Genomic DNA, 129333 nt, shown 5'->3' on the forward strand with positions numbered 1-129333 from the left:
ACACACAGGATGATGCAGGGTGTCTTTGGTCACCTAGGTCCCAAGGAGATGCTTGATTTAGAGTTTTACCAACTCTACTGGCCCTACCTGTTGAAAAAATATGAGATATGTGTAAAACTAGGCAAGTTAAAAAAAAAAAACACACACTTCAGAAATTTATGTGGAAAAATGTTCAGTAATATTAAGCAACTTATATACAGTGTTTACGGATCTGCACGCTTTAAGTGTATAAAATAATTTAACTCTTACAATAATTCTCTGAAGAAGGTTATATTATCGTCCCCATTTAACTGGTGAAGAAACTGCTGTTAAATGAAAGAGGTTAAGTGAGTTGTCCAAGGTCACACAGCAAGTAAATGGTGGAGCTAATGTGGAAAAGCCAGGCAGACAGCCTTTTCTAACCACTACACTGCATTGTTACTGGAGTCGTAAGGATTGCTCTTATTTATTGAAGAAGGTCCCTGGGTGGCACAAATGATTTGCTCTTGACTGACTACTAACCTAAAGGTTAGCAGTTGGAACCCACCCAACAGTTTTGCAGAGGAAAGGACTGGCAATCTTCTTCTATAAAGATTACAGCCAAAAAAAAAAAACAAAAACAAAAGCCCTATGGAGCAGCTCTACTCTGTACCAAATGGGGTATCAATTAGAATCAACTCATTGGCAATTGGTGTATGTATTATTTATTGATTAACTCCTAAGGGTTAGGAACTGTGTTAGCAGTTTGCTTGTTTTCTTTCCTTTAATCCTTATAAGACTGGTCATTATCACCTTTTTAAACGTGAGAAAACTAATGTCATATAGAAGTTACTTGAGAATAACATAACAAAATGTGGTAAAATGGACACTTAGACCAACACTTTTCTCCTCATTCTTTTGGAGATTCGGACCCTAAACACCTGGACCTAGTTCAGGTACTGCTTTCTTAAAGAAGTTTTGCAGTCATAGAATCAAAACTCCCCAAGCTGGAAGGAATGTGAGCATTCATCTACCCCCAGTCTCTCACTCTGCAGAGAGAATGAGGCTGAGGAAGTCTTGTCAAGTTCATCCAGTTAGCTAGAGTGGATCTAGGACTTGGATCCACGTCTTTTTATTGCAAGTCCAGTAATACTTCTTACTTCTATTTTTATTACCTAAAAATTGGGGGTGATTCTTTCTTAGACAGGAGCTATAAAAATTAAATTAAAACTATATATATTTGTGGGTATGTGTAATAGTGGCCGAGCTACTGTCAAAAAACATAAAATTAAAAGCAAAAATTGATTATTTGAGCAATTATAGAGGAATTAGAAAAATCACTTTATAAAGAATATTCAAGATACATACAGTGACCTTGTCTCTGGCAAGTTCTGCCTGTTTTAGCCACTAATACGCTGTGCATCCTTGGGCAGGTCATGTCATCTCCTGAGCCCTCAGTTCACTCATTTGAAAATGAAAGAGTTGAGCTAGATCATCTCAGCAGAGGAAGTGGTGAGGGAGCCAGTTGAGAAGAAAGGGCATAGGGAGTGGCCAGAGCTCCAGGCCCCCATTTTTACTTCTTGTTTTAGTCTATTTTCTACTTCGTAATTATCTCCTTTATGTATTTTGTTTCTAAGAATGTTTGTTTGAAAACAGGAGTCAGAAGATTTCCAGGGTGTTGTCTTTGATACTGCAAGGGAATTGGGTCTGTTACTTGCTGGGCCTATACAGCAATTGCTGGACTCATGTGGAAGAGGAAATAACATCCATGGTTTCAGGAAATCTGACTACTTGTGGTGGGCATAGACATGTGTGCATTCTGAGCAGGAAACACAATTTTTGCTCCCATCGAAAGAGTCAACAAGACTAGAGCCTCAGGCATATGATTTTATGTAAGTGCTAAATGATGACATAACTTAATTCAAAACTCCTCCTGATGGTGGTGGCCAGAAAGGATGGAGAAACCTGAGATCCCTGACATTCTGGTGAACCTTCTGTTTCTGCTGTGTCTAACTCAGAAGCTGGGTTCTTCAAGAGACCAAGGATGGGACCCTTATAAGACCCTGGTACCACTAATCAAAACAAAAAAGTAAAACCAGGGTCATGATGAGGCGCTAACATTTTCTTAATCTATGATTTATAATTGAGTCTCCTCCCACTTAAAATCCCTTGTATGCCTTTTGCCTTGACTCTAGACTGTTACCCTTACTGAGCCCATCTCTATACCAATGTTTATGTCAATCCTTTGGCTAGAATGTCCTCCTCCCTCTGCTTTTACCTAGGCACGAATACCAGATCTATCATTATGTTGTGATTCTGGACTAGTTACATAGCCTGTCTGAGCCTTGGTTTTTTTTCCATGTATAACTTTATATACGAACTGTATTGGGCTGTCAATAAATAATAATGACTATTACTAATGGTGTTGCTGGTGGTAAATACATAGGCGTTTTATTAAATTACTGAAGGTTGATCTGAATGAACTGAAATATTGGACAATTTTGATTATCATCTCACCTGGTCTTAATGGAGAAAGGTTGCACAAGGCTAGAAATCCCCCCTTCTAATGCAGTAGGCACAGGACATTTTGCTACAAAAAAAAAAAAAAAGTCCTGTTTTTCTTCAAGTAAGATACTTCAGACTCAGGTCTCTATTGAAAAAAAAAAAAAAAAAAAAAACTTGCCGTGGAGTCCAGTTCATATTGACCCTCCAGGACAGAGTAGAACGGCCCCATAAGATTTCCAAGGCTTTGATCTTTATAGAAGCCAACTGCCACATCTTTCTCCTGTGGAGTGGCTGCTCTGCTCAAACCACCGAACTTTCTGTTAGCACCTGAGCTCTTAACCACCGTGCCTGCCTCCACTGGAAAAAATAGGGAATAATATGTACCTTGTCTTGTCTTGGCTCAAAGGGAGGTGCTACTAAAATGTGTGTGTACTTTGTGAATGTTAAAGAGCTGCACCAATGTACAGGTCAGTAGGAGCAGTCAGAAGGCGGGGGCACTTCTACTCACAAACTGGACAACATGAGATGAGACTGGGGATCTTTGACCAGTGGGTCGAAAACAAGTCTAAAAACCCTTCCTTCTCAGTTTGATCTCGGAAGTTATGGGAAATTGCGTAGACTTAGCCAGCCCAGGCTTCAGGTTTCACTTCCTCTTGGCCGAGCAAAGAAGCCATGGACCTATTGCTGAACTATCATGGCCGCACGTAGACTGTTGGGAAAAATTGGATTCCCAAAAGAAAGCATAAGAGCCAGACTTATCCAGCTAAGGGAATCTTCCTGTAAAACTTTTCTTTTGAGCAACTCAGGGGAACAGAGTAAAGTGCAAACAAGTTTGCTAATGAGAAGGCAAACGAGCTGCCTAACTGAGCTGGGGAAGCCAGAGGGAGAGGTAAGGGAACTGTTCCCAGGAGGGACTGTGCCCGCTTAATGAAGCACAGCCTCCACTTCAGTAATTATCAGCATTCTCTCTGCAGAGACCACTCCCAACATGAGTCCTGGAACAGGAAGATTTGGGGAGGCCCCTGGTTTCTCCTCTAGGCTCCCTCAGTTAATGCTAATTGGGAACCTGCGACTGCAGACCAGCATGTCAAAGAAGCAGTTCTAGGATACAGCCCATTTAGGAACAACTTCCCCAAGCCTGGTGAGGAGACTGGCCTCCCAGCTTCACCTGAACCGGGTGAAAGTGCCTCCATTTCCTGCATTCAATATGGGGCACTGTGGAGGTGGGGACTGGGAGGCAAGAGGACTAAGCTTTAATCTCCGCTTGGCTCTGCCACTAACTTGCTCTAACTCAAAGCAGGTCACATGCCTTCCTTGACCTCATTTTTAAAATATATATATTAATAAAATGAGATTGGACTTGATGAGTCTATAGTTTTTTGAACTCTAGTTTTTTGAATTCTAATTTTATGAACTATAATAAATGATGTGATTTTTATTCTGATACCCAAGTAACAGCATTAAGAGCCAAGAATTTAGTAGCCTGACTTCTGCTTTAAAAAACAAGCAAAACACATACACACACATACACAAAGGTCTGTGAATGTAAGGGAGAAGTAGGAGACATGAGAGTAAAAGAAATATGTTCCAAGCACCAAACAAAAAGAAAAAAAGACAGAGGTGGATACCATCGGGGTTCAAAGAAAGGAGGGATTTGCCATTCTTGCTTCCTCTTTCAGAATATTTTAAAACTATCATTTCCCTTTTTGGAAAAAATCGTTTCCTTTAAGTGGAAAAAAAAAAAGGCTGTTTTAATCTGCCTGTCTGCACAGCCTATCTGTCCATGGCACGGTTCTCACAACTACCAAGAAATCAGAACATAAGTGCAATTTTTAATGATGGTAATAATAGTATTGTCATAGAAAATGTAGTCAGAAAACCTGGGATTTGAAATCAATTCCACAAATCAGTAGTTATAAAATTAGTGCAAATTAGCTAGCTTCCCCCACCCCTGCATCCTTTGCAAAACCGGAAATATTAATAACATCTACTAGCAAGTTCGTTGGGAAAATCAAGTAAGGTAGTTTATGCTGGCAAGTAGTAAGTGCCAAACAAATACAACCTAACCTTGTTGATGGCTATAATTATCAGCACCATAGTTGCATGTCTAATACATAAGCGTATCAGTTCGTTGAAGAGTTCAACAAAGGGCTAAAATCACAAACAAGCTTTAGCTCTGTGGGGTCACAGTGCCCCTTCAGAAGCCCTGCAGCTACTCACAGACCAAGCTCCTTAAACGCAGTCAGACACACTTCTGAAACTGACCCAAACTCAGTTATCTTCGAAGAGCTGAACTCCTCTTCTGACAAGGGGCCATCAGACCACAATGCTCTTTTTAAGGTACCCTGAAGAGAGCCCAACTGGAGACATATGGTGTCTTAACTAATGCATGTTAGCCTTACCGAGTTATTGGAAGGAATCGGGGACTTTGAGAAAGGTTCCAGATCAAAGCCTGGCCCAGATCAGAAGTTCAATTAATATCTAGTTCCTGAATCTTGAGAGGAGGAATTATTATTTCTCATCTTTGTGTCCCCAACATTCTGACGTATTTTAAGGTGATCAATAAATACTGATTAAACTAAACACAGTCGGACATGCACAAAATGCAACCTAGCTCAAAAATGAAACCACTTAACAGTTAAATTCACTGTTTTTGTGTTTCATTTCTTCTCTTTCTTTAGTAACTTGAAATGAAATGTAGTCATTTCTTTCAAAGTTTTCATCATGTACTTTTTTTTCTTAATCCTGTAGTTCTTTTAATTTTTAGTAATAAAAATGAATGTGTTATGGTATTTAAAGATAGCTGAAGGTGTCTTTGGTTAAGATGGCTCAGATTACTAAAGTCCTTATCACAGTGTATAAACTTTTGATCACCACAACTCACACTCACAGGTTTGAATGCAAGCTTTGGTCTGCTTATTTGTGCTACAGCAAAGACACCTTCTAAAAACCCAAACCCGTTGCCATCAAGTTGATTCTGACTCATAGCGATCCTATAGGCTAGAGTAGAACTGCACTATGGGGGTTTCCAAGGCTGGTGGATTTGAAATGCTGACCTTTTGGCTAGGAGCTAAGCTGTTTATCACTGTGCCACCAGCGTAAAAATAAATAGGAATTCCTCAAGAAGACACAGGGCAGAAAATGATGTTACAAGGCTGTAGCTAGAATTGAGAATGATGACATGTCTGCAGTGAGAGAAAGTGTGGTAAATATGGAGAGAAGAGGGATATGAGATAAAACTGTTAACGGTAGACATGGCCCAGACCAGGGAAGTTTTTTTTTTCTCTCTCTCTCTTTTCTGAGGTTAGGAATGTGGATGGTGATAGGCTGATAATTATGAATACACACCCATATTCTAATACCCAGAATCTGTGAATGTTACCTTATGGAAAAACAGTGATTAAGAATCTCAAAATGGAGAGATTATCCTGGATTATCTAGGCAGTCCCTAAATGCCATTCTATGCATCCTTACAAGAGAAAGACAGAAGGAGATTTGATACACAAAGAAAAGCAGACAATATGGACATGGAGGAGAGAGAGATTTGAAGATGCTGGCTTTGAAAATTGGACTGACACAGCCACAAATCAGGGAATGCTGGCAGCCACCGGAAGCTGGAAGAGGTAAGGATTGGATTCTCCCCTAGAGTCTGAGAGTCACTCTGCTGGTACCTTGATTTTGGCTCAGTGGTACTGATTTTAGAGAACGGCCTCCACAACTGTGAGAGGATAAATTTCTGTTGTTTAGGTCGCCAATTTAGAGGTGATTTGTTAGAGCGACAGTAAGAAACTAACATAGGCATTTTGTCATAGGAAAACAGAATCATTTAAAGCATTTAGGAAACAAGTGATCACCTCCCTTTTTTTTTTTTTTTTTTTAACAGACTTTAGAAATAGTATAGGAATCACCTAAGAATAAAAACACAACTTGAATGCATCATGTTCCTGGTCCAGGTGGCAGAATGGTTGAGCAATGAAACTGATATTCTTGTGAAGGAAAACCAGAGAGTCTCATTGGCCTAGTGACTGATTTCAAAGTGAATGCCTACATCAACTTGGTCAGTCGAGCCTCCCTGACTTACTCCTGCTTCATAGAGTCATCTAGATAGTTTCCAAATCAAGACTCAACTCTCTCCTCCGTGACCCTAGTTTCGATTAAGATGATTTGCTTTTTTCTTTAGATGACCGCAGGGTCCCTGGGAGGCATGAATAGTTTGCATTCAATTAATAATTTAAAGATTGACAGTTTGAACACATCCAGTGACACCACAAAAGAAAGGCCTGGTGATGTGCTTCTGCAAAGATTACAGCCAGGAAAACCCCATGGAGCAGTTTGATTCTGTAACACACGGGGTCACCATGAGTTGGAATTGACTCAATGGCAATGAGTTTGGTTTTAGTTCTTAGATGACCACAGATCATGCACCAACATTAGCTGTCTTTTGGGACCCTTTTTCAGGCATGGTCTCATCCTGCTTGCAGATCAGCTAGAGAGGTAACACAATGCTGTCTTCTTGCTGGTACAGTTTATTTGACATATCAAAGCTTATTGTACTGTAGAGTGCAAACACTGTCCCTAAAACACATACGTATACACATTGAGGAAAAAGATAGTTTATAAGACCCCAGCTCTCCTTTAAGCTCAGAGCTCTTGCAGAATCTGATGGTCTTCAATGCTGTCATGATGGGAGCTCACTTGCACTTGACTTTATCCATGCATAACTCAGAAAGGCCAGAGTGATCACGAGATTTAATCATCAAAGTAATGCCGCCTAGTCATAGTAAAGATGACAGCCAGGGTATAATTGTTTTTGATATTTGAGAAAGGATTTACATATTTGCAATGGTCATTTGCCTCTGTCAAGCCCCAGCTTTGTCAACTATTAACAACTGGGTAAATGCTTCAGGAAATATTTATACCAAAAGTGATTTCATACAAGATTCACCTCCACTCAGGAGGGTAATTGAGAACTGATAGCCATGTCTGGGGTCTTAAAAGCTAGTGAGCGGCCATCTAAGATGTATCAATTGGCCCCCACTTACCTGGAGCAAAGGAGAATGAAGAACACCAAAGACACAAGGAAAATATTAGCCCAAGAGACAGAAAAGGCCACATAAACCAGAGACTCTGTCAGCCTCAGACCAGATGAACTAGATGGTGCCCAGTTATCACCAATGAACACCCTGACAGGGAACACAACAGACAGTCCCTGATGGAGCAAAAGAAAAGTGGAGTGCAGAACTCAAATTCACTTGAAAAGACCAGACTTAATGGTCTGACTGAGACTGGAGGGACCCCAGAAGACATGGCCTCCAGACTCTCTGTTAGCCCAGAACCGAAACCATTCTTGAAGCCAACTCTTCAGAGAAAGATAAGACATAAAACGATACTCATGCAGAGTATGCTTCTTAGCTCGAGTAGATACATGAGACTAAATGGGCAGCTCCTGTCCAGAGGTGAGACAAGAAGGCAGAAAGCAACAGGAGCTGGTTGTATGGACACAAGAAACCTGGGGTGGAAAGGAGGAGTGTGCTGTCACATTATAGGGAGAGCAACTAGTGTCACATAATGATTTGTGTAGGAACTTTTGTTTGGGAAACTAACTTGAACTATAAACTTTCACTTAAAGCACAATAAGGAAAAGTAGTAATAAAATAAAAAGAACTGGCGGGGGCAGGGGCGGGGGGAAGAACTGATAGCCATAGATGCTTCTCTAAGATCTCCTGCCACTGCCACTCTGTGAATTGGAAAGAAGGGAGACTTGGCTGGTAACGCACCTGTCCCCTTTGATATCTTGAGGCTTATTCAAAGGGCTATAATTTCTCCTAACCCACATACACATATGTCATCTGGCCAATAGAGTTACAAGGTTGAAACTCCTTTCAGTCACTGATATTTGTAACTAAAAAAAGTAAAGAAGAAGCGCTTTGCTATTATTTTTCCTTGTAGCTAAGATTACTTATCCACAGACAGGAAACTACAGTTTCCTCAGACTGGTGAAACAGAAAGCTATGAAAATTGATAGGTGGGGCCTCAAAATTGTGTCTTAAGTACATAACTCCTTTCTTCTTAGGAGTTAGCATGGTGTGACTTGGATATCAACTACTAAGTTTTCAAGTCACATATTGTCTAGCCTTTGACAAATTTATAGTACCCTATTTAGTCAGTCTCTAGAGAGCCTTACTGATTTCACTTTCTTCTCTTACAAGATAAACCGTGATTCCTGTGTTTCTGAAGATCTCGAGATCTAGATTACTGTGAAAGAAGTCTCCAGTGAGGTGAGTCCTATGAGATTTTCTGTAGAGATCTGCATACCTAGTTGACAACCACAAAATCACAGAGGGAGAATTAATTATGGAGTTGTCTGGGAGAAGAGGGACTGGCATCAACTGTATTTCAGAGAAGTGGAAACTGCAGTAGCTTGATTCTAATCCTTACCCTCTCTACATAGAAAACAGATGTTCTTTAACCCACTACAAGTGTAGGCTGAACAAAGCAAACTGCGTTCTAACTATTTAGTGATAGTTGCCCTTGAGTAGCTCTGACTCATGAAAACCTTCTGTGTAACAGAACAAAGCACTGCGGAGTTCTGTGCCACCTTCATGATCATTTGTATGTCTGAGCCCACTGTTGGGACCACTGTGTCAATCCACCTCTGGAAAAATTTCTCTCATTTTCACTGACCCTCTAATTTACCAAACGTTTTTCTTTTTTCAGTGTTTGGTCTTTCCATTTTGACAACAGGTAGTTTTAAAATTAATTCTCTGTGTGTATATTAGAATAGTTGATATTTAGAGGAGGGCTTTAGTTTTTTTAGCTGGAGGGTAAGGAGAAATCTTGGTGGTTGTGATGGGACCTGAGTAAAAGACAAGATAAGCGGCATGAGAGAAGTATCATGAAATATTAAGGAAAAAATAAATCAGGATATAAAGCTGAGTTATATGTTATCATGTACTTTGGACATGTTATCACCAGGACCAGTCCCTGGAGAAGGACATCATACTTGGAAAGGGAGAGGGTCGGCGATAAAGAGGAAGACCCTCAAAGGGATGGACTGCCACCAGGACTGCAACAGTGAGCCCTGACATAGTAATGATTGTGAGGATGATGCAGGAACTGCACTGGTCCATTCTGTTGTAGATAGGGTCTCTATGAGTCAGAAACAACTCAATGGCACCCAACAGTGACGAAACAATATATATAATTTGTGTATATATAAATATACATATATATGTAGAGAGAGTAATATTTACTAAGTCTTGTCCTGCTGAGTAGTGTATTGAGTAATGTAAAGTAATATAAAATAATAACATAATAAATACTTATTTTATTAGGTAAAGGCACAATTAATTTCATAAAATGAAAATTTTATCATTATGTAGTGAAAATCTACCTCTACTGATACTCTTTTTCTAAAAGTTTACTTTAAAATATACTATTATAGCTAAGGAACCCTGGTGGTGCAGTGGTTAAGAGCTCAGCTGTTAACCAAAAGTTCAGCAGTTCGAATCCACCAGCTGCTCCTTGGAAATCCTGTGGGGCAGTTCTACTCAGTCCTATAGGGTCTTTATAGTGTCATTATGAATTAGAATCAATTAGAAGGTAATGGGTTTGGTTTTTTGGTTTTATTATAGCTAAACCTGTTTTCATGTAGTTAAGAGTTTACACAATGTAATTTTTTTCCAACTTTGTTTCCAATCTTAAATGAATGTATGATTTATTTGTATTTTGTCAACAAAACATTAGCTGGATTTTGTTTTAAGTCCAAACTCAAAAACTTTGTTTCTTAGCTGGAGAGTTTAGCCCATTTACGTATATTATGATACAACGCTCACCACCTACCGATTTTCATAGCTCTCTATTTCACTAGTCAGATAACCTTAACAGTCTCTTCTGTGTAAATGAGTAATCTTAGCCACAAGAACCAGTATCAAAGTGCTCCTTCTCGGCTTTTTTAAGTTACACATATCAGTGGCTGAAAAGAATTCCAACATTACAACTTTCCTATTCTGCTGACTTACATGTGGGTCAGGAGAAACCTATAGCCCCATGAATCCTGCTCTAGGTATCAGTGGGACAGGTAGTCACCCAGATAATTCTCTTTCCTTTGCTGTTTAAAGAGTTTTCACTTTATTTGTAATATCTTCAGTATCACTAGAATGTGTCTTTCTGGGGATTTATTTTAACTTGTTTCTGCCATCATATATTGTTTCAATTTGTCACATTTATTCTATGCTCCATTTTCCTTTTTTGTCAAGATAAAAACATTTTTTGTATCTATCCTTCCCTTAAAGGCAAATGCTTTACCCAACTTTCCTATCCTCTTGTCCCCCTCCCTGCACCTCACTCTGTTGATAGACTTTCTGCTTTCCGTCTTTTATTCTGGCTATTTGTTTTTAAGACGCTGAGAAACTTATTTCCCTTTTTGGCCTTCAGTGTTTCTTGGCTTTATTCATTTTCTTATTGAATAGTTCTTCCCGAATAGTTCTGGGCATGGTCTTAGTAGTGCAAAATTTCAGAATCTTTGACTCTCAGAGAATAATTTTTTTAAGCTGTAACGTTTAAATGGAGCCCTAGCGATACAGTGCTTAAGAGCTCTCCTGCTAACAAAGAGGTCGCAGTTCAAATGCAACAGCTGCTCCTTGGAAACCCTATGGGGCAGTTCTACTCTGTCATATAGGGTTGCTATGAGTCAGAATTGACTCTATGGCAACAGGTTTAGTTTTTGGTTCTTAACATTTAAATAACATTTCACTAGGTATAAAATTTTAGTTTCAAAAAATTATCTGAATATCGGGTCAGAGAACCTCTTCTGAAACCCTTGGACAAGATATGTTTGGAATTCATTTTTTTGGTTTTAGAAAGTCTACTTGGAGTCCCTGGTGGTGCAAAGACTTAAGCACTTGGCTACACGCCAAAATTTGGTTGTTTGAGCCCATCCAGAGATGCCTCAGAAGAAAGAACTGGTGATCAACTTTTGAAAGATCACAGCCATTGAAAACCCTGTGGAGCACAGTTCTACTCTGACACACATTGGGCACCATGAGTCAGAATCGATTAGGCCACAACTGGTAAAATGGCTACTTAATGTACACACTGTATCATCACTATTGCATAAGTGACCAAATGGAGGTAGCATCAGCACTCCAAAACCAAATGCATTACTATTTCTGCAGCAAATTATTTGACTATTCACACTAATGTAGACTGAATAGAGATTATAAATGGCTACGTATCACTTTCCATCAAGTTTTATTTTGTAAATATATTTTGTTGCCACACTCCTCAGCCCCTTCCCCTCAAAACATATTTCATTTTTATAGTGTTTTGTGTTTTGGAATTACCAATGGAATTTTTGGACAAGTATTATATAAACATTATTCTATGCTATCTCTGGAGTCAGTTTTGCTATTGAGAATCAGTTTTGATCTCATTCTTAAATCTTTGTATGTGATCACATTTTCATCTCAGAAAGTTCTCAGAGTCTTGGTGTGGGTTTTTCCTTCACTCTTTTTTTTTTTGTTTTTTTTATGGGTCTGTTCCATCTGATGTCATTCATTTGCCCTCAGCAAGAAACCAATTCAAACAAACAGGAATTTGACCATACAAATTGTACAAAAGTTACCCAAAGACATGGTCCCTAAATGAAAAGAGCTCATGAATTAAAACAGAATATTGGAATCCATAATGAGTGGTGTCATCAGCGGAGTATACAGATGCTGAAGAGACCCCAAGGAATGACAGTCCAATATGGAAGCTTCCAAAGACCAAAAGGAGAAAGAAAGAAACAACTGTTGCCATTGAGTTGACTCCAACTCATGGCAACCCCTTGTATATCAGAGTAGAACTATGCTACAATGTTTTCATTGATTAATTTTTTGGAAGTAGATCTCCAGGCCTTTCTTCCAAGGAGCCTCTGAGTAAACTCAAACCTCACCTTTTGATTAGAAGCTGAGGGCTTTAAGTGTTTGCACCATGCAGAAGACAGAGAATCAGCTAAGTCTTGAAGGCTGTATGCAAGCTAATCAGAGGAAGAAAGGTGGGGATGGTTTTCCAGGCAATATTGAAGGGCATTAGCAAAGCCAGGAGGACTATAAAAGCAATATGTTCTGTTATTTCTATAGCTTAAGATACATGAAATAGAAAAGCGAGGGAAGTAATAAAGAAAAAGATTATTCAAGGACTTCTAAACCATCATGTCTTAGTTATCTGGTACTGCTATAACAGAAATACAAGTGGGTAGCTTTTACAAACAGAAATTTATTCTCTCTCACTCAGTCTAGGAGGCTAGAAGTTCAAATTCAGGATGTCAATTCCAGGGAAGGGCTTTCTCTTTCTGTCTGTTCTGAGTGAAGGTCCTTGTCATCAATCTTCCCCTGGTCTAGGAGCTTCTCAGCACAGGGACCCTGGATCCAAAGGACATGTTCCCCTCCTGGCTTTTCTTGCTTAGTGGTTCTGAGATTCCTCTTCCCTATGCCTGTTTCTCTCTTTTGTATCTCAAAAGAGATTGACTCAAGATACAACCTAATCCTGTGGATTGCTCCTACCTCATTAACATAACTGCCTCTAATCCTGTCTCATTAACTTCATAGAGGTTAGGATTTACAGCACTAGGATAATCACATCAGATCACAAAATGGTGGACAACCACACAATACTGGGAATCATGGCCTAGCCAAGTTGACACATATATTTTGGTGACACAATTCAATCCATACTACACAATAAAAGACAAAAATTTTTTCCTAGAGAAAGTAGGAAATTATTAAAGGATTTAAGACAGATAGAGCCATGGCTTTCTAGAAAGATAATTGGTTGCCTGGAATGTACTATTTAGTGAAAGTAAGACTAGAAGGAGTAAAGTAAGTGACTGTAAAAAATAATCAAAGCCCCCAAAATAAATGCTGCAATTCTGCACTAGAGAGCAAGTAGAAGTCTAGCAAAGTGGCATTGATATAAGTACATATGCCACAAAGGACATGTCCTGAGCTTCTGGGAGAGAGGATGTTAATAAGAGCTGGTTAGGGAAAAGCCAAGTGGACTAGGGTAGGCTCTCCAGCATGGAACTGCCATACTGTGGCAGATGCATTTTCCTGTAAAGCTAGAGGCTGCACCCATTTTGCACATAGGCCATTTCAGTCATAATGGGGGATCAATAAGCAGACACTAAAGGCCAGGCTTCAGCCTTAATAAAGAATGAGGAGAGGAACCAGAGATTTTGACATTACATAATCCACAATCTAAATTCAACAACTATTTTCAGTCCTCCCATCACACAAAGCCCTGGTGGTGCAATGGTTAAGTGTTTGTCTGTTTACCAAAAGTCAGCAGTTCAAACCTACCAGCCACTCCTTGGAAACCCTATGGGATCACTATGAATCAGAATTGCCTCGATGGCAACGGGTTTGGTTTGGTTTTTTTGGTTTCCACCACATATACCCCTGATCAGATTCAACTATCATCATTAATAGGGAAGAATTTCTTAGAACTTCTAAATGCAGCAGTTCTCAACCCACTTCACAGTGACACAGCTGGTGATTTGGTGATTGTATTTTCTCTTTGTCACACATATCCATTCACAACACATTGGCATTGACTACTCACTCACACAGGCATATCCAGTCCTTTAAACTCTGTATAAATGTGCAACACAGCATGTTGTTTTTCTCTTTCAGACTTAGCTGTAACTTGAAAGATGGGAAATGAATATGAGAAAATTGTCCTACTGAATGAATTGGATGTTATCGATGATTATTCCTTTAAAATACTTAAGAATTTCCTGGCCCGTGATTTACAATGGACCAAAAAAATGGAGGAAAAATATGGTAGAACTAAGGTTGCCGACTTGATGGAAGAAAAGTTCCAAGGTGCTGCCTATAGAATGCTTAGAAGAGCAAAGTTAAAAGGTAATAGGAGAGTTCCCCTCACTTCAACCAATCCTACACTCACAGATCCTTGAATAGAACCTTGCCTTTGTCATAGCTGAGATATACCTTTTCCAACTTAAGTCTCGGTAGCCACAGTAATGGTGGAACCTAGGAAGCCAAACGGTTTACAAATTATGTCTTTCCCTTTCCTGTAATGAGGGTTGGTGCATTTTGGAGGGTGTATTTGGGGTTTGGGAGTCTTGGTGGCATAGTGGTTTAGAACTTGGCTGCTACCAAAAGGTCGGCAATTCAAATCCACCAGCCGCTCCTCAGAAACCCTATGGGGTAGTTCTGCTCTGTTCTATAGGGTCGCTGAGTCAGAATCAACTCGATGGCAATGGGTTTATTTGAGGTTCAGGTAAAGAACAAAAGGCAGAGAAAATTGATGAGAAAAGCTGAGATTACCAGTACATTAGGAAAGTCAGAGAAAGACAAAGAAAATTTACAAAAGTTATGCTTTCTTTAAAATGTATTTACAGTTAAGCAATTACTGCACTTGCTCTCTATTGAGACTATTTACTCCATCATTATTATACTCTCTAGTAACAAACATGAGGTGAAACTTACCTACCTGTGAAATCACTAGGCTTAAACAAAATATTTTTGAAAAAATCAAAGGCCAATATCCCCAGCTTTTAACTTCACAAATCAGGCCATATTTCATATAATTTGGTTTCCATGATTTAAGCAGATCTTCTGTAGAAAATGAACCATGAGTCAGTATCAAGAAAACTAGATTTTTAAAAGGACAAGATAGGATAAGAGGGTCAGGAAAAAGTTTGACTGACATGCATGATTGTTTAGAGGATGGGATGAACATGTTCATTTTACAGGGCTGTGAAGGAAACACATAAGATGTGCCCATGTTGCTTCTTTGGTCACCACGTAACCAGACTCTGCTAATGAAGTAGAGGTGGGCAAACAATGTCTTAATCCACAAGCAGGAGTTGGGAAGAAATAGTGGTGAAATTCCTTCAGCTTCCTTAGACTAGCTCCTCTGGGTTTATTGTGTCTTCCTTTTTCTGCATTAGTTACAAAGGATATTGAAGAAAAGATAACTTTAATGAAAAGCACCAAGCAAGAAACAGCAGGTTCTGCAATGCCTACATTCACCATGAAAGAAGGTCAGGTAAGCCTGAGGAAGGACAAGCTTGAAGTCTCACAGAAGAAACTTCCACGATGGCTCTTGCACTCATTCTCTCCATTAAGGTACTTGCTTCTTTGTTAATATTCCAACACAATTTGTATTTATCAAAATGAGTAACTACTGATCATCTCCTTTGTGCTAGGCTATGAGCTAGGCACTATAATGAATGTGATGGAAATATCTGGGACATAATTGTCCCTTTTGTTACTATTGTTTTAATTGTATACCAGCCACTTTTTATGCCTCTGGACCTCAGAGGTAAGACTTTATTAAGGTTCTAATGCATTCAGTGTCAAGGTGGGTCCCTTTTGAAACTCGTGAAGCTGAGAAGGCCACAGTTGGAGACTCATTGTTGTATGGGTTGATCATTCTATTAGGTGATGCTACCTGGATGTGTTAAGTTTTGTAAACTTTTGCCTTTTTTTCATTTATTTCTGTGAGATAAGGCTTGTAAGCATAATTATGGCTTTCTTGTGTGATATTAAAGGTTTTTTTTTTTTCCTGTGTCACCCTGGGAAAACGAGGGGTTCCCCATGTAGCCTAATGGAAAGGAGCCCGCATTGAATTATCAACCTAGATCTCATAGGCATACTGTCATGCCACAGATCAGTGGCACCAAAGTGCTACTCGCCTCCTCGGCGGCTTGTATTACCAGATCATATTTCTCAAAATCCATATTATCAACCTAAAATTTAAACACACTCATTAGCGAGCATGCATTTCAATAGTGAAAACATATGCCATAAAAAAAATTAAGGGGAAAAAAATCTAGTAACAAAAGGATTATGGTATTGTAATCCCATTATAAATATAGGTTATCAATTAGACTGGAAAAAATCTTTTCCATGTGTCTTAGTCATCTAGTGCTGCTATAACAGAAATACCACAAGTGGATGACTTTAACAAAGAGAAGTTTATTCTCTCATAGTCCAGTAAGCTAGAAGTCCGAATTCAGGGCGCCGGCTCCAGGGGAAGGCTTTCTTTCTCTGTTGGCTCTGGAGGAATGTCCTTGTCATCAGTCTTCCTTGATCTGGGAGCATCTCAGCACAGGAACTTCAGGTCCAAAGGACACTGTCTCCCACCACTACTTTCTTGGTGGTATGAGGTCCCCATGTCTCTCTGCTTGCTTCTCTCTTTTGTATCTCAAAAGAGATTGTCTTAAAACACTACCTAATCTTCTAGACCACATCAATACAACTGCCACTAATCCATTTTATTACATCATAGTGATAAGATTTACAACATATAGGAAAATCATATACAGTGGTGGACAATCACACAATACTGAGATTCATGACCCAGCTCAGCTGACAGATATTTTTTGGGGGCACAATTCAATCCATGACACAAACCTTGATCCTTTTAATTCCAGTGCCCTCCCCATTCTACCGCAGAGGTGATTAGAGGAGTAATATGTTTGTTAAAGGAAACTTTCCCTTTGTTTAAGCAAGCACTCATGCCCACCTCTTACCTACTGGATATCTCTTCAGGTTATAGAATGGAAATTCCTGGAGTTGCCATGACATCCCTTCAGATAGAACCTACTGCAAAATAATAAAAATATGCTGTGCTTCATTTTGATACTGAAAACCATTAGTGTTAAAAAAAAATCTATTTTCAGAAAAAAAAAAATACAGCCAAGGAGAAGCCTGTAGCCAAAAAGAAGAAGGTTTCCCAGGAGCAGAGTCAGCCTCCCTGTCCTTCAGGAGCCAGCTCATTGGCAACCGTGGGTCACTCCCCACCTCCTCAAATCTCATCACCAACTCCATCCTTCACTTCTTTAACTGAGGTACTTTCTTCCTGCTCCTCTTTTCCTCCATTTTCTACAACCAAAAATCAGGACTTGAACCTCAAAATTCTAATCTCATGTTTTACCTAAAAATAAGTCCAATAATTAGTTAGTAAACCAAGTGCATATACTGAGAATTCACTACCTTTTAATCTTTTGTTGTTACAATGGACACTTGATGAAGTTGGCACTATTTCGAATCTCAGAAAGTCTTCTCTTTTGTGTTGTCCCAGGAGGAGAGCCAGAGAGGTGCAGCATTCACACCAGTGCAGGGGAAGACAGCAGAGTGACCATTAACAACTGCTCCAATCTGTATCATACTTGTTCCCTTTGCTCACTAATCCATTATCGTTTCTTAAACACACCATACTCATTTCTTTTTCAGAGTTTTAAATACCATGTGCCTCTTAACTGGAAATTTCTTGATTTGACAAAACCTATCGACCCTTTGGATCCCAATATTGATATCCTTCTAGAGGGAGTTCTTCCTGAGACCCCATGCAGACTATGTGAAAACTTCATGGTGTTCAATTTGGAAGCACCTTATATTTTACTTTTTAACACTTATGACAACCATAGTTAGTAAATGCTTGTTTACCCCTCTTGACTACAAGCTCCGAGAGTGGGGGAACCCTGTTGACCTTGTGAACCAATGTAACCTAGCACCTAGTTTTTTGCCTGCCTCACAAGAGACTCTCAATAAATATATTTACTTACTGCAATAATGAAAACTAAGTACTATAATAATAGTCAGCATAATTAAGGATAAAATTCAGATCGTTAAATCCAGTAAAGGAAGTGATATCAATAGGGAGGCTCAAAGAATGCAAAAACAAAGTAAAAAAGGAGATGGAAGAGGGAAAGGAGTTGAGGAGTTGGAAAAATATAGGTAGAAGGAAGACCATATGTCATGGATTGAATTATGTCCCCCCAAAAGTGTGTATATCAACTTGGTTAGGCCATGATTCCCAGTACTGTGTGGTTTTCTTCCATTTTGTGATTATAATCTTATGCTGAGAGGATTAGGGTGGGATTGTAACACCACCCTCACTGGGGTCACCTCCCTGATCCACGGTAAAGGGAGTTTCCCTGGGGTGTGGCCTGTACCACCTTTTATGTCTCAAGAGATTAAAGGAAAGGGAAGCAAGCAGAGAGTTGATGACCTCATACCACCAAGAAAGCATCACCAGCAGCAAAGCATGTCCTTTGGGAAGATTGAGGACAAGGACCTTCTTCCAGAGCCAACAGAGAGAGAAAGACTTCCCTTGGAGCTGACGCCTTGAATTTGGACTTTTAGCCTACTTTACTGTGAGGAAATAAATTTCTTTTTGTTAAAGCCATCCACTTGTGGCATTTCTGTTATGGCAGCACTAGATGACTAAGACACCATACAAGACCATATACCAATGACTGAAGATGAAAGGAAAGGACTGCATTTTATATTTCCATTTCTGTTTATTCTTATTAGATTTGACTGATCTCAATAGTGGACTTTTAGTCTTTTACTATTTCTCCCGTTCTAATAACACATGAAAACTCAAATGATTCTTATACCACATGGAGAAGTTTTGATTTTCTTTTCTTCTTTTTCTCTGACTACACACTGAATGAAAAAGATTTTGTGTCCTGGAAGGAAAACCAAAAAACCCAAATCAGACTTGTTGCCATTGAGTTGATTCTGACTCATAGCCCTCCTACAGGACAGAATACAATGCCCTATAGGGTTTCCAATGAGCAGCTGGTGGCTTTCAACTGCCAACCTTTTGGTTAGCAGCCAAACACTTAACCACTGTGCCACCAGGGCTCCAAAGGAAAACCATAATACCGTGAACAATATCTCTGTCTCCCCCATCTCTGTCTTTCTTTCTTTCTCTCTCGTTTGCATTCTATCTACACCACTGAAACATGATTTTTTTTTAATTTTATTGTGCTTTAAGTGCAAGTTTACAAACCAAGTCAGTCTCTTATACAAAAACTTATATACACCTCGCTGTATACTCCTAGTTGCTCTCGCTCTAATGAGACAGCACACCCCTTCCCTCCACTCTCTATTTTCGTGTCCATTTGGCCAGCTTCTGACCCCCTTTGCCCTCTTACCTCTTCTCCAGACAGGAGCTGCCCATGTAGTCTCATGTGTCTACTTGATCCAAAAAGCTCACTATTCATCAGTATCATTTTCTATCCCATAGTCCAGTCCAATCCCTGTCTGAAGAGTTGGCTTTGGGAATGGTTCCTGTCTTAGGCTAACAGAGGGTCTGGGTAATATGACCTTTGTGGTCCTTCTAGTCTCAGTCAGACCATTAAGTCTGGTCTTTTTATGAGAATTTGGGGTCTGCATCCTACTGCTCTCCTGCTCCCTCAGGGGTTCTCTGTTGTGTTCCCTGTCAGGGCAGTCATCAGTTGTAGCCAGGCACCATCTAGTTCTTCTGGTCTCAGGCTGAGGTAGTCTCTAGTTTAAGTGGCCTTTTCTGTCTCTTGGGCTCATAATTACCTCGTGTCTTTGGTATTCTTCATTCTGCTTTGCTCCAGGTGGGCTGAGAAAAATGGATGCATCTTAGATGGCCACTTGCTAGCATTTAAGACCCCAGATGCCACTGTCCAAAGGGGGATGCAGAATGTTTTCTTAATAGATTTTATTATCCCGATTGACTTAAAAGTCTCCTGAAACCATGGTCCCCAAACTCCCGCCCCTGATACGCTGGCCTTCGAAGAATTCAGTTTATTCAGGAAACTTCTTTGCTTTTGGTTTAGTCCAATTGTGCTGGCCTAGCCTGTATTCTGTGTCGTCTTTCCCTTCACCTAAAATAGTTCTTGTCTACTATCTAATTAGTGAAAACTCCTCTCCCTCCCTCCCTCCCTGCTCTCGTAACCATCAAGGAATATTTTCTTCTCTGTTTAAACTATTTTTCGAGTTCTTATAATAGTGGTCTCATACAATATTTCTCCTTTTGCAACTGATTAATTTCACTCAGCGTAAAGCCTTCCAGATTCCTCCATGTCATGAAATGTTTCACAGATTCTTCACCATTCTTTATCAATGCATAGTATTCCATTGTGTGAATATACTATAATTTATTTATCCATTCATCCATTGATGGGCACCTTGGTTGCTTCCATCTTTTTGCTATTGTAAACAGTGCTGCAGTGAACATGGATGTGCATATATCTGTTAGTACAAAAGCTCTTATTTCTCTAAGATATATTGCAAGGAAGGGGGGTTGCTGGACTGTATGGTAGTTCTATTTCTAGCTTTTTAAGGAACCGCCAAATTGATTTCCGAAGTGGTTGTACCATTTTATATCCCCACCAGCAGTGTATAAGTGTTCAAGTCTCTCCACAACCTCTCCAGCATTTATTATTTTGTGTTTTTTGAATTAATGTCAGCCTTGTTGGAGTGAGAGGAATCTCATTGTAGTTTTGATTTGCATTTCTCTAATGGCCAATGATCATGAACATTTTCTCATGTATCTCTTAGCTACCTGAATGTCTTCTTTAGTGAAGTGTCTGTTCATATCCTTTGCCCATTTTTTAATTGGGTTATTTGTCTTTTTGTAGTTGAGTTTTTGCAGTCTCGTGAAGATTTTAGAGATCAGGCTCTGATCAGAAATGTCATAGCTAAAAACTTTTTCCCAATCCGTAGGTAATATTTTTACTCTTTTGGTGAAGTCTTTGGATGAGCATAGGTGTTTGATTTTTAGGAGCTTCCAGTTAACCAGTTTCTCTTCTGCATTGTTAGTAACACGATTATTTTAAGACTAGAAAAATGTTTATAACCAACAAATCAAGAAAAAATGTTAGCTTTCAATTTCTTGAAACTCTGCCACCCAGATATTACCAATTTTTCTCCATAGTCTTTTTGATATTACTCTTCATAAGTAGATTTATAATTTCCCCAAAGTGGTTTCATACAATGATCAATATTCTATCACCTGTTTTATTAATTTAACATACCAGGACTGTATTTCCAAAATATCCCTAGGCATAGTAATGATAACCTTTGATTTTTGTGGTTTTGTGTTTTTGGTGGTCAACTTTCATTTTCAGTACTACTCAAGATTTTCACTATTTTAATTTTCTTTGGCTATTTAAATTATTACAGGATATATTTCAATTTATATTTTATTCTAACCTGTCACATAAGTCAGTTCAGGACAGTGTTATCATCATCTATCACTCTCTGTTTCTGTAACTGAAGATTACAGTTTACTTCTGAAAGATCATTCTGTTTAAACGAGGGTGTTCTAATTTCTGTGCCTGTTATCTTTTACCTTAATCCCTCTGGCTAAATTATACCAGTGCATTATCATTACCTTTCTGCAAAGCAATCTCTGTCCAGCCTAGCCCTAGTTGCAAATATCTGTGAAGGTTTTTGAGGCCCAGTGCCGGCACTGAGGTTTCTCTTATTGGAAAATGACTATGTATTTCCTGCTCAAATTTGCAAGCTTATTTTCCCGTGTCTCTCAAATACAGAATCAAATACAACAGGCCTGTTGTCAAACAGCTACCAGAAAAAAATGTTCTCCAAAAGGGCCCAGAGCTAGTGCTGGTACTGAAAACAACAGAGCCATTTGAATATGAGTCTCCGAAAAAGGGTAAAACATGATGTTTCGCTACAGTGGCTACAGAGAATAAATTCTTCCAGTTAAAGGTTTTCAACACCAACCTAAAGGAGAAGTTCACCCCAAGGAGGGTCAATTGCCTTAGCAGATTATGTTGAATTCAAAGAAATATTGGAGGTAAATGAAACATCATCTGTATATGAAACTGGTCCTGATCAATGGCTTGAGGTCCCAAACAGAATAATCAAAAGAGCAACAGAAACTCCCAAAATCAATAATTTTCAAAAGCAAGCATCAGGAACATTACTCTATGGGTTGTTTATGTTACTTAAGGTAATTCTGAAGAATTGTTTTTTAAATTTTCTCTGCCAATATCTAAAATTAAGTGTCCAGACTTGCCAAAAATAGCATTGCCTACTGACTAAACACTGGAAATGAAATTCTTTTTTAAAATATTCACTAACACCGTGGCATTTGCCAATGATTTTATCTCTTTGAGTTCTACCCAAACCAAATAAACAATAATTTCACGCTAAGTTATGATAAATTTACTTTGAATAATTGATTGACCTACCAAGCTTGAAGTCTGTATGTAAATGTTATCACAGCAATCAATGGATTGGTTGGTCTTCCAGGAATAAAAATACATTGAACAGTTAGGGATATGATCTAAGCATTCAGTGCTGTTTCCTCTAATTGATTCATTTATTCACTTATTCATGAAGAGATTATTCTCTTATTCATGATTAATCTTATTCATGAATAGATTATTGCATTGAGAAATATGAAATTGCATGATATTGGAAGTTAAGGTAACCTAATCCCCTCAGTTACAAAAATAGATAAATAAATAAAGGCACACACAGACAACGTTACTGATATGTCCATGTCCAAATTCAGGATACAAGTTAGGGTACCACGTTAAATTTAAAAAAAAACTACAAATTTACATAAACTCAACTGACATCTTGTATGAATGACTGCTTCAAAACTCCTGTAACTGTCTTCTAGGATAGCTTTTCATTTTACCTGCTTTACATTTTGGACACACTCTTGAAGAGACCATGCTTATAAACACAATCATAAAATTGATAAGCAATGGCTTCAATGGGTGAAACATTATGGAGTGTAAGCTGAGGGACCTAGATCCATAGAGACAAGAAATTGGATTACAGTGAGTAAATGGAAAAGAATTAGTGAGTTATTAGAAACTTAATTGTATACAGATTTCTCATAATCTTCTAAATATTGAACAATAGTTGCATATGTCCATTCATTTCTGCTTAGGCACAGGAGCAAAGATGTCCACCAAGAATTTCTGATTCTTCTACACGCAGATACTTTAAGCCAATGTCAGCTTCTTTGGAGATGGAAGCAGGTGAAAACAGAAGATAACACACTGTTCCAGAAATGTCAGGCATTAAAACGTATAGAACAGGAAATGCTACAAAACAGTTTAAATAAAAGGAAGGAGCTCTGAGACGACCTGTTCCCAGCTTTGTGTACTTCTGTATTTGTAATTACTTTCTTAAATCTTGTACTTACTCTGTCATGAGGGTTATCCAGAAACTGGACATTAGTTTTCTGTTGCAGAAAACAGTGAATAAGAAGAACACAATCTATGAAATACAGGATAATACAGGAAAGATGGATGTAGTGGGGGATGGAAAATGGCACAACATCAAAAGTGAGGAAAGAGATACACTTCAATTCTTTTGCTTTCAACTAAGAACAATTGAATACAAGCTGAAACTGATGTGTGGGATTCATAGTTTCATCAAGGTGAGAACTGGGTAGAGGAACGTTAGTTGGCCAAAGAGGCAAATAATTTGGTTTAGGCTTTGGGAACACCAAATTCCTGATTTATTGTACATACACTCAACAGGTGGCAGGAAAAATAGAAACAGTGCCCTTGTACTCGTTTTTAAGTGGGAGAATTTTTAAGAAGATATTGAGCAAATGACCTATAGATTTATAAACACAGATTTTTAAAAGGGTATGATACTATCAGTAGTAAAATATTTGTAAAAATTACTAAAGTACTGAAGTAATTTCACATAGTGCTCAAGAGACTTTAGAATAAGACATAGCTGCTTTGAATCCTAGCTCTAACACTTACTTGCTTTATTATTTCTCTCTAAAATAGGAAAGTCTTTATCTCTTAGAGGTTTGATTTAAAAGTTGAATGGAATAATATATACATATTACTTGTCTCAGTGCCTAGAACATCATGAGAAATCAATCTAAGGTAGGTACTATTTTTCTTACCAAGGTAAATACATTGGAAAGAATTCTGGGCAGAAAATACAAAAAAAAAAAAAGTAAAAGAGCATAATGAGTTCCCTACAACTGAAATGAGGTAGATGTGGAACATTATGGAAAGATGGGGCAGGAGGGTAAAAAATGTGCCAGAGAGTATAGTTTTTCCTTAGAAGTGGTAACAAATTGAAAGATTTTCTGCAGAAGAATGCTGTCTTTGTCTGGGTTCTCTAGAGATGCAAAACCTGTAAAGCATAAAAAAAATAGAGAGAGAGAGAGATTTATATCAAGTAAATGACTCACACAGTTGTAGAGGCTGGAATATCCCAAGTCCATGGTTAAGGTTTTTCCTGATTCACTTAGCCATAGGGACTGGCAAGCCCAAAATTGGTAGTTTTGAGAGTAGGGCTCTTGTTCAAAGGCTGTGAAGATCAACTAATCCCAAAGATTGACAGGCAAGACCGAAGGTAAGCTGCTAGCTCAAGTTTCAAGAACTGGAGATCAGATGATCCTGCGAGCTGCAGGATCCAGAATGAGCAAAAGCCCACAGGACTTGCCAGAATATCCACTTATATGCAATGCAGGACACACTCCCAAGGAAACTCCCTTTCAACTGATTGGCTATTCACAGCAGATCCAATCATGGAAGTGATCACATAATATCAAATATCATCATGAAAGTGATCACACCATCATACAGCTATCAAATCACTGAGAATCATGACCCAGCCAAGTTGACACTCAACCTTAACCATTACAAATGTCATGCCTTATTATTTGACATTTTAGAAAAAATATGTCCTAGCAACCAACTGCAGACATGCATTAGAGAGAGAGTAGGTTTAGAGGTAGAAAGATGAAACAGGTATAGTGGTAAGCTGGAGTCTCCTCATTTGGAGAATATAGAGAGCTCATCGTTAAATATTCCAGAATCATGGAAGCTTGTTATTAAACCTCTAGCATCTTGAAATCAGCCATGGTGGGAGTATTTATACCACCCAAATCTGTAAATATTACAAATCTGGAGTTTGTTTAAAATTGGAGATTTTGGTTCCTGGGACAACTCAGAAAGCTCTTCCAAAAATCTAGGTGAGAAGGAGAAAGACCAGAAGGACTTTGATAGTGGAAAAAAAAAGGGTTTTTTTTTTTTTTTAATAGTAGATTCTCACAATTTTTTGACTAATTATAGTGATGATGGTGAAATAGAGAAAAGATTCAAGGATCATTAAGGGTTTAATAAGACAATTGCAGCAATGGTCCTTCTATTCATTAAGATTGAAAATGCAGGAGAAGAACATGATTCAAGGAATAAAAAATGTATTCTCTATTGGGGAGGTTAAATATGAGGTACCTACAGGATATGCAAAAAATTTCTAACCTTCATTCTGGAGATATATAGATCTGGATATACAGATGTCAAGCAAAAAAGTAATTTTGCACTAAATGCTCATATATTTGTCAGTTCAGAGTTGATTGTTAAAGTTGCAGTTTTGGATGATACTGCCCTAAATAATACAGTAACATACATTTATGCTAACAGGAAACACTTATTGGACATTCTCCATGGGCTGGTAACTATTCATTCTAAGAACTGTGTATATATTAACTCAATAAATCCCTGCAAAAAATAATGATGAGGATATAATTATTTTTCCAGTTTCATATATAGATTCAGTTGCTCAGAAAAAGTAAGTACTTGGACCTAACTGGCACAACTAGTAAGTGATGGAAGTGAGACTTCAGCCCAGGCTGTCAGACTCCAGAGTCCAGATGTTTTGGGCAAGCTAATGATATCAAAGACTTGAGGATGAAGCCATGGAAAAGACTGGAGTTTTGGATTGCCCTGAGGTAGAGGATAATACAAAAAGATAATTTAAAAAAGTGAACAGAGAGCACAGAAAAACTGGGACATATGTATAATAAGCAACAACAAAATACTTAATGGGGATGTAATGCTGTCACAAGTGATCAGGGGATTTCAGTCTCTTGGAATAATTTCATCTTAGAGCAAATGCATAATCCTTTAGTGAAATGTACATTGTGGCCCACAGGTGAAAGATAATTTAATAAATTCAGTAGGACTATGTGAGCCTATTTAATTTTTATATCTAAATTGTAAATTAGATTGCTTTCTTTTATAAAATCTTCTTGCTAAACTCTTCTGAGTTTTCTTTGAATACTACAAACCATAAAATCCAAACTCAATATCATTGAGTCGAGTCCAACTCATAGCAACTCTATAATATAGTTTGGTTTCTTAACATCCATGAGGTAAAAAAAATAAAATTTCCTATTTTGAAGACTGTTGATCTCCAAAATTGCCAGATGTGGTCTCTTTAATCCAGTAGTGAGCTCCTTGCTATTGCTCTGTGATGTCAAGTTGATTCTGACACATACCGACCTTATACATCAGAGTAGAACGTCCCCATATATTTACCTAGGGTGTCATCTTTATGGGAGCAGATCTCCAGATCTTTTCTCCATTGGCACTGTTGGCCCATACTCAAATCACCAAGCCCTGTGCCCTTTCAGAGTGTTCAGTTGGTCCAGAGAAAAGAGTTTCTTTTTGTTAATATATCCATCACGGTTCCAGAAAGGGAACATTTGTTTAATTGTCCTCTCTGGAAGATACCATTTTGTGCAAGAAGCTTACTTATCTCTGCCTGGTGTAAAATGTCTGACCCCATTCATTTGATGTAGTAGATCACCTCCTTTATAGTTCAGGAAGCATATTTTCTTCTCACATTTTAAAAAGTGTGGATTCCAGACTAAAATTACTGAAGTCAAAACATGCATAAAATAATGTGATGGTTAAGATTGTGTGTCAACTTGGCTGAGCCATTATTCTTATATATGATCACCCCCATGATGGGATCTGCTGTGAGTTGCCAATCAGCTGAAAGAGAGTTTCCTTGGATATGTAGCCTGCATCTGAATATAAGTGGACATTCTGGCTTTTGCCCTTTCTGGATCCTGCAGCTGCCTCTTGTTTGTCTAACCTCTGGTTCTTAGGACTTGAGCTAGCAGCTTACCTGCCCATCCTGGAATTCTTCAATCTTCATGGCCTGTGGGAAAGAGTCCTGTTCTCTGACGTACTGATCTTGGGTTCACTGGCCCCTGCAGCTATGAGAATCAGGAGAAGCCTTGTGGTCTTGCCTGTGATCTTGGGATTCGTTGACCTTCACAGCCTGTGAGCAAGAGCTCTGCTCTCTGACTTGTTGATCTAGGGTTTGCCAGTCCCTGTGGCTGAACCACAGACTTGGAACATTTCACCATCTACAATTGCATGAGCTGTTTCTTTGATATTAATCTCTTCATATATATATATATATATATATATTTATATGCTTTACTGGTTTTTCTTCTCTACAGAACCCAGCCTGAGACATTTGGTACTGAGAGTGGTCCTAAAAAAAAAAAAGAGAGACAAAATTGTTAAGGATGAGTTTTCTAAGTTGTTTCTCAAGTCTGGTTAGTCTTAAAGATGTTAATGACTCTGCTTCCAGCAGTAAAGAGGACCCTGCTAATCCATGGCATGAGGTGGCAATTCAAATATGCAAAATATCATCACCAATAGATCAGGTATTGGTGAAAGGTGAGGCTCTGGGGGATAGCATATAAGATACTTTTCTACAATTTTGTCATAATGAGAAGAAGTATAAGAAAGCTGGTTGGTTGGTCCTGTTCTCCTACAAACTGGTGAAAGAAAGAGATACACTCAGAGCTTCAGAGTCAAAGCTCAAGTGCCGCATAAATGACCTCAAAGTTTCCTCTTGTGCTTTGAAAAGAAAGCCTTATTTCTGGTAGTAACGGAGCTGATATTGTCGAAAACCAAACTCAGAGTCTTATTGTAAGAGTGATTGAATTACAACACCAGCTCAACTGCCAACTTCGAGGGGTGTTTGAAGTTAAAGTGAGGGCATCGTTCGGGAAGAAATCAGATCCTGAAGCTTGGGATGGGGACATATGGGCAGATAATCAGGAAGCTGGAGACAGGGAACCCCTAAATTCCATTGAATTACTCCTCTCAACAGAACTACTCCCATCTGAAGAGATTGCTTCATGTTTGTCTGCTACACCACCCTGCCCAGAAAAACTATTAGCCCCTCCACTTCCATCTAGTGAGATTAGCCCTTGCCCAAATGTCGCTAAGGATCCCTTGCCTGAGTCATTGCCTGGGGCATTGCCTGAGGCAGAAGCTTTACAAGACAATGCTGGTTGTTCTCAAAACAATGCCACACTACTGATTCTGGCTTCTAGACCTATAACTAGACTTAAGTCCCAAAGAGCCCCAAAAGGTGAAGTACAAAGTGTGACCCAGGGAGAGGTACGCTACACTCTTGACAAGAGACAAGTTCTTGACAAAAGACAAGAACTGCTTGACTTTTCTAATATGTACAAACAGAAACTCAGGGAATATGTGTGGGAGTGGCTATTACAGGTATGGGATAATAGTACAAGGAACATAAAGATGGATGAGTCTGAGTTTATTGATATGGGTCCACAAAGCACAGAGTCTTCATTCATTGTTTCAGCTCAAGAAGTTAGGAAAGGATCTAATAGTTTATTTCGTTGTGTTGCAAAAACATGGATTACACAGTGGCCTACACGAAATCAAGTTGAAGTACCAGACCTGCCTTGGTATATTGTAGAAGAAGGTATCCAAAGGTGTGGGGAAATTGGCATGCTAGAATGGATTTATCAGGTTAAACCCATGGATCCGCACATGGAATGCCCAGAGGACACACCTTTTACCAGAACTATGAGGAACAAATTTGTGAAGAGAGTCCCAGCATCCTTGAAGACTGCTGTGATTGCTATTTTATGTAAATCAGATGTGACAGTGGGAACTGCCCTAACTGAATTAAGACACCTAATACAATGGTGCTGATTGAACCCCATGATAGTAGGGGCCAAGTGGCAGCACCCAGTCAACAAAGATAAGGTTGGTGTAGTTATAGTTATGGACAGCAGAGTCAAAGCAGTAACCAGAATAGTCAGACCTGTATGGACTTACGGTATTGGCTACTTAGTCATGGTGTCCCGAGGAGTGAAATACTAGGGAATCTACTAAATATTTACTTGATCTGTACAAAACAAATAAATTCTAGGTCAGGTGAATGGCAGCCTAACTCGAATCACCAGAAGAGAGAGTCACAGTCCGTCAATCAATTCCCAGACTTGAGTGAGTTTAAAGGCTTACAACCCCCTGAATAAAGGGGAGCCCAGGTACCCTTGAGGAAGGACTCCAATACACTGCCAAAAATTTGTACTGATAATTTCTCTCCCAGCCTTTCCCAAAGGGATCTACGACATTTGTTCTTTGGGAAAAAGCAAATAATCAGACTTTTGGGGGATTACTGCATACTGGCTCTGAACTGACACTAATTCCAAGAGACCTAAAACATCACTGTGGCCCACAAATCAGACAGCAGGCATATGGAGGTCAGGTTATTAGTGGAGCCTTGACTCATGTCCATCTCACATTAAGTCCAATGTGTCCCCAAACCCATCTTATAGTGATTTCCCCAGTTCCAGAATGCATAATTGGGATAGATATACTTAGCAACTGGCAGAACTCCTACACTGGATCACCAACAAATGGAGTAAGGGCTATTATGGTAGGAAAAGCCAAGTGGAAGGCATTAGAACCGCCTATACCAAGGAAAATAGTAAATCAAAGGCAATACCACATTCCTGGAGGAATTTCAGAGATTACTGCCACAATCAAGGACTTGAAAGATGCTGGGGTGATGATTCCCACTACATCCCCATTCAACTCGCCTGTTTGACCTGTGTGAAAAACAGATGGAGCCTGGAGAATGACTGTGGATTACTGAAAACTTAACCAGGTGGTGAGTTCAATTGCAGCTGCTGTTTCAGAGGTAGTTTCATTGCTTGAGCAACTTAATACATCTTCCGGTACCTGGTATGCAGCTATTGATCTGGCCGATGCATTTTTCTCCATACCTGTTTTAAAGAACCACCAGAAGCAGTTTGTCTTCAGCTGGCAAGGCCAGCAATACACCTTCACTTGCCTGCCTCAGAGCTACATCAACTCCCCAGCCCCGTGTTGTAATTTAGTGTGCAGGGATCTTGATCATCTTTCCCTTCCATAACACTTCACACTGGTACATTACATTGATGACATTATGCTGATTGGACCTAGTAAGGAAGAAGTGTCAATGACTCTGGACTTATTAGTGAAACATTTGTGTGCTAGAAGATGGAAAATTAATTCCACAAAAATTCAGGAACCTTCCACCTCAGTGAAATTTCTAGGGATCCAGTGGTGTGGGGCATATTGAGATATTTCTTCGGAAGGATAAGTGATTGCATCTGGCTGCTCCCACAACTAAAAATGAGGCACAATGCCTAGTGGGCCCCTTTGGATTTTGGAGGCAACATATTCCTCATTTGGGTGTGCTGCTCCAGCCTATTTATCATGAGACTCGAAAAGCTGCTGGTTTTGAGTGGGGCCCAGAACAAGAGAAGGTTCTGCAACAGGTTCTGGCTACTATACAAGCCACTCTGCCACTTGAGCCATATGATCCAGCTGATCCAATGGTGCTTGAAATGTCTGTGGCAGACAGAGATGCTTTTTGGAGTCTTTGGCAGACCCCTAATGGTGAATCACAATGCGGACTCTTAGGATTTTGGAGCAAAGCCCTGGCATCCTCTGCAGATAACTACTCTCATTTTGAGAAACGGCTTTTGTCTTATTACTGGGCCTTAGAAGAGACTGAAAAAAGTTGCATCTTAGCAGTAAAATTAATGCGATATGCTAAAGACTACTCTAGACCTTTCCTAACAAAGCCTAAGGCCAAGCCTCAACATGATTCAAAGAAAAAATAGAATCCAAGTCCTTCCAAGATAGACAGCTTCAGGAAATATCTTGTAATCTACATAAATCTATTATAACAAATCATAAAACCAAGTCTACAAGTTTGTGTGATCAGGCAATAACTGAAATGCCTATGAGAATCACAGGAGCCCTGGTGGTACAGTGATTGAGCACTCAGCTGCTAATCAAAAGAGTTCAAATCCACCAGCCGCTCCTTAAAAACCCTATGGGGCAGTTCTACTCTGCCCTGTAGGGTCACCATAAGTCGAATTGACTTGAAGGCAGTGGGTTTTTTTATGAGAATCACAGCAGTAACAACAAAACAACAACAAAATCTTTCAAAAGATTTAAAACTATCCAGTCTATACAACATATCATTAACAATGTGTATTATACAATCTAAAATTAGTAGAACAGCAGAGAAAAAAGAAATTGTGACCCATGTTTAGTGGGTGGGTGGAAGCAGCCAATAGAAATTGATGACGGGATGGCTCAGATGTTGTGTTTAACAATGTCTTTAAAGCAGCTGTTATAAACATTAATAAAATTTGAAAATAAAATATACTCTAATAATTAAAGGCAAATATGACCTGAATAAGTACATAGATAGGGAGACACAGCAGAGAACTAATGTAATTCTAGAACTGTAAATTTCCATAATTGAAAATAAAGATTCACAGGATTGACTTAATAGTAAATTGAAGATTATAGAAGAATGAATAAATGAATTCGTTGATTAATCAATAGAAATTATTTACTCTGAACTGCAGAGAAAAAAGAATTTAAAAAATAAATGAAATCTACAGTAACTATGTGAAAACAGCAAAAAACATCTAATATATAAATAATACAAGTCCTAAAAGGATAAGAGAATAAAAATGAAGCAGAAAAAAAATTCTGAATAAAAAATGGCTGAAATTTCACAAATATTTTGAAAAATATTGACTTACAGAACCAAAGATTCAACCAACCCCAAGCTGATAAATACAAAGAAAAACCACGACTAGGGACACAATAGTCAAATTGCTGAAAAACAAATGATACGGAGAAAATATTTAGAGTTGCCACAGGGGGAAAGATTTTAGTAATGAGACTAAACCCCATTGCTGCTGAGTCGATCCTGACTCACAGTGACCCTATAGGGCAGAGTAAAACTGCCCCATATGGTTTCCAAGGCTGTAATCTTTACGGAAACAGACTGCCACAGCTTCATTCCTGAGGGAAGGCTGGTTGTTTTGAACTGCAGACTTTTGGGGTAACAACTGACCGATCAACCATTATGTCACAAGGGCTCCCTGTAATGAAACTGCTTCTCATTAAAATTCACGAAACTGAAACATTGAACAAAGCAGAAATAATTAGACCAGGATTTTCAGTTGCTAATTTTTCAGAAGTAGATCACCAAGCCTGTCTTCTGAGGTACCACTGGGTGGACTTGAACCTTCTGATTAGCACTGAGCGTGTTAATCATTTGCACCACCAAGGGACACTTCTCTAAGACATCTGTTCAGCTAAAACATTTGCACTGTTCCTGGTTTTTTCTTTTTTTCTTCTGTAGCATTTGTCCTCCATTAGGTTGGGATGGAATCAGAGGCCATACCTCCTTTCTCACTACATATTCCAGTGCTCATCATCCCAGGACTAGGTCCTCTTGAACAGATGTCTGTAGCATGTTTGACCAATGATCTGATTGATTCCATTACATTAACTCTCACCAGAAGGTTGACTAACCAGCTGATTTTTATACTTACCAAAAAATTGAGCTATGACAATGGAGATCACCAGGGTCCCTTTAAAATACTCCTGATCCTATCAGTGACGCCCTTCACAAACTTCTTCACCTCCTTGTTGTAAAGAATATATCAAGCATATATTAAGGTAATAAGCTTGTCTATACCCTTAGGTTAACTCCCAGGTGAAGCTACACACACTGCGAAGGCAGAACCATAGAATAGTGCTACTACAGTCATATGGGAAGAACAGGTAGAGAAGGCCTTGGCACAGCTGGCAGCTGAGGGCAGCTTCAGCAAAGCTTTCAGGATGCCCCCATAAGAGTCCCAAAATGAGCACAAAGTTGAACTCAGTGGCCACACCAATCACTGTCCCATGGACTTGAGCATGCCAGCCTGTCTCCACATATGTCAATCATATTAGTAGTGCCAGGTCCCAAAAGTAATGGGCCACCTCCTTCAAGAAGAAAGGAAGACTGGCTGTGAGGTTGGCTGGCAAACTGGTGCTGAGAATGGCACCTGCTAGCCATAACTGCTGTCTGTCTGTTCATAAGTGCGAAGTAGTGGAGTGGGAGACAGGTGGCAAGATAGCAGTCCAGAGCCATTACACCCAGCAGGCAGCACTCAGTCATGACCAAGGAGTGGAAGACATAGAGCTGGATGAAGCACAAAGCAGACGAGATGGGTGAACGTCTACGGAGCAAGGTATGCAGCAGCATGAGCACCGTGGGTCTGACATACCAGAGCTCCAAGAAGGAGAGGACACTGATGAAGAAGCACATGGGTGTGAACAGTCCAGAATCTTTTTGAACAAGGGCAGTGATGAACAGGTTCCCTGCCAGGGTGAGGAGACAGATGCACAGGGTCGCCAAGAAGGTAAGAGGTTTCAGAGTCCAAGTGGTAGTGAAACCAGCAAGGATGAAACTTTGAGTCCAAGTGTGGTTGGCCTGATCATTATTCCCAGGACTGAGGAAAAAAGGACAAAGGATTAGCTGTGCAGGCATGTTCTTTGATTAAGGAAATGTTCTTAGTGCCAAAGATGTAGAATCTGAGCACCTGAAAGGAACATAGACATTATCTAATCAATGCTCCTCATTTTTCAGTAGAGGAACTGATAACCAGAAAGCAGAAATGGTTGACCTCATATTATGGAGTCCATTGGTGACTGAGCTGGGATTAGAAATCCAGGCCCCTAATCCTCTAGTATAAACTTTTTTTTATAATACTGGGTTCCAGAGATTCTGACAACTATATTTCTTCTCGCCTCTATGTTCAGGAAAGAAGAGAGAGGGGAAAATTCCTACCTCTCTCTCCCCTATAATTTCCAATGATAAAACAACCAGAAATATTTGGCTGTTAGTGGAGACAAATATGCCCCTAAATACTGACTGTTGATATTTTCTTAGGGAGCTCCTCTGGAGTATGTAGATTGTTCTTTTAAGAACTAGGAGAAGAGATGGGAAAAGAAATAAATGCAGAAACTCTGAAAACAATCTCTGAAAGCTCAGGTCCATATTGCCTAATGATAACTCACCCAGTAGACACACTGTGCCTTTTAAAAGATGATCACTGAAGGATACAGACCAGGAAGTCTCAGAGAGAAAACCAGTGAGGTCAAAGCTCCCCTTTTCCTCCTAATTGATCTAGAAGCCTTGTAATATAAAACAAAGAACTTTCTCTGAAATCATGGATTTGGTTTTGTAAACTTGCTTTGCCAATAACTGGCAATATGCTCTGAGAAGCTTCTCTTCACTTAACCTCAATTTCCTCTTTTCTAAAATAGTGAAGGTTTAAATAGATATTTTGCAAGTCTCTCACAGAAGGAATAATTTATTGCTCTCTAAATCACTGAAAAATATTTATGGGGAGGGAGTGTCAACACCAGTGTTCCTAAAGTTTTCCTTCCACAGCCTAATAAACCTCACCCACGCAAGTGTCAAAAGCTTCTCCTAGTTCTCTTCTTCTACTGTTCTCACCTCCGCTGCAACATCCTTGAAGACTCAGGTGTGCCTGACCCAAGCCATGGTGTTTTCAATTGCCTTATATGCGTTATAAAAATGGACAATGAATAAGAAAGACTGAAGAAGAATTGAAGCCTTCGAATTGTGGTGTTGGTGAAGAATATTGAATATACAACAGACTGCCATGAGAAGGAATAAATCTGTCTTGGAAGAAGTACAACTAGAATGCTCCTTAGAAACAAGGATAGCGTGACTACATCTCACATACTTTGGACATATTATCAGGAGGAATCAGTACCTGATAAAGTGGAGGGTCAGCAAAAATGAGGAAGGCCCTCAATGAGATGGATTGACACAGTGGCAGCAATGATGGGCTCAAGCATAACAATGATTGTGAGGGTGGTGCAGGACCGGACAATGTTTCATTCTGTTGTACATACTGTCACTGTGAGTCGGAACCAGATCTACAGCACTTAACAACACCACCACCTATATTTCATACTCCTGGAATTCTGGCCTCCCAGGGCCTTCTTGCTGTGCATTCCTTGGAGTTGCCATCTGTGACTAGCTCTCAAAAGGGGTTCCTCTGGGAAGGAAGTTGGGCATAGAAAAGTGTAGCAGACTTTTCTCAACTCTGCAACCCTCCTTGTTGGGCTCTGGTATACAATCCCAGGGACTTTGCTTCCTCCGGGTCACTAGAGCTTTTACAAATTCCACATCACTGTTCATGATGACAGACGATCCATTTTGCATGCCCCTTTGCACACATAGAAAATAACAACTTGGCCTTTTTGCATTAGTTGCCATGCTTAAGCCCAAATTTGCTGCCACTGTATCGGTCCATCTCATTGAAGGTTTTCCTCTTTGTCACTGACCCTCTACTTTTAACAACATGATGTCCTTCTCCAGGGATGGATCCCTCTTGATAATATGTAAATTCTTGTAAGTATACTCCCCATCTAGATTCCTCTCCACTCTACTCCACTCCGAGGAGGATTGCTGGATGGCTGGAGACAAGTATATCATCAGTTTGCTCACTACTAACCTTACCGCTGTATGAGAATAATCAGTAGCAGCACCATCACTTCTGCTTTGATTACGTCCATCTCCATCATAATCACCACCACCACTATCTTCATTTTGTCCATTGTCATTTATTCATTGATTCAATCATTACTGGATACCTACTATAGTCCATGCACTGTTCTAAACCACCACCTCCAGCATTCCTACCATTATTTATACCACTACCACAATTATTATTTTATGCAATTTCCACAAGATGCTTATCCACTTTTACATCATTGCTTTCATTTCAATCACTGTGAGTATCATCTCTATAAAGCCTTATCATCTTTGTATGAACTATGAATTTGACTTGGCACTATGTATAAGCATGAACTGGATCCATATAGAGGCTGTATATGTAATAGACTGAAAGCATTAATCCATTGAGGGTGTTATGGAGTGAATTGTGTCCCCAAGAAATGTGTCAACTTGTTGGAAATCCTAACCTCTATGATGTTAACGAGGCAGGATTAGAGGCAGTTATGTTAATAAGGCAGGACACAATCTACAGGATTAGGTTATATCCTGAGTTAATCTCTTTCGAGATATAAAAGAGAAAAGCTAGCAGAGAGGAGAGGGATGTCCTACTACCAAGCAGGAAGAACCAGAATCAAAGTGTGTGCTTTGGACCCAGGACCCCAGGGCTGAGAATCTCCTCAACTGGGGAAGATTGATGACAAGGACCTTCTCCCAGGGCTGACAGAAAGAAAGCATTCCCTAGGAGCTGGCACCTGAATTTGGACTTCTAGCTCCCTAAACTGTGAGAGAATAAATTTCTCTTTGTTAAAGCCACCCACTGTGGTATTTCCATTATAACAGAACTAGATAACTAAGACAGAGGATAACGGATTTGTATCTACCCTGTCCTATAGGGTCGCTATGAGTCGGAATCGACTCGACGGCACTGGGTTTGGTGTTTTTTTTTTTTTGGTTTATCATTTGTAGATCTAATTGTAAGTCTAATTGTGGTTTAATTTTTAGGAATCAGAATCAGAAGGCAATATAATAGCAACATTAAATTGGATATAAGGACATTGACCAAGAAAATTTGCACATAAACTTAGTAAAAACAATTGACTCTCCTCAGAACAACCTGGAAAATTTTCCCATGAGAACTAGAGTTGTTTAAACAACAGAAAAGGATATTTGGTTTTGAGAGTTTTACTTAGAAAATAATGTAAAGTCAATGTTGGAAGAATACCTGTTTGAATAAAGAAATCTCAGAAGCTTAGACAATTAGAGGTTCCCATTCAGTCTTTTCCATCCTTGAGTATAGATTCCACTTCATCTGAAACACCTGGCCTCTCTCCAGGATGTATGGTTGCAACTACCATTTTGCAAAATTACTGCATCTCCACAGTTCTCAATACCAAAACACCCCTCATTTGCAGCCCTATCAGACATAATCTGTAGCAGATATAATCTGATACAGACTTCTCCTGTGCTTTGTAATGGGCCAAACAGATGTCTTGGCTTGGTATTAAATGAGTATATTATAACAACTATGTGCTTGTCTTCGGAAACTAATCAACGTGATACTAATACTCATTTATAAGAAACATCTACACAAAACAAAACCGATGCAAAATGAATGCTTAAAGTTTCAGCATTCTATATGAATGAGGAAGGAGGGTTTTTAGTTATAAGTAGCATGATGAGGAAAAATAAAAGTTGGAGGGTTCAAAGTGTAGGCCTTGCTTAGCTGAGGAAATTGTTTTTCTTCTCATGTCATCCCCTATAAGTAGAGAGTGTTCACTTAACTTTTATTCTGAATTAGGAATGGAGAAAGTGAAAAGAACAAGGCTCAATGACTCCATTAAGGAATCCATGACTTAGCAAGAGAGATAGCTGGGGATCCCTACTATAGTGTGAAGTGAAGAAAGCAGGATTTCAAAAGTACCAACATTTCATGTGATTGCTAATATTTGAACAAAGCCTATGTTTATAGGACATGATTAGAAAGGAATAGATAATTGTTTTAAAACAATTTTTATGAGTGGTTTTTAATCCATTTAAGTGTTCTACATTGTGGCCATGTTTATGTGTAGTAATATTTTTGAAGAAAAAAAATCATCCAAAGATGAGAAAAGGTTATATCAAGTGCAGCCAAAATAGTATGAGAAGAAGAGAAATCACAGCAATTATGTTATTCATTCAGTATATACATTTCTTGAACATCGTCTTCTATTTCTGATGCTTCATACTGGGAAAGTGAAATGCACGAAACATAGTCCCTTTTGTCAAGATCTTTAATTTGCAGTAAAAAAGACTGATCCCCCAGGGAGCACAACAGAGAACCCCTGAGGGAGCAGGAGAACAGTGGGATGCAGACCCCAAATTCTCATAAAAAGACCAGACTTAATGTTCTGACTGAGACTAGAGGAATCCTGGTGGTCCTGGTCCCCAAACCTTCTGTTGGCCCAGGACAGGAACCATTCCCGAAGACAACTTATCAGACATGGAAGGGATTGGACAATGGGTGGGAGAGAGATGCTGATGAAGAGTGAGCTACTTGTATCAGGTGGACACTTGAGACTGTGTTGGCATCTCCTGTCTGGAGGGGAGATAGGAGGGTAGAGAGGGTTAGAAACTGGCAAAACGGTCACAAAAGGAGAGACTGGAAGGGGGGAGCGGGCTGACCCATTAGGGGGAGAGTAAGTGGGAGTATGGAGTAAGGTGTATATAAGCTTATATGTGACAGACTGACTTGCTTTGTAAACATTCACTTAAAGCACAATAAAAATTATAAAAAAAAAAAGACTGATCCCCAAACAGGCATTTACAAATCAACCAAAAACGAAAACCTTTTGCCATTTGGTCGATTCCCACTCATGAGAATATTTTCATATATTACAGAGCAGAACTGCCCTATACGGTTTTCTTGGCGGTAATCTTAACAGAATATTCTAGTCGTTTCTTCTTTGGTGCCACTGGGAAAATTTGAACTGCTAACCTTTAGGTTTGTGGCCAATCGCAAACCATTTGCACCACCAAACCAAAAAAAAAAAAAAAAAAAAACCATTGCCATCAAGTCTATTTTGACTTACAGCGACCCTATAGGACAAAGTAGATCTGCCCCATAGGGTTTCCAAGGAGCAGCTGCTGGGTTCGAACTGTTGACCTCTTAGTTAGCAGCCAAGTTCTTAACCACTGTGCCACCAGAACAGTTAAATATATGAAAAGATATTCAGCCTAACTCATAATAAAATACATATAACTTTAAACAACACAGAGATGGTTTTCTCACCTTTCAGGCTGACAAAGATCTAGATGTTTAAAAACACACATTGCTGGGGAGGCTGCAAAGAAACAGATGTTTTCATACATTGCTAGTACAAAATAGTATATTTGGAGGAAAATGTACCAATATTTATGCAAATTACACATTTAATTTGTACTATGACCCAGCAATCCCACTTCTAGAAATTCATCTTGCAGATATGTGTGCACACATATGTGAAATGACATGTACACAAAGTTATTCATTGTAGCTCTGTTTGTAATAGCAAAATACTGAAAGCAACGCAAGAGCCCTTCAATAGGGGACTGGATAATTAAACACACAATGGCACACCATGAGGCCGTTTACCAAAATGAGGAGGCAACTTCTGCAGCGATATGTAAAAATATCCAGACGGTACATAAGAATGTTCATATGTGTTTATTTTTGCATAAAGAAACACTGCAGAGTTATACCCATTGCCGTCGAGTCGCGGCAACCCTATATTCAGGTTAGAACTGCCCCATAGAGTTTCCAAGGAGCGACTGGTAGATCCAAAGTGTGGACTTCTTGGTTAGCAGGTGAGCGCTTAACCTCTATGTCAGCAGAGCTCCTACAGGGTTACAGGAAATAGTAACAAAAGTTGTTTCCTATGGCAGAGGTGGGGAGTAGGGGCTGGCAAGGGGAAATAAGAGGCAGATGGGGCTGGGAGGTGGAGAAACACTCTTCTACATGTACCTTTTTAGGAATATTTTGATTTTTCAACAACGAAGGCATTAGCTGCAAACCATAAAGTTAGAGGTTCAAATCCAACCAAAGGCATCTTGGAAGAAAGGCCTGGAAATCTGCTTGTGAAAAAGAGCCATTGAAAAACCAGAGTTCTACTCTAACACACGTAAGGTCATCATGAGTCAGAGCCAAATTGGCTAAAACAGGTATTATTTAATGAAACAAAAATTTTCATTTTTATGTCCTGGTTTGCTCAGGAGAGTTCTGGCTGATGTCTTTTGTCCAGAATAATTATTGTGAGTGCCCTATTTCATTCTTTAAAATGTTCAGGCTTGTTTTGGATGATAAACGGTATGAAAATCCTGGATGCTAGAATGTTACCCTTGGTGCTTCAGCAAAGTGAGTAGTCCGAATATATGAATATATTTTTTTTCCATCTAGAGTGATAAACCTGATTTAACATAGAAGGAGCCAAAACCTGGGCCTCAAAGGTTTACCCCGAAGTGTCACACTGACACATTTCTTCCCATTTCTTTTTCATATCATAGCACATAAAAGTGATAATATTTGTATGCCACACTGATCTGAGCAGAAAGGCTGCTGGCTGCCAAGGGCAACCAGTCTGGGGGCTCTGCTCCCCTCAGGCTTTCTGGGACCACTCAAAGGGTCAGAGACAGGGAGATCAGTAGTTCAGCACACCTGTTAGCTGTATTTGCTGGAAGCTTGGTTTTTTTTTTTTTTGCACTGAGGATGATCTGACAGGAATGACTTTGGAAAGTTGTACAGAGTAAAAGTTTGTGAAGTAAAGGGGGTGGGGAGTCTGGAGCAATGAATTGACATTAAAAAGGAGATGGCTTCCTGGTGACATTATAGGAGGGGCATTTAATCTCTTACCCTGTTTAGAACCTTAGAGGTTCTTCATTCATTTATTCATTCATTCATTCATAAATGAATGAATACTAACTACTGGCTTAGAAATCAATAGCAAGATGCATGCTATCTGGAGTTCTTAGAGAACTATTTATAGCTCCACGACCGGGTTGTAAGTGCCCCAAACCCACCACACAATATAGACCCCACAGTGCTGATTAATGTGACCCAAGCAATCGTCAGCAATTCTTTGGGGCTGCCACCAGGGACTTCATTGGTCAAGTAGTATTCTGTTGCCTCAAGGACCGCCCGTCAATCAAGGCAGATGGAGGGAACCACAATGCAGAAGAGCAGAAAGAATAACAAAAGGATAGAGAACCAAAAGCTGTGCACTAGAGGAGAGTATCAATTTCATAAAAAAAGGGAGAAATACGCAGAATGCGGGAGGGTGACTTTGGACACCTAGGTCCAAAGGAGATGCTTGATTTGGAGTTTTACCAATTTTACTGACCCTACCTGTGGAAAAAAATATGAGCTACGTGTAAAACTAGGTGTGTTCAAAAAGAAAAGAAATTCCTACTGCAGAAATTTATGTGGAAAATTTTTCAGTAATATTAATGAACTCATACATATTGTTTACTGTCCTGCATGTTTTAGATGTATAAAATAATCTAACCCTCACAATAATTCTCTGAAGAAGGTTCTATTATTGTCCCCATTTAACAGCTGAAGAAACTGAGGCAGAAAGAGGTTAAGTGAATTGTTCAAGGTCATACAGCAAGTAAGTGGTAGAGCTAATGTGGCAGAGCCGGGCAGACAGGCTTCAAAGTAAGTTTTCTAACCACTACACTGCACTGTCTCTGGAATAGTAAGGATTTTTATTATTTATTGAAGACGGTCCCTGGGTGGCACAAATGATTTGCGCTTGACTGCTAACCTAAAGTTTGGCAGTTGGAACCCACCTAGAAGTTTTGCAGAGGAAAGGATTGGCGATCTTCTTCGATAAAGATTATAGCCAAAAAACCCTGTGGAGCAGTCATACTCTGTAATAAATGAGGTCGCCATGAATTGGAATCAACATGACAGCAATAGGTATATGTATTACTTATTGAGTAACTTCTAAGGGTTGAGAACAGTGTTAGGCACTTTGCTTGTTTTCTTTTCTTTAATCCTTATAAGACTGGGTAGTGGTCATTATAATCTTTTCAAATACGAGAAAACTGATGTCATATAAAAGTTACTTCAGAATTACATGGCAAAATATGGCAAAACAGGGATTTGGACCAACACTTTTCTCCTCACTGTTTTGGAGATTCGGACCCTAAACACCGGGCCTAGTTCAGGTACTGCTTTCTTTAAGAAGTGTTGCAGTCATAGAATCAAAACTCCCAAGCTGGAAGGAATGTGAGCATTCATCTACCCCCAGTCTCTCACTTTGCAAAGAGAATGAGGCTGAGGAAGTCTTGCCAAGTTCACCCACCTAGCTGGAGTGGATCTTTCTTCTTACAAATCCAGTAATACTTCTTACTTACATTTTTATTATCTAAAAATTGGGATGATCCTCTCTTAAAAAACAAACAAAAAAAGAAAAACCAAACCCAGTGCCATCGAGTCGATTCCAACTCATAGCAACCTTATAGGACAGAGTGGAACTGCCCCCACAGAGTTTCCAAGGAGCACCTGGTGGATTTGAACTGCAGTCCCTTTGGTTAGTAGCCGTAGCATTTAACCACTACGCCACCAGGGTTTCCTTTCTTAGAAGGTATAAAAATTAAATTAAATTAAAAACTATATGTGTGTGTGTATGTATGTGTATGTGCATGTAAAAGCAGCTGACAGTTACCGGCATAAAACATAAAAATAAAAAGCAAAAATTGATATTTGAGCAATTATATAGGAATTGGAAAAATAATTTCATAAAGAACATTCAAGATACATACAGTGACCTTGTCTCTGGCAAGTTCCACCTGTCTTAGCCACTGATACGCTGTGCATCCTTGGGCAGGTCATGTCACCTCCTGTCTTAGTCATCTAGTGCTGCCATAACAAAGTCGATGGCTTTAACAAAGAGAAATGTATTCTCTCACAGTCTAGTAGGTTACGTGGCCAAATTCAGGGTGTCAGCTCCAGTGGAAGGCTTTCTCTCTTTGTCGGCTCTGGAGGAAGTTCCTTGTCCTCATTCTTCCCCTGGTCGAGGAGCTTCTCAGGCACAGGAATCCCATGTCCAAAGGATGCACTCTGCTCCTGGTGCTGCTTTCTTGGTGCTATGAGGTCCTCAACTCTCTGCTTGTTTCCCTTTCCTTTTATCTATTCAGAGATAAAAGGTGGTGCAGGCCACACTCCAGGGAACCTCCCTTTACCTTGGATCAGGGAGGTAACCTGAGTGAGGGTGGTGTTACAATCCCACTCTAATCCTCTCAGCATAAAATTACAATCACAAAATGGAGGGCAACCACACAATACTGGGAATCATGGCCTAACCAAATTGACATATATTTTGGGGGGGACACGGTTCAATCCATGACACCTCCTGATCCCTTGATTCACTCATCTGAAAGTCAGAGGGTTGAGCTAGATCATCTCAGCAGAAGAAAGTGGTGGGGGAGCTGGTTGAGAAGAAAGGGCACAGGGAGTGGCCAGAGCTTTAGGTCCCCATTTCTACTTCTTAATCCATTTTCTACTTTGTACTTATCTCCTTTATATATATTTACTTCCAATGCTGCTTTTTTTTTTAAACTTGAAATTAGGGGGTCAGATGATTTCTAGGGTGTTGTCTTTGATATTGCAAGGGAGCTGGGTCTGCTAATTGCTGGGCCTATGCAACAATTGCTGGACTCATGTGAAGGAGGAAATAACACCCATGGTTTCAGATCTGACTATTGTGCTGGACATAGGCATGAGTGCATTCTGAGCAGGAAACACAATCTAATGTCCCCATCAAAAAGGTCAACAAGACTAGAGCCATACGGATTGAGGCATATGGACTGAGGTTTAGGAAATGAGTGCTAGATGATGGCATAACTTAATAGAGAAAGGGTGGACAGGGCTAGAAATCCCCCTTCCCGTGCAGTAGGCACACGACACTTTGGTGCAATGAAGTCCTGCTCTTGTTCTGAGTAAGATACTTCAGCCTCAGGCTTCTATTGGAAAAAAAGAAAAAAATGCCACCTAGTTCAACTCATATTGACTCTCTGGGACAGAGTAAAATTGCCCCATAAGGTTTCCAAGTCTGTGATCTTAATGGAAGAGACTGCTACATCTTTCTCCTGTAGAGCTGCTGGTAGGTTCAATCCACCCACCTTTCAGTTAGCAGCTGAGCTCTTAACCATTGTGCCACCAGGGCTCCTCCTTTGGAAAAATAGGGAATAGTAATATGTACCCTCTCCTGCCTTGCCTCAAAGGGAGACACTGCTGAAATATGTGTATGCTTTGTGAACATTAAAGAGCTGTGTCAATGTATGGGTCAGTAGGAGTTGTGTGTGGAGGGGAGAAGAGAGCAGAAACCGGGGGAACTTTTACTCAGAAGCTAGAGAGCATGACATGAGCCTAGCGATGTTTGTGCAGTGTGTCCAAAACAAGTCTAAATACCCCTCCTTCTCAGTCTGACTTCAGGAAGATATGGTAACTTGCATAGGCTTAGCCAGTCTGGGATTCAACTTTCACATCCCTCTGGTTAAGCAGAGAAGCTATGGTTCCATTGCTGAACTAACACAGCCACACGTAGCCAGTTAGGTAGGACTCGCGTTACTGGATGTCCCAGAGGAAAGCATGAGAGCCAGACTTATCCAGCTAAGGGAATCCTGTAAAACTTTTCTTCTGAGCAACTCAGGGGAACAGTGTAAAGTGCAAACAAGTTTGCTAATGAGAAGGCAAACAAGCTGCTTAATTGAGCTGGGGAAGCACAGCCTCCACTTCGGTAATTATCAGCATTTTCTCTGCAGTGACTCACCCAACGTGCATCCTGGAACAGGAAGCTTTGGGGAGGCCCCAGGTTTCTCCTCTGGGCTCCCTCAATTAATGCTAATTGGGAACCCTGGACCACAGAACAGGATGTCAAAGAAGCAGCTCTAGGATACAGCCCATTTAGGAAAACCCCCCCAGGCCTGATGAGGAGACTGGCCCCCAGCTTCACTTGAACCATATGGAAGTACAACCACTTCCTGCATTCATTAGCGGGCACTGTGGAGGTGGGGAATGGGAGACAGGAGGACTGAGCTTTGATCTTGGCTCCGCCACTAACTAGCTCCAACTCAAAGCAGGTTATGCACCTTCCCTAACCTAATTTCTTTCTTTTTTTTTTAATAATTTTTATTGTGCTTTAAGTGAAAGTTTACAAATCAAGTCAGTCTCTCACACAAAAACCCATATACACCTTGCTACACACTCCCAGTTACCCTCCCCCAATGAGACAGCGTGCTCTCTCCCTCCATTCTTTCTTTTCGTATCCTTTTCGCCAGCTTCTAACCCCCTCCACCCTCTCATCTCCCCTCCAGGCAGGAGACGCCAACATAATCTCAAGTGTCCACCTGATCCAAGAAGCTCACTTCTCACCAGCATCCCTCTCCAACCCATTGTCCAGTCCAATCTATGTCTGAAGAGTTGGCTTCGGGAACAGTTCCTCTCCTGGGGCAACAGAAGGTCTGGGGGCCATGACCACCGGGGTCCTTCCAGTCTCCGTCAGACCATTAAGTCTGGTCTTATGAGAATTTGGGGTCTGCATCCCACTGCTCTCCCTCTCCCTCAGGGGTTCTCTGTTGTGTTCCCTGTCAGGACTGTCATCAGTTTTACCCGGGCACCATCTAGTTCTGGTCTCAGGATGATGTAGTCGCTGGTTCTTGTGGCCCTTTCTGTCTCTTGGGCTCGTAATCACCTTGTGTCCTTGGTGTTCTTCATTCTCCTTTGATCCAGGTGGGTTGAGACCAATTGATGCATCTTAGATGGCTGCTTGCTAGCGTTTAAGACCCCAGACACCACTCTTCAAAGTGGGATGCAGAATGTTTTCTTAATAGATTTTATTATGCCAATTGACTTAGATGTCCCCTGAAACCATGGTCCCCAGACCCCTGCCCCTGCTACGCTGGCTTTCAAAGCATTCAGTTTATTCAGGAAACTTCTTTGCTTTTGGTTTAGTCCAATTGTGCTGACCTCCCCTGTACTGCGTGCTGTCTTTCCCTTCACCTAAAGTAGTTCTTATCTACTATCTAATTAGTGAATACCCCTCTCCCACCCTCCCGCCCTCCCCCCCCTCATAACCACAAAAGAATGTTTTCTTCTCAGTTTAAACTATTTCTCAAGTTCTTATAATAGTGGTCTTATACAATATTTGTCCTTTTGCAACTGACTAATTTCACTCAGCATAATGCCTTCCAAGTTCCTCCATGTTATGAAAAGTTTTACAGATTCATCATGGTTCTTTTTCGATGCGTAGTATTCTATTGTGTGACTATAAAAAAAAAAAAGAATATACCATAGTTTATTTATCCATTTATGGGCACCTTGGTTGCTTCCGTCTTTTTGCTGTTGTAAACAGTGCTGCAGTGAACATGGGTGTGCATATATCTGTTTGTGTAAAGGCTCCTATTTCTCTAGGATATATTCTGAGGAGTGGGATTGCTGGATCCTATGGTAGCTCTATTTCTAGCTTTTTAAGGAAGCACCAAATCGATTTCCAAAGTTGTTGTACCATTTGACATTCCCACCAGCAGTGTAGAAGTGTTCCAATCCCTCCACAGCCTCTCCAACATTTATTATTTTGTGTTTTTTGGATTAATGCCAGCCTTGTTGGAGTGAGATGAAATCTCATTGTAGTTTGATCTGCATTTCTCTAATGGATAATGATCGTGAACATTTCCTCATATATCTGTTACCTACCTGAATGTCTTCTTTATTGAAGTGTCTATTCATATCTTTTGCCCATTTTTTAATTGGGTTATTTGTCTTTTTGCAGTTGAGTTCTTGCAGTATTATGTAGATTTTAGAGATCAGGCACTGATCAGAAATGTCATAGCTAAAAACTTTTTCCCAGTCTGTAGGTACTCTTTTTACTCTTTTGGTGAAGTCTTTGGGTGAGCATAAGTGTTTGATTTTTAGGAGCTCCCAGTTATCTAGTTTTTGTTCTACATTCTTCATAATGTTTTGTATACTGTTTATGCCATGTATTAGGACTCCTAACGTTGTCTCTATTTTTTCTTCCATGATCTTTATCGTTTTAGATTTTATATTTAGGTCTTTGATCCATTTTGAGTTAGTTTTTGTGCATGGAGTAAGGTATGGGTCTTGTTTCATTTTTTAGCAGATGGATACCCAGTTATGCCAGCACCCTTTGTTAAAAAGACTGTCTTTTCCCCATTTAACTGTTTTGGGGCCTTTGTCAAATATTAACTGCTCATATGTGGATGGATTTATGTCTGGATTCTCAATTCTGTTCCATTGGTCTATGTATCTATTGTTGTACCAGTATCAGGCTGTTTTGACTACTGTGGCGGTACAAAAGGTTCTAAAATCAGGTAAAGTTAAGGCCTCCCACTTTGTTCTTCTTTTTCAGTAATGCCTTATTTATCCGGGGCCTCTTTCCCTTCCGTACGAAATTGGTGATTTGTTTCTCCATCTCATTAAATAATGTCTTTGGGATTTAGATTGGAATTGCATTAAATGTACAGATGGCTTTTGGTAGAATAGACATTTTTATAATGTTAAGTGTTCCTGTCCATGAGCAAGGTATGTTCTTCCACTTATGTAAGTCTCTTTTGGTTTCTTGCAGAAGTGTACTGTAGTTTTCTTTGTATAAGTCTTTTACATCTCTGGTAAGATTTGTTCCTAAGTATTTTATCTTCTTGTGGGCTACTGTAAATGGCATTGACTTGGTGATTTCCTCTTCGATGTTCTTTTTGTTGGTGTAGAGGAGTCCAACTGATTTTTGTATGTTTATCTTGAATCCCGATACTCTGCTGAACTCTTCTATTAGTTTCAGTAGTTTTCTGGAGCATTCCTTAGAGTTTTCTGTGTGTAAGATCATGTCATCTGCAAATAGAGATACTTTGACTTCTTCTTTGCCAATCTGGATGTCCTTTATTTCTTTATCTAGCCTAATTGCCCTGGCTAGGACTTCTGGTACAATGTTGAATAAGAGTGGTGATAAAGGGCATCCTTGTCTGGTTCCTGTTCTCAATGGGAATGTTTCCAGGCTCTCTCCATTTATTGGTAATGTTGGCTATTGGCTTTGTATAAATGCCGTTTATTATGTTGAGAAATTTCCCTTGTATTCCTATTTTGCTGAGAGTTTTTATCATGAATGAGTGTTGAACTTTGTCAAAAGCCTTTCTGCATCAATTGATAAAATCATGTGATTCTTGTCTTTTGTTTTATTTATTTGGTGGATTAGATTAATTGTTTTCTAATGTTGAACCATCCCTGCATACCTGGTATGAATCCCACTTGGTCATGGTGAATTATTTTTTTGATATGTTGTTGAATTCTATTGGCTAGAATTTTGTTGAGGATTTTTGCATCTATATTCATGAGGGATATAGGTCTATAATTTTCTTTTCTTGTGGTGTCTTTACCTGGTTTTCGTATAAGCAATATGGTGGCTTCATAGAATGAATTTGTTCTGAAATACCTTTAGTAGTAGTGGTGTTAACTCTTCTCTGAAAGTTTGGTAGAAATCTGCAGTGAAGCCGTCCGGACCAGGGCTTTTTTTGTTGGGAGTTTTTTGATTACCTTTTCAATCTCTTCTTTTGTTATGGGTCTATTTAGTTGTTCTACCTCTATTCGTAGTAGTTTAGGTAGGTAGTGTGTTTCTAGGAATTCATCCATTTCTTCTAGGTTTTCAAATTTGTTTGGGTATAGTTTTTCATAGTAATCTGATATGATTCTTTTAATTTCAGTTGGGTCTGTTGTAATATCGCCCATTTCATTTCTTATTTGGGTTATTTGCTTCCTCTCCTGTTTTTCTTCTGTCAGTTTGGCCGATGGTTAATCAATTTTGTTGATTTTTTCAAAAAAGCAGCTTTTGGTCTTGTTAATTCTTTCAATTTTTTTTCTGTTTTCTATTTCATTTAGTTCAGTTCTTTCTATTTGTTCAAGTTGTAGGGATAGTTCTTTGATTTTGGCCCTTTCTTCTTTTTGGATGTGTGCTTTTATTGATATAAATTGGCCTCTGAGCACCGCTCTTGCTGTGTCCCAAAGGTTCTGATAGGAAGTGTTTTCATTCTCATTGGATTCTATGAATTTCTTTATCCCATCCTTAACGTCTTCTATTTCCAGTCTTTTTTGAGCAGGGTATTGTTCAGTTTCCAAGTGTTTGATTTCTTTTCCCTGCTTTTACTGTTACTGATTTCCACTTTTATGGCCTTATGATCAGAGAAGATGCTTTGTAATATTTCCGTGTTTTGGATTCTGCTAAGGCTTGCTTTATGACCTAATATGTGGTCTATTCTAGAGAATGTTCCATGTGCATTAGAAAAGAAAGTATAGTTGGTTGCTGTTGGGTGGAGTGTTCTGCATATGTCTATTAGGTCAAGTTGGTTGATTGTGGCATTTAGATCTTCCGTGTCTTTATTGAGCTTCTTTCTGGATGTCCTGTCCTTCACCAAAAGTGGTGTGTTGAAGTCTCCTACTATTATTGTGGAGCTGTCTATCTCACTTTTCAACACTGAGAGAGTTTGTTTTATGTATCCTGCAGCCCTGTCATTGGGTGCATAAATATTTAATACGGTTATATCTTCTTAGTGTATTGTCCCTCTAATCATTATATAAGTGTCCTTCTTTATTGTTTATGATGGGTTTAACTTTAGTCTATTTTGTCAGAAATTCATATGGCCACTCCTGCTCTTTTTTGATTGTTGTTTGCTTGATATATTTTTTTCCAGCCTTTGAGTTGTAGTTTATTTGTGTCTCTAAGTCTAAGGTGTGTCTCTTGTAGGCAGCATATAGAAGGATCTTGTTTGTTAATCCATTCTGCCACTCTCTGTCTCTTTATTGGTGCATTTAGTCCATTTACATTCAGGGTAATTATGGATAGGTATGAATTTAGTGCTATCATTTTGATGTCTTTTTTGTGTGTTGACAGCTTCTTTTTCCCACTTGATTTTATGTGCTCAGTAGATTTTCTTTATATATTGCCCTTTCCTCATATTTGTTGTCAATGATTTTGTTTCTGTTGAGTCTGTATTTTTCCCTTGTATTTTATTTTGACGAGTAGGATAATTTGTCTCCTTTGTGGTTACCTTATTATTTACCCTTGTTTTTCTAAATTTATAACTTTTATTTCTTTGTATCACTGTATCTTTCTCTCTATATGGAAGGTGTATGGTTACATTTCTTAGTCCCTCTTTATTATTTTAATGTTGTCTTCTTTTATATAATAACATCACCATTGGGATGTTAGGCTTTTTTTTTTTTTTTTTAATCTTGCTTTGTTTGCTCCGGGAATGGTGCCTGAGGGCTCCCCACGATTCAGGTCGGATAACTCCTCTCCACTTCTGAACGGTCTCTTCCTTCCCCTGCCCCTCAGTTTGTTGTCTAAGCTTGCCCTTGATGATCAGGGCCCCCAGCTTGTCACAAATATACTCGTTTCACTTGTTTTTTTGGGTCTTTGTTGTAAAGAGGGCTTGAGGGAAGCATCTGTCTATTCCGCCATCTTGGCTCCACCTCCCTAATTTTTTTTTTAATACATAAAATGAGATTAGAAGTGATGAATTCTATCACTTTTTTGAACTGTAATTTTATGTACTATGATAAATGGTGTGATTTTTTTCTGATACACATGGTAGCAACATTGAGAACCAAGAAATTAGTAGGCCTGACTTCTCCTTTAAAAAACAAATAAACAAAAAACTATTTTTGATTGTGAGGGAGAAGGAGGGTTGTTATGAATTGAATTATGTCCCCCCAAAATACGTGTTATTAATCCTAACCTGTATGCCTGTAGTTATAACCCTATTTGGTAATGTGTTGTCTTTGTTATGTTAATGAGGCAGGATTAGTGTTGTGTTTATCTTGAACCAATCTCTTTTGAGATATAAAAGAGGCTAAACAAGCCAGCAGAGCAGAAATGGGTCAAGAGAGATGCCAAGCCCCATGGAGATCACTAAAGAGCAGAAGTTTAGAAGAGATAAATACCTTCCTCCAAGCTGACAGAGAAAGAAAGTCTTCTCCTGGAGCAGGCACCCTGAATTTGGATCTCTAGCCTCCTAAACAGTGAGAAAATAAATTTCCGTTTGTTAAAGCCTCCCGTTGAGGCTATTTCTGTTACAGCAGCATTAGATAACTAAGACTAGGGGACATAAGAGTAAAAGAAATAACATGTCCCAAGAAACAAACCAAAAGAGAAAGGGGGAAAAAAAAGAGGGGGACATGACATTTGAGTCCAAACAAAGAAGGGACTTAACTTTCTTGCTCCCTCTTTCAGAATATTTTAAAACTATCATCTCATTTTTAGGAAAAAAAAAACTATGATTTCCTTTAAATGAAAAAAAAAAATGCTGTTCTGATCTGCTTGTCTGCACAGTTCTGCTTGTCTGTATATTCATGCCACCACTTTCAGGACTACAAGTGCAATTTTCAATGATGATCATAACAGTATTGTCATAGAAAATGAAGCCAGAAAACTTGGGGCTTGAAATCAATTCCACAAACTAGCAGTTAAAAAATTTAGTGCAATTTAGCTAGCGACTCTACCCTCCCCACGCTTGCATCATTTGCAAAGCTGGAAATATTGATAATACCTGCTTGTAAGTTTGTTGGGAGAATCAAGTAAGATAATTTATGCTGGCAAGTAGTAGGTGCTACAGGAATACAATTTAACCTTGTTGATGGCTATGATTATCTGCACAATAATTACATGTCTAATACCTAAAGTTGATTCCTTACACATAAGAGTATCAGTTTGTTGAGTTCAACAAAGGGCTAAAATCACAAACGAGCTTTAGCTCTATAGGGTCACAGTTCCCCTTCAGCAGCCTTGTAGCTACTCACAGACCAAGATCCTTAAAAATGGTTAGGAACACTTCTGAAACTGACCCAGGCTCAGTACTCATTGAAGAGCTGAACTCCTCTTCTGACAAGGGGCCACCAGACCACAATGCTCTTCCAAAGATGTCCCAAAGAGAACCCAGGTGAAGATATATGGCGTTTTAAGTAATGCATGTCAGCCTTACTGAGTTATTGGGAGGGTCCTGATCAAAGACTGGCCCAGAGCAGAAGTTCAATTAATATCCAGTTCCTGTCTTCTTCTCTGTTAGGAGAGCTCAGATTACTAAAGTCCTCATCACAGCGTAATCACATTTGATCACCACAGTTCATACCCACCGGTTAGTATGCAAGCTTTGATCTTCTTGTTTGTGTTATTACAAAGACACCTTCCAAAAATCCAAAGCTGTTGCTATTGAGTCGATTCTGACTCATGGAAAGCCTACAGGACACAGCAAAACTGTCCCATAGAGATTGCAAGGAGTGGCTAGTGGATTCGAATCACTGACCTTTTGGTTCGCAGCTAAGCTGTTAACCAGTGTGCCACCAGGGCTCCAAAGACACCTTCAGTTACTTTTAAATACCATAACACATACATTTTTATTAGTAGAAATTAAAAGAATTACAGGATAAAAAAGAAGTATGGGATGAAAACTTTGAAATAAATGACTGTATTTCTTTTAGTTTCAAGTTACTAAAAGTTATTACATACACAAAAAAGCAAATTTAACTGTTAATGGTTTCAATTTTGAGCTAGGTTGGATTTTGTGTGTGTCCGACTGTGTTTAGTTTAACCAGTATTTATTGATCATCTTAGTATATATCAGACAGTTGGTGACACAAAGAGGAGAAATAATACATTATCCCCCCCTCAAGATTCTTTCAACACAGGGTGGGAACACAGAGAAGCAAACAGAAAATGTCAATATAATATGACACATGCTAGGACATAGGAATACATAAGGTGTTACAGAAATGCCCAAAGGCGAGCATTTGCCCTTTCTGTGTTGGGCAACAAAAGTTTCCCCATGAAGATGAAGCCCGGGCATGACCATTTGAAGGAAATATAGCGGACAGCAAAGTGAGAAACGTGGGAATAGCATTTCAGAACGTGAGAAGATAATGAACAAATGTATTAAGTCATGAAACAATATGCTGTGTGAGGAGGGATTGGAAGTAGGGGGACCTGAAACTGTCAGATATTTCTGGAACAGTAAGGTAAGAGGCAGGGACTGACAGGAAATAAGGTTGCAGAAGGTCCTTGAGGATCAAGAAAAAGAATTTGGACTTCATCCTATGAGTGATGGATGATCGCTGGAGTATTTTAAGAGAGGAATGTTTCTGGCTTCAGGTAGCATAAAACGTTAAACAAAATGACTTAAGATATAAGAAATTTGTAACAAGATTCTGTAATTGGGACAAGACAGTTAAATCATTGGTTCAATGATGTCTTCCATGAAACATTCCTCTTACCATCCTCAACCCAGCTCTACCTCCCCTCACTCCAAATGAAAACATAAACAAACATAGTCAGAAAACAAAAACAAACAGGCATTTCGTCCTGGACATTTTTTTTATTACCAGAGGGAAAAAAAATGTTTTTTATATTTTTTTATTTCCCTACGCAAGCCTCTCTATTTCGGCACCATTAACTAGAAATGGGTCATACAAGTACTCGTCAAACAACTGCTGAAAAAGGTTGGAATTTGGGGTCTACCTGGATAATCCAGGGTAATCTTTTTAACCTCAAGATTCTTAATTTAATCACATCTACAAAAACTTAATCATGTAAGGTCATATTTACAGGTTCTAGGTCTTAGGCCTTCATGTCTTTGGGGCCACCGTTCAGCTCATCACCATAGTCAAGAAAAGTCTATGAAGTGACCTTTATGGGATTTTTTTTTTTTAGCCTAAAGAAACACAATAAAAAATTTAGTTTGCATTCATATTCATATTACAAATTTAAACTGCACTAATCATTAGAATTTTCAAGGATATCCACTTCTGTTCTAGACAACGATTATGTTCCTAAATGTTGGCATTTTCTTATTTTATTCAGAACATGTTCTACATTCTACTTTGGTGAGTAGCTTCTGAGGTCTTAAAAGCCTTTGAGCGGCGTTTAAAATACTTCACTGGTCTCACCCATTTAAGAGCAAGGGAGAATGAAGAAACTAAAGACACAAGGAAAGATTAGTTCAAAGGACTAATGGACCACAACTACCACGGCCTCCTCCAGGCTGAGCCTGGTACAACCAGATGGTACCCGGCTACCACCACTGACTGCTCCAAAAGGAATCACAATAGAGGGTTCTGGACAGGGCTGGAGAAAAACATAGAACAAAATCTTTGCTCACAAAAAAAGACCAAACTTACTGACCTGACAAGGACCAGAGAAATCCCGAGAGTGTCACCCCCAGACACTGTTTCAGCTTAGTAATGAAGTCACTCCTGAGGTTCACACTTCATACAAAGATTAGACAGGCCCATAAAACAAAATGAGACTAAAGAGGCATGTCAGCCCAGGGGCAAGGACTAGAAGGCAGGAGGGAGCAGGAAAGCTGGTAATGGGGAGCACAAACTCGAGAGGGGAGAGTGTTGAAATGTCGTGGGGTTGTTAATCGATGTTGTAGAACAGTTTGTATCCTGGCTGTTTGATGAGAAGCTGATTTGTTCTGTAAATCTTCATCTAACGTACAAAAAAAAAACACAGAAGTTCAGTAAAAAAAGGAACACAAACAGAGGATGTGGTATGGGTGAATTTTTTCACAAGACCTTTCTGTCTGTATCTGATAACAAATCAGCTAGCTGTTCAAGGAGTTAGCTGTTAGAAGCCATCATCTGATCGGGTCTAAAAGTTACGTATATGTCGCTAACCAAATGGTTTGTTTTGGTGATTTTTTTTATTTTAACTTTTTTTTTTCTCCTTTGGCTTTAAAAAAAATTGCAACAGAGTATAAGAAATCACACAAGCAAAATTCAAGTCAGTTAATTTATTGAAACATTCAGTCAAAATGGCTCTAAGGCATCACATATCAGTTGTCTTCTAGCCTTTGTACCATGGACACTTGGAATGTGCAAGACTTTCCTCCTCAGAAAACTGTCTCTGCCAAATAGTCACTCTGGGAACCCTCCAAACCTAAAACTTTTTTTCCTCTCTCTCTCTCTTTGACCTATAAAAACAAACCCATTGCCATCGAGTCAAATCTGACTCATAGCAACCCCATAGGACAGAGTAGAACTGCCCCATAGAGTTTCCAAGGAGTGGCTGATGTATTCGAACTGCTGACCTTCTGGTTAGCAGCCAAGATCTTAACCACCACATCACCAGGGCTCCTTTGATCTGTAGGCCCTGAGATATACCTGAACTACTTACTGATCTTTAAGACCTGTAGACATTTTTCAGGTATCCAGACTATGGCTCACTGTCTATGGTCATGAGGCACTTACGCCTGAATGGGAAAATTTTATCAACTTGATGAATTAAATATTCATCAGAAAGTTATTTTTTATAAGGATAATGTGTTTATCTTTTTTTAAATGTAAACACCTGGCTTATTTTTTTTTCTTTTTTGTTGTGCTTTAGGTGAAGATTTGCAGGGCAGATTGGTTTCTCATTGAACAGTTCGTACATGTATTGTTTTGTGACACTGGCTGCCATCCCAGCAACATGTTAGCACTCTCCCCTTCTCAATCTTAGGTTCCCCATTTCCATTCATCAAAGTTATACCAGTTCCCAGGAGATAAAGTTCAAATTCATTCAAATAATATTTAAAGTTCCTCCCAATTTGGGCTCTATCTACCAACACCTTATACACTAGAGCAGTGGTTTGCAAACTGTTTCCATAAAAGGCAAGAGAGTAAACATTTTAGGATCCATAGGCTATTCAGTTTCTGTTGGAACTACTCAACTCTGTCTTTGTAGTATGAACACAGAGAGCCATAACCAATATGTAAATAGATGGACACGACTGTGTTTTAGTAACACTTTATTTGTGGGAAAAAAAAGTTGGCATGTTCTGCAGCGTCTGTTGAACAGAATTCTCAGTGAACTTCAATTTGTCTCAGTCAACATTTTCAAGTATTTTTTTTTTAATTTTGTTTTCATATCGATAAGACTCATTGACTTTTCATTGCTTTTGCCATTTCCTCAATTCACAAAATAAATCAAAGGTTCAAATGTAACTCATTTATGAATGGAATTAAACGTCAGACACTGAAGAAAAACTATTTTCTTGATGGATGCTCTAAGATACCGTTTCCCAAACAGTGAAATTTTGGAACTCCTGTAAAAAAGTATAAAAAACTAAAACAAACCCATTGACGAAGGGTCAATGTGAACTCATGGCGATCCCATGTGTTTCAGAGTAGAACTGGTCCATAAGGTTTTCTTGGCTAGAATCTTTATGAAAGCAGATCTCTAGGTCTTATTTTTGCAGAACCAGTTGGTGTGTTTGAACCAACAACCTTCAGGTTAGCAGCTGATTGCAAACCATTTGAAGCACTCAGGGACAAAGTATGAATCTCCCAATGAAAGAAGTGGCATTTTCTCCCCTTCTGGTCCAAACTGCTTATAGTATAGTGTTGGCCTACAGAGCATCTGCGGGGTGCTAGATAAAAAGTGGCCAAACCTGGCAGGTTTTAGGGGTTGCAGGGCTTGGCAGAATTGGCAGAGGTGGCCAAAGACAATATGCTATTCAGACATGTTGCGGAGCATATTTCGCAATCCCTGAAGACTGATGTATGCTTTTATTCATATCTTTGCTCCATCACTTACGTTGTCATCATTTGTGTAGCCTGAGGTTTATCTGAGATCACAGAGAAATTGGAGATTGCTGTTTCTAGCTTTTATTCCTACCCTAAAGGTAAGATCTCAGTCCACTCCAATGCCTCCTGAATACATCAGTCTTCAGGAAGTGTCAAATATGCTCCCCAACATGTCTGAATAGCATATTGTCTTTGGCCACCACTGCCAACTCTGCCAAGCCCTGCAACCCCTAAAACCTGCCAGGTTTGGCCACTTTTATCTAGGATGCACAAAAAAAATTAGTAAATCTATTTTGTGGACTCAATAAAGCCTTCATAGTCTTGACTCTTGAAAAATAAATAGGAGTTCCCCAGGAAGAAATGGAGCAGAAAAGGATGTTATAGGGCCATAGGTTAAACCGAAAACGGTGACATGGCTGGAGTGAGAGACAGTGTGGTAAATATGGGAGAGGGAGTAGGAGATAAAGCTGGAACAGTGGACATGTCCCAGACCAGGGAATATTTTTTTGTTTCTTAACCATAGGAACGTGGACCGTGGTAGGCTGATAATGACTCAAAAATATACACCTGTGTCTTAATCCCCAGAACCTGGGGATGTTACCTTATTTGAAAAAAAGCGATTAATTTAAGAATCTCAAAATGGAGAAATTATCCTGGATTATCTAGGTAAGCCCTAAATGCCATCACGTGTCTTTATAAGGAAAAGACAGACGGAGATTTGACATGCTAAAAAGAAAACAAAATGAACATGGAGGAGAAAGAGATTTAAAGATGCTGGCTTTGCCCTGGCCTGAACAGCTTCACTGGAGAGTTCTACCAAACTTTCAGAGAATAGTTAACACCACTACTACTAAAGGTATCTCAGAGCATAGAAAAGGATGGAATACTCCCAAACTCATTCTACGAAACCAGCATAACCCTGAGACCAAAAACAGGGGAAAAAAAAAAATTACAGACCTATATCCCTCATTAACTTAGACCCAAAAATCCTCAACGAAATTCTAGCCAATAGAATTCAACAACATATCAAAAAAATAATTCACCATGACCAAGTTGGATTCATACCAGCTATGCAGGGATGGCCCAACATTAGAAAAACTATCAATGTAATCCATCATATAAATAAAACAAAAGAAAAGAGCCACGTGATCTTATCAATTGATGCAGAAAAGGCATTTGACAAAGTCCAACACCCATTTATGATAAAAACTCTCAGCAAAATAGGAATAGAAGGAAAATTCCTCAACATAATGGGCATTTTTACAAAGCCAACAGCCAACATCATTCTAAATGGAGACAGCCTAAAAGCATTCCCCTTGAGAACAGGAACCAGACAAGGATGCCTTTTATCACCACTCTTATTCAACATTGTGCTGGAGGTCCTAGCCAGAGCAATTAGGCAAGATAAAGAAATAAATGGCATCCAGGCTGGCAAGGAAGAAGTCAAAGTATCTCTATTTGCTGATGACATGATCTAATACACAGAAAACTCTAAGGAATCCTCCAGAAAACTACTGAAACTAATAGAAGAGTTCAGCAGAGTACCAGGATACAAGATAAACATACAAAAATCAGTTGGATTCCTCTACACCAACAAAGAGAACGTCAAAGAGAAAATCATCAAATCAATATCATTTATAGTAGCCCCCAAGAAGATAAAATACTCAGGAATAAATCTAACCAGAGATGTAAAAGATTTATACAAAGAAACTACAAGACACTACTGCAAGAAACCAAAAGAGACCTACATAAGTGGAAAAACATATACCTTGGCCATGGATAGGAAGACTCAACATTGTAAAAATATCTATTCTACCAAAAGCAATCTGTACATTTAATGCAATTCTGATCCAAATTCCAATGACATTTTTTAATGAGATGGAGAAAAAAAATCACCAGCTTCATATGGAAGGGAAAGAGGCTCCAGAGAAGTAAACAATTACTGAAAAAGAAGAACAAGGTGGAAGGCCTCATGCTACCTGATTTTAGAATATATTATAACACCACAATAGTTAAAACAGCTTGGTATTGGTACAACAACAGATACATAGACCAATGGAACAGAATTGAGAATCCAGACATAAATCCATCCACATATGAACAGCTGATATTTGACAAAGGCCCAAAGTTTGGTTAAATGGGGAAAAGACAGTCTCTTTAACAAATGGTGCTGGCATGACTGGATATACATCTGCAAAAAAATGAAACAAGAGCCATACCTCACTCCATGCACAAAAACTAACTCAAAATGGATCAAAGACCTAAATATAAAGTCTAAAAGGATAAAGATTACGGAAGAAAAAATAGGGACAATGCTAGGAGCCTTAATAAATGGCATAAACAGTATACAAAACAGTACTAACAGTGGACAAACACCAGAAGAGAAACTAGATAACTGGGAGCTCCTAAAAATCAAACACCTATGCTCATCCAAAGACTTCACCAAAAAAGTAAAAATATTACCTACAGACTGGGAAAAAGTTTTTAGCTATGACATTTCCTGTCAGTGTCTGATCTCTAAAATTTATGTGATACTGCAAAAACTTAACAACAAAAAGACAAATAACTCAATTAAAAAAATGGGCAAAAGAAATGAACAGACACTTCACTAAAGAAGACATCCAGGTAGCTAACAGATACATGAGGAAATGCTCATGATCATTAGCCATTACAGAAATGCAAATCAAAACTACAATGAGATTCCATCTCACTCCAACAAGGCTGGTATTAATCCAAAAAACAAAATAATAAATGTTGGAGAGGTTATGGAGAGACTGGCACACTTATACACTGTTGGTGGGAATGTAAAATGGTACAGACACTTTAGAAATCTATTTGGCACTTCCTCAAAAAGCTGGAAATAGAACTTTCATATGATGCAGCAATGCCACTCCTTTGAATATATCCTAGAGAAATAAGAGCCTTTACAAGAACAGATATATGCATACCCATGTTCACTGCAGCACTGTTTACAATAGCAAAAAGATGGAAGCAACCAAGGTACCCATCAATGGATGAATGGCTCAATAAATAGGGCATATTCACACAATGGAATATCATACATCGATAAAGAACAATGATGAATCCGTGAAGCATTTCATAACATGGAGGAATCTGGAAGGCATTATGTTGAGTGAAATTAGTCAGTTGCAAAAGGACAAATATTGTATGAGACCACTATTATAAGAACTCAAGAAGTAGTTTAAACAGAGAAGAAAATATTCTCTGATGGTTACAAAAGTTAGGAGGGTGAGAGAGCAGTATTCACTAACTAGATAGTAGACAAGAATTATTTTAGGTGAAGGGAAAGACAACACAGAGTACAGGAGAGGTCAGCACAACTGGACTAAACCAAAAGCAAAGAAGTTTCCTGACTAAACCAAACACTTCGAAGGCCAGAGTAGCAGAAGCAGGGATTTGGGGACCATGGTTTCAGGGGACATCTTGGTCAATTGGCATAATAAAATCTATTAAGAAAATTTGGAGAGTGGCGTTTGGGGTCTTAAACGCTAGCAAGCAGCCATCTAAGATGCATCAATTGGTCTCAACCCACATGGAGCAAAGGAGAAAGAAGAACACTAAAGACACAAGGTAATTATGAGCCCAAGAGTCACAAAGGGCCACATAAATCAGAGACTACATCAGCCTGAGGCCAAAAAACTAGATGGTGCCTGGCTACAACTGATGACTGCCCTGACAGGGTACACAACAGATAATCCCTGGTGGAGCAGGAGAGCAGTGGGATGCAGACCTCAAATTCTCTTTAAAAAGACCAGACTTAATGGTCTGACTGAGACTAGAAGGACCCCAGAGGTCATGGTCCCCAGACATTCTGTTAGCCCAAGACAGGAACCATTCCCATAGCCAACTCTTCAGACAGGGATTGGACTGGGCTATAAGATAGAAGATGATACTGGTGAGGAGTGAGCTTCTTGGCTCAAGTAGACACATGAGACTATGTGGGCACCTCCTGTCTGGAGATGAGATGAGAAGGCAGAGGGGGACAGAAGCTGGGTTAATGGGCACAGAAATACAGGGTGGAGAGAAGGAATGTGCTGTCTCATTAGGGGGAGAGCAAGGAGTACCTAGCAAGGTATGTATGAGATTTTGTATGAGAGACTGACTTGATTTGTAAACTTTCACTTAGAGCGCAATAAAAAAAAAAAAAGATGCTGGCTTTGAAATTGAACTGATACAGCCACAAATCAAGGAATGCTGGCAGCCACCAGAAGCTGGAAGAGGCAAGGATTGGATTCTCCAGTAGAGCCTGAGAGCAGCTCGGCTGATACCTTGATTTTGGCTCAGTGGTACTGATTTTATACAACTGGCTTCTAGGATTGTGAGAGAATAAGTTTCTGTTGTTTCTGTCACCAATTTAGAAGTAATTTGTTAGAGGAAAGAGAAACTAGTATAGGCGTTTTGTCGTAGAAAAGGAGAATCTTTAAAAGCATTTAAAGAAAGAAGTAACCACCTTCTTTTTTTTGTGACAGATTTTAGAAATAGTATAGAAATTATTTAAGAATTATTGAAAAAAAAACTTGAATGTATTGTGTTCCTGGTGCAGAGATCAGAATGGTTGAGCAATGAAACTGATTTTCTTATGAAGGAAAACCAGAGCCACGTTGGTCTGGTAACTGATTTCAAGGTGAATGCCTAAATCAACTTGGTCCGTCGAGGCTCCCTGACATACTCTTGCTCATGGAGTTATCCAGACTGTTTCCAAATCCAGATTCAACTCTCTCCTCTGTGACCCTAGTTTGGATTAAGACCATCAGATTTTTTCTTTTCTTTAGATGACCACAGGGTCTTTGGGTGGCACAAATGGTTTGCATTCAATTAATAACCTAAAGATTGACAGTTTGAACAGACCCAGCTGCACCACAAAAGGAAGTCCTGACAACCTGTCTGTGTAGATTACATCCAGGAAAACACCATGGAGCATGGAAAACATCATGGGATCTTGATGAGTCTGAATCGACTCATCTGCAGTGGATTTGGTTTTGGTTCTTAGATGATCACAGATTATGTACGAACATTAGCTGTCTTCTGGGACCCTTTTTCAGTCATGGCCTGATCCTGTATGCAGATCAGATAGAGAGGTAACTCAATACTGACTTCCTGCTGATTCAGTTTATTTGACACACCAAAGCTTACTGTACTCTGGAGTGCAAACACTGTCCTTAAAATACACACACACGCACACACACACACACATATACACACACTGAAGAAAAAAATGGTTTATCAGAACCCTGCTCTCCTTGAAGCTCAGAGGTCTTGCAGAATCTGAAAGTCTTCAATGTTGTCATGATGGGAGCCACTTCCACTTGACTTTGTCCATGAGTAATGCAGAAAGGGCAGAATGGTCATGAAATTTAATCATCGAGGTAATGCAGCCTAGTCATAGTAAAGAGGCCAGCTAGGGTATAATTGTTTTTGATATTTGAGGAAGGATTTACATATTTGCAATCGTCATTTGCCTCTGTCAAGCCCCAGCTTTGTCAACTGTTAATTGCTGGGTGAATGCTTCAGGAGATGTTTATACCAAAAGTGATTTCACAGAAGACCCACCTCCATCCAGGAAGTGCTCTCAAGAACTGGTAGCCATAGGCGCTTCTTCTAAGATTGCCTTCTGCCATTGCCACTCTGTGAACCTGAAAGGAGGGAGAATTGGCTGGTGACTCATCTGTCCCCTTTAATACCTTGAATCTTATTCTAAGGGCTATAGTGGTTAAGTGCTCGGCTGCTAGCCAAAATGTTGGCAGTTCAAGTCCACCAGCTGAGAGTCTGACTTAATCGGTAAACTTTCACTTACAGCACAATAAAAAAAAAAAATCTACCAGCTGCACCCTGGAAGCCCTGTGGGGACCTCTCTGTCCTACAAGATTGCTATGAGTCAGAATCGACTCATCAGCAATGGGTTTGGTTTGGTTTTACAGTTGCTCCTGACCCACATATATGTCATCTGGCCAATAAAGTTCTAAGGTTGGAACTCCTTTCAGCTACAGACATTTATAACTAAAAAAATTAAAGAAGTATTTTGCTATCATTTCTCCTTATGGCTAACATTACAGAGATAAGAAACTGTACAGTTTTTTGGTTTTTTTTTTTTGGTCTAGTGAAATAGAAAGCTATAAAAGTTGATAGGCAGAGGCTCAAAATTCTTTCTAAAGTATATAACTTCTTTCTCCTTAAGAGTTAGCATGGTGCAATTTGGACATCAACAATCAAGTTTTCAAGTAAAAAAAAAAAAAAAAAATTTTTTTTCCTAACCAGTGCCATCTTTCCTTGCTATCTTTCTAAATAGGTCATTGTCTAGGCTTTGACAAGGTTACAGTATCCTACAGTCAGTCTCTGGAGAGCCTTACTGATTTTTCTTTCTTCCCTTACAAGACAAACCATGATTCCTGTATTTCTGAAGAACTCAAGATCTAGATTACTGTGAAAGGAGTCTCCAGTGAGGTGAGTCCTACAGGATTTTCTGAAGAGATCTGGGTACCTAGTTGAAAACCACAAAATCACAGAGGGAGAATTAATTATGGAGTTGTCTGGGAGAAGAGGGACTGGCATCAACTATATTTCAGAGAAATGGAAACTGCAGTAGCTTGATTCTAATCCTTTACCTCTCTGCATAGAAAATGGATGTCCTTTAACCCACTACAGGTGGCCTGAACAAAGAAAACTACATTCTAACTGTTTATTGTTAGCTGTCCTTGAGTCAGCTCCAACTCATGGAAACCTTCTGTGTAACAGAACAAAACATTGCCCAGTTCTGTGCCATCTTTATTATCATTGGTATGTTCCAGCCCATTGTTGCAGCCACCGTTCCAGTCCATCTCAAGAAGCGTTTTCCGTCATTTTTGTTGGCCCTCTACTTTATCAAACATGATGTTTTTTCTAGTGATTAGTCTTTCCATTTTGACTCTAGGAAGTTTGACAACTACTTCTCCAGGTGTCTATTAGAGTAGTTGGTATTTAGAAGAGAACTTTGGTTTTGTTGGTAGGAGGATTAGGAGAAATATTGGTGAGTGTGATGGCAACTGAGTAAAAGACAAGATGAGAGAAGCATCATGAAATAGTAAGAAAAAAATAAACCAGGAAAAAATAAGCCCTAGTGGCACAGTGGTTAAGAGCTTGGCTGCTAACCGAAAGGTCAGCAGTTCAAATCCAACAGCTGATCCTTGGAAATCCTATAGGACAATTCTACTGTGTCCTATAGGTTCACTGTGAGTCAGACTCGACTGGATGGCAATGGGTTTTGGTTTTATATATTTATTTTACTAGGTAAATGCATAATTAAAATTGTTTTATCTTCTTGAGGATTGAATATTTTATCGTTACATAGTGAAACTCTACTACTGATACTCTTTTTCTAAAAGATTATTTTAAACTACACTATTATTTTTTTTTTATGATAGCTAAACCTGATTTCATTTACAGTTTACACAATATTTTTTTCTAACTGCTTTTCAACTTTGGAAACCCTGGTGATGTAGTGGTTAAGTGCTACAGCTGCTAACCAAAAGGTCGGCAGCTCGAATCCAGCAGGTGCTCCTTGGAAATTCTACAGGGCAGTTCTACTCTGTCCTATAGGGTCTCTATGAGTCGGAACCGACTCAACGGCAGTGGGTTTTGGGTTTCAACTTCAAATGACCTTATGCTTTGTTTGTATTCTGTCAACAAAACTTTAGTTACATTTTGTTTTCAATCCACATTTGAAAACTTTGTCTTTTAGTTGGAGAGTGTAATCCGTTTATATACATTCAAATACAACGTTCACCATCTATCAATTTTCATAGCCTTCTATTTCACTAGTTAGGTAAACTGAACAGTTTTTTTTTACTCTGTAAATAAGTAATCTCACCCACAAGAAGAACCAGTAACAAAGTGTTCCTTCTTTGCTTTTTTTGAGTTACACGTATCAGCGGCTGAAAGGAGTTCCAACGTTAGAACTTTCTTATCCTGCTGACTTAAGTTATGGTTCAGGAGAAACCTATAGCTCCTTGAGTCAGGCTCCAGGTATCAGTGGGACAGGTGAGTCACCCAGCTAATTCTCTCCTTTCCAGTTCACAGAGTTTTCACTTTATTTTTTTAATATTCTTCAATATCACCAGAATGTGTCTTTGTGGGGACTTATTCTCAAAATGTTTTAACTTGTTTCAGCCAACACACATTATTTCAATTTGTAACACTTATTCTATGCTCCATTCTCCTTTTTTTGTCAAGTTAAAAACATTTTTTGTATCTATCCTTCCCTTCCCTTAGAGACTCTCATATCCTCTGGTCCTCCTCCCTGTACCCTCACTCTGTTGATATACTTCCTGCTTTCTGTCTTTGGTTCTTGATATTTATTTTTAAGAAATTGAGAAACTTAATTATTTGTTCACTCATTTCCGTTTTGGCCTCCAGCATTTCTTGGCTTTCTTTTCTTATTGAATAGTTCTTCCCAAAGAGTTGTTGGTGTCTTAGTTGTACAAAATTTCAGAATCTTTGAATATTAGACAATAGTTTCTTCCTTTCTTTCTTTTTAAAGCTGTAACATTTAAATAACACTTGACTAGGTAAAATATTTAAGTTTCAAAAATTATTGGAATACTTGTTCAGTGCACCTCCTCTGAAACCCTTGGACAAGACATGTTTGGAATTTATTGCTTAGGCTTTAAAAAGGCTATTTGGAGTCCCTGAGTGGTACAAATAGTTAAGCACTTCACTGCAAGCCAAAGATTGGTGTTTCAAACCAATCAAGAGATTCCTCAGAAGAAAGAACTGGTGATCTACTTCTGAAAGATCACAGCCATTGAAAACTGTATGGAGTACAGCTCTACTCTGATACACATGGGGCATGATAAGTCAGAACTGACTTGACTGAGACTAATAAAATAGCTCTTTAATGTATACACTTTATCTTCAGTTTTGTGTAGGTGACCAAATGGAGATAGCATCAGCACTCCAAAATTAAATGCATTACTATTTCTACATCAAATTTGTGGCTGTTCACAGTTTAAATGCAGAAGAAAATATTCTTTGATGGTTATGAGTGTGGGGAGGGAGGGAGAGGCAGGGGTATTCACTATTTAGATAGTAGACAAGAACTATTTTAGGTGAAGGGAAAGACAACACACAATACAGGAGAGGTCAGCACAACTGGACTAAACCAAAAGCAAAGAAGTTTCCTGAATACAATTGAAGGATTCAAAGGACAGAGTATCAGGGACGGGTGTCTGGGGACCATGGTTTCAGGGGACATCTAGAGCAATAAAAAAAAAAAAAAAAGAGCAATAGGCATAATAAATTCCATTAAGAAAACATTCTGTGTCACACTTTGGTGAGTGGTGTTTGGGGTCTTAAATGCTAGCAAGTGGCCATCTAAGATGCATCAATTGGTCTCAACCCACCTGGATCAAAGGAGAATGAAGAACACCAAAGACACAAGGTAATTCTGAGCCCAAGGGACACAAAGGGCCACATAAATCAGAGACTAGATGGTGCCAGCTACAACCAATGACTGCCCTGACAGGGAACAAAACAGAGAATCCCTGATGGAGGAGGAGAGCAGTGGGATGCAGACCTCAAATTCTCATAAAAAGACCAGGCTTAATGATCTGACTGAGCGGAGAAAAACCCTGAGATCGTGGTCCCCAGACCTTCTGTTAGCCCAAGACTGGAACAATTTCCAAAGCCAACTCTTCAGACAGGGAGTGGGCAGGACTATGGGATAAAAAATGATACTGGTGAGGAGTGAGCTTTTTGGCTCAAGTAGACACATGAGACTATGCGGGCAGCTCCTGTCTGGAGGTGGGATGAGAAGGCAGAGGGGGACAGGAGCTGGCTGAATGGACATGGGGAATACAGGGTGGAGAGAAGGAGTGTGCTGTCACATTGGGGGAGAGCAACTAGGAGTGCATAGCAAGGTATGTACAAATATTTGTATGAGAGACTGACTTGATTTGTAAACTTTCTCTTAAAGCACAATAAAAAAAAATTGTGACTATTCAAACTAAAGTAGGATGAAGAGATTATAAATGGCCACATATCACTTCCTATCAAGTTTTATATTGTAAATATATTTTGTTGCCACACTCCTCAGACCCTAGCCCACAAAAATGTTTTCATTTTTATAGTGTTTTGTGTTTTGGAATTACAGGTATGGAATTTTTGGACAAGTGTTTTATAAATGTTATTCTATTGTCTTGCTGTAGCCAGTTTTGCTGTTGAGAATCAGTTTAAATTTCATTCTTGAATCTTTGTATGTGGTCATATTTTTATCTCAAGAAGTTCTCAGAGTGTTGCTGTGGGTTTTTCCCTCACTCTATGGGCCTGTTCAATCAAAGGGCATTAATTTGCCCTCAGGAAGAAACCAATTCAAAGAAACAGAAATAAGACCATACAAATTATATAGACATACCCAAAGACATGATCCTTAAACTAAAGAAACTCATGAATTAAAACAGAATATTGAAACACATACTGTGTACTGAGTGGTGTCAGCAAAGGTGTTTACAGGTGGTGAAGAGACCCTGAGGAATGACAGTTCACTATGGAAGCTTCCATAAGACAAAAAAAAAAGTTGCCATTGAGTCAACTCCAACTAGAGTCAACCCCATGTATGTCAGAAAAAAACAAAAACCAAACATGTTGCCGTTGAGTCGGTTCTGACTCATACTGACTCTATAGGACAGAGTAGAACTGCCCCATAGGGTTTCCAATGGTGGATTTGAACTGCTGACCTTTTGGTTAGCAGCCATAGCTCTTAACCACTACACCGTCACTGTTTCCATGTATGTCAGAGTATTGCCGAATTTTGGGGAGATAGATCACCAGGCCTTCCTTCCGAGGTGCCTCAGAGTAGACTTGAACCTCCAACATTTTGGTTAGCAACCAAGGGCTTTAACAGTTTGCACCACCCAAAGACAAAGACTCAGCTAAGTCTTGAAGGCTGTTTGGGAGTTAGTCAGAAGAAGAAAGGTGGGAATGGCTTTCCAGGTAACATGAAGGGCATTAACAAAATCAGGTGGACTGTAAAAGCAGTATGTTTTTTATATTTTCTAGAGCTTAAGATACATGAAATAGAAAAGTAAGAGAAGCAAAAGAGAAACAGATTATTTAAGGACTTCTAAACCATGATTGGAAACCCTGGTAGCATAGTGGTTAAGGGCTACGGCTGCTAACCAAAGGGTTGGCAGTTCGAATTTACCAGGCCCTCCTTGGAAACTCTATGGGGCAGTTCTACTCTGTCCTATAGGGTTGCTATGAGTCGGAATTGACTTGAAGGCACTGGGTTTTGTTGTTAAACCATGATAAAGCGCAACAATTATTTTCTAAATAAAATGGGAAATTGTTAAAGGATTCAACACAGATAGGGCCCTGGCTTTATAGAAAGATAATTAGTTACCTGGGAAGAAATATTTAGTGAAAGTAAACCTAGAAGGAGGGAAGTAGAGACCGTTAAAATAATCAATGCCAAAATAAACAAATAAATAAATGCTGCAATTTTGCTCTCGAGGGCAATTAGAAGTCTAGTAAAGTGGCAGTGATATGAGCACATATACCACAAAGAACATGGTCGGAGCTTTAGATTTGGTTTCTTGACTGCCGGTTCCATGGCGTTGATTGTGGAGCCAAATGAAATGAAATCCTTGACAACGTCAATATTTTCTCCATTTATCATGTCGTTGCTTATTGATCTAGCTGTGAGGATATAGTGTGTGAATAAGAGCTAGCTAGGGAAGAGCCAAGTGGACTACAGTTGGTTCTCCAGGATGGAACTGCAGTACTGTGGCAGAAGTATTTTCCTGTAAAGCTAGAGGCTGCGCCTATTTTACACATAGGCCTTCTCAGTCATAGTGGGGGACCAACAAGCAGACACTCAAGGCCAGGCTTCAGCCTTAACAGATGATGGGAAAATGAACCAGAGACTTTGACATTATGTAATCCATAGTCTAAAGACAACAACTGTTTTCAGTTCTGCTTCTACCACATACACCCTTGACCCAAGTCAACTATCATCATTAATAGGGAAGAATTTCTTAGAACTTCTGAATGCAGTAGTTCTCAACCCACTCCACAGTGATGCAACTAGTGATTGGGTGATTATATATTTCCCTTTGTCACACATATCCACTGACAACCTGTTGGCATGGACCACTCACTCACATAGGCATAGCCAGTCCTTTAAACCCTGTATAAATGTGTAACACTGCATGTCGTTTTTCTCTTGTAGGTTCAGCCATAACTTGAGATGGGAAATGAATGCAAGAAAATTGTTCTACTGAAGGGATTAGAGGAGATCAATGACTATCATTTTTACATAGTTAAGTCTTTACTGGCCCATGATTTGCTACTACGCCAAAAGTGCAGGAAGAACATGATACAATTAAGATTGCTGACTTGATGGCAGAAAAGTTCCCAGGTATTGCCTGTGTGGACAAACTAACAGAATTACTGAAAGATATCAAAGATCTCAAAAAAGGTATTCTTGAAAAGCTTAGCAGAGCAAAGTTAAAAGGTAATAGGGGGACCTCCTCACTCCATCCAACCACATCCTTGAGTAGAACCTTGCTTTGGTCATAGCTGATATATCCCCTTTCCGCTTTAAGACTCAGTAGCCACAATAATGGTGGAAACTCAAATGATAACCAGTTTACAATTTATGTCTTTCCCTTTCCTGTAATGAGGATTGATGTATTTTGGAGGGTGTATTTGGGGTTCATTAAAGAACAAAAGGCAGAGACAAACTGATGAGAAAGGCTGAGATTACCAGTACATTAGAAAAGTTAGAGAACGAGAAAGCAAATTACAATTCATTTAAAAAATATTTACACGTAGCAGTTACTGCACCTGCTGTATAAAGATTTACTCCATTGTTATTATTCTGTCTAATAATAAAGATGAGGTGGGACTTACCTACCTGTGAAATCACTGGGCTTAAACAAAATATTTTAAAAAGCCAAAGGCAGATATCACCAGTTTGCAACATCACAAATCAGATCGTACGTCATAAAATTTGGTTTCTATAATTTGATCAGATCTTCTGTAGAAAATGACCCGCCAGTCAGTATTAAGAACACTAGATTTTTAAAAGGATGATAGGATAAGAAGGTCAGGAAAGAGGTTGACAGACATGCATGGGAGTTCGGAGGATGGGATGCACCTGTTTATTGCACAGGGATGTGAAGAAAACACATAAGATGGGCCCAGGCCCATGTTGCTCATTTTGCCACCATGTAACCAGACTCTACTAATGAAATAAAGATGGACAAAAGAATATCTTGATCCACAAGCAGGAGTTGGAAAGAAATAGCACTGAAACACCTTCAGCTGCCTTAGACCGGCTCCTCCAGGTTTATTGAGTTGTCCTTTTTCTGCATCACTAAAAAAAAAAAAAAATTGAAGAAAAGAGAACAACTCCTATGAACAGTAGCAAACAAGGTAGAACACGTCCTACAATGCCTGCAACCACCACAAAAGGAGATCAGCTAAGCCTGAGGAAGAAGGACAGGCTTGAAGTCTCACAAAAGAAACTTCTGCTATGGCTCTTGCGCTTATTCTCCCTATTCGGGCACTTGCTTCTTGATTAATAATCCAACACAATTCCTATTTATCAAAATGTAACTATTGATCATCTCCTTTATGCTAGGCAATGAGCTAGGCACTATAACAAATATGATGGAAATTTCAGGGAAATGATTATGATATCGTCATCCCATTATAAATATAGATTATCAATTAGACTGGAAAAATCTTTTCCATGCTAACACAAACCTAGATTTTTTTAATTTCAAGTCCAGTGTTCTTCCCATTCAACCACAGAATTAATTAGAAGAATCATGTGTCTGTTTAAAGAAAGTTTCTCTTTGTTTAAGCAACTATTGCCCGCACCTCTTACCTACTAGTTACCTCTTCGGGTTGTAGAATGGAAGTTCCTGGAGTTACCAAGACATCCTTCAAATAGAACCTACTGCACACAATAATAAAAAATATGATGTGCTTCTTTTGATACTGAAAACCAGCAGCGTTTAAAAAAAAAATCTACTTTCAGAAAAGAAAAAACACAGCCAAAGAGAAGCCTGTAACCAAAACGAAGATTTCCCAGGAGCAGAGTCAGCCTCCCTGTCCTTCAGGAGCCAGCACATCTGCCACCATGGGTCACCCCCCACCTCTTCAAGTCTCATCACCAACTCCATCCTTCACTTCTTTAACTGAGGTACTTTCTTCCAGTTTCTCTTTTCCTCCATTTTCTACAACGAAAAATTAGGAATCAAATCTCAGAATTCTAATCTCATGTCCTACCTAAAAATGACTCCAAAAATTAGTTAATAAATCAGGTGTATGTACTGAGAATTCATACCTTTTAATCTTCTCTTGTCACAGTGGATACTTGATGAAGCTGGCATTCTATCTGATCTCAAAAAGTTCTCTTTTGTGTTGTTCCAGGGGAAGAGTGAGAGAGGTGCAGCATCCACACCAGTGCAGGTGAACACAGCAGTGGGACCATTAACTACTGCTCCAGTCTACTTCATACTTGTCTCCTTTGCTCACCAACCCATTATCATTTCTTCAACACACCATGCTCCTTTCCTCTTCAGAGTTTTTACACATCATCTTTCTCCTACCTGAAAATTTCTTAATTTGACAAAACCTATCAACCCTTTGGGTCCCAATATTGCTACCCTTCCAGAGTTAATCCTTCCTGAGACCCCACTCAGCTTACATGAAAGCTTCATGGTGTTCAATTTGGAAGGACCTTATGTTTTACTTCTGACCACATAGGATAACTGCAGTTAGGAAGTGTTTGCCTCCCCCTCTTGACTATGAGTTTCAAGGGTAAGGCTACCCTATTGGCCTCATGAAGCAATGTAACTTAGTGCTTATTTTATGCTGCCTCCCAGGAGGCTCTCACTAAATATATTTACCTAACGCAATAATGAAAACTAAGTACTATGAGAAAAAATGCAGATCATTACATCCAGTAAAAGAGGTGATATCAATCTGGAGGCTCAAAGGATGCAAATAAATAAATAAAAATTTAAAAAGGAGGTGAAAGCAGGAGAGAAGTTGAGGAGTTTGGAAGAATACAAGCAGAAGGAAGACCATATACCAATGCCTGAAAATGAAAGGAAAGGACTATATTTTATATTTGCATTTCTGTTTATTGTTTTAGATTTTAGTGTTCTCAGTAGCAGACTTACTAGTCTTTTACAATATCTCCTGTGAGTGGCAGGCTAATAACACATGACAACTCAAATGATTCTTATTCTACACGGAAAGGTTTTTTTTTTTTTTTGCTGGCTACACACTGAATGAGAGAGATTATGGGCCACGAAGGAAAATAATAATACTAAACACAATCTCTCTCTGCCCCCCTCTCTCTCTCTCTGTCTTTCCCTCTCCTTTGCATTCCCGCTACAGAAATAAAACATGGTTATTTTAAAACTGGGAAACTTTTTTTTTTTAATACAAAAAACATTTACCCACAAAGTCTATTGTGATGCCTGTCAGAGCAGCAGATGGTGATAGCTGGGCACCATCTTGTTGTGCTGGACTCAGTCTGGTGGAGGCTGTGGAACCTGTGGTCCATTAGTCCTTTGGGCTAATCTTTCCTTTGTGCCTTTGATTTTCTTCATTCTCTCTTGCTCCAGATGGGGAGAGACTAGCGGAATATCTTAAATGGCTACTCACAAACTTTTAAGACCCCAGACACTACTCACCAAAGTAGAATGTAGAACATTTTCTTTATAAATTATGTTATACCATGAGTCCACGGCATGATCACCAGCTCTCAGCCCAGTAATTTGGTCCCTCAGGAAGTCTGGATGTCTCTATGCAGCCTCTGGAAACCCTAGTGGCACAGTAGTTAAGAGTTCATTTGCTAACCAAAAGGCCAGCAGTTCGAATCCACCAGGCACTCTTTGGAAACCTTATAGGGACAGTTCTACTCTGTCCTATAGCATCGCGATGAGTCAGAATAGACTTGACGGCAATGGGTTGGTTGGTATGGAGCCTCCATGACCTCACCTGGTCAAGTTGTTCTGGCTTCCCCAGTATTGTGTACTCTCTTACCCTTCACCAAAATTATCACTTATCTATTATCTATTTAGTATTTTTCCCTCTCCCCACTTTCCTCCCTTGTAATCACAAAAGATTGTTTCTTTTTGTGTGTAAATCTTCCACCAGCTTTTACAGTAGTGGTCTTATACAATATTTGTCCTTTTGTGATCGACTTATTTCATTCAGCATAATGCATTCCAGGTTCATTCATGTTGTGAGATGTTTCACAGATTCATCACTGTTCTTTATCGTTACATAGTATTCCATTGCGTGTATGTACCATAGTTTGTTTATTCATTCATCTAATGATGGGCACATAGGTTGTTTCCATCTTTTTGCTATTGTGAACAATGCTGCAATGAACATGGGTGTACACGTGTCTATTCATGTGACAACTCTTATTTCTCTAGGACATATTCCTAGAAGTGGGATTGCTGGATCATATGGCATTTCCATTTCTAGCTTTTTAAGGAAGCACCATATGTTTTCCAAAATGGTTGTATCATTTTGCATTCCCACCACCAGTGCGTAAGAGTTCCAATCTCCCTGCAGCCTCTCCAATATTTGTTATTTTTTGTTTTTTTTGATACTTGCCGGTAATGTCGGGGTGAGATGATATCTCCTTGTAGTTCTGATTTGCATTTATCTAATGGCTAGTGATCGTGAACATTTCCTCAAGTGTCTGTTAGCCTCCTGAATGTCTTCTTTGGTGGTGTCTGTTCATATCCTTTGTCCATTTTTTAATTTGATTATTTGTCTTTTTTTTGCGGAGATGTTGGTTTTTAGAGATTAGACCTTTGTTGGATTGGTCATAGTCAATTTTTTCCCCCAGTCTGTAGGCTCTCTTTTTACTCTTTCAGTGAAGTCTTTTGATGATGATAAGTGTTTAATTTTTAGAAGATCTCAGTCATCTAGCTTATCTTCTGCTGTTTGTGTGTTGCTAATTATGGTTTGCATCCTGTTTATGCCACGTATTATGGTCTCTAGCATAGACCCTTTTTTTTCTATGATCTTTATTGATTTTGGTTTTATATTTAGGTCTTTGATTCATTTTGAATTAGTTTTTGTGTATGGTGTGAGGTTTGGGGCCTATTTCATTTTTTTTTTTTGCAGATGAACATCCAGTTTTGCCAGCGACATTTGTTAAAAAGGCTGTCTTTTCCCATTTTATTGACTTTGGGCCTTTGTTGAAGATCGGGTGACCAAGGTGGGTGGATTTACATCTGGGTTTCAATTCTGTTCCATTGGTCAATGTATCTGTCCTAGAACCACTACCAGGCTGTCTTGATTACCATAGCTGTATAGCAGGTTCTGAAGTCAGGTGGCAATGAGTCCTCCTACTTTATTCTTCTGATTCAATAGTGCTTTATTTATCCAAGGCCTCTTTCCTTTCCATATAAAGTTAATGATTAGTTTTTCCACTTCTTTAAAGAATGTTGTTGGTATTTAGATGAGGATCGCATTGTGTTTGAAGATTGCTTTGGGTAGAATCGACATTTTCACAATGTTGAATCTACCTATCCATGAGTATGGTATGTTATTCCATTTATATAGGTCTCTTTTGTTTTTTTAAGGTAGTGTTTTGTAGTTCTTTGTATAGGTCTTTTACATCCCACATTAGTTTTATTCCCAGTATATTAATTTTTTAGGGGCTATTTAAAAGGCATTGTTTTCCTGATTTCCTTTTCATAGTTCTTTATTAGTGTCCAACTGATTTTTGTATGTTTATCTTGTATCCTACAATTCTGCTGAATCTTTCTATTAATTTTCTTGCCTATTGTTCTAGCTAGGACTTCCAGCACAATGTTAGGTAGGACCAGTGATAAAGAGCAACTTTGTCTTTTTCCTCTCCTCAAGGGGAATGTTTTCAGCCTCTCTCCATTAAGAATGATGCTAGCTGGGTGGAGCCAAGATGGTGGAATAGACAGATGCTTCCGTCAAGCCCTCTTTACAACAAAGACCCAAAAAAACAAGTGAAAGGAGTATATTTGTGACAAGCTGGGAGCCCTGAGCATCAAAGGCAAGCCTAGACAATTAATCGAGGGGCGGCGGGACGGGGGAGAGGCCATTCAGAAGTGGAGAGGAGTTATCAGACCTGAATCACAGGAAGCCCTCAGACACCATTCCCAAAGCAGCGGCAGCAGCAGCAGCAGCAGACTGCTACTAGCGTTTGGCAGCAGTTTCCTCTGGGAGAAGCAGCCAGCCACACAGCCCACTTGCACCTCCGGAACCTGAGGAACACGGTGCTCTGGGCAAAAGCTAAGTACTTGCGTATATTTTGCCACACACACCCGTTTTTATTCCCGCCCCCCCGCAGCCAGCTTCAGCAGCTGAATCCCTGGGCCTGAGATAGACCCTGGTAAGCAGCTAGAGCCATCCTCCCGGCCTTGAGGAAGGGAAAAATTTGCAAATGGCGGAAAAAGATAATTTGCCAGCTTTTTATTAACCAGGGGAGCTCAGGACAGAAGCAGCTCCTGTCCAGGCATAAACTGTCCATGGACCTTGAGCACCTTTCCCTTCTACATGGACCTGTGTGGGCCTATTTCAGGAGAATAGGCCCTTGTTGGAAAACTCCAACCATTTCAGCGGTGCGGTGGAGAGGTGGGGGTTTGACATTTGCCATTGCTTTGCCTATTACACAAGGTCCTCACCTACCCACATCAGGGACTTGAGGACTGGTAGCTCCACTCAGGTCACCCAGCCACCTGTGATAGGGGTCCAAAGATAACTGGTACCTCCCAGTCCTTACAACAAAAACTTTGGGTGCCCATGGTCCCTGTGCAGAACCCAGCCACCAGCATGCTGTAGGGAACAGAGACACATTTTCCTCAGAGACATTTGGGGGTCAGTTCTCAGCCCCCTGCCTTATTCAGAGCGTGACCCCCTGCTGCAATCAGATACCAGTATGTACACAAATCACCCCTACCCCTCTAAGACTGTAGGACAGAGCCCATACCACACACTTTATATTAGCTACCTGGAAACCTGAGCTGAATTCATACAAGAAAACTGAATGGACTCCTAGACTGATATAAATGATAACAGCTCTAGCCAGCTGGGGACAGGACACCAGAGCTCCAAAGGTGAAAATAATCAAGCTAGCTCACTGAAGCAACCCATAGGGGTATACCAAAACAAAAAAAAGCAAGCAGCTGCAACACAGTAAGCAAGCATAAACTAATACAATAATTTCCAGATGGCTCGGAGACAACAGTCAATATCAAGTCACATAAAGAAACAGACCATGATCACCTCAACAGGCTCTCAAAACAAAGAATCAAGGGATCTTCTAGATGAAAGTGCATTCCTGGAATTACCAGATCCAGAACACAAAAGTTTAATATACAGAACCCTTCAAGACATCAGGAGGGAAATGAGGCAATACATAGAACAAGCCAAGGAACACACAGATCAAGCAACTGAAGAAATCAGAAAGATTATTTAGGAACATAATGAAAAGTTTAATAAGCTGGAAAAATCTATAGACAACAATCAGAAATTTAGAAGATTAACAATAAAACAACAGAATTAGATAACTCAATAGAAAGTCAGAGGAGCAGAATTGAGCGAGTAGAAGCTAGAATTTCTGAACTCGAAGATAAATCACTTGGCACTAATATATTTGAAGAAAAATCAGGTAAAAGAATTTTAAAAAATGAAGAAAACTTAAGAGTCAGGTGGGACTCTATCAAGAGAAATAACCTACGAGTGATTGGAGTACCAGAACTGGGAGGGAAAACAGAAAATACAGAGAAAATTGTTGAATTTGTTGGCAGAAAACTTCCCTGATATTATGAAAGATGAGAAGATATCCATCCCAGATGCTCATCGAACTCCAAATAATGTAGATCTTAAAAGAAAGTCACCAAGACATATTATAATCAAGCTTGCCAAAACCAAAGATAAAGAGAATATTATAAGAGCAGCAAGGGATAAAAGAAAAGTCACCTACAAAGGAAAGCCAATAAGAATAAGCTTGGACTACTTGGCAGAAACCATGCAGGCAAGAAGGCAATGGGATGACATATTTTAAAAATTGAAGGAAAAAAATTGCCTGCCAAGAATCATATATCCATCAAAACTGTCTCTTAAATATGAAGGTGAAATTAAGACATTTCCAGATAAACACAAGTCGAGGGAATTAGTAAAAACCAAACCAAAGCTACAAGAAATACTAAAGGGAGTTCTTTGGATAGAAAATCAATAATATCAGGTATCAACCCTAGACTAGAACACTGGGCAGAGCAACCAGAAGTCAACCCAGACAGGGAAATCAAAACAAAAGAAAGCAAGATTAAAATAAAAAGCCCAACACAGGATAACAGCAATGTTATTAAATAAAAGAAGACAACATTAAAATAATAAACAGGGACTAAGAAATGTAATCATACACCTTCCATATGGAGAGGAAGATACGGCGATAAAAAGAAATAAAAGTTAGTTTTAAATTTAGAAAAATAGGGGTAAATAATAAGGTAACCCCAAAGGAAACAAACCATCCTACTCATCAAAATAAAATACAAGAGAAAAATACAGGCTCAGCAGAAACAAAATCATCAACAACCAATATGAGGAAAGGACAATATGTAAAGAAAATCTACTGAGCACATAAAATCAAGTGGGAAAAAGAAACTGTCAACATACAAAAGAAGGCATCAAAATCATTGTGTTAAATTCATACCTATCCATAATTACTCTGAATGTAAACAGACTAAATGCACCAATAAAGAGACAGAGAGTGGCAGAATGGATTAAAAACAAGATCCATCTTTATGCTGCCTACAAGAGACACACCTTAAACTTACAGACACAAACTAAAACTCAAAGGCTGGAAAAAAATATATCAAGCAAACAACAATCAAAAAAGAGCAGGAGTGGAGATATTAATTTCTGACAAAATAGACTTTAAAGTTAAATCCATCAGAAAGAATAAGGAAGGACACTATATAATGATTAAAGGGACAACACACCAAGAAGATATAACCATATTAAATATTTATGCACCCAATGACAGGGCTGCAAGATACATGAAACAAACTCTCTCAGCATTGAAAAGTGAGATAGGCAGCGCCACAATAATAGTAGGAGACTTCAACACACCACTTTTGGTGAAGGACAGGACATCCAGAAAGAAGCTCAATAAGGACACGGAAGATCTAAATGCCACAATCAACCAACTAGACCTCATAGACATATACAGAACACTCCACCCAACAGCAACCAACTATACTTCCTTTTCTAGTGCAAATGGAACATTCTATAGAATAAACAACATATCAGGTCATAAAGCAAGCCTTAGCAGAATCAAAAACATTGAAATATTACAAAGCACCTTCTCTGACCATAAGGCCATAAAAGTGGAAATCAATAACAGGAAAAGCAGGGAAAAGAAATCAAACACTTGGAAACTGAACAATACCCTGCTCAAAAAAGACTGGAACTAGAAGACATTAAGGATGGGATAAAGAAATTCATAGAATCCAATGAGAATGAAAACACTTCCTATCAGAACCTTTGGAACACAGCAAAAGCGGTGCTCAGAGGCCAATTTATATCAATAAATGCACACATCCAAAAAGAAGAAAGGGCCAAAATCAAAGAATTATCCCTACAACTTGAACAAATAGAAAGGGAGCCACAAAAGAAACCCACAGACACCAGAAGACAAGAAATAATAAAAATTAGAGCAGAACTAAATGAAATAGAAAACAGAAAAACAATTGAAAGAATTAACAAGACCAAAAGCTGGTTGTTTCAAAAATCAACAAAATTGACAAACCACTGGCCAAACTGACAGAAGAAAAACAGGAGAGGAAGCAAATAACCCAAATAAGAAATGAAATGGGCAATATTACAATAGACCCAACTGAAATTAAAAGAATCATATCAGATTATCATGAAAAACTATACTCAAAGAAATTTGAAAACCTAGAAGAAATGGATGAATTCCTAGAAACACACTACCTACCTAAACTAAGACAAACAGAGGTAGAACAACTAAATAGACCCATAACAAAAGAAGAGATTGAAAAGGTAATCAAAAAACTCCCAGCAAAAAAAAAAAAAAAAAGCCCTGGTCCGGACGGTTTCACTGCAGAGTTCGACCAAACTTTCAGAGAAGAATTAACACCAATACTACTAAAGGTATTTCAGAGAATAGAAAAGGACGGAATACTCCAAACTCATTCTATGAAGCCACCATATCCCTTATACCAAACCAGGTAAAGACACCACAAGAAAAGAAAATTACAGACCTATATCCCTCATGAAGGCAGATGCAAAAATCCTCAACAAAATTCTAGCCAATAGAATTCAACAACATATCAAAAAAATAATTCGCCATGACCAAGTGGGATTCATACCAGGTATGCAGGGATGGTTCAGCATTAGAAAAACAATTAATGTAATCCACCACATAAACAAAACAAAAGACAAGAATCACATGATTTTATCAATTGATGCAGTAAAGGCATTTGACAAAGTTCAACACTCATTCATGATAAAAACTCTCAGCAAAATAGGAATACAAGGGAAATTTCTCAACATAATAAAGGGCATCTATTTACAAAGCCAACAGCCAACATCATCAATAAATGGAGAGAGCCTGAAAACATTCCCATTGAGATCAGGAACCAGACAAGGATGCCCTTTATCACCACTCTTATTCAACATTGTACCAGAAGTCCTAGCCAGGGCAATTAGGCTAGATAAAGAAATAAAGGACATCCAGATTGACAAGGAAGAAGTAAAATTATCTCTATTTGCAGATGACATGATCTTATACACAGAAAACCCTAAGGAATCCTCCAGAAAACTGGTGAAACTGATAGAAGAGTTCAGCAGAGTATCGGGATATAAGATAAACATACAAAACTCAGTTGGATTCCTCTACACCAAATAAAAGAACATCGAAGGGGAATCACCAAATCAATGCCATTTACAGTAGCCCACAAGAAGATAAAATACTTAGGAATAAATCTTACCACAAATGTAAAAGACTTATACAAAGAAAACTACAGTACACTTCTGCAAGAAACCAAAAGAGACTTACATAAGTGGAAGAACATACCTTGCTCGTGGATAGGAAGACTTAACATTATAAAAATGTCTATTCTACCAAAAGCCATCTGTACATTTAATGCAATTCCGATCAAAATCCCAAGGACATTCTTTAAGAAGATGGAGAAACAAATCACCAATTTCATATGGAAGGGAAAGAGACCCCGGAAAATAAGGCATTACTGAAAAAGAACAAAGTGGGAGGCCTTACTTTACCTGATTTTAGAACCTATTATACCGCCACAGTAGTCAAAACAGCCTGGTACTGGTACAACAACAGATACATGGACCAATGGAATAGAATTGAAAATGCAGTCATAAATCCATCCACATATGAGCAGTTGATATTTGACAAAGGCCCCAAAACAATTAACTTGGGAAAAGACAGTCTTTTTAACAAAGGGTGCTGGCATAACTGGATATCCACCTGCAAAAAAATGAAACAAGACCCATCCCTCACTCCATGCACAAAAACTAACTCAAAATGGATCAAAGACCTAAATATAAAATCTAAAATGATAAAGATCATTGAAGAAAAAATAAAAACAACATTACAAGCCCTAATATATGGCATAAACAGTATAGAAAACATTATAAAGAATGTAGAAGAAAAACTAGATAACTGGGAGCTCCTAAAAATCAAAAACCTCTGCTCATCCAAAGACTTAAAAGTGTAAAAAGACTACCTACAGACTGGGAAAACTTTTTAGCTATGACATTTCTGATCAGTGCCTGATCTCTAAAATCTGCATGATACTGCAAAAATTCAACTGCAAAAAGACAAATAACCCAATTAAAAAATGGACAGAAGATAAGAATAGACACTTCACTACAGAAGACATCCAGGTAGCTAACAGATACATAAGGAAATGTTCACGATCATTAGCCATTAGAGAAATGCAGATCAAACTACAATGAGATTTCATCTCACTCCAACAAGACTGACATTAATCCAAAAAAAACACAAAATAATAAATATTGGAGAGGCTGTGGAGAGATTGGAACACTTATACACTGCTGGTGGGAATGTAAAATGGTACAACGACTTTGGAAATCGATTTGGTGCTTCCTTAAAAAGCTAGAAACAGAACTACCATATGATCCAGCAATCCCACTCCTTGGAATATATCCTAGAGAAAGAAGAGCCTTTACATGAACAGATATATGCACACCCATGTTTATTGCAGCACTGTTTACAATAGCAAAAAGATGGAAGCAACCAAGGCGCCCATCAATGGATGAATGGATAAATAAATTATGGTATATTCACACAATGGAATACTACCCATCGATAAAGAACAGTGAGGAATCTGTGAAACATTTCATAACATGGAGGAACCTGGAAGGCATTATGCTGAGTGAAATTAGTCAGTTGCAAAAGGACAATATTGTATAAGACAACTATTATAAGAACTTGAGTAACAGTTTAAACTGAGAAGAAAACATTCCTTTGCAGTTACAAGAGGGGGGAGAGAGGGAGGATGGGAAAGGGGCATTCACTAATTAGATAGTAGATAAGCACTACTTTAGATGAAGGGAAAGACAGCACACAATACAGGGGAGGTCAGCACAATTGGACTAAACCAAAAGCAAAGATGTTTCCTGAATAAGCTGAATGCTCCGAAGGCCAGCATAGCAGGGGCAAGGGTCTGGGGACCATGGTTTCAGTGGACATCTAAGTCAATTGGCATAATAAAATCTATTAAGAAAACATTCTGCATCCCTCTTTGAAGAGTGGCATCTGGGGTCTTAAATGCTACCAAGCAGCCATCTAAGATGCATCAATTGGTCTCAACCCACCTGGATCAAACGAGAATGAAGAACACCAAGGACACAAGGTGATTATGAGCGCAAGAAGCAGAAAGGGCCACATGAACCAGTGACTACATCATCCTGAGACCAGAAATAGATGGTGCCCGGCTACAACCGATGACAGCCCTGACAGGGAACACAACAGAGAACCCCTGAGGGAGAAGGAGCGCAGTGGGATGCAGACCCCAAATTCTCATAAGGCCAGACTTAATGGTCTGACTGAGACTGGAAGAACCCCGGTGGTCATGGCCCCCAGACCTTCTGTTGGCCCAGGACAGGAACCATTCCCAAAGCCAACTCTTCAGTCATGGATTGGACTGGACAATGGGTTGGAGAGGGATGCTGGTGAGGAGTGAGCTTCTTTGATCAGGTGGACACTTGAGATTATGTTGGCATCTCCTGCCTGGAGGGGAGATGAGAGGGTGGAGGGGTTAGAAGCTCGCAAAATGGACACGAAAAGAGAGAGTGGAGGGAGAGAGCGGGCTGTCTCATTAGGAGGAGAGTAATTGGGAGTGTGTAGCAAGGTGTATAGGGGTTTTTGTGTGAAAGACTGACTTGATTCCTGCTGTGTTATACATACAGTTAACAGGTGGTAGAAAAATGAAAATAGTGCCCTTGTACTTTTTTTTAAGTGGAGGTTTTTTTTAAAAGATACTAAGGAAATTACTTTTTTTACAGACTTCAATTCAGTAATATTGTAGAAATTAGCAGGGCAGGGATGAAATTTCACATAGTGGTCAAGACCAAAGACTTCGGAATAAGGCACAGCTGGTTTGAATCCTGGCTCCAGCACTTTGTTGCTTTAACGTTTCTCTCTAAAATGGGAAGGTCTGTACTTCATAAAATTGATTTAAAACTTAAATGAGAAAGCACATACACATTACTTATCTCAGTGCCTGGGAGATCAAGAGAAATTAATCTAAATTAGATGCTTTTTATTTATTTATTCATTTTTAGCAAGGTAGAATTCTAGGTGGAGGATATGACACATGCGAATACTAAAAAATGTGAAAAAGCATAATGAGTTTTCTACAACTGAAATTGTGGTAGATGTGGAAGATTATGGAAAGTTAAGACAGATGGGTTTAAAAAAGGCCAGATAATATAGACTTTTCTCCAAAATGAAGAAATAGCGAAAGACTTTATGCAGAAGAATGGCATGCCTGATTACTTTGCCATTTTAGTAAAAATACATTCTAGCAACCAATGGCAGAGATGCATGAGAGAGAGAGTAGACTTAGAGGCAGAAAGATGAAACAGAAGTAGTGGTAAGCTGGAGTCTCCTCATTCCCCAACTATAGAGAGCTTATTGTTAAATATTCCAGAATCATGGAAGCTGATTGTTAAACCTTTAGCATCTTGAAATCAGCTATGGTGGGAATATTTATACCTCTGAAATCTGCAAATACTATAAATCAGCAATTTGTTTAAAATTGGAGATTTGGTTTACCAGAACAACACAGACACCTCTTTCAAAAATTTAGGTGAGAAGGAGAAAGGCTACAAGGGCTTGGGTACTGAAAAAGAAACAAAAATTTTTTGACAGTAGATTCGCACAATTTTTTGACTAATTATGGTGATAATGATGAGTTGGAAAAAAGATTCAAGGATCATTAAGGGATTAATTAAGACAGCTGCAGCAATGGTGCTACTATTGAGGTTGAGAATGCAGGAGAATAAGGTCCAAGGAACAAAAATGTGTTCTCTTCGGGAGGTTAAGTATGAGGTACCTATAGGATATGCAAGAAATTTCTAACCATCATTCTGGAGATATGCAGATCTGGATATATAGATGTGAAACAAAAAAAGTGATTTTGCAGAGAAGATTCATGTATTTGTCAGTTTAGAGTTAGTTGTTAAAGTTGTGGATTTGGATGATAGTGCCCCAAATAAGTAATACTATGGTAACATATATTTATGCTATTAGAAAATACTTATTGAACATTCTCCATGAGCTGGTAACTATTCATTTTAAGAGCTGTACATACATTAACTCAATAAATCCTTGCAAAAAAACAATGATGAGGATACAATTATTATCCCAATTTCATATATATAGATACAGAGGCTCAGGAAAAGTAAGTACCTTGACCTATTTGGCACACCTAATAAGTGGCGGAAGTGAGATTTCATTCCAGGCTGTCAGGCTCCAGAGTCCAGATTTTTGGGCAAGCTAATGAATCAGAGACATGAGGATGAAGCCATGGAAAAGACTAATGTTTTGGATTACCCTGAGGTAAAGGATAATACAAAAGAGAAATTAAAAAAAATGAAAAGTGGTTACAAGAACACAGGAACATGTGTATCATAAGCAAAGACAAAAAAAAAGTTTAACGAGGAAAACTGTCAACATTGCTCATGCCAGACACAAATGATCAAAGCTGTTCCAGGGTCTTGGAATAACTTCATCTTAGAGCAAAATGCTCAGACTTTTAGTGTAATGTACATTCTGGCCCATAGGTGAAAGATCTGATTGACTCTACATAATATCACATTCTTCATCCCCATGTACAAATAAAGGCCCCATGCAAAGACACACAGAACTCCACCATTGGACTCTTGATAACAGTGTTCAAACCTAAATTGACATACAAATGATTAGAATAGAAATTTTGACATCTTCAGGCACACAGACACCATATGACAAAAATCACTCCATTTCTTAGATTCCCTAATTCAGCACCCCATGTTCTAATCAAAAGCAACAGCAATTGCATCAAGAGAAACCTTTACGTGTTGGACACTTTCTCCACCTTTCTGCCCCAGTTAGGACCTCCCCTCAATGCTTTGCAAACTTTCCCATCATTCTCTTTCATCTCATTTGTGGAACTCCTGCCCTGTTGAAATGTATCCATGCCGAGGATGAAGAAATATCTTTTCAAGCTCAAGACCACTGGCATCGGGGGGGATAACTCAAAAGAGTAATGCATTAAATGAGAGAGGTGAGGGAGAAGAACAGCCTCTGAGGAAGGACAAGGTGAATGATGTGGCCCATGGGAAGGAGAGACACTGTGGGTGAAGACTAAAATGTAACATGAGAGGCAGAGCCAAGATGGGGGGATAGACAGATGCTTTCAGCAAGCCCTCTTTACAACAAAGATCTGAAAAAAACAAGTGAAACGAGTATATTTCTGACAAGCTAGGAGTCCTGAGCATCAAAGACTAGCTTAGAAAATGAACTAAGGGGCAAGCAGAGGAAGAGATGGTTCAGAATCTGAGAAGAGTTACCGGACCTGAATCACAGGAAGCCCTCAGGCACCATTCCCGGAGCAACGGTGGCGGGCTGGTAGTAACGTCCCGCCGCAGTTTCCTCAGGGAGAAGCAGCCAGCCACACAACCTACTCACACCTCCAGAACCAGAGAAGAATGGCACTCTCGGCAAAAGCTAAGTACCTGTGTATATTTTACAGTGCCTCCCCCACCCCCAAGCTGGCTTCAGTGGCTGAATTCCCTGGGCCTGAGACAGGCCCTATTGAGCACCTAGAGCCATCCTCCCGGCCTTGGAGAAGGAAAAAATTTGCGATTGGGGGTAAAGATAATTTGCCAGCTCCACTAACAGGGGGAGCTCAGGACAGAGGCAGCTCCTGTCCAGATATAAATGGGCTGTGGACTTTAAGTATCTTTCCCCTCTGCGTGGACTTGTGCAGGCCTATTTCAGGAGAATAGGCCCTTTGTTGGCAGACTCCAACTGATTCATCTGTGCAGCGGAGAGATGTATGTTCCATGTTTGACATTGCTTTGCCTATTAAACAAGGTCCTCACCTACCCACATGAGGGGCCTAAGGACTGGTAGCTCCACTCAGGTCACCCAGCCACCTGTGACAGGGTCCAAGGATAACTGGTACCTCCCAGTCCTTACGACCAAAAACATTGGGTGCCCATGATCCCCATCTACAGAATCCACCCATCTGTATGCTCCAGGGATCAGGGGCACGCTTTCCTCAGAGACACCAGGGGGACGATTCTCAGCCCCCTGCCTTGTTCAGAGTGTGACTCCCTGCTGCAGCCAGGTACTGGTAACTGTACCAATCACCCCTGCCCCTCTAAAACTGTAGGACAGAGCCTGTACCACATACTTGATGATCACCTACCTGGACACCTGAGCTGAATTCATACAAGAAAAATGAATGGACTCCTAGACTGATATACCTGAATACAGCTCTAGCCATCTGGGGACAGGATGCCAGAGCTCCGAAGGTGAAAATAATCAAGCTAGCCCACTTAAGCAACCCATCTGGGCATATCAAAACAAAACAAAGCAAGAAGCTATGACACAGTAAGCAAACATAAACTAATACGATAACTTATAGATGGCTTGGAGACAACAGTCAATATCAAACTACATAAAGAAACAGACCATGATCGCTTCAACAAGCTTTCAACACAGAATCAAAGGATCTTCTGGATCAAGGTGCCTTCCTGGAATTACCAGATGTAGAATACAAAAGATTAATATACCAAACCCTTCAAGACATCAGAAAGGAGATCAAGCAATATGTAGAAGAAGCCAAGGAACACACCGATAAAAAAGTTGAAGAAATTAAAAAGGTTATTTAAGAACATAAGGAAAAATTTAATAAGAAACAAGAATCCATAGAGAGACAGCAATCTGAAATTCAGAAGATTAACAATAAAATTACAGTAGACAACTCAATAGAAAGTCTGAGAAGCAGAATTGAGCAATTGGAAGGTAAAATTAGTGACCTTGAAGATAAAGCACTTGGCACCAATATATTTGAAGAAAAATCAGACAAAAGAATTAAAAAAAAATGGAAAACCCATAAGAATCATGTGGGGTTCTATCAAGAGAAATAACTTTTGAGTGATTGAAGTACCAGAGCAGCAAGGGATAACAGAAAATACAGACAGAATTGTTGAACATTTGTTGGCAGAAAACTTCCCTGATATCGTGAAAGATGAGAAGATACCTATCCAAAGTGCTCATCGAGCTTCACATAAGGTAGATTTTAAAAGAAAGTCACCAAGACATATTAGAATCAAACTTGCAAAAACCAAAGATAAACAGAGAATTTTAATAGCAGCTAGGGATAAACGAAAAGTCACCTGCAATGGAGAGCCAATAAAAATAAGCTCGGACTACTAGGCAGAAACCATGCAGGCAAGAAGGCAATGGGATGACTTATATAAAAAAATGAAGGAAATAAAACTGGCAGCCAGAAATCATATAACCAGCAAAATTGTCTCTCAAATAAGAAATTAGGACATTTCCAGTTAAACAGCAGTTTAGATTATTCGTAAAAACCAAACCAAAACTACAAGAAATACTAAAGGAATTTCTTTGGTTAGAAAATGAATAATATCAGGTGTCAACCCAAGACTAGAACACTGGACAGATCAATCAGATGTTAACCCAGACAGGGGAGAGATAAAATCAAGGTTAAAAAACGCTGAAAACAGGGAAACAGCAATGTCATTATGTAAAAGAAGGCAACATTAAAATAATAAAGAGGTACTAAGAAATATAGTCACAGGTCTTTCGTATGGAGAGGAAGATAAGGTGATATAAAGAAATAGAATCCAACGAGAATGAAAACACTTCCTATTACAACCTTTGGGACACAGAGAAAGCAGTGCTCAGAGGTCAATTTAATTCAATAAATGCACACATACAAATAGAAGAAAAGGCCAAAATCAAAGAACTGTCCCTACAACTTCAACAAATAGAAAGAGAGCAACAAAAGAAACCCTTAGGCACTATGAGAAAGGAAATAATAAAAATTAGAGGAGAACTAAATGAAATAGAAAACAGAAAAACAATTCAAAGAGTTTACAAGATCAAAAGCTGGTTCTTCGAAAAAATTAACAAAATTGATAAACCATTGGCCAAACTGACAAAGAAAATCCGGAGAGGAAGCAAATAACCCAAATAGGAAATGAGGTGGGCAAATATCACAACAGACCCAATTGAAATTAAAAGAAGCATATCAGATTACTATGAAAAATTGTACTCTAACAAATTTGAAAACCTAGAAGAAATGGATGAATTTCTAGAAACACGCTACCTACTTAAACTAACACAAACAGAGGTAGAACAACTAAGTAAACCCACAACAAAAAAAGAGATTCAAAAGGTAACTAAAAACTCCCAAAAAAAAACTCCCTGATGGCTTCACTGGAGAATTCTACCAAACTTTCAGAGAAGAGGTAACACCACTTCTGCTAAACGTATTTCAGAGCATAGAAAATGGATGGCATACTCCCAAACTCATTCTATGAAGCCAGTATACCCCTGATACCAAGCCCAGGTAAAGACACCACACACACACACACACACACAAATTACAGACCTATATCCCTCATGAACTTAGAAGCAAAAATCCTCAACAAAATTCTAGCCAATAGAATTCAACAACATATCAAAAAAAATTCACCATGATCAAATGGGATGCAGGGATGGTTGAATATTAGAAAAATACTCAATGTAAGCCATCAAATAAATAAAGTAAAAGACAAGACCCACATAATCTTATCAAGTGATGCAGAACAGGCATTTGACAAAGTCCAACATCTGTTCATGATAAAAACTCTCAGCAAACTAGGAATAGAAGGAAAATTCCTTAACATAATAAAGGACATTTATGCAAGGCCAACAGCCAACATCATCTTACATGGACAGAGTCTGAAAGCATTCCCCCTGAGAACGTGATCCAGACAAAGATGGCCTTTATCACCACTCTTATTCAACATTGTGCTGGAGGTTCTAGCCAGAGCAATTAGGCTGGATAAAGAAATAAAGGGCGTCCAGATTGATAAGGAAGAAGTAAATGTATCTTTATTTGCAGATGACATGATCTTATACACAGAAAACCTCAAAGAATCCTCAAGGAAACTACTGAAACTAATAGGAGTTCAACAGAGTATCAGGATACAAGATAAACATATAAAAATCAGTTGGATTTCTCTATACCAACAAAAGAGAATGTTAAAGAGGAAATCACCAAATCAATACCATTTTCAATAGCCCCCAAAAAGATAAAATACTTAGGGATAATTGCAACAAGAGACGTAAAAGACCTATGCAAAGAAAACTACAAGACGCTACTCCAAGAAACCAAGAGACTACATAAGTGGAAAAATATACCTTGCTCATGGATAGGAAGACTCAATATTGTAAAAATGTCTATTCTCCCCCAAACGATCTATAGATACAGTGCCATCCCGATCTAAATTCCAATGACATTTTTTAATGAGATGGAGAAACAAATCACCAATTTTATATGGAACAGGAAGAGGCCCTGGATAAGTAAAGCGCTGCTGAAGAAGAAAACAAAGTGGGATGCCTCGTACTACCTGATTTTAGAACATATTATACCGCCTTTTTTTTTTTTATATACCACCAGAGTAGTCAAAACAGCCTGGTACTGGTACAACAACAGCTGCATAGATCAATAGAACAGCATTGAGATATAAATCGATCTACATATGTGCAGTTGATATTTGACAAAGGCTCAAAGTCTGTTAAAAGGGGAAAAGAAAGTCTCTTTAACAAGTCGTGCTGGCATAACTGGATATACACCTGCAAAAAAATGAAACAAGACCTATACCCCATGTCATGCATAAAAACTAACTCAAAATGGATCAAAGACATAAATATAAAATCTAAAATGAAAAAGATTATGGAAGAAAAAACAGGGACAATGCTAGGATCCCTAATACATGGCATAAAGAGTATATGAGACATTACTAATGATGCACAAACACCAGAAAAGAAACTAGGTAACTGGGAGCTACTAAAAATCAAACACCTATGCTCATCCGAAGATTTCTCCAAAAAAGTAAAAAGATTACCTGCAGACTGGAAAAAGTTTTTGGCTATGACAATTCTAATCAGCGTCTGATCTCTAAAATCTATGCGGTACTGCAAAACCTCAACAAAAAGACAAACCATCAGCCATTAGAGAAACGCAAATCAAAACTACAATGAGATGCCATCTCACCCCAACAAGGCTAGCATTAATCCAAAAAACAAAATAATAAATATTGGAGAGGCTGTGGAGGGACTGGAGCACTTATACACTGCTGGTGGGAATGTAAAATGGTACAACCACTCTGGAAATCCATTTGGCGCTTCCTTAAGAAGCTAGAAATAGAAGTACCATAGGATCCAGTAATCTCACTTCTTGAAATATATCCTAGAGAAATAAAAGCCATCACACAAATAAATATATGCACATCCATGTTCATTGCAGCCCTGCTAACAATCCAAAAAGATGGAAGCAACCTAGGTGCCTATCAACGAACGAAAGGATAAATGAATTATGGTATACTCACACAATGGAATACTATGCAACCGTAAAGAACAACGATGAATCCAGGAAGCATCTCATAACATGGATGACTCTGGAAGGCATTATGCTTAGTGAAATTAGCCAGTTGCAATAGGACAAATATTGTATGAGACCACTATTATAAGAACTCAAGGAAAGGTTTAAACACAGAAGAAAACATTATTTGATGTTATGAAGGTGGGGAAGGAAGGAGAGAGGGGAGGAATTTACCATATAGATAGTAGACAAGAATTATCTTAGGTGAAGGAAAGGACAACAAATAATACAGGGGACGTCAGCACAATTGGAATAAACAAATAGCTAAGAAATTTCCTGAACACAATCAAAACTTTCAGGGACAGTGTAGCAGGCCATATAAGATGCATCAATTTGTCCCAACCCACCTGGAGCAAAGGAGAATGAAAAACACCAAAGACATAAGGAAAATCTGAATCCAAAAGACAAAAGGGGCCACATAAACCAGAGACTCAATCAGCCTGAGACCAGAAGAACTAGATGACACCCAGCTACCACCAATGACTGCCAGACAGGGATCACAACAGAGAGTTCCTGACGGAGCAGGAGAAAAGGATCTTGTAATTATGAGTAATGATTTGCATACCTGTCTTAAAATATTAGTCCAGTGTCCTGCATTCTTTCGTCACTCTGAATCTCATTCATTTTTATGTGATTTGTTCTTGTCTCTGGAAGCTTTTAGAAAGTTCTTGTTGGTATCCCTTTCATTCCTTTATAACCTATGTAGGTGGTGAGTTTCTTTCTCTATCCAGTTTCTCTCCTCATGTGTTTTGATATAATCTCATTCATCTCTCTTTAATTTGCAGGATTTATCTACATCTTTTATTCAAATATAACTGCTCCCTTTTCTTCAATTTCTTTTTTACTTGGATTACTACTATGTGAATGATGCAATTATATACTTCTTATCTTTTAAATTTTCTTTCTGTTTTTAATTTCTTTTGTTTCTCTTTTCATTCTGGAAGACTCACTCTTCCTTAAGAAATTAACAAATTTATGAACCTTGTTCAGTTTATAATTTATGCTATTTATTGGCTTCTTCATTTTTACTGTGACATTTTAATTACTGAATATTTCCCCTTGACTACTTCATCATTTCTTGTTCCTGTTTCAATTGCTAATTATATATTAGCAATTTGCATGCTTATTTTAAATTTATGGTTATTTTATTTTATGGTTTATCTATTATAACATTCTGGTTCAAATGATATCTGTGGTCAGGTTTGCTGTTTTATTTTCTAAGTAGTGTTCGAGTTATATTTTAAAGTAGTTTACTCAACAGGTATCTATCTAATTAGCTGGCCCTTTGAGCTCATAACCCATGGGGGTATCACCTACTCTGCTTGAAAGGTCTTTGAGAGGGAAAGGCCAAAAGCACAATCTGAATCTGAGTCAATGTCATGTGTTAAAGAAGAGCTCCGGAGCAGAGCCCAGATACCAGGAAACCACAGATAGTCCTTCCACACCACACAAGTCAGGGGTGATAGTTTAACTCACAAATTCTTAAGGGGAATTATCTGTATGAGAAGCCAGCCAAGCTGGGTAGCAAAGCATCAGCACAAGTACCATGGCGCACAGGGGTGGAAGAGTGACTTGCTCCTCTTTTTATCTGCTGGTCATCCATCCCAGTCTATCTTTTGTTCTACCCTGATATGACCCTGTGGTCCCCTGTACCTGGGCCTCTGAAGCCTATATCTGTAAGGAATTGACAAAGATTGCCCTAAGTCCCAGGCTACCGTTTCCCCCACCACCTCCCACACCACATACCTACCATTTCAAGGCAGATTCTGCTAAAACTAGGGATTTCTCACAGATTGTTCTTTGTTAAATCTAAAAGTGAATCTTTCTATAAAGGTTGTGGCTTTATTTGGAGGATGGCACTGGGCAGTTTGTGCCTATTTGCCATCTTGGCACAGGTGGTCATGGATGGAGCCCTTGTATAATAAGTCACCTCAGGCCCATTGTCTCTCTCCTACTTCAACGATATATATGGATGTCTCAGAACAACTCTGTTTTTCCTAAGAATACTGGCTTAGAAGGAACTTGGTAACATTTTCTAAGGTCCCACCTGCCTAAAAATGCCACATGGCCATTTTAGAGCCATTTACCTTTTTTCTTTATTTCTATTTTCCCTTGGTCATTCAAGTGGGTACAGGTATATTGAAAAATTTGTAATATTATTCTAATCTTTTTGAAAAGTGACTTAATGACAATATTGTCATCATCCACAGACTTTAGGATGAGCAATGAACCCAATTTCCCTGAAAAGGCAAACTCAGGAAACATTTTTCAGGTGGTTGATGACTGGGTGAATACATAAATCAGCTTTGCCAGCTTAGGCTAATACACTGAAATACGTTATTATTGCGTTTAGGGATCATGGGATAGAGAAGAAATTTTATTTTAATATAACAACACATTCTCATGGTTACCCAGCTTTAATAAGGTAATCAATTTCATGGAATCGTATATATATAAATTGTTGAATTGGTGTATGTTCTGCTGTGTATATTCTCAACAACAACAAAAAAGGAATACAAAAATAATTGAAAAACACAGACCCACACACTCTTCCCTTTCATTTTCTTTTCTGAGACCATAGACTTAACCCCTATATCTTTATTCCTGGGCCTAATATGGACTTTAAATGGGCCTGACTATTTCCTGGTACAAATTATCTTCTACTTGCTACCACTCTTCTCCTTAGCAGACTTCTAACATTTTCTAGACTGATGAGTTAGGGAACCAGCCTGAGGGGTACTCTCCCCTGAGGATTTTCAATGACTTATGGATTAGTAGATGACAGGAGGCAAGTTTATCCAGACATATTTTCTCCATATTAAAACCTAGCGGTTCTCATATTTCTTATCTGAGAGTATTTTTTCTTTCTCTCTCTCTCTTTTTTTTTTTTTTAAAGACTTTGGCTTTAGCAAAAGATATGAACAGATATTTCACCAAAGAAGACATTCAGGCAGCTAACAGACACATAAGGGAAGTTTGAGATCACTAGCCATTAAAAAAAAAAAAAAAAATTAGAGCAAAGAAAATCAAAACTGCAACGAGATAATATCTCACCCCAACATTACTGGCATGAATCAAAAAAACAGAAAATAACGAATGTTGGAGAAGCTGCAGGGGAATTGGAACTCTTCCCCCCACCCCACTGTGCTTTAAGTGAAAGTATACAGTTCAAGTTAGTTTCTCATACAAAAATTTATACACACATTGTTATATGACCCTAGTTGCTCTCCCTATAATGTGACAGCACACTTCTCCTTTCCACCCTGCATTTCCTGTGTCCATTCAACTCCTTTCTACCTTCTCATCTCACCTCCAGACAGGAGCTACCCATTTAGTCCCATGTATCTTGCACACTCTTCACAAGTATCATTTAATGACTTATAGTCCAGTCTAATCTTTGTCTGAAGCATTGGCTTCAGGAATGGTTGTTGTTTTGGGCTAACAGAGACCCTGGGGGCCACGTCCTCTGGGGTCCCTCCAGTCTCAGTTAGATCATTAAATCTGGTCTTTTTTTACTAGCATTTGAGTTCTGTGTCCCACTTTTCTGCTGCTCCGTGCTCTGTTGTGTTCCCTGTCAAGGTGATCGTTGGTGATAGCTGAGCACCATCTAGTTCTTCTGGTCTCAGGCAATGGAGTCTCTGGTTTATGTGGTCCTTTCTGTCTCTTGGGCTCAAATTTTCCTTGTGTCTTTGGTGTTCTTCATTCTTTGCTTCAGGTGGGTAGGGACCAATTGCATCTTAGATGGACACTTGCTAGCTTTGAAGACCCTAGATGCCTCACCAAAGTGAGATGCAGAACATTTTCTTAATAAATTTTGTTATGCCAATTGACCTAGCTGTCCCCTGAAACCATGGTCCCCAGACCCCCAGCCCTGCTACTCTGTCCCTCAAAGTGTTTGGTTGTGTTCAGGAAACTTCTTAGCTTTTGTTTTAGTCCAGCTGTGCTGACTTCCCCTGTATTGTGCTTTGTCCCTCCCTTCACCTGAGATAATTTTTGTCTACTATCTGGTTAGTGAATACCCCTGTCCCTTCCTACCCACCCACATAAGCATCAAAGAATGTTTTCTTCTGTGTTTAAACCTTTTCTTCAGCTCTTATAATAGTGGTCTCATACAATATTTGACCTTTTACAACTGACTAATTTCCCTCAGCATAATGCCTTCCAGATTCAGCCACGTTATGAAATGTTTCACAGATTCATCATCGTTCTTAATTTTTGGATAGGATTACATTTTGTGAATATACCATAGTTTGTTTATCCACTCATCTGTTGATGGGCACCTAGGTTGTTTCCATCTTTTTGCCATTATAAACAGTGCTGCAATGAACATGGGTGTGCATATACCTATTTGTGTGAGGGCTCTTATTTCTCTAGGATATATTCCCAGCAGTGGGTTTGCTGGATCTTATGGTAGTTGTATTTCTACCTTTTTAAGGAAGTGCAGAATGGTTTTCCAAAGTGGTTGTACCATTTTACATTCCCACCAGCAGTATATAAATATTCCAGTTTCTCCAAAACAATTCCAACATTTATTATTTTCTGTTTTTTGGACAAATGCTAGCCTTGTTGGGGTAAGACGGTATCTCATTGTAGTTTTGATTTGCCTTTCTCTAATGGCTAATGGTCGTGAGCATTTCTTCATGTATCTGTTAACAACTTATTGTCTTTTTTGGTGAAGTGCCTGTTCATATCCTTTGCCCATTTTTTAATTGGGTTGTTTGTATTTTTGTTGTTGAGGTTTTGCAGTATCTTGTAGATTTTAGAGATTAGACTCTGATTGGATTTGTGGTAGCCAAAAATATTTTCCCCGTCTGTAGGTTGTCTTTTTACTGTTTTGCTGAAATCTCTGGATGAGCAGAAGTGTTTGATTTTTAGGAGCTCCCAGTTAATCTCATTTCTGTTCTGGTGTTTGTGCATTGTTAGTACTGTTTCGTATACTGTTTATGCCATGTATTAGGGGTCCTAGTGTTGCCCCTATTTTTTCTTCCATGATCTTTATAATTTTAGATTTTATATGTAGGTCTTTGATCCATTTTGAGTTATTTTTTGTGCATGGTGTGAGGTATGGATCTTGTTTCATTTTTTTGCAGATGGATATCCAGTTATACCAGCACCACTTGTTAAAGAAACTGTCTTTTCCCCATTTAACAGGCTTTAGGCCTTTGTCAAATATCAACTGCTCATAAGTGGAAGAATTTACGTCTGGATTCTCAATTCTGTTCCATTGGTCTGTGTATACATTGTTGTTCCAGCACCAGGCTGTTTTGACTACCGTGGCCATATAATAGGTTCTAAAATCAGTTAGAGTGAAGCCTCCCAATTTGTTCTCCTTCTTCAGTAATGCTTTATTTATCTGGGGCCTCTTTCTTTTCCCTATGAAGTTGGTGATTTGTTTCTCCATCTCATTAAAAAATGCCTTTGGAATTTGGATCGGGATTGCATAATATCTATAGATTGCTTTGGGTAGAATAGACATTTTCACAATATCGAGTCTTCCTACCCATGAGCAAGGTATGTTTTTCCACTTATGTAGGTCTCTTTTGGTTTCCTGAAGTTGTGTGTCTTTGTATAGGTCTCTTATGTCTCTGGTTAGATTTATTCCTAAGTATTTTATCTTCTTGGGGGCTATTGTAAGTGGTATTCATTTGGTAATTTCTTCTTAGAAATTCTCTTTGTTGGTGTAGAGGAATCCAACTGATTTTTGTATGTTTATCTTGTATCCCGATACTTTGCTTACATCTTCTATTAGTCCCAGTAGTTTTCTTAGGGATTCTTTCGCATTTTCTGCATATAAGATCATATCATCTGCAAATAGAGATACTTTTACTTATTCCTTACCAATTTGGATGCCTTTTATTTCTTTGTCTAGCCTAAGTGCTCCGGCCATGACCTCCAGCACAATGTTGAATAAGTGTGGTGTTAGAGGGCATTCTTGTCTGATTCCCATTCTCACAGGTAATGCTTTCAGGCTCTCTCCATTTAGGATGATGTTGGCTATTGGCTTTGTATAAACTCCCTTTATTATGTTGAAGAGTTTCCCTTCTATTCCTGTTTAGCTGAGAGTTTTTATCATGAATGGGTGTTGGACTTTGTCAAATGCCTTTTTGCATCAACTGATAAGTTCATGTGATTCTTGTCTTTTGTTTTATGTGGTGGATTACATTGATTATTTTTCTAATGTTGAACCATCCCTGCATACCTGGTGTGAATCCCACTTGGTTATGGTGAATTATTGTTTGATACGTTGTTGAATTCTATTGGCTGGAATTTTGTAGAGGATTTTTACATCTAGGTTCATGAGGGATATTGGTGTGTAATTTTCTTTTTTAGTAGTGTCTTTACCTGGTTTTGGTATTAGGGTTATGCTGGCTTCATAGAATTGAGTTTGGGAGTATTCCATCCTTCTTTATGCTCTGAAATACCTTTAGTTGTAGCGGTATTAACTCTTCTCTGAAAGTTTGGTAGAGTTCTCCAGTGAAGCTGTCAGTGCCAGAGTTTTTGTTGTTGTTGTTGTTGGAAGTTTTTAAATTACCATTTCAATCTCTCCCTTTGTTATAGGTTTATTTAGTTGTTCTACCTCTGTTTGTATTAGTTTAGGTAGGTAGTGTGTTTCTAGAAATTTGTCCATTTCCTCTAGGTTTTCAGATTTGCTAGAATACAATTTTTTCATAGTATTCTGTTACTTTTTTTTTTTTTAATTTCAGTTGGGTCTATTGTGATATCACCCATCTCATTTCTTATTGGGGTTATTTGTTTCCTCTCCTGTTTTTCATTTTTCAGTTTGGCCAATAGTTTATTGATTTTGTTGATCTTTTCAGAGAACCAGCTTTTGGTCTTGTTAACTCTTTCAATTGTTTTTCTATTCTCTATTTCATTTAATTCTGCTCTAATTTTTATTATTTGCTTTCTTCTGGTGCCCGAGGGTTTCTTTTGCTGCTGTTTTTCTATTTGTCCAAGTTGTAGGTTACTCCCCTTGATAGAGTCCCACATAACTCTTAGGGTTTCTTTATTTTTTTTAATTCTTTTACCTGATTTTTCCTCAGATAAGTTGGTGTCAAGTTCTTTATCTTCAATCTCACTAATTCTGAATTCCATTGACTCAATTCTGCTCCTATGACTTTCTATTGAGTTGTCTAATTCTGAAATTTTATTATTAATCTTCTGGATTTCTGTTTGTTGTCTGTCTATAGATTCTTGCAGCCTGTTAAATTTGTCATTATGCTTTTCTATAATCTTTTCAAGTTCCTCTAATGCTTTGTCTGTGTGTTCCTTGGCTTGTTCTGTGTTTTGCCTGATCTCCTTCCTGATCTTTTGAAGAGTTCTGCCTATTAATCTTTTGTATTCTACCTCAGGTAATTCCAAGAAGTTCTCTTCTTCTAGAAGATTTCTTCATTCTTTTTTGGAGATCTTGTTGAAGCCATCATGGTCTGCTTCTTTATGTGACTAGATATGTGAGCCCAGGAGTTTGTTTAGCTTTCATGTATGGATTCATCTTAGGTTTCCAGTCACCAAGTGCATGGTGCAGGCTCTCACCTACAGTCCTAGACAGGCAGGAGTGATTGGTGTAGGCACAGGTATCTGGCTGCAGTAGGGGGCCACACACTGAGCAAGGCTGGGGTCTGGCAGCACCTCCTGAATGTCTGGAAAGAAAGCATGTCCCTGTTCCCTAAAACACATAGATGAGTGGGTTTTGCAGCTGGACTAGGGCACACAGTGCTGTTGACTGTATGCACCACTTACTCTTGGGCCCCTGTTGCAGGTGACTAGGTGGCGTGGGTGGAGCCACCAGTCCTCAGGCCCCTGATGTGAGCAGCTGAGAACTCTGCTTAATAGGCAGAGTGCTGTCAAATGTCACAGACCTGCCTCTCCACCATAGAGCTGATACAGTCCAAGTTAGGCTTCAGGTGTATACCCTGTTGTGCTGTACTAATGAGGGCCTACGCTTTTGAAACGGGTGCACACAGGTCTATGCAAGGATGAAAGGCCTTCAAAGTCCATGGACCCCTTATGCCTGTGCCTGTGCAAAGGAGCTGTGCCTGCCCTGAGTTCTCAACTTAGGGGAGCTGGCAGATTATATTTTCCTGTTTGTTAATTTGTTCTCTCTTCAAGGCTGGGAAAATGGCTCAGGCTGTGTAATAGGTCCTACTTCTGGCTCAGGGGATGCAGCAATCTCTGAAGCCAGCTTGAGACCCAGTGTGGAGCAGGGAGGGGTCAGTAAATGGGAAAGACTTTTTTCCCAAAGGGGTGTTTTTTGATCTGCATGGTAGGTTAGACACATGTACTTACTTTTTGCTAACTGAATGCTGCTTTTCACTGGTTCTGGAGGCATGAGTAGACTCTCTGCCACTCGGTCTCTCTCAATGTGGAAAATGCATCCTGAATGCCACTGCTTGCCACACCATGCACAACCAATCCGACCTGCAGGGTTCTGGTTCCCGCTGGGTCAGATCTAGCAACTCTTTGCTGCTTCCGAACCATCTCTCCCTCCCCCTGCCACTCAGTCCAATTCCTCAACTTTGCCTTTGATGTTCAGGGCTCCTAATTGTCATAATAATTGATTCACTTGTTTTTTCAGGTCTTGGTTGTAAGAGGGATTACAGGAAGCATGTGACTACTCTGCCATCTTGGCCCCGCCCCCAGATTGGAACGCTTATGCACTGCTTGTGAAAGTGTAATATGGTACAACTATTTTGGAAAAAGATATGGTGCTCCCTTAAAAAGCTAGAAATAGAAACACCATATGATCCAGCAATCTCACTGCTGGGAATATATTCTAGAGAAATGAGAACCATCACACAAATAGACATATGCACACTCATGTTCATTGCAGAATTATTCATGGTAGCAAAAAGATGGAAACAACCTAAGTGCCCATCAACAGATGAGTGGATAAACATACTATGGTACATAAAAAAAAAACAAGCAATGAAATACTGTGGAACAATGAAGAACAATGATGAATCTGTGAAACATTTCACAACGTGGTTGAACCTAGAGGACATTAGGCTAAGTGAAGTAAGTCAATCACAAAAGGACAAATACTGTATGAGACCACTGTTACAAAAACTCATGAAAAGGTTTACACACAGAAAGAAACAATCTTTGATGGTTAAGAGGGGGTGGAGGGAAAAACACTAACTAGACAATACGTAAGTGGTAACTTTGGTCAAGCTTAAGACAGTACACAAGATTGGGGAAGTCAGCACAACCTGATCAAGGCAAGGTCATGGAAGCCTTGTAGGCACATTCAAACTCCCTGAGGGACTGAATTACTAGGCTGTGGGCTGTGGGGACCATGGTCTCAGGAAACATTTAGCTCAATTGGCATAACACAGTTTATAAAGAAAATGTTCTACATCCAGCTATGGTGAGTAGCATCTAGGGTCTTAAAAGCTTGGGAGAGGCCATCCAAGATACTCCACTGGTCTCACATTGTCTGGAGCAATGGAGAATGAAGAAAATTAAAGACACAAGGGAAAGATTAGTCCAAAGGACTAATGGACCAAACTACCAGAGCCTCCATCAGACTGAGTCCAGCACAATTAGACGGTGCCCAGCTACCACCACCGACTGCTCTGACAGGGATCACAACAGGGTGTCCCAGACAGCTGGAGAAAAATGTAGGACAAAAGTCTAACTCACACACACACACACACACACAAAGACCAGACTGTTGGTCTGACAGAGGATGGAGAAACCCCAAGAGTGTGGCCTGTGGACACCTTTTTAGCTCAGTAATGAAGTCACTCCTGAGGTTCACCCTTCAGCCAAAGATTAGACAGGCCCATGAAACAAAATGAGACTATAGGTGCACGACAGCCCAGAGGCAAGGTCAAGAAGGCAGGAGGGGACAGGAAAGCTGGTAACAGGGAAGGAGAAAGTGTTGACATGTTATGGGGTTGGTGTACTAATTGTTTAATGAGAAGTTAGTTTGTTCTGTAAACCCTCATCTAAGTGCAATTGAAAAAAAAAAAAGAATATGTAAAGAAAAGCTGATAACTGGAAACCCAAGGTGAAGAAGGGGAGACTGTTGACACGTTGTGGGGTTGGCAACGAATGTCACAAAACAATATGTGTATTAATGGTTTAATGAGAAACTAATTTGCTTTGTAAACCTTCATCTAAAGTACAATAAAATAATTAAATTAAAATAAATGCAATCTTAATTATATTTTATTGTGTTTTTAGTGAAAGTTTACTAGCAAGTTAGGTTCCCATTTGACAATTTCCACACAAACTGGACAGTGACGTTAGTTACACTTTTCACAACATTCTTCTTGTATTTTGGTTGTTCCATTTTCAGTATTCTTGTTTCCCTGCCCCCTTGTCTTCTCATCTTTGCATTAGAGTAAAAGCTGACCTTTCGGTCTCATACAGATAGTTTTTTAGTAGAGCACCAGTCTCACAGGTAATGTCCCTTATTTTGGGTGCAACTCCATTTCCTTAAAAGGTGATCTCTGGGGATAGTTTCAGTTCAAGGTTTAAAGAGTGGCTGATGGTCTCAGGAAGTCCTCTGGTGTCAGCTTTCGTTTTGATAACCCATATCAACAACTGTTTTAGCACTATCTAAGTCAGTAAAACTGTGTATGTTTAGTATTTATTTGATCCATCTGCTAAAATTACAACTGCACAATTTGAATTTGGAACACTGTTCTGACTTCCTTTAATTTAGTTCAGTAGCATGTGTGTGGTCTGTTGGTATATATTAAAAGAGGGTATCACTCCTATAAGCTATTTTCTAGAAAGAGGACAGGAAAGTGTCATAATCATGGTCATTCCTACTATGTGCCTTTGTTACGGATTGAATTGTGTCCCCCGAAAATATGTGTTGTAAATCCTTCTATTCCTATGATTATAATCTTGTTTGGGAATAGGTTTTTCTTTATTATGTTAATGAGGCAGTGTTAGTGCAGGGTGTGTTAAATCAATCTATTCTGAGACATAAAAGAGCAGACTAAGAAAGCAGTAAGCAAGCAGGGATGGGAGAAGATAGATGCCATGTCACATGAAGCTCACCAAGAAGCCATGGGACAGAAGCTGAAAGGAGACAAGAACCTTCCCCCAGAGCCATAGAGAAAGCATTCCCCTAGAACTCGTGCCTTGAATTCAGACTTCTAGTCTCCTGAACATCGAGGAAATCAGTTCCTGTTTGTTAAAGCCACCCACTTGTGGTATTTCTGTTATAGCAGCACTAGATAACTAAGATGTGTCTCTACACTCAGATCCCTACAATTGGCTCCGTCTGATCTCACTTGTTGTTGCTCTCTACTTTTTATCTTAAAAAAAAGTTGGAGGGGGGAAGCAAACCAGCTTGCTGACTCATGAACATCCATAAATATGACTTATGTTTGCTTTTTGGAGTTATTCATATGCTTTCCAAATCTAGACTTGTACTATCCTTACTATGACCTCAGTTTGGGTTAACCAAATCTTTTTTCTTCTATTCAGACCTTAGATCATCTATACAATTTAGCTGTCTTTTAGATACTTTTTCCAGTCTTGGCTTGTCGTTTCTTTCTTGCAGATCAGCTAGCGGGTTGCCACAATATGATCTGCTGACTGGTACTGTTAATTTGGCATCTCAGAGCTTAAAATTATCAATTGTGAGTGCATCTATTACCCTTAACAACAACAAGAAAATTGAAGAGCAAAATATTGATCAGAGCCCCAACCTTCCTAAAGTCTCAGTGCTCTGGCAGAATTTGCAAAACTCCATTGTTGTGATGATATGAACCCATCATTCATTTGTGAGGAGCCCCTGAGTGGTGCAAATGGTTAAGTGCTGCAAGGTTGGTGGTTCAAACCCACCCAGACATGTCTCTGAAAAAAGCACTGCTTCCAACGGTGTTAAAAGAATTATTTCATTTCTTTTTGAGATTACCCTCTGTTATCCCCAGAATCATGATAATATTTGCTGACGAGTGTTTGTAAGAATGAGGCAGCTAGGGACAATTAAATCTCTGCCTATCTTTTGTAATGATTTAGACTTTATGTAAAGCCTGATATATAAACATATCATGTGTGCTTGAGAGTAAGGTAAGGTTTTAAATGTTGGTTTCAGAATTCCATTTATGTTAGATAAAGCTTGTTATTTAAGCTTTCCATCAGTGTTAGTAAACTTTTCTAAATATTTGCTGATCTTTTTTCTTTCCATTTTTAGTTCAGTAATTGAGATAAGAAAAATTCTCAACTATATAATCATGGTTTTGTCAATTTTTCCTTGTAATTTTCTTATGTTCTTATATAAATATTAGAAATATATATGGAGAGAGAAATATACTACATAATATGATGAATATTAATATGAAGAAATATGAAATAATAAACAGTATATTTATTACAATTAATTACATATATTATTAGAAATATTGTATTTCCTTAGGAGTTGTCATTAAATAGTGACACTGTAGTCCTGATGATACTCTTTGTCTTAGGAGCTATTTAAAGTTAATATAGAAAAATTGCTTTCTTTAAATTTTTTTTAAATTACTATTTGTACAGTAAAAGTTTTTCCAATTGTTTTTTCAATCTTAAAATGACATTTTGCAAACAACTTATAGGTAGATTTTTAAAACCGATTTACACAAACTCTGCATATTAACAGGTTTAGCCCTTTATGTATATTCTTTTTTTTTTTTTTTTTGTTCTTCTCAGGTTTACTATTTCTCAAGATTTTATAATAGTGGTCTTATACAATATTTGTCCTTTTCCCTCTGACTAATTTCGCTCAGCATAATGCCTTCCAGGTTCCTCCATGTTATGAAATGTTTCACAGATTCCTCACTGTTCTTTATCGATTCGTAGTATTCCATTGTGTGAATATACCACAATTTATTTACCCATTCATCCGTTGATGGACACCTTGGTTGCTTCCAACTTTTTGTTATTGTAAACAGAGCTGCAATAAACATGGGTGTGCATATATCTCTTTGTATGAGGGCTCTTGTATCTCTAGGGTATATTCCGAGGAGTGGGATTTCTGGGTTGTATGGTAGTTCTATTTCTAACTGTTTAAGATAACGCCAGATAGATTTCCAAAGTGGTTGTACCATTTTACATTCCCACCAGCAGTGTATGAGAGTTCCAATCTCTCCGCAGCCTCTCCAACATTTATTATTTTGTGTTTTTTGGATTAATGCCAGCCTTGCTGGTGTGAGATGAAATCTCATCGTAGTTTTAATTTGCGTTTCTCTAATGGCTAATGATCGAGAGCATTTTCTTATGTATCTGTTGGCTGCCTGAATATCTTCTTTAGTGAAATGTGTGTTCATATCCTTTGCCCACTTCTTGATTGGGTTGTTTGTCTTTTTGTGGTTGAGTTTTGACAGAATCATGTAGACTTTAGAGATCAGGCGCTGGTCTGAGATGTCATAGCTGAAAATTCTTTCCCAGTCTGTAGGTGGTCTTTTTACTCTTTTGGAGAAGTCTCTAGATGAGCATAGGTGTTTGATTTTTAGGAGCTCCCAGTCATCGGGTTTCTCTTCATCATTTTTGGTAATGTTTTGTATTCTGTTTATACCTTGTATTAGGGCTCCTAGGGTTGTCCCAATTTTTTCTTCCATGATCTTTATCGTTTTAGTCTTTATGTTTAGGTCTTTGATCCACTTGGAGTTAGTTTTTGTGCATGGTGTGAGGTATGGGTCCTGTTTCATTTTTTTGCAAATGGATATCCAGTTATGCCAGCAGCACCAGTTGTTAAAAAGACTATCTTTTCCCCAATTAACTGACACTGGGCCTTTGTCAAATATCAGCTGCTCATACGTGGATGGATCTATGTCTGGGTTCTCAATTCTGTTCCATTGGTCTATGTGCCTGTTGTTGTACCAATACCAGGGTGTTTTGACTACTGTGGCTGTATAATAGGTTCTGAAGTCAGGTAAAGTGAGGCCTCCCACTTTCTTCTTCTTTTTCAGTAGTGCTTTGCTTATCCGGGGCTTCTTTCCCTTCCATATGAAGTTGGTGATTTGTTTCTCTATCCCCTTAAAATATGACATTGGAATTTGGATCGGAAGTGCGTTAAATGTATAGATGGCTTTTGGTAGAATAGACATTTTTACTATGTTAAGTCTTCCTATCCATGAGCAGGGTATGTTTTTCCACTTAAGTATGTCCTTTTGAATTTCTTGTAGTAGAGCTTTGTAGTTTTCTTTGTATAGGTCTTTTACATCCTTGGTAAGATTTATTCCTAAGTATCTTATCTTCTTGGGGGCTACTGTGAATGGTATTGATTTGGTTATTTCCTCTTCGGTGTTCTTTTTGTTGATGTAGAGGAATCCAAGTGATTTTTGTATGTTTATTTTATAACCTGAGACTCTGCAAAACTCTTCTATTAGTTTCAGTAGTTTTCTGCAGGATTCCTTAGGGTTTTCTGTGTATATAATCATGTCATCTGCAAATAGTGATAACTTTACTTCCTCCTTGCCAATCCGGATGCCCTTTATTTCTTTGTCTAGCCTAATTGCCCTGGCTAGGACTTCCAGCACAATGTTGAATAAGAGCGGCGATAAAGGGCATCCTTGTCTGGTTCCCGTTCTCAAGGGAAATGCTTTCAGGTTCCCTCCATTTAGAGTGATACTAGCTGTTGGCTTTGCATAGATGCCCTTTATTATGTTGAGGAATTTTCCTTCAATTCCTATTTTGGTAAGAGTTTTTACCATAAATGGGTGTTGGACTTTGTCAAATGCCTTTTCTGCATCAATTGATAAGATCATGTGGTTTTTGTCTTTTGTTTTATTTATGTGATGGATTACATTAATGGTTTTTCTGATATTAAACCAGCCTTGCATACCTGGTATAAATCCCACTTGATCAGGGTGAATTATTTTTTTGATGTGTTGTTGGATTCTATTGGCTAGAATTTTGTTGAGGATTTTTGCATCAATGTTCATGAGGGATATAGGTCCGTAATTTTCTTTTTCTGTAATGTCTTTACCTGGTTTTGGTATCAGGGAGATGGTGGCTTCATAGAATGAGTTGGGTAGTATTCCGTCATTTTCTATGCCTTGGAATACCTTCAGAAGTAGTGGTGTTAACTCTTCTCTGAAAGTTTGGTAGAACTCTGCAGTGAAGCCGTCCGGGCCAGGGCTTTTTTTTGTTGGGAGTTTTTTGATTACCGTTTCAATCTCTTTTTTTGGTATGGGTCTATTTAGTTGTTCTACTTCTGAATGTGTTAGTTTAGGTAGGTAGTGTTTTTCCAGGAATTCATCCATTTCTTCTAGGTTTTCCAATTTGGTAGAGTACAATTTTTTGTAATAATCTGAAATGATTCTTTTAATTTCATTTGGCTCTGTTGTGATGTGGTCCTTCTAGTTTCTTATTCGGGTTATTTGTTTCCTTTCCTGTATTTCTTTAGTCAGTCTAGCCAATGGTTTATCAATTTTGTTAAGTTTTTCAAAGAACCAGCTTTTGGCTTTGTTCATTCTTTCAATTGTTTTTCTGTTCTCTAATTCATTTAGTTCAGCTCTAATTTTTATTATTTGTTTTCTTCTGGAGCCTGATGGATTCTTTTGTTGCTCAGTTTCTATTTGTTCAAGTTGTAGGGACAGTTCTCTGATTTTGGCTCTTTCTTCTTTTTGTATGTGTGCATTTATCGATATAAATTGGCCTCTGAGCACTGCTTTTGCTCTGTCCCAGAGGTTTTGATAGGAAGTATTTTCATTCTCGTTGCTTTCTATGAATTTCCTTATTCCCTCCTTAATGTCTTCTATAACCCAGTCTTTTTTCAGGAGGGTATTGTTCATTTTCCAAGTATTTGATTTCTTTTCCCTAGTTTTTCTGTTATTGATCTCTAGTTTTATTGCCTTGTGGTCTGAGAAGATGCTTTGGAATATTTCGATGTTTTGGACTCTGCAAAGGTTTGTTTTATGACCTAATATGTGGTCTATTCTAGAGAATGTTCCATGTGCGCTAGAAAAAAAAGTATATTTTGCAGCAGTTGGGTGGAGAGTTCTGTATAAGTCAATGAGGTCAAGTTGGTTGATTGTTGTAATTAGATCTTCCGTGTCTCTATTGAGCTTCTTACTGGATGTCCTGTCCTTCTCTGAAAGTGGGGTGTTGAAGTCTCCTACCATAATTGTGGAGGTATCTATCTCACTTTTCAATTCTGTTAAAATTTGATTTATGTATCTTGCAGCCCTGTCATTGGGTGCATAAATATTTAATATGGTTATGTCTTCCTGATCAATTGTCCCTTTTATCATTATATAGTGTCCTTCTTTATCCTTTGTGGTGGATTTAAGTCTAAAGTCTATTTTGTCAGAAATTAATATTGCTACTCCTCTTCTTTTTTGCTTATTGTTTGCTTGATATACTTTTTTCCATCCTTTGAGTTTTAGTTTGTGTCTCTAAGTCTAAGGTGTGTCTCTTGTAGGCAGCATATAGATGGATCGTGTTTCTTTATCCAGTCTGAGACTCTCTGTCTCTTTATTGGTGCATTTAGTCCATTTACATTCAGGGTAATTATAGATAAATAAGTTTTTAGTGCTGTCATTTTGATGCCTTTTTATGTGTGTTGTTGACAATTTCATTTTTCCACATACTTTTTTGTGCTGAGGCGTTTTTCTTAGTAAATTGTGAGATCCTCATTTTTATAGTGTTTGACTTTATGTTAGTTGAGTTGTTACGTTTTTCTTGGCTTTTATCTTGAGTTATAGAGTTGTTATACCTTCTTGTGGTTACCTTATTATTTACCCCTATTTTTCTAAGTAAAAACCTAACTTGTATTGTTCTATATCGCCTTGTATCACTCTCCATATGGCAGTTCAATGCCTCCTGTATTTAGTCCCTCTTTTTGATTATTGTGATCTTTTACCTATTGACTTCCATGATTCCCTGTTATGTGTATATTTTTTTTTTAATTAATCTTAATTTGTTTGTTTTTGTGATTTCCCTATTTGAGTTGATATCAGGACGTTCTGTTTTGTGACCTTGTGTTGTGCTGATATCTGATATTATTGGTTCTCTGACCAAACAATATCCTTTAGTATTTCTTGTAGCTTTGGTTTGGTTTTTGCAAATTCTCTAAACTTGTGTTTGTCTGTAAATATCTTAATTTCGCCTTCATATTTCAGAGAGAGTTTTGCTGGATATATGATCCTTGGCTGGCAGTTTTTCTCCTTCAGTGTTCTGTATATGTCGTCCCATTCCCTTCTTGCCTGCATGGTTTCTGCTGAGTAGTCTGAACTTATTGATTCTCCCTTGAAGGAAACCTTTCTTTTCTCCCTGGCTGCTTTTAAAATTTTCTGTTTATCTTTGGTTTTGGTGAGTTTGATGACAATATGTCTTGGTGTTTTTCTTTTTGGATCAATCTTAAATGGGGTTCGATGAGCATCTTGGATAGATATCCTTTCGTCTTTCATGATGTCAGGGAAGTTTTCTGTCAGGAGTTCTTCAACTATTTTCTCTGTGTTTTCTGTCCCCCCTCCCTGTTCTGGGACTCCAATCACCCGCAGGTTATCCTTCTTGATTGAGTCCCACATGATTCTTAGGGTTTCTTCATTTTTTTTAATTCTTTTATCTGATTTTTTTTCAGCTATGTTGGTGTTGATTCCCTGGTCCTCCAGATGTCCCAGTCTGCATTCTAATTGCTCGAGTCTGCTCCTCTGACTTCCTATTGCATTGTCTAATTCTGTAATTTTATTGTTAATTTTTGGATTTCTACATGCTGTCTCTCTATGGATTCTTGCAACTTATTAATTTTCCCACTATGTTCTTGAATAATCTTTTTGAGTTCTTCAACAGTTTTATCAGTGTGTTCCTTGGCTTTTTCTGCAGTTATCCTAATTTCATTTGTGATATCTTTAAGCATTCTGTAAATTAGTTTTTTATATTCTGTATCTGATAATTCCAGGATTGTATCTTCATTTGGGAAAGATTTTGATTCTTTTGTTTGGGGGGTTGGAGAAGCTGTCATGGTCTGCTTCTTTAAGTGGTTTGATATGGATTGTTGTCTCCGAGCCATCACTGGGAAACTAGTTTTTCCAGAAAATCCGCTAAAAAAAAAAAATGCAGTCAGATCCCTATCAGAGTTCTCCCTCTGGCTCAGGCTATTCGGATGTTAATGAAGCCGCCTGGGAAGGGTGGGGGAGGGAACAGAAAGATAGGAGAGTAGTACCTCAGAATATAGCCAGAGTTGCTTGTCTTGCTTGTAATGACTATTATATCTGAGATTCCCGTGGGGCACGTCGCCTATGTGTGCTGGCTGTGTGGAGATTGCCCCCGGGGGGTCTGACCCACTGCAGTCACGGTCAGATCCTCTGCTTCCAGCCCCACGCCCAGCGTCAAGGCTCCCCTACTGGGACGGTGCACCCTCCGCTCCAAAATCAGTCGCTGCCTCCCGGGAACTTCTCGTCCCTCCAGCCGCGTGGCCGTGCCGCCCTCGTGAACCAGGTGGGCCTCCTCCCGGGGTTAGTTCAGATGGGTGGAGCAGCTCCCCGTGCTTGTGCCGTGACCGAGTGTCCCGGCTGGGACACTGTTCTCCCCGCTCCAATACCAGTCGCTGCCTCCCGGGGACTTCTCCTATCGGCTGCGTCCCATGCCCGCCCGCGCGACCCGACTGGGCCCCTTCCTGGGGTTAGTTCAGAGGGGTGGAGCAGCTCTCCGTGTTTATGCCGTACCTGCGTCCAGTCCAAATCCCGGCGGGACGGTTCCCCGGCTGGGACGCTGCTCTTCCTGCTCCAAGACTAGTCACTGCCTCCCGGGGACTTCTCCTACTGGCTGCGTCCCATGCCGCCCGCGGAACCGGCTGGTCCCCCTCCCGGGGTTAGTTCAGGGGGGTGGAGCAGCTCTCTGTGCTTGTGCCTTACCTGACTGGTACGCTGGCTCCAGGCTCTGGAAACAATCGCTGCTTCCCTGTATTAGTTCGTTCTCCGTCTCTAAATCTGTGTTTGTTGTTCAGGGTTCGTAGATTGTTATGTATGTGATCGATTCACTTGTTTTTCCGTGTCTTTGTTGTAAGAGGGATCCGAGGTAGCGTCTGCCTAGTCCACCATATTGGCTCTGCCTCCCCCTTTATGTATATTCTGTTGAATGTTATATTTTAACTGGTTTCTGCCATCCTACTTTATTTGCACTTGTAACACTTACTCTGTTTCCTTCTTTCTTTCAATTTTATTGTAAAATTTATACTTCTATCCTCTCCATAATGACAAGTAGTTTAGTAAACTCTTATAACCTTATTCTTTCCATCCACTCAACCATGTTGATATACTTACTGTTTTGTTTCTCCTTGGTCCAGATTTATTTATTTTTAAGACATTGACAGATCTAATCAGGTTAGTTGTTCACTCTCCCTTATCTTTTGTTGTTGGTAGCTGCAATCAAGTCTGCCCTGACTCATGGTGACCCTATGGACAATAGCATTGGACCATTGTGGCTGATTTTTTGGAAGTAGCTCACTAGGCCTTTGTTCGTAGTCTGTCTTAGTCTGGAAGCTCCTGAAACGTGTTCATCATAATAGTAACATGCAAGCCTCCCCTGACAGATGGGTGGTGGCTACACTTTAGATGCACTGGCCAGGAATCAAACCCAGTCTCCCATGTGGAAGGTAACCACTGAACCACTATTATCCTCACCTTTTAGCCTTCAGCATTTCTTGGCTTTATTTATTTTCCTATTGAATACTACTTACAAAAGAGCATTTGATGGGTGTCTTTGTGTTGCAAATCTTTTGAGGCCTTGAATACCAGAGAATAATTTTTAGGCCCTCAAATTAAAAGTTATTTTGGCTAGGTATAAAACTCTAGCTTCAAAATTATTTTTCCTTCAAAATAGGTTGACAGCATCTTTTCTGAAATCTTTGTGGGCAGACATGCTTTGGACTTGAGGATTTAAATGACTTTAAAAAGGCTATTTGATGCAGACATCATGTATAGAGTATTACATAGATGGCAAAGAGGGGTCTAGGTCATTATTCCCAAATGAAAGGCACTAATATTTCTTCAGCAAAACATCTGAACAGTCACAGTAAAGTAGGATTAAAAAATATTATACATAGCCTCCTGCCACCTCAGATCAGGTCCTGTTTTGCTAATAAATTTTGCCGCCAAACACATACAAAAACCTTTTGGTTTCAAAACTCTTTAGAGTTTCAAAATTGTAGAAATGGGATTTGGGACAAATACTATTAAAAATGACTCCATTGCCCTCCTGTGTGCAGTTTTGCTATTGAGGACCTGATTCTTGAATCTTTATTTCTGGAAGGTTTCAGAACTTTTTTGCTTTACTTTTGTGACTCTTCAGTTTCACTCAAGAGCCCTGGTGGCACAATGGTTGAGAGCTCAGCTGCTAACCAAAACATTAGTGGTTCAAACCCACCCAGTAGCTCCACAGGAAAAAGACCTAGCTATCTGATCCTGTTAAGATCACAGCCTAGAAAACCCTATGGGGCAGTTCTACTCCATCATATGGGTTACCCCAACCCAGTGCTGTCGAGTTGATTCCGACTCATAGCGACCCTATAGGACAGAGTAGAACTGCCCGATAGAGTTTCCAAGGAGCGCCTGGCAGATTCAGACTGCCGACCCTTTGGTTAAGCAGCTGTAGCACTTAACTACTACGCCACCAGGGTTTCCATCATATGAGTTACAAGGAGTCAAAATCAACTCGACAACACCTTACAACAACAGCTTCATTGGTTAAGCAGCTGTAGCACTTAACTACTACGCCACCAGCGTTTCCATCATATGAGTTACAAGGAGTCAAAATCAACTCGACAATACCTTACAACAACAGCTTCATTCATTGTGTTTTGGTATGAATTTTTTCTTAACACTCCTATTTGGCACTCTACTGACCTGATCAATCTGAGGACATTCATGTTGCTTTTTTATCAAGAGGATTATCCCATTACTTCTTCTAATATTTTCTCCTTCCATTTTAGTTCTTTCTTCTGCTATTTATGATATCTGGATATTGACACTTTAACCTGACATCTTACATTTTACTTTATATATATATATATTTTTTAATTCTACTAAGCCTTATTGTGGAATAGTTTTCAATGTGATCTCACAAATTATTCATGCATTTTCTAGTTGTATCTGTTGTACTTAATACGTTGTAGAATGAGCCCTGGTGGTGCAGCGGTTAAAGAGTTTGGCTGGTAACAGAGAGGTCAGCAGTTCGAATTCACCAGCCGCTCCTCAGGAGAAAGATGTGGCAATCTGCTTCTGTAAAGATTTATAGCCTTGGAAATTGTATGGGACAGTTCTACTCTGTCCTACATGGTCTCTATGAGTCAGAATTGACTTAATGGCAGTGGGTTCAGTTTTGGGGTTTGGAATATGGTCTAGAAGTCAGGCCTTGAACTTCAAAGCCTAATCTCTTAATACTCATATTCTACTGCCTTAGCCAGTGTGCTGAGATAAGATATCAGGGGAAAAAGTCATATAGAGAACATGTCATTTTCGCAAATAGTGATTCTCATATGCCGTATTATATTCTGAATTTACGGCACTATATTTTAATATATGCAAAAAAACTGTTTCCATATGACTACTTTAAAGCTGAAGATATTTGCTTGTTTGGTAGAATTACAAATTAAATTGGAGCAGCTTGATGCAGATCATGCATTCTCTAGCTCTACCTTTCCAGAAGGAGTCCCTGGGTGACACAATCGGTTAAGCAGTCTACTGCTAGCCAAAAGGTTGATGGGGAGGGGGCAGGGGTGGGACTACTCCACAGTTCTCGCTTCAGAGCAGGAATATTTTCCTCTTGGAATCACCCAGGGATGTCCTCAGTTGAGCCTTGCCTGGGCCAACTGGGTGGATCACAAGTGATTTGAAGGTGGGCAGAAAAAGGAGGTGACTGGGTATCTGTGATGGGGCGTCTGCTGTCAGGGATCTCCTAATCTGATGAAGGAGTTGGAGCTTCTCCCAGGAATAGTGGACAGTATTAGATAAGTGCAGACTCTTAGCTTTAAACTCAAACCTGAGGGAGGAGACTTGGTTTCTGCCCTCGGATGCCTATTTTTAGTAATGGGGGCAGGTTCCCCATTTCTGCAGGGTACAAACACGTGCAAAGATCATTTTATAAATAGGGGGTGATTTTGAACCCTGCTATGCATCTGCATAGTACATAGTATGCATCTGCAGAGTTGGCGCTGAAGGAGCTAGGGAAAGCTCCTGGGATGGGGTCAGGGAGAAACAAGGGAATGATGGAAGGGGTGAGAAGGAGTAAATAAGGATGGATGCAGTGAAAGGCAAGGTAGGGGAGACCAGCCACATAGGAGGCCCAGTGGAGGAAGAGTGGGGGCCAGGAGGCTGGTCTGCCCACCTAGGACCATGTGGGCTGGAGCCTCCGGAAGCTAGGAGCTGTGATGTCACCTCGCCAAGTGTGGCCCCTGCAGCATTCACATCAGCCGCGTGACATACAGCACCATACACACAGGCAGCTGTGCACCTTGGGAGAGGACCGGTGTGAAATCAGCTCCTGCTTTTTGGAGTACAGGGTGAACTATAAATCCTCCGGAGGAGGAAGAGCTGATGTGTCTGGGGAGAGAGGAACATGAGTTTCCTCTGTCTTGTGCTCCTGGAGGTGACAGGCAAGGATTCTAGGAGTTGACCCCAGTACCGGAGTCGTCCTGTGGGGCAGCCTGCATTTGTTCAGAGCTGGTGTACTCTTTCTCAAGGGTAGGAGGAGAGGACAGCCATGGCCCAGGGTCCTGGACATGCTGCCCAGTGGCCTGGCAGAGGACAATCTGCGCAGCCCGCTCTGGGCTGTCAGTCCCCCAGCAGAGCCACACACCCAAGTGCTCACAGCCAGATGTTCCCTGGGTCCTCTTCCTCCTGCTGTCCTTCCCTGTCTGTTGGTCTGTCACTCGGCAGGAGTGAAATGCGCCCTCCTCCTGAAGCATTTGGGGCTTGATAATTTGTGGATTATAGCTAACTCTCGATAAAGATTCCCCTAATTGCTTGGCTCACCTCAGGTTCTATCATCAAAGCAAAGCCGTAAGGCCCCCTCTCGCCCTCCTTTTCTTTTTATTATCTCTTAATTAATCACTCTGGCTTTCACACTTAGCAGATAATTACAGTCTCCTGGGCACGCAGCTCATTTTCATAACCTCCTGCTCCAAGCCGGCAGCTGAAAGGGGTGGGGAAGAAGGGGGGAGAGGGGAAGAGTGGGAAGAGAAGTGTTGGAGAGGGTGGGGGGAGTGGGCAGCCAGTGGGTGAGACCGAAGGGGAGATGAAAGGGACTTTGGGACAGCAACGGGGACACATGCGGTGGTGAGCAAAGCACAAGAACGAGGACACCTAGGAGGAAAAGACACTGCCAGTGAGCAAGAAGGCCAGACCAGTGCCCCCTGGGGAATTTGTCACCATGTCTACCTGCTCTGGTCCAGTTGTTATACCTGAGTTTTGGCTTCTCTGGCTTCCTTGGACTGAGGGGGTGGGACGGCAGGAGAGGTTTATAGGTTGGTGGCCAGAAAGCTCAGCAAGGAACAAGAGGTGGTCCCAAGTGCAGTTCACATGCCATGTGCAGGGAGGTGGGTAAGCTGGAGTGAGGAAGGAAAGGAAGGGCCACCATCAAATTAGGACCCAGGTGCCTGCTGGCCCTGGAACTCCTGTTTTGGGGAAACAAGGACACACAAAGAGCCCTGGTGGTACAGTGGTTAAAGTGCTCAGATGCAAACCAAAAGATTGGCAGTTCAAACCCACCCGCTGCTCCATAGAAGAAAGATGTGGCAGTCTGCTTCAGTAAAGATTTACAAGCTTGGAAACCCCATGGGGCAGTTCTACTCTGTCCTATAGTGTGGCCATGAGTCAAAATCGACTTGACAGCAAGAGTTTTGGTTTGGATTTTTTTAGGAACACACACCCGTGGAAATCACTGGGAAACAATCACCCAGTAATATGATCAGATGAAGAAAGAAAGGGCTAACAATTAAGCACTGTGCCAGGTGTTTCACTCATTTTAACAAAACTCATCAGCCCATTTTAAGAAAAGCCCATTTTAGAGATAAGAAAAACTGTGGCTCAGGGAGAGTAATTCATGGGAGAATAATTTGCACAAACTAAATCCAGGTCTGTCTGGTGGGTTATAAGGCTCCTGTTCTTACCGTTGAACAACCTTGTCTCCATAACATGCAAAGCAGAGGCAAGGAAGTGAGGACAAATGGGAGAGAGAGAAGGTGGTTCCTGTTGGGCCCAACCCCGCTGAACCTGCTGGACAGTTGTCTCTGGCATCACAGGGCTTAGGGCCTTCCTTGGGCTTCCAATCCAGAGATAAGCAGAAGGGCACAAATCCAGATGAGGGATTTGAGAGGCTCAAGAGACAGAAAGTTTACCCAGCAAGTTCAAGACAGAGCTGGGCTGGACCCCAAATCTCTAGCGTGTGTTCATATGTCTGTCCCTCGTTAGTGCTTCTCACCATGACTGCCACCTGGGCTTTTGCAGGACCTGCAGAAGGTGATGGGGGATTCAGAAGAGTCATTTTTTCCCTTTCCATATTGAATTTTTTTCACAACCTTGTTCAATGTGCTTGGTCTTTATTGTTGTTGTTAATTGCTGTTGAGTTGATTCTGACACATGGCAACCTCATGTGTATAGAGTAGAGCCGCTCCACAGGGTTTTCAAAGGCCGTGACTTTTCGGAAGCAGATTGCAGGTATCTTCTGAGATACCTCTGGGTGGGTTCAAACTGCCAATCCTTCTGCTAGTAGTCACGTGCTTAACCGTTTATGCTATCTTGAGCTTAAGAATAAAATAAACAGGATTCTACTACTTTCTTTACCGTTAACTATCCTCAAGGCCTTGAACTTGTCACATGATGTCTCTGAGTCTCGGTTTCTTCATTGGTAAATGGGAATCTTGAAAGATCGCAGAAGGTATATGCAAAACAGAATCACTGGCACATGATAGGTGCTTAAAGGAAGGAAACCCTCAACTAGCTGGATTGACAAAGTAGCCAAAAACATGGACTCAAATATAGCAACAATCATGATGATGGCACAGGTCCAGGCAATGTTTCAGTCTGTTATATGTAAAGTCGCCATGAGTGGGAGCTGACTTGATGGCAACTAACAACAATAAGCTATTACTACTACTACTATTATTATTATTACATTACCACCATCCTTTGTGAAAGCACCTAGTCTCCACCTAATAGAAACCACATAAAGCAAGTAAGTTTTTTAAAAAGCTGGTGAGAGAGGGAGGGCCCTTTTGTTCTACTTCCTCACTCAATAAGGAAGGGCACAGAAATTTTACCCCCTGCTCCTTCTGGGGTGTGTTTTTGAGCAAGCCCAGGCCACTCCGTTCCAGAGCAATTTTTCTTTCCACAAATAAGTCATTTGTTTGGCCTTGAGCTGCCTCCATCTCAGAGTTTTTTGGCACCCAGCTCCAGGTAGAGCTGACCTTGCCTTTGCTGATCTCCAGGCCTCTGACTGCCCACTATGCCTGTCTCCGTTGTGCCAAAGGGTTAAAAGTGTGAAGTCTCACATGCTTGCAACTTCTGATGCAATTTCTGGTTTCCTAGGCATTACAATAACCAACCAACCAACAAGTTGCCATTGAGTTGATCCCAACTCACAGCAACCCCATGTGTGTCAGAGTAGACCTATGCGCCATACAGTTTGCAATGGCTGTGATCTTTGGAAGTGGATAAACAGGCCTTTCTTCTGAGGATCCTCTGGGTGGATTCGAACCCTCAACTTTTCTCTTAGCAGCACCCAGGGACTGGCATTATGGTGTTGTTGTTAGGTGCCATTCAGTCTTGTTGTTGTCAGGTGCTGTTGAGTCTTATTGTTGTTAGGTGCCATTGAGCCTTGTCGTTGTTGTTAGGTGCTGTTGAGTAGCTCCAACTCATAGCTACCTCGTGTACAACAGAATGAAACATTGCCCTGTCCTGCGCCATCCTCACAATAATTTCTATGTTTGAGGCCATTGTTGCAGCCATTGTGTGTTATTTCATCTCATTGAGGGTTTCCCTCTTTCTTGCTGACCCTCTACCAGGCATGATGTCCTTCTTCAGTGATTGGTCCCTCAGATAACATGTCCAAAGTAAGCGAGACAAAGCCTCACCACCCTAACTTCTAAGGAGCATTCTGGCTATATTTCCTACAAGACAGATCTGTTCATTCTTCTGGCAGTCCATGGTATATTTCAGAGGGGCACAGTGAGGGTACCCCAGAAGAAGCAGTATTTGCTCAGAACGAAGTGTGGAAGCAAACATTTTATACATTTTTTGATCTGGTCAGGGCTCCAGGCTCACAGAGCAGGAGTGTACTCCCCACCCTGCCCCCCTAAACACACATACACAGACCACTGAGGGTCTGATGTCTTCAAGGAGGCCCAGCCTGTCCCTGGAAGGCGTGGGGACCCTGGAAAAAGGGTATGGGTGTTTTGTGTGTGCATGTTGATAAGAGCTTCTCTCTGAAGAAACACGCTCTGGGTTTGCCCTGAACTTTAGCTTTGGTTTATGAAAAGGTTTGGGGGAATCCTATGGGAACATAAACGTTTGGCAGATTTCTTTCCCTAAAACTTGTTTCTTCATCTTTCTTTTTAAGTAATTTTTCCCCAGCAAGATCAAGGGCCTGCTACTCTTCCCTTCTCCTTCTTCTTTGCCTGAGCCACCCAAACTCCTCCCCAACTCCAATGAAAACAAAGTTAGCTGGTGTGCACTGGGAATCATCTCAGAGAAAACTGGGCCAGAAGAAAGAAATGAAGTGGACAGGTAGCTCTCCCAAAAGGAGAAATTATAAGAAGGAAGGAAAGAGAGAGAAAATAAGTAAAATGGGATCAGTGGTGAAAAGTGAATTCCAAACATTTAAAATTTTTTGGTTTTAATCATCTCAGAGGCCAACCAGAGCTGTGGGGGAAGGGAAAAAATGAACACCAGGGCCATTGACTATGAAGGAGTGCAGGAATCTCAGCCTGTCTGTAAAGACCTAAAGCCTTCCATATAGGAGGTGCTGGCTCCTCTCAGCCGCTGCCCTCAACCTCCCTCATCTGAATGCTCTCTGACAGCCCTTCCTGACTAACCTTTTATCTCATTGTACAGGCCCAGTTTACACTCAGTTTGAAAGCACTGACCTTTCAGTTTTCCAACCAGATTACATGTCCCCCCAAGTTCCTGGACTATGTTTTGTTAAAAACAAATCAGAACAGAACAAAACTAACAAACAATAAACCCCATCCTCTTTCATCAATCATGCCTGGGGCCCCTCAGCGAAAGTTTGGGCCTTCGGAGAAGCCTCTGCACCAGTTTTCCTCATCTGTAAAATGGAGGTCTTTAAAGTGTCTGAGGGAGCCTGCGTGGCACAAGTGGTTTGCAACAGAATGCTAACCTAAAGTTTGGTTGTTAAAACCCATCCAGCGACTTCAGGGGAAAAAGGCCTGGTGAACTGCTTCCCTAAAGATTGTAGCCAAGAAAACCCTATGGAGCAGTTCTGTTCCGGAATGCATGGGGTCGCCATGTGTTAGAATCAACTCTACAGGAGTGGATTTGTTTTGTTTTTGTTTTGTTTCTTAAGCACCTGAAAAGATGAGATGAGCCTTGAAGAGACTCCAGAAGGAACTGAGGCACCTGGGAGGGAGCCTGACAGGGAACTGGGTGTGTACTCTATGCTGTGATCCATGTTTGACACTTTAGAATTCTCTCAAGGATTGCCCTGGAGGAGGGATAGATGAATTTTGCTGAGGCCTGGGGGCTGTAGGGAGTTTTCTTGACCCTCCCTCAGGGGTGGGGCTTTTTCCTTAGGAAAAGCAGCCAGCAGAGCCTGTGGACACTAGAGCAGCTGTCTCCTCAGTCTTGCCTCCCTGAAGACAAGACGGTATTTTTCTGACCAGTGTGGGTTTTAATGCGAGGGAAGGGATCAGGAAAAATTTGTCAGTTTGCTTAAGGTGATAAATTAAGAGGTCCAGTGCAAAGCAGAGCCCAGGGGAGCCTGGGAGAGAAGCAGGAGGTGGCTAGAGAAGACGAATGCAGCGATGTCACTCACAGCCATGCCCGCAAACTTCTTTTCCAAGCCTGAGTCTTTTCCTCCTATGCTCAACATCTTTCTTCTTTCTGAGCCCCTCTTTCAGCCCCTTACCCCCCGTCACCTTCCAGTTCTCTATTTCTCCTTCCCCATCTGGAGGCAGCTATCTTCATTGTCATGACCACAAGCTGTATCTTCCACTTCCTCTCCCCTCAGACTTTGATTCTTGAGGTTTCTGACTTTGTTCCACATCTTAAAATGCACCTCCCACCTCCCACTAACCTTTGCCAAGATTACAAAACTTTAGAGCTTGAGGTCATATTAGAGTTTATATTGGACTGGGAATCTCTGACTTGAATCTTAATCTTGACCATGACACTTGCTTCTTCTTCTTGGGGAAGTTATGTCCTCTTTCTGGGACTACTCAGCTTATTCAGCTGTAAAATTAAAAGCTCATTAGATAATGTCCAAAGCCCCTAATGTCCTCTCCAGCCTCTGGGTAAGGGAGCAAGATCTAGAGTTCAGACTGCTTGGGTTCAAACCCAGCCCGTGCCACCTCCTACCAGTGTGATCTTGCCCAAGCCACTCACCTCCCCATGGGAAGATAGTGCAGCTACTTCATTGAGTGAGGGTAAAGATTACATTAAATAATCTGTGTAGAATGCTTGGCCTGGTATTTGAAATGCATGTCACTTGCAGTATCTCTTAGGTCTTATTTTAAAATTAAATCCTAACATTTCATAGTGTGGAATAAAAAGAGCCTTGGACTTATAGTCAGAAGACCTGGGTTTGGATTCCAGCTTCTTTCCTGGCATTCTGTATGACCTTGTACAAGTCAGTTTACCTAACTATACAATGGAATTCATAAAACTCGTTCTGCCCACTCATTGGGAGTTGTGAATATAAGCTAATGTAAACTCTTTGGGGGCAAGGACTTTCTCTGGTCTTGCCTCTATTCTCCATGCCCATAACAGTTCCTGGCATAGGCAATCAGTAAGCTGTTATGCGTTAAGTGAATGACAGTATAAGGTATAACCATGACTAGTCTGTCGGTTTGTCATACTGTGGTGTTCTCTGTGTTGCTGTGATGCTGGAAGCTATGCCACTGGTAATTTCAAATACCAGCAGGGTTACCCAGAGTGGGAGATTTCAGCAAAGCTTCCAGACTAAGACAGACTAGGAAGAAGGACCTGGCCTTTTACTTCTAAAAAACATGGCCAGTGGAAACCTTATGCAGAGCAGCAGAACATTGTCTGATACAGCCCGAAAGAAGAGCCCTTCAGATTGGAAGGCACTCAAAAGACGACTGGGGAAGAACTGCCTCCTCAAAGTGGAGTTGATCTTCATGATGTAGATGAAGTAAAGCTTTCAGACCTTAATTTGCTGGTTTAGCAGGAATCAAAATGAGACAAAACAGCTGCAAACATCCGTTGATACCCAGAACATGGAACGTACGAAGTATGAATTTAGGAAAATTGGAAGTTGTCAAAAATTAAATGGAATCCTTGAAATGAACTGGTATTGGCCATTTTGAATCAGACAATCATATGGTCTTCTATGCCAGGAATGATGGAATGACAAATTGAAGAAGAATGGCGTCACAATCATTGTCAAAAAGAACACTTCAAGATCTATCCTGCAGTACAACACTGTCGGTGATGGTATAATATCCACGTGCTTACAAGCAATGACATAAAGGACATCATACAGAAAGAAAGAAAATGGTCACAAAAAAGACAGAAAACAAAGAAAAGTCCAAACTGGATGTCAGAGGAGATTCTAAAATTTTCTCTTGAATGTAGAGTAGCTAAAGCTAATGGAAGAAATGAAGTAAAAGAATTGAACAGAAGATTTCAAAGGGTGTTTCAAGTAGACAAAGTAAAGTATTGTAATGAAATATGCAAAGACCTGGAGTTAGAAAACCAAAAGGGAAGAACACACTCAGCATTTCTCAAGCTGAGAGAACTGAAGAAAAAATTCAAGCCTCGAGATGCAACACCGAAGGATTCTATGGGCAAAATATTGAATGATGCAGGAAGCATCAAAAGAAGATGAAAGGAATACACAGAGTCACTGTACCAAAAAGTATTGGTCAAGAGTCAACCATTTCAGGAGGTAGCAGTCCAAGCTGCTCTGAAGGCACTGGCAAAAAAAAAAAAAAAGGTCCAGGAAGTGACAGAATACCAACTGAGATGTTCCAACAAATGGACTGAACATTGGAAGTGCTTACGCATCTATGCCGAGAGATTTGGAAGACAGCTACTTCGCCAACTGACTGGAAGAGCTCCAGATTTATGACCATTCCCAAGAAAGGTGATTCAACTGAAAGCAGAAATTCAACTGAAAGCAGAAATCGTTGAACAATATCATTAATATCACATACTAGTAAAGTTTTTCTGAAGATAATTCAATACAGTTGCAGCAGTGCATCAACAGAGAACTGCCAGAAATTCAAGCCAGATACAGAATAGAAAGTGGAACAAGGGATATCATGGCTGATGTCAGATGGATCTTGTCTGAAGGCAGAGAATACCAGAGAGATGTTTACCTGTGTTTTGTTGACTATGAAAAGGCATTCCACTGTGTGGGTCATAACAAATTATAGATAACACTGTGGAGAATGGGAATTCTAGAACACTTAATTGTGTTCACGAGTAACCTGTACGAAGATGAAGAGGCTGTTGTTCGAACAGAACAAGGCTTTACCTCATAGTTTAAGATCAGAAGTGTGTGTCAGGGTTGCATCCTTTCACCACATTTATTCAATCTATATGCTGAGAAATAATCCAAGAAGCTGGACTATATGAAGAAGAACATGAAAACAGGATTAGAGGAAAATTTATTAACAATCTGTGAGATACAGATGACACAACTTTGCTTGCTGAAAGTGAAGAGGACTCGAAGTACTTACTAATGAAGATCAAAGACTACAACCTTCATGGGGATTACGCCTCATCATAAAGACAACAAATATCCTCACAGCTGGAGTAATAAGGAACATATCATGATAAACAGAGAAAAGATTGAATTATCAAGGATTTCATTTTACTTGGATCCACAATCAACACCCATAGAAACAGCAATCAAAAAAAATCAAATGATGTATTACATTGAACCAATCTGCTGCAAAAGACCTCTTTAAATTGTTAAAAAGCAAAGATGTCACTTTGGGGACTAAGGTACACCTGCCCCAAGCCATGGTATTTTCAATTGCCTTGTATGTATGTAAAAACTGGACAACAAATAAGGAAGACAGAAGAATTAATGCCTTTGAGTTGTGGTACTGATGAAGAATGTTGAATACACCATGGGCTGCCAGAAGAACAAACAAATCTGTCTTGAAGTAAGTACAACCAGAATGCTCCTCAGAAGCTAGAATGGCAAGAATTCCTGTCATGTATTTTGGACATGTTATCAGGTGGGATCATTCTCTGGAGAAGGACATGATGCTTGGTAAAGTAGAGGGTCAGTGAAAAAGAGGAAGACGTTCAATGAGTCTTCCTCCAACTTTCTTCTTCTTTGTCTATATTGTGTATTCTGAATTGTGCATTCTTCATCTTCTGTCTTAGACCTTCTGAGTGTTTGTCTTTCCATATAAGCTTAGAATCAATGTGTTAATATCTACAAAATAACTTGCTGGAATTTTGATTGAGGTTTCTTTGAATCTGTAGATCATTTTGGGAAAAACTGACATTTTAATGTTATGGATTTTTCCTACCCATGAACATGGATAATCTATCCATTTGCTTAGATATTCTTTGCTTTCTTTTGTCAGAGTTTTGTACATTTCCTGATATAGATTATGTACATTTTTATTAGATTCATAATTGAGCATTTCATTTTTTAGTCTTAGGGAAAATAGTATTATGTTTTTAATTTCAAATTCCAAATGGTCATTGTTAGTATAAAAGGAAGCAATTGACGTATTTATATTATTAATCTTGTGGCCCACAACCTTACTATAAACACCTAAATGCCCATCAACCAATGAATGGATAAACAAACTGGGATACATACACACAATGAAATACCACACAGAAAAGAATATTGAAGAATCCATGAAACATCTCATAACACGGATGAATCTGGAGGACCTTGTGCTCAGTGAAATAAACCATTTACAAAAGGACAAATATTGTATGAGACCACTATTATAAAAGGTCAAGAATAGATTTTGACATGGAAAGAAACATTCTTTGGTGGTTACCAGGAATGGGAGAGGAGGGAGAGAGAATCAATAACTAGACACAACATCACCATCCACACCATCACCCAGTGCCGTCGAGTTGATTCCAGCTCATAGCGACCCTATAGGACAGAGTAGAACTGCCCATAGGGTTTCCAAGGAGTGCCTGGCTGATTCGAACTGCTGACCCTTTGGCTAGCAGCCGTAGCACTTAACCACTACGCCACCAGAGTTTCCAACTAGATACTAGAGAAGTGTTAATTCTGGTGAAGGGAAAGGCAATATACAATATGGGGGAAGTTAGCACAACATGACCAAGGCAAAGGAAGACACTGAGAGGCATGTAAAAGTCAAGGGCAACTATGGTAGATGACATAACATATTCAAACCTGCAATAACAGTAATAACAAACAATAATTTGTGAACAGATACATGGTAAATATATATGTTAAATAGGCAAGGGAGGTTGTACAAGAGTACACCAGCATACATATATAGGTATGGTTATGGATATCTCTACATACATATTTGCAAATGCTGCATGTATGCTCATTTATTTAATAGACCACATAGTAGGCACAGTTATAGAAACCACTTAGACTTTGGGACAGAATTACTGGACTGGAAGGCTAAGGACCATAGTCTCAGGGGACACATAGGTCAAATGGCAAAACACAATTCATAAAGATAATGTTCTACACTGTAATCTGGTGAGTAGAGTCTGGGATCTTAAAAGCTTGTGAGCAACCATCTAAGAAGCAGCCATTGGTCTCTTTCTGCTTGGAGCAAAGGAAGATGAAGAAAACCGAAGACTCAAAGAAGCACCACAGCCTCATCTAATCTGAGACCAGAATTAGATGGTGCCTGGCTGCCACTACCAACCACTCTGTCTGGGACCACAATAGAAGGTCCCGGTTAGAATGGGTAAAAAATGTAGAACAAAATTCAAATTCATAAAAAAGACCAGACTTACTGGTTTGAAAGAGAGTGGAGGAACCCCTGAGACTACTGCCCTAAGACAGCCTCCTAACTTGGAAGCGAAGACACGCCCGGAGGCCACCTTTCAGCCAAGTAACAGGCAAGACTATAAAATAAACAATAACACCCATGAAGAAGGTGCTCCTTAGAGCGATCAACTATACAAAACCAAAAGGGCAACATTTGACCAAACCAAAGATGAGAAGGCAGGGAGGGGCAGAGAAACCATACGAATGGAAATGGGGAACCCAGGGAGGAAATTGGGAGAGTGCTGATACATTGCTGGGATTGCAACCAATGTCACAGAACAATTTGTGCATGGATTTTGATTGGAAAACTAACTTGCTATGTAGACTTTCACTTAAAGCACAATAAAATGTGCAAAAAAAATCAGCAGCTCATGAGTCACCAAAATATATGTATAAAACCTCTTTCTATGTCTGTAACACAAAAATAAGAATTTTAATGGTTGCATAGCATCCCCAATTATAATGCAAATTTACCATAATGACATGGAGATTATTTCCAATATTTTACTATGAATATTCTTAAATGTACACCTTTATACTCTTGTCTGTCCTCCCCCACCCCTGGAGCAGAATTCCTGGATCAAAGGATATGCACATTTTAGAAGTTTCAAATTCTTATTGAGAAAAAGTCTTTCAGGATGTTGGTACCATTAGATAGAGTCACCTTTGGTAACCACTTGTCATCGAACGGTTCCAACTCATGGTGATCCCATGTATGGAAAAGTAGAACTGTGCTCCATAGGGTCTATCAATTCGTGACCTTTTGGAAGTAGCTTGCCTAGTCCTTTCTTCTGAGATGCCTCTGGATGGACTCTAACCTCCAACATTTTGGTTAGTAGTTGATCGCTTAACCATTTACGCCACCCAGGGACTCTTCCATCTTTGATAGAGGATTACTATTTCCTACATCCACTAGATTATTTTTGCTGAGCTGATGGGTGAAAATGGCGTACTATTTTTGTTTGCATTAATGTAATTACTATGAGAGTTTAACACTTTTTATTGTGTTGTATGTTGTACTATTTATTTGATAAATTACCTGTTCATGTCTCTTGTGCATCCCCCCGCCCTGGTATTATTGCTTTTTCATATTGATTTGTAAGCATATTTTGCATATGATAGAGTGTATATTTCATTGCACAGATTACTTGCTATTATTCTATAAATATTAAGAAATATAGATAAGCAAAAGGAGTAAAAATCAATAAAATTCCACCAACTGGAGTCAAATGCTGCCGATATTTTGGTATATATTCTTCCAGAATATCTCCATACAAATATCATCACAATATACATGACTTTTCACTTAATTTACTGTGAAAATCTTTTTGCATCAATAAATATAGATGGACATAAATAAATGAAAATTTTCTGATTTACTATCTGATCATGTCATCCTTTCACTTCACTTCTCCACACCTGGTTTTTCTAGTCTCCTTTACTCTTATCTCTATAAAAGAAAAACCCTTTTTTGCCTAATTCTTGTGACATTCCTGATCTATGGCCAAAGTGCAGTAGTCTTTTTCTTTCTGAAAAAAGTCTTTCCCTATCTAAGTGTGTTTTTTTTTTTTTTTTGGTTGTTGTTTACAACAACTAAAGCTAACGTGAATATAAATAATTCCAATACAAATACTGACACATTCAGGCATGCAGACATGCCTATGCACTTACATTGCCCCACTTCTCATAGTCCCTAAATCTGCTATCTCTGGATTCTAATCTAAGCGACAGCATTGCTCCATTAAAACCCTCACCCTGTGTATGCTCCTCCCAACTTTTGATCCAAATAGGACCTCCTTTGGCTGGTGTGAAAGATCTAGTCTCGTTCATTTGCTCTAAGACAAAAAACTTCTTATCAGCTTTCCAACTGTATTTTCTGCTGTTCCTCTTCTTAATATACAGCTTCCAGACCAAATTTCCATCAGGTGGAAGCATGCATAAAGCAAAAATGAAAGAATAATGAATCTACGCTAAATGATAGTATAGGTCTCCTAAGGACATTAAATATCTAAACTCAACATTTAAAGTATATTGACTTCTGCTCCTTGTAATGGCCGAGTAACTGGTACCAGACTAGCCTATCCACGATAAGCAATGACACAATTGAGTAAAAAACATGAGGCAATAGCTTTTAGGTATTGAACAAAAGGGAAAAATGCTAGATTCCCTGATGAAATGAAAATTCACAGGGTGAGCTCCACAGTTGCCCAGAGCTCTGTCTTTGGAGGGTTTCCTGACTGTAAGCCAGTGAGTAGGTTTCAAAGCAGAGCATGGCTGTCACACTCCAGGGAGGATGTATAGGTCAGATCACGGCAGCTAAAGGACTGGAATCTGGGGAGAAGAAAGCAGTTATTTACAGTCATTTAGGGTTCATTAATATGGGTGAGACAACCTGAGGCTTATCAGAGGGCAGCTGCTATGCAGTTGAGAACAGAACGCAGATTTAAGAGAGCAAAGAGTGCGAGATGATCTTCAGTGTCCTAGGAAACTAGCTGTAATACCAGAAAGGTTGCACCTTAAGAGTAGGGGATAAACACTAAAATAGGGACTATCCTAAAAACTGCTTGAACAAAGCCTTAAAACCAAGCCCTGACATGAGTCAGAGAAAACACTGAATTTGAGCCCTGCCAAATAAGTGAGGCTAGAGAAATATCCTGGAATGTAGACAAATTTTCTGTAACAAAGCCTAAAATCAAGCCCTGACATGAGTCAGAGAAAAGTTAGAATTCCAGTTGCCAAATAAGAGGAGCTTAGGAAATATCTTGGCCAACTTATCAGAAAGTTATAACTATCCTATAAAAAAAATAAATTCACCTAATTACACAGCTTCAAAATTATAAAGCAAAAACTGACAGCATTAAATGGAGTATGAGTCAAGTAAGCAATCATAGTAAGGTGTTGAAAATCTCACATTCAGTAAGTGATAGAACAAGGAGAAGAAAATTAGGATGAATATTGTAAAATATTAACAGTACATTCAACCAGTATGACTTCATTGCCACTTACAGAACACTACAAAAACAACTGGAGACTAGACATTCTTTTCAAGTGTATGTGAAATGTTCATCAAAATGAAATATATGCAGGGTGTTACAGTTATCCCAGTAAAATTCACAAGTCTGAAACCTTACAGTATATGTCATGAACACCAAAAAACCAAACCAAACCCAGTGCCGTCGAGCTGATTCCGACTCATAGCGACCCTATAGGACAGAGTATAACTGCCCCACAGAGTTTCCAAGGAGGGCCTGGCGGATTCAAACTGCCAACCCTTTGGTTAGCAGCTACAGCACTTAACCACTATGCCACCAGGGTTTCCTGTCATGAACACAACAGAACTAAATCAGAAATCAATAACAATAAGGTATCTAGAAATTTCCCAAATATTTTGAAATGATATAATGCATTTTAAAATAATCCAAAATTTAAAGAATGAATACCAAGTCATATTACAAACAATAAAAACACACAATACAAAACTTACAAAGTATAGCAAAAAGTGAGGCTTAAGGTAAAAAAATACTATTATTTTGAATAAACATATGAAAATATAATTGAAGAATAGCATCAGTGATATAAATTTCCACCTTACAACACTGGAAAAAAATGAGAGCAAAGCAAACAATAAGTAAATATAGAAACAACAAAATTATTAGCAAAAACCAATGCACAGCAAAGCAGACAAAAGGAAAGAATACGAACAGTGAGTAGGTTCTTAAAAAGATTAACAGACCCAGTAAGTCACTGATAAGACTAATCGAGAAAAGTAAAAGGGAAACACCACCAATAACTAGTATCAGAAATGAAAAGGGGATAATTGTACAGATTCTACAGATACTAAATGAATAGTAAAACATCATTAAAAACTTATGACATTTGATAACTTAGAACCAAATGGGCAAATTGCTTGTACAACACAATTTATTAAAACTGTTACAGAAAGAAATACCTTTGTGCATTGCTGGTGGGAATGCTATTTTCTATTTTTCTGATAATAGCCATCCAAGTGAGTACGATTAGAAGGGACCAGTCCCTGGAGGACATCATAATTGGTAGAGGGTCAGTGAAACAGAGGAAAACTCTCAAGGAGATGGCATGACACAGGGGCAGCAACGATGGGCTCAAGCATAGCAATGGTTGTGAGCATGGCACAGGATTGGGCAATGTTTCGTTCTGTTGCACACAGGGTGGCTATGAGTCAGAAGAAACTCCACAAAACCTAACAACAACAGTGGGTGTGAAGTTTTCATTTGCCTGGAAATATTACCAGGCAGGACTACCTGATGCCGTTACCAGATAAAGACACTAGAAGAAAATTAAAAGTCAATGACCCTCATGAGCATAAGTGCAAAAAGATTTGCCAAAATATTAAAACATTAAATACATCAATATGTAAAAAAGGTTAACAAACCAAAACCACCACTACCGTTGAGTCAATTCTGACTCATAGCAACCCTGTAGGACAGAGTAGAACTGCCCTATTGAGTTTCCAAGGCTATGATCTTTACAGAAGCTGACAGACACATCTTTTTACTGCGGAGCAACTGGTAGGTTTGAACTGTCAACCTTTCAGTTAACAGCCGAGCACTTTAACAACTACACTACCAGGGCTCCAACAAAGTTTAATACAGCATAAAAAGTGTATTTTATCACAAGAATACAAGATTAGTTTCAACATTCAAAACTCAATCATCTTACCCATTTCCTCCTGAAAAAGAAACTGAATTTCCTGAGAAGGTAAAAAGAGGCCCATTGTGAAGGTGGCTGATGGCTAGAAATGAGTAAATCAACCCGGCCAGGTCAGGCTCACGCACTAACAGGTTTTGTTCTGGCCCTTAGGAATAAGAAAGCGGAGAAGGGTTTTTAATTTGACTATACCTCAAACGGTTTCCCGTTCCATTTTTTTTCTGAGTCTACAGACCTTACCACTGTATCTTTTAGCCCTGGGCCTAATACGACGTTAAAGGGTTTGATTGCTATTTTTTTTGTGAAATTGTTCTGTTGTTTGCTTTTCTCTTTAATATACTTCTGGCATCTTCTAGACTGATAAGTTAGGACATCAAGCTGATTGAGACTTTTCCTGAGGACTTTCGGTGTCCTAGTGGAATAGTACTTAGGATGGTAACAGGTCACGCAGATATATCCAGACATCTTTTTCCCACATTAGGCATTCTCTCATTTCCTACTTATAAGTAATGAGCTCGTATCATTACAACAATAAAGTCTTGCAAATTATGGAAGAGCCTCTAGAAGGGTTGAGGGCTAAATAAATTCTTTTTATCTGTATGATGGCCCAAATCACCAATTAATTGGTCACTACCTGAAAGTTTTTTACCTGAAAGTCTAGATGACTGCCTCCTTCCCCCTCCCCTGTTTCTCATTTATTTGGTCCATCTACTAAAATTCCAGCTTAGCAGTATACTTTTGGGAGCATTGCTCTGACTTCGCTCCATTTGGACTGATAATTTGTGTTTGTCTGCTGGAGTACCAACACAGGGTAGCACTCTACATAAGTTAGTTTCTAGAAAATAAACAAGAAAATGTTCTGAATCATGGTCATTCCTGCCTTGTTTCATCTACCCCCTAACCTCTGGGTTGAGGCCCTATTGATTTTCCCTAATGTCTCTCTCAACCCTTTACCTTAATACCAGCTCAATGCATTCACACAGGCAGGAAAGTAAGGTCTATAAAAGTGAATCATGAACACCATAGGTGCTCTGGCAGTCACTCAAGATCCTGCTTGCTTCACTATGGCCTACTTCCTCTGGCTTATTCAGATAGTTTCCAAATCCAAACTTCAACTCTGTCCTCCATGATAGTAGTTTAGATTAACCCAATTAGCTTTATTTTTCCCTTCAGACAACCTCAGGCCATCTACCAAATTTAACTGGACTTTGAGAACCTCTTTCCAGTCATGACCTCATCCCTCTTGCAGATCAACTAGAGGGTTAGCACAATACCATCTGTTGATTAGTGCTACATTTTTGACATCTCAGGACTTAAGTTCTCCAGCCAAATAACCCATTATCATTGAGTCAATTTCAACTTATAGTGATCCTATAGAACAGAGTAGAACTTCCCCATAGGGTTTCCAAGGCTGTAATCATTTCATTTCTGAAACTGACTGCCACATCTTTCTCCTGTGGAGTGGAGTGCCTGGTGGGTTCGAACTGTGCTTAACAACTGTGCCACTGGGGCTCCTTAAGTTCTCCAAAGTGACTCCATTATCCTCAACGGAAAAAAAAAAGCATTGCAGAAAAAATGTTAATCGGGTCCTCAACCCTCCCAGAGGCTCAATGCTCTCGCAGAATTTGCAAGGCTTCGATGTGATCCTGTTATTCACTTGTTTTGGGGAAAAATTCAGAAAGGCAAGAGTAATCATGAAGTTGAATCATAGAATAATGGATCCTAGTCAGAGTCAGAAAACCCTGGTGGCATAGAGGCTAAGAGCTACCGCTGCTAACCAAAAGGTCAGCAGTTTGAATCCACCACATGCTCCTTGGAAACCCTATGGGGCAGTTCTACTCTGTCCTATAGGGTTGTTTAGTCATACTCAAGAAGGAGCCCCTGGGCAGTGCAAACAGTAAGGCCTGGTAATCTGCTTCTGAAAAGTCACAACATTGAACCCTGTGGAGCAGCTCTACTCTGCACACATGGG

General features: G+C 39.5%; 1 protein-coding gene and 1 pseudogene across 8 annotated transcripts; one reads left to right on the forward strand and one right to left on the reverse strand.

The window, feature by feature from the left end:
- The first annotated feature begins 5922 nt into the window (after positions 1-5922).
- On the forward strand, positions 5923-98214 carry LOC126073821 (myeloid cell nuclear differentiation antigen-like). Of its 8 annotated transcripts, XR_007516853.1 has the most exons (9): positions 8560-8741; positions 14139-14369; positions 15422-15599; positions 62698-62766; positions 64217-64338; positions 68525-68713; positions 70343-70507; positions 70738-70776; positions 98143-98214. XR_007516853.1 is itself a non-coding variant. In XM_049880917.1 (5 exons), the coding sequence occupies exons 3-5, from the start codon at positions 14159-14161 to the stop codon at positions 23363-23365; spliced, it is 582 nt and encodes a 193-aa protein (XP_049736874.1). In that variant the 5' UTR covers positions 5923-6086; positions 8673-8741; positions 14139-14158; the 3' UTR covers positions 23366-23437. The 8 variants fall into 8 exon arrangements, 3 of the variants coding, with proteins under 3 accessions (XP_049736874.1, XP_049736875.1, XP_049736873.1); XR_007516852.1 differs by lacking the exon at positions 98143-98214 and having other exon boundaries at positions 70738-71040; XR_007516854.1 differs by lacking the exons at positions 64217-64338; positions 98143-98214 and having other exon boundaries at positions 70738-71040.
- Positions 31908-37705, reverse strand: LOC126073803 (olfactory receptor 6N2-like; annotated as a pseudogene).
- Positions 98215-129333: the final 31119 nt, after the last annotated feature.

Source organism: Elephas maximus, chromosome 3 (genome assembly GCF_024166365.1).
Source record: "Elephas maximus indicus isolate mEleMax1 chromosome 3, mEleMax1 primary haplotype, whole genome shotgun sequence".
NCBI lineage: Eukaryota > Metazoa > Chordata > Mammalia > Proboscidea > Elephantidae > Elephas > Elephas maximus.

Excerpts from the sequence above, each read along its gene's own strand:
- LOC126073821 (XM_049880917.1), top strand. The coding sequence starts at position 14,159 with ATGGGAAATGAATATGAGAAAATTGTCCTACTGAATGAATTGGATGTT. Across the intron at positions 14,370-15,421 it reads TAGAAGAGCAAAGTTAAAAG|TTACAAAGGATATTGAAGAA; the intron begins GTAATAGGAGAG and ends TTTCTGCATTAG. Across the intron at positions 15,600-23,172 it reads CACTCATTCTCTCCATTAAG|GCACAGGAGCAAAGATGTCC; the intron begins GTACTTGCTTCT and ends ATTTCTGCTTAG.